This window comes from Halichoerus grypus, chromosome 4 (genome assembly GCF_964656455.1).
Source record: "Halichoerus grypus chromosome 4, mHalGry1.hap1.1, whole genome shotgun sequence".
NCBI classification, from domain to species: Eukaryota; Metazoa; Chordata; class Mammalia; order Carnivora; family Phocidae; genus Halichoerus; species Halichoerus grypus.
In genome coordinates, this window is record NC_135715.1 from 6,464,359 (window position 1) to 6,608,537 (window position 144,179).

At 38.1% G+C, this 144,179-nt stretch overlaps 1 long non-coding RNA gene and 1 pseudogene across 1 annotated transcript; both read left to right on the forward strand.

The window, feature by feature from the left end:
• Positions 1-36,183: 36,183 nt before the first annotated feature.
• Positions 36,184-111,165, forward strand: LOC118521997 (uncharacterized). The gene is made up of 3 exons (XR_013446698.1): positions 36,184-36,307; positions 109,982-110,167; positions 111,026-111,165. It is a non-coding gene; the product is annotated as an uncharacterized LOC118521997 (long non-coding RNA).
• On the forward strand, positions 64,311-64,921 carry LOC118521996 (prefoldin subunit 5 pseudogene; annotated as a pseudogene).
• Positions 111,166-144,179: the final 33,014 nt, after the last annotated feature.

Sequence of the window (144,179 nt, forward strand, 5' to 3'; positions counted from 1 at the left end):
TTAACAGTGTTATTCTTGTTAGCAGTAAAGTTATAGGTGAAAAATTGTTTGCCTTTCCATATTTTATCAAATATACATTATTTTTATGCTGGCAGTTTAAAAAAGTATTTGAAAAGGGACAAGTGAAGATGAGACAAATATGTGTTTGAGGAATACAGAGTTTTACAACTCTAGCTCATATGCAACATTTTCACAGTGGCCTTGTGTCAATTCTTCTAGCATAAAAAGCAAAGCAAGGAAGGGCGTTACTCTTTTAAATGTTAAACATACATTGTTAATTCTGTTTTTTTTTTTACATATTTTAAAAACATGGCTAGATCATTTCATAAAGACTTACTGCCTTACAGAACTTAATTATCCTTATTTATAGTTTTACATTTTAGCAAGTTAGAAATTTACACATAGATCTGAGTTTTTCAAACTGAGCTTGATGCATAGAAGGCTCGGCTAGGAAGTACCTCCAGGTCTGCCCAAAGGGGTCGGTCAGGCCAGAGAAAGGGAGGGCTTGGAGCCTCTGACCACCGCCTTTACCCACAGCTGTACATTCATCTGCTGTCTTTTTTTTTTTTTTTTAAAGATTTTATTTATTTATTTGACAGAGAGAGACACTAGTGAGAGAGGGAACACAAGCAGGGGGAGTGGGAGAGGGAGAAGCAGGCTTCCTGCAGAGCAGGGAGCCTGATGTGGGGCTAGATCCCAGGGCCCTGGGATCATGACCTGAGCCAAAGGCAGACGCTTAACGACTGAGCCACCCAGGCGCCCCATCTGCTGTCTTTTACAGTGAATTTCTGTGTAAATTTTTATTTAGGAGAAAATCATGTCAAAATAATGCAAGAAATCACTACTTTAAATGGTGGAAAGATTGTCCGATGGGAGAGCACATTTATGTCTCATGGGAGAGCAGTTGAGAGAAGTATTGGGGAGAACTTTTTATTTCCCTGTGGTTACTGGACATACTAGCTACTTTCAGAAGGCAATCTGCCCCTTAGAGACCACTGCTGAAAATGCCAGAAAAGGGTCTAAGCCTACTTTGTGTGCTTTTCAATGAACACATGCAGTGTAGGAGTTCTGTATTGCAAGAATTGTGGAATATACAAAGGAAGAATAAGGCATGACTCCTGTAGTGAAATTGCTTACACTTTAATCAGAGTAAGGATGGAGAATATAGGGTAGTATAAAATTAAGGGCTAATTTGTATTAGTTAGGATATTTTAAATTATGTATTAGGAATCCAAACCTAAATAACAAAGAACTCTATAAATACCTAATAAAAAATCAGAATTAGGGTAGCCACTGGGGCTCGTTCATTGAGAGGTTCACTGATGCATCAGATGTGGATTCTCTAGATTGCTCCTTTTTACCATCACTACTGTCTTAGTTCACAGGTTTGTAGTATGGCAGTAGCCTTACATCCAGGTATGACACTATCTGGAACTGTGCTCTTCAATGTGGTAACCAGTAGAAATGTGGCTACTTACATTTAATCAAAATCAAATAAAATTCAAAGTCCAATTCTTCAGTGGTGCTAGCCACATTTCAAGGCTCAAGAGCCACAAATAGTATTAGCCATCATATTGGACAGTACAGATCTAGAAAATCTACATCTTTCTAGGGAGTCTATTGGATACCACTGAATTTAGCAAAAACAAAAAAATAAAAGAAAGGAAATAATTGGAAGAAAGAATAGGAAGAAGTAACTAATAGAAATGAATAATAAGCAATCTATCATCTATCATCTATTATCTATCTTCTATATCTATCTATCATCTACCATCTATCATCTACCTGTCATCTATCATCTACCATCTATCATCTACCTGTCATCTATCATCTACCATCTATCTAATCATCTCTACCTATCTATCATCTATCAATCTATCATCTATCTATTATCTATCTATCTATCTATCTACCTACCTACCTACCTACCTACCTACCTACCTACCTACCTACCATCTTCTGGTGGTTCTCAAGAGCCAGGACATATTCCTAGAAGCATACAAATAGTGTTACCTATATGGTTCTTGGACCAGAATTGATTCCCATGCCCATCTGAGGTAAAACCCTAACAAGGCAATGAGCTTACTGATGGACCTACGAGCTAACCACAGAGGCAGCACAGAGCAGGGGATGCGGGGATCCCCCGCATTCCTGAGGCTGTTCTTCAGGAGAAAGGCTGGAGAAACAGGCAGCAATTATCTCCTGGGATGAATTCTGGACAGCTCCAAGCCGACGAGAGGAACAACCGGGCTCAAGGCTGCGCATTGCGAGGGTGCATTCTCCTTGCTGGCCTTGGACCCTGGCACCCCGGGTTGTGCACCAGCGCGGTCCCCGGGTCTTCGCCCTCCTGGAAAGCAGCGCGGGGCGGCCTGCGCATGCGCAGTTCACTGCCCCGCCTGGCCTCGTGGGTGCGGCGCTTGGAGGGCCTTTGGCGCAGCAGAGCGCCCTTTCTCCCGCACCCGGCCACCCGCACCCGGCCAGCCCTGCACTGTGATTCTGCGGGTGGGAGAGAGGGTCCACAAGCCTGGGGTTTACAGGACAAGGGGCATGGGCCAGACTCCTAACAGGTGAGCCTGGGAGGAGGGGCCGCGGCCCCAGGGCCGCAGGTGTTCGTCGTCCTAGGCCTCTGGCAGCCCGTGTACCTCCCGAGGTCCCGCGAGATGCGGCTCCTCGGGGAAGGTGTGGGGGCCCCAGCGCCTCACGCCTGCTTCTGCCCCTCCCGCCGCTGCAGCTGGGGCACCATCCCCTCTGTCACCTCCCTCGGGTCCCGCACGTACTGCGCCGCACACCGAAGCCACCGAGCCGCAGCCTGCCGGCTCCAGGGGTGCCCTGTTGGCCTCCTGGGGAGCTCGACGCCGCCGGGCCCAGGCCGCAGCCTCTGGCCCGCGGGCCTCCGCGCTGGCGTTCCGATCCCTGGGGGGTCGTGTAGACCCGGCTGCGGCCGGCCGGGAGAGCGAGGGGCCTGACCCCCACGGGCGGGCACGAAGGTGGGGCACTAGGCGCCAAGCAGAAGCGGATCCACGACGTCGACTCCCTGAGCCCACCGAGTCCTGGGGAAGGCAGACCCAGAGGGCCACAACGGGTAAGATCTTACCAGAAAGTCTGGTTCGAGCTGAGTTTCAGGTTAAAAAAGACAGAAACACACACCAAAAAACAGGACTTAGATCACTTGAGAGTGAATGGAAGGATATTTTAAGCATGTTTCTATTTTTTGAGATCTATATATGTCTACTTATTTATTTTACATCTGCTCTGGTTTCTTATTAGAAATAAAAATTAGGACTGAATCTGAAGAAATTCAAATAAATGAATTCGTAACCGAGGAGACATTAGTGAATTCTTAACCGAGGAGACTGGTCTCTTCAAAGTTTTGTTGAAGAGTAACAGGACCAAACCGTGGAGTGTCTGGAATGAAGGTGATAGATTCATCTTATACCTGAGTCTGTTTGAGAACCCTGACAGTCACGGTCAGTGTGGAACTCCTTTTCAGTAATCATTTTCAATCTAGGGTTCCTATCAAAGTCTCACTGTAAGAGCTTTTTAAAAATAAACATTCTCAGATGGGTACAAACCAAGTCATGCATCCTTTTATTAAGTGTTACAAAGAGTTCTGTTGATATTCACTATCTCCAAACAGGCCTCTAACGTAAAAGAAAAAAAAACATCTTTGTTTCCCATGGCTTCCAGAGAGTCGAGCTGAATTTTTTGGCGTTGTATCAGGGCCCTCCAGGGTCCACTCTGCCTACATGTCCAGTCTTCTCTCTTGCCACTTCTCCTTCTGTTCTCTCCAGTCAGACCGTAACAGGCAGCTGCTGGAATAGAAGTGCCGCCATCCCTTTTTGCCTAACTGGTTACTTAACAGGGACATAACATCCTATAGGAAGTTGTGATTGTTGATGGGGCTGTGATTCAGTATCCACTCCTCCTTGCAGGACTTCCCTTTCTTACGTTGTTGAATTTAGGTGCCTCCAGACCATAGGACTTACTTTGATCAAGAATGTATGAGTGATGTATGTCATTTTCCACCACAAGCTTAAAGGACCTGTGCATGTTTTTGAGACACTGTTTGCTGTGCCAAGGTTACTGACAGAGTTCCAGAGAGCTGTTCCATCCACACCTGCTATCTGAGCTGTCTAGTGAGGTTGATGACTGCATGCAGCAGAGCCCCCAAACTCAGTGATGGCCATTAGTATGAGCAACAGATGAGCTATTTTAACAACTGTCATTTGGGTTTCTTTGTCACTTCAGTGTAACCTAGTCCATCCTGACTGATACAAAAGTATTCCAAGACTTTCCTAGTCAGGGGTTGGTTTCACATTATCAAATGTTACCCTTGTGTTAAACCAGGCATCAGCAAACATTTTCTGAAAAGGGCCAGTCAGTAAATATTTTAGGCTTTGTGGGCTAGAGTCTTTGTTGCAACTATTCAACTTTGTGTAGCACAAAAACAGCCATAGACGTGATGGGAAGAAATGAGTGTGGCTGTGTTCCAATAAAACTTTATTTATATAAATAGGCACTGGGCTGGATTTTTGTCATTAGGCTGTAGTTTGTGACTGCCGTTTTAATTCATGAGTCTGAAATCAATACCAAAAGTCCCTTGGTTTGTATTTCAACAATAACAATTTTCTTCTCATGTCTCTATCTTTTTATACATATTCAGTATGAATTTTGAGCTCTGGTTTTCAGTAAGAAAATCAGGATAGATTTGAACCCAAGAATATTAACTTTTATTAAATTATGCATGGAGTTTGGAGAGAATATTCTAGAAATTAATTCCTAATGAGCACTAAAAGAAACAGCATATATAAGCACAAATTGAAAAACGTAAACACAGTGTATTATTTTACCTACCACACCTCTAAATAACTGATATTAAGAAGAGCTATATGGAATTGCTGTTCTGTAAAGAAATATTGGCAATATCCTATGGCACAACATGTTACTCATTATTATTCACTAATTTTTTTATTATAGTTTCTATATGCAAGAGCCTAGAGCAACACCAAGTTCTGGGGTAATAGAAAACCTGGTTCACACCTAGCCACACTCATGCATAGATATGTACATGATTTTACTGCATCTGTGGACTTAAGTGCCAGTCAGTATCCCCAAATCTCTGAGAAATGAAGCCAGTTCTTTTTGTAAAACAAGCACACTCCATGTGCTCTGCTTCTCCAGCTCCATTTTTTTTTTTTTCCTTTTGGTTTGTTTTCATAGGAATGTGTATTTGTAGAAGAACTTCATCAGATTGAGCAGGCAAAAGCTCTCATCTTCAAGTGAGAGCAGTGAAGGAACCTTCTGGAGAGATTGCCAGTGCAGGAGCAGGAGGGACGGGGGGCATTCCTATGTTCTGCACAGACCTTTCAGCCAAAGGGACTATTTCCTTTTTAGTGATTTCTAAAAATAAAAGTTAAAAAAAAAAAATGGTGAAGCATGTCTACATCACACAAAATTGCAAATCATGACATGATATAATATAATATGGCTCATCTTGTCTGTGGGGCAGAATGTTTATACCATATTGCTTTCCCATGTATTTATAGATTTCCTGAGAGTGACTAATTGTTCTCCAAAATTATATTTTTAGTTGTCTTCTCTGTATCCACAGCTCTAGGAAATGTTAGACTCAAAAATGTGAGGCCTGTTGGTGGACCTCCATCTGTTTCTAGTGGTTTCATTACAAAAATGTGTATATCTCTAGAAGAAAATTTTTTAGAAATAATTTATTTCAGCTCCATGTCAATCGATAGCTTTACAAGTTACCCATCATAGTTTATTTTATATGAGATACACCCTTTCAGGAAAAAAAAAAAAAAATCCCTTGAAGCAATCTTACAAAAACTGTGCTAGGATATTATATGTATGAGAAGACTCTAAGAAAACAAACCTATGGACTGAAGCTAATGAATTATCTATGGGTCCAAGTTCAGATTTCCTAGGTTTACTTAAGAAGATGAATATATTCAGAAATAAATGCCATTATTATTTCTTTGTCTGCTAACAAATGGCATTACCAATAGATTTTATTTTATAAGATACACACATTGCTTAACCTAGGGTAGCCCAGAAAATATTAATAGTCAGAAATAATGTAAATTCCAGTAATAGATTTATGAAATATATTGATGCTGTCAGTCTTTGTTTATTCTACTGTGCCATGAAGTCTAGACGGAATAATAGTGTGTTCTTTGTAGAAGCATGCATTTCAAAAATCATTGAATTTGCTGTAATGCCAATCCTTGGGTCTCATTCAGGAACTTTTTACACTTAGTTTTATATTCCATCTATAGAAAAAAATAATTAGCGACCCTTCCCCCCTTCCAGTTCAACTAGAATTTTGCCTTCAGTATTAACTAATAACCTTTAATTTCACCATTGTGCCTTAATTTTTCTCCCTTGCCTATTCCACACGTTCCAATTTACCATGCACATGTCAACAATTTCAAATATTTTCTTTCTACGAACATGTCACAGTGATACAGCTTGTGTCATTATAAAAACATCCCTTTTTAAGATTTGAATTCACTGCAGATCCTCACCTAGATGCTGAATAAAACAATATCTCTAATCCTAAACTTTTATTGTTCATCACTTAAATTCGACCCGATTTTTTTTTCAACCTAAAAGCCATAGCTCAAAAACCTATGTGTAAGGAAAAACAGAGCTCACTCTTCACAAATCTGAAAGGCCCAACTGACAGAGAATGAGGAATCTATTAAATCTTCAAAGATCTGGTTTTGTGCTGCCCCCACCTCCTTTGCTCTAGGCAACCCCAAATATTCAGCATCAATCATGCATTCGTTCCTCTTACCCCTGCTTCCTCTCTCGTGCCTCCTGAAATGCGGCGTGACGTTTGTTATCGCCACCGTGGAACTGATTCAATACACACTACCACTCAACAGAAGAGTCTGTATTTAAATTATGGACTCTCCCAGAGTTTAAACATGTTTATTTCCCTCTTGCTTGCTCTTGGTCTTGTCCATGGGAAATTGATTTTTAACTGACAGCCATCTATTTATAAAAAGGTGCTTTGTACAAGCTTCTTTATCTTCTTTGCTGATGGTCTCATTTCCTTTGTGCTCCATTTGTCTGCCCTGATGTTTTTCTGCATGATAAGAAGGTTATCTGCTAAATGGCAGTAGACTTAGTTCGAGTCATGGCAGCTACTCTATTTTAGGTGATCTTCTTTATCATGTTAACTTTCCCAGAGAAAAGACACGGTATGTGTGCATTAATGGGATTATTTGAAGGTGCGCTTATTCAGATATATGTTTGGAACTTTCGCTTTCCACGTCTGTGTTTTTCTGGTAACGCATGCTGCCCATGCAGGCTGGCTGCTTTGAATCGTATCTCCCATACCTTCCCGGCTTTTGACCTTGGGCAGGATGATTAATTTCTGTATCTTCACTTCTCATCCACAAAGTAGAGATATAAATATTACCGTCTACATTTTGGGGAGGATTAAATGAGTTAATATGTGAGAATGGCCATTCTTACCTTTGCATCAGTAGCTCGGTCTCAGTGCACTGAAAGGATCACTTACTATTTCTCCAGTCTTGAATGGTTTGTCTGTATGACTGATGGACAGGCATTTTCACAGTATTAATCATTATTTAGGATAGAACTAACTCCTTTGTTTAGGGATGTTATTATGGAAGTTGAGTGACACCCAAGAAAAGTCTGAGCAACATTATTCAATAATATTGAAGAACCACATCCTTTTTTACAGTTAATTTAAACAACCAGGAAACTAAACAGGACAGTTTTCCTGGCAAGGCATGGTTATACAGTGCATTTGGTACAGCCACGTGGGGGATTCTGACTCGTCCCTATAAAGTTCAATATAAATGTAAATATAGGAATGTAAAAAAATGTAAAGCTATTTTAATTTTGTGTGTGTGTTATGATGGTATTCTGACAAGAATTAAAAGCATCACTTTTATTCTATTAGGGCTTTACTTACAGAAATGGGAAAATGAACATAGATCCCATTGAATGTTAGAAAATATTTAATATTAGAAATATTTGCAGAAATCAAAGAAGTAGTTTTATAAGTACTATGGGCTATATCATGTTTTGAGACTTAATCTAGAAGGGAACAGAGTAATACATTAATGCCGTTAACAAGGGAACTGTCCGTGGCTTCTCTCTTTCCCTTCACCACCTCATTCTACTGCTTTTCCACTGGCTAGTCACTCAGCCCTGTTCACTCTACACACTGAGCGTCTCTTTAATCCTTCTCCCTCAAGGATGAGCCACCACCATCTTGAACTTGATCAACTGTCATAGTCTCCCCAAAGGTGTACACATCTGTTCTTCTCATCTACGATTGGAACAGGAGACATCTTCTAAACCTCTAATTAGTGTGTGACCCTCCCTAGGTCTTAAGCCTTGAATGGCTCCCCATTTTCCACCTGATGAAGTCCCTGATCCTCAGCTCAGCTGAAGAGTCCTGCATAACCCATCCCTGCCTTCTTGCCAGCCTCATTTTGGGTCCGTTCTTGTCCTTTTCATTCAGTCAGGTCTTTAAGTCCTGGGATACAGCCACTTTCCGCAACACTGACTAGTTAACTTCTTCCTGCCTTCAGATCTCAGCATGATCCCCATTCGCTGCTGCTGGCCTTTCCAGTATTCCTCAGCAACCCCCATGCCCACCACACACATGTTCCTGGCATTACACCAATCTCCGCTTCCCCTTTTGCTCTGTTCATCCCATGTATGACAGCTGGTTCTCATTCTCCCCTTAGAATGTGAGTGCAGAGTTCAGAGCAGGAATCATACTTGTCTTGTTGCAGAAAATAGCCCCAAATTCAGCAGAGGATCTGACACATCATTTTTAAAGCTCATTGAATAAATGAATGAATGAATGAATTTGGAGAAAGCCTAGGTAATTTCTTAATACCCAATCACTATATTATAAAATGGATTGTGGAACTAGTTTGAAGTTGGACCTGAATAATGCCAGACTTAATCAATTAAATGAAATTAAAACAAAATTCAGTTGGTTTATTTGACCATTGAAGGAAAGTATAATGGATTTGTGGAAAATATTGTCTCCAAGCCTGGAATGCTGGGTTTATTTATTTATTTATTTATTTATTTATTATTTTTTATTATTTATTTATTTATTTATTTATTTAGGAATGCTGGGTTTAAATGCTGTGCTATTTAGATGTGTCCTTGGGCTAATTATTGGCCTCTCTCTATTGCCTCCATCTCCTGATCTGTCAGATAGTTGCAGGGATAAATTAGTAAAAACGTGTAAGCTACTAGAACAATGCTACTAATAAGCCTAATATTCAGACACCGTCATCTTAAAACAACAAAACAAAACAAAACAAAAAACCCAAACTCTCTCCTTTTGTCCTCCCTTCAATTGGATGCTTCCCTAACTCTTCCTTTTATAAGCTAAAATAGTAATATAGCATTCTAAAATTGTGCAAAGTGAAAAATCTGAAAAACAAAAAACAGCCCTGTGAGCTTTCCTCTGAGGAAAGAAGTAGCCAGATTGGTCTGAGCATTTTAGGTGTTGGGGTCTGTAGAGTTCTGATGCCCTCCAGCGAAATCAGCTGGACAGGAGGCATTTATATGGGTTTCATCAGCCACAGTGTCTGCCTCACGGGTTCTTGCCTCCCCTCTTTTGACTCACTGAGCTGAGTAGACACAGGCTCCCAGGCCACCTCCAGATTGCACATGGCAGGAGACTTCCCACCAGGAGAGCAGCGGGGCCACCAGTGGAAGAGAGAAACCAAAGCTTTCGTTAGGATGCTTGATAAGCTGTCAATATGTGAGCAGAAGTTTTTGCTTTTGTCCTAATAAAAATATCTATGTACACTATTTTCATAAATTTTAGTGATAAGTTTCCATTCGACCACATTAAGAGCTCAAAATAAGTTTTCTTGGGAAGTTGACAGGAGCTTAAGAAAAATCACAGTGAATTATGGCTTCTGGGGTTTCTAGAGAACATGTCTTCATCAAGTCCTTAAATATGTTTCAAAATCATTCAAATGGAATTATTTTCCTTTCACCCACCACAGACTGTTTTTTAGAGGATTTAATCCACTGGTGAGCTAACAAAGGGAAGACATGTTTTCCAAGGTAAATTTGCTTTTGAGAAATAAGGTTGCTTTGGATGAATTCTGAAGTCTGTATATTTCAGAGAAAGAGCACTTTAAGTACAGAATTATAATTGGCTATTTCTGTCAAACTGAAAAAAGACCTTGCCCCATCAGTAATTAATTTTAGATATATAGTGATTCAGAAAATTTTCATCTTTCTCTTAACCGCATATTAGCACATTTTGTTCAATAAGATTATTTTCTTTTTATTCTGAAAGATGCATTAAGTATGAGAGAAAAGCTTTTAAACAGACTTAATTAACAGCCAGAAATGACGTGATTTATTTTTGTGAATTGTACATATGGCTGTAGTTCTTCCTGTGCCATATTTTGAATACATTAAAAATATTTTTTATATTATGATGTTCTATAAAATTATTCCCAACAGCTCCGGGGAATATAGCTATTATATCCTTAGTAAGATAAAATGATCCTCATTCCTCTGGGAGTTTAACATTGTTGAAGAGGTTTATAAGCTGTTGAAGATGGGGGCTAAAACCATTTTTCTTTCTTTTTTGTGTTTCTAATTAGGCATCCTAAAAATGCAGAGAAAAGCAGACATGGGAAGTAATCAAAGTAAAAATGTGTGTATCTTCACTGTACTTCAAATGTATATTGACCCATTTTTGTCTTCAGAGTAAATGAGCTTGGGAAAACCATTAAATATATATATATATAATATATAACATCTAAGATATATATTACATATACATATATTTTACATATTTTTGTTAAGCTCCTTTCAACTTTCTAAGAAAAATCATTTTGAGCTCTTAATGTGGTAGAATAGAAATTTATCACAAAAAATTATGAAAATTTCTTCGTATAGACATTTTTGTTAGGACAGAATGTATAAACATTCTATATATTTATTATATATGTGTACTTTTAGGATTGCTATCCTGGAGGCTAATAAAAGGCTTACTACTTCCCTGGATTACTGCTACACACATTGTAAAACCAAACAAAGTAGATTTACTAGTGATGACATTTTAAAACAGGAACATTTGGATGGTTTGGAAAAGTGAACTGATTCTGAGCCTCAGCTTAATATTTCCATGGTAACGCCAAGGTTCAGAAGTCTTCCCTTGGAGGTAATCATTGGGTGCTCTGAAGGAAAGCTTAGATGATTTAGTACTGTTTTTCTCAGGGATGTTAAGTAGAATCTATTAATAAACTGAAAAATGGAAGACTCAATTTAATGTCCTGGTAAAGGTCAATATCCATGAAAGCAGATACCTTTAATGGTTTATCCTGCCTATGTTTCCCCACCCGTGGGTCTCATTGCTTCAAGCAAAACAGGGTCTCATCCCCCGACCCCCATTTCTGGGATAGTATATTGTTAATTGCCCCAAAATGAAAGAGGCTAATTATCCAATTTTACAAATCATTCCTTGGTTATAGCTGTTAATAATAAAGGAAAATATATTCCCCTACCCACCCACCCAAAGTATTCCTGCATCAGAAGGGGCGAGGGATAGCATACATGGCTTCCTTCCTTTTTCTCTCTCCACCTTATGAGGGTGGAGAGAGAAAAACACAACACAACTAGGATGTGTTGACAAGTCTTCCAGGGTATTTTAGTGAGCAAGGACCAACACAACAAATGCTGTCTTATGAATTTGGACATTTTTCTTAAGGAGAATAAAATAAACTCTTAATCTCTCCCCCTGATTTCTAGGATTATATTTAGACTTCCTGTAACATAAAAATAAGTATTACCCACAGACATCAAAGATAATATCTGTCGTGCTGGTAGAAGGGAACAGTGGCTTAAAAAAAAAATCTATGTATAGACTGCTCTTATTATGTAGAGTTTCCAGCAGCCCTTATCAAACAAGAGGTTCTGAATAAGTCTGTAGCTTTTTGTCTAAAGCTTTCTGAAGAATAACCAGTGCCCGAGTGGCTTTGGGACATGAGCACAAACACAGCTTCAGTTTCTCCTTTGTATATTATCTGCAGGATCATCTTTATTTCTAAGTGAATCTCTGCCATCCTGCACACCAATAAATGTGCTGAGCACACTTTCATGGGCCAGAAATAGAGATGATGCTTCGTAAAACTTCTCCATAGGTTCTATAGAGGATTGAGCAGAGAGTTGGAAATGGGGTTATTGAATTACCCTGTGAGCATTCGAGAGAGTTCAACTTGTGTTTCTCAGTTCTACAGACATGTATTGAGAAATCACTAAGTTTAAGCAGTTACAAAAAAAAACAGATGACGTTCCTGTCCCCATCTCAAAGGAAAATGGTCATTCCATATATAAATATGCAAATAATTTATTATAATTGTAAGAAGTGCTTAAAAACGCTGCAGTGGGAATACTATTCCAGAAATAGTATCCCCAAAATACTATTTTGGGAATCAGGGAAGGCCAAAAAAAGAAAAAAAATTCCCGATGTCTTTTAACCTGGTAGAGCATAGTTACCTAAATGTTGACTAGAAATAAAGCAGGGGCTTCTTATTTCCTTTCATATTAGTACACTGGCAATGTAAGTAATGAAGTTTAGTTTCCACTCTGGGGCCCCTCAACCATTTCTACCTGTAGCCCCAGTGAGTGGAAAGGGAGCTCTTTCTCCACTGACCTTCCTAGAAGATGATGGGTATCTCAGTGGTGGCCTAAGTTATTCTTCATTCCTCTGTCTTATCCATTATTAATAATTCTAAGTATGGTGGCCTTTACTTTACATGCATTGGCTTACTAAATGGTGTATTAGTTTTCTGTTGTTGCATAAAAAATTACAACTTAGTGGCTTACAACATATTACGTTAATTATCTCATAGTTCCTGTAAATCAGGAGTGCAGGCGTGATGTAGCTAGGCTGTGTTCTTATCTGGAAGCTTGATTAGAAAAAAATCTGCCTCCACTCTGATGCAGGTTGTTGGCAGAATTTTTTGCTTGAAGCTGTATGACTGAGGGCCCCCGATTTTTGCTGCTTGTTGGTTGGAGGCTGCCCATGGGTCCTAGAGGCAGTCCACAGTTTCTTGCCCTGTGAGTGTTCCCATCCTGACTGCAAGCTTCATCAAGCCTGCCAGATTAACCTTCCAGCCTACTAAGATGGAAGTCTTATGTAATGTAGCATAAAGCCAAATGACAGGAGTGACATCCCATGATTTTTGCCATGTTCTGTCAGTGAGGGGCAAGTCAGAGGTCCCAGTTGCATTCAAGGGGAAGCGATGAGACAGAGCATAAACATGAGAGCCACCCGGCAGTCTGTCCACTCTGGTACCTACTATTGCATTTTACAGAAGTTTCTAAAATAGATTTGTCCAGATTCACATGCCAGAAGAGAAGCCTGAATTTGAATACTGGTCTCCAGGACTCTCTCCAGTAGACATCATCTGCACTATAGGACATAGAACATGACTTGGATAATGACTCATTAAAAATAGTTAATGTCCTCTCAAATAACTGAACAGCTCTTCACTCTTTAGAATTCTTCCAAGTGTAGATTATTGAACCTGCAGTATCAATACGCTAGGGACACTCAGCTTTTTTTTTTTTTTTAACTTCCTTTGTAATGTAATTAATTTGATTATATATTTGACCAAGTTCTCTGATAGAATTATAGTTAAAAACCTGGAATTCAGTGTGGTCAAGACCTAAAGATATTAATAGAAAAAGAGTAGAAAGGGGAGTTTATCATCTGGTACAGAAGTTTTCAAACTTTTGGGTTGTCAACACCCTGTTACAAATGAAATTTGTTGGTAGCATCCCAATACAAAAAATAAATAAATATAAGGTTTTTTGTTCATTCATTCACTTACCAAATATACTGTGGGCTGAACTTATGACAGGCACTCTTCTGAAAAACTAGTCCTGAACATGGTAATCCAAGTCACCAGCCTTTAGGATATTTATATTCTACTAGAGAGAGAGAAAAAACAACATACAAGGGTTGTGTATGTGTGTGTGTGTGAGAGAGAGAGAGAGAGGGAGATTGATTTTAGGAGGTGGTAAGTGATAAGAAGGAAAATTCAGAAGATTAATGGAGAGTTCGATGGGAAATGGGCATTGCTTATTAAGAAGATGACCAAAGTACTTCTCTGAAGAAATAGCATTTGATCAGAGACCTGGATGAAGTAGTGATGGGATGAACTGTGTGTTGTTCTAAGGAAAATATGTTCTGAGTACTGGCAGGTGTTTCCACCCTGATGCATGAACAATAGAAAGAAGTAGAACAAGAGAAATCAACAACTCTTGGAAAGTGGTGGTAAATGGTGCAATGGGAGATGGTTTGTGTCTGGGGAAGTTTTGTTTGTTACTGTTTTTATAATGAAAGATTGAACAATATATAAAAATGAGTATATAAAATATCAAATAGAAGGAATACTCGATGAAGTAGCAGAATGAACGCAAACTTCACATGCAAAGGTCTTGACTAAGCACAGGGGGTTTGTGATCTGCGTCTCCAGGGGTATTGAATACAGGCAGTTTATCTGCTATTTTAGGAGCAAAGGTAGAGTATGCATGTATGGTTCAGACACACGTAGGCTGGTGAATTTGGTAAAGGGGTAATAACCTGAATCTATTCTGAATGCCAATACGTCCTCAGTGAAGTAAGAGGCCAAGTCATCAGTCGAATGTAAGAATGAAGAAAAGCTGTTGGGGTGGGAGAAGAGAGAAAAGTCAGGAAGTAGTTCTTTAGTGAGTGGAATTAAAGGTAGGGTTGTTGTGCACAGCCAAGGGTATGCTTTTATTTTTCTGATAAGAGATCTTAAGTGTGATCTGTCAGAATGGTCAGACATTTTTCTGTAGCCATATTTACCTGCTCTCATCTAATGAAGCTGGTGTCTGGCCAGGCTTGCCCACCAGAGGGAGAAGAGAAAAAGAAACTATGGGCATATGTAAAGGAGAGATTTATGTGAGAAATGAGCATTTGCCAGGGGTGGGGGCCCCCAAAACAAGGTAGGGACAGTGCACTGAAGATACTAAAAGGGTTGACAACCTTTGGGGTAGGCATTCTAGGCTGAGTGAATTACGGTGAGGTCTGTGAGGAACTCACCTGCTCTGGTCATCTTCCCTCTCCCTTCCCTACACTGTCCACCCTGAATGGGGCTGTGCAGACCACTTATGGCTAACTATAAAGTTGAGGCTATTTTAAATCAGTGAGTTTGGTGGGGTACCTGGGTAACGCAGTTGGTTGGGCATCTGACTCTTGGTTTCGGCTCAGGTAGTGACCTTGGGGTCCTGGGATCAAGCCCTGTATCAACCTCTGTGCTCAGTGTGGAGTCTAAGACTCTCTCTCCCTCTGCCTCTCTCCATTGTGCTCTCTCTCTCTAAAGTAAATAAATCTTTTTTAAAAATCAGTAAGTTTGGTGAAAGCAATAGTAAGGTAGAGCATCATGTGCAGATAATAAGGGAGAGCATTGCCTCAAGGGAATTTTAAAACAGTAATACAACCATTCAAATCTGTTTTGAAAATAGCAGAGATAAAATACCTCTCAGGAAAAAAAAAAATCGTTGTATCAAGGGATACTGGCACACTCACCTCCCTGTTCTTAATCCACTTTTCCAAACACACGCTATAGTTTCCTAGTCCAGAGCTGAATAGCCCAGTTACTCTTCAGAAGAGTCCAGAGATGATCCTGAGATCACCACACAGATCTGATCAAATCTTCTTAATACCATGATGTCTAAGATGCACACAGAGATGTTAGAGTACAAAGGTAAAAGGTGAAGTGAAATCTGAACATCTGAGCATTGAACTGACGAACCAACTAGCCCTGAGAATGAATCTTTGAGTAAATGGAATGCTGATACATAGTTAGACATGGGAGTCTGGAATTCTAAGGACAAGTCAGGGCTGGAGACAAAAATTTCAGAGCATCGATATGAAAGCATTAAAAGCTATAAGACTGAATGGAATTAGCATGAGAGTGAGTACTTCTAGAAGAGAAAAGAGGTCCAAAGATGGAGCCTTTGGTGTCTCCACATTATAAGGATTTAATATAAAGATATAAAGGGGAAAGGTAACTGAGAAGAGGAGCTAGTAAGGTGGGAGGAGAACCAGGCAGGGTAGTATCTTGGGACCCAACTACAGAATGTGTTTGAAGGAGAGAGAAATAGTATAGGTGTTCCTGTTCCTCATTTCTACTTGCAGACCATTCCTCTTTCATAAAAATACTCATCTGTGTCCAGTTCTTCTGGCACCACAGATAAATTGGATATGGATATTGATCTTAGGTTTTAGTAATGTAGAGGTCATTGAGTGCGTGTGGTCACAGAATGGAGCTGAATTTGTTTAGAATGAAATTAAGAGAAAACTAGAAAATCCAGTATAAACAACACTTTTGAGACAATCTACTGTTTAGAGGGTGAGACCATGATAAGGTTATTTTTTTATGATGCAAGAAATAATAGCATGTTTGTACTCTGATGAGAATGATTTATTAGTGAAGGAAACTGTGTTTGACGTAGAGGAGAAAGAAGAGAATGGCTTGAGCCATGCCCTTGAGCGTCAAAGAAGACAGAATCTAGTGTGTGCTGGGGAGTGTCCTCTGAGAGGATCATGGCTGGGCCGCCACAGTAAAAAGAGGAAAGGCAGAATGTACAGATTCACATTCACTGGGTTGTGGGACCTGTAGGAGTACCTTCTGACTGCTTCTCTTTTCTAACTGAAGTAAGAATCAAGAAAACTAGTGCAGAGTGAGAATGGGAGAGGAGGTGCCGGAAGTTTGAGGAGAGTAGAAAAGGTATGGAAGGGACACTTGAGAGAGAAGGAGAGTCTGTCTCACACTAGGGAGATATAGCATGGTTATGGTTGCTGGGCAGTATGAGGGCCCATTGAGGGGTAGCAATAGTGAACTGAAAATGGGAACCATCAGCACTGATGTTTGTGTTTCTCTAGTCACGGTTAGTTCCACAAGTGGTTGCATGACTAGTGGAATGGAGGAGAAAGAAACTGGGTAAAATCCAGACCAGAATGTGGTTTATAATTACCTGCAATAGAGAGAGGGGAGAATAGATGTTGAGAATACATAGAAGGCGCTGATTATATCTACTGGCCATAGAAATTATTCTGAATAGAAGGAGGAGTGTGGGGTGGTGGGAGAGAGTAAAAATATAGTATCATTAATGAGAAGTTTCTGTAAGGTCAAAGGATTATGGGACCCAGGGTTCTAGTAGGTAGTAGTTGAAGAGAAGGATGCTTGACCCTTGGGCAAGATCAGAGCTAGAAATGGCTGTGGGAGGAATGAGGAGTTGCATGAGGACAAGTACATTGGATGAAAGGATTCCCAGAGATCGAGAGTCCAGTTATTGGAAGGATCATCTACACAAGTATTAAAATCTCTAGTGTAAAGACAAGAGGGAGAGGGACCTGAGACTTGGTAAATAGACAGCAACAAGGACTATAAGGAAGAGTCAGGCATGTTATTCCAAGCTAGACTTGAAGGGAGGGGAAATTGTCTGGAAGTGGGGATGAGAAGCGAGGGGATTATGCACCTCATCTCTGGGCTCAGGAATGCACCCCTGTGAGAAAAACAGCCAACACTGAGAGGGCTACAGAGAAAGCAGCCTCACAACGTCTGTTGTCTCTAAGTGCTTCCTTCCCCTGGCAATTCCCAGTTCAAAGTCCTGAAAGATAAAATGGGAAAGACATTCTGCTTTTCTTTAGGATAAAATATATCATATTACAATTCTGTTATACTACCCAATTAGTATTTGGCTGACATGAAATTACCTGGCTCAAAAATAATTCTGTGTTGGGGCCCCTGGGTGGTGCAGTCAGTAGAGCGTCGGACTCTTGGTTTCGGCTCAGGTCACAATCTCAGGGTCGTGGGATCGAGCCCCGCATCAGGCTCCGTGCTCAGTGCAGAGTCTGCTTGGGATTCTCTTCCCTCTCCCTCTGCCCCCCCGCCCCCTGCCACACTCGCACACTCAAACGCTCTCTCTCTCAAATAAATAAGTAAATCTTAAAAAATAATAATAATAATTCTGTGAAAGGCAATATGGGAAACGATAGTTTTGCCATCTTTGCTCCTTTGTCCTCCTGATGGGACTTTTTATGTCTGAAATGTTCACTTTGGTTAACCTTTGAGTGGAAGCTAGGCCTCAGCAAGGCTGTGACTCCTATGCTTTCCAAAATGCTAGAATTGTTGTGGAGCATAAGGAAATCATATTTAATTTGATTTCTTTTTTGAATAGTGAACCATACTTAGCCAGAACTATTTAACCATTTAATTGGAACTGTTGTTATGTTGTGCTGTCTTAGCCAAAAGAGATAATTGTTACTTCACCCAACGTACACACACACACACACGCACACACACACATGTACACAAACATAAAATATTTAACAAAAACAGAACAGGGCCATTTAATTATATTGCTTTGAGTCTACTGTACAGTGAATCTTGAAATCCAGAATGGAAGCTCAGAAACTTAATCTTCAAAGAAAAATTAAAGAATAATCACTATATTGTAGTTGTTCAAACAGGAAAATGAGCAAAGTAAAACAAGTAAGGATGGAAACAGACCAAAAAAGTTGAATTTTATTAAACTGTAGTCTCTCAAGGATTCTGTTTCTTTGGTGTTATTGTATTTTGATGCAGGATGTTGCATAAAAAATAAACGTGTTAAACTGTGACAAGTTTAAATGAAGAACATCGCATGGATTGTTGCCTCCCTTTCTCCTCATGTATTTGAAATTCTTCAGTTGGAGAGTAAGTGTCAAGACTTTTTCTCCTTTATAGTAGACAGAAATTGTATCTTAGTTTTCTTCTTTAAATTTTATTCTCTCTCTAATAAGATTGGTGGTTCAAACACCTTGGAACACATGATATTATTCATTTACATTCTTTTATATGGCTCTACCTCATGGAATCTCAGTATTAATCTGAGTATTAACTCACCCATTTGTCATTGAGCAAGTTCTCAGCTGATATGTAATAATAGTCTTTTCAATGTACGTGATTTGTGAACATGGAATTTTTGTTCTGTATTTATGCTGTTGATGTCTAAGGTAGACAATAGCGATAATAACTAGGGTTATTCCCTTTTAGTTAGCTCTTATAATAATTTATTGGAATTACAGTACAGTTATATCTAGTAAGTTAAAGACCATATAAAATTTCCTGGTGTAAAGCAGTAAGGTCACTCCACTAACTATTTCAACATAAATGTGAACCTTTTCAGCCCACTCAGTTTCATTGAAATGTTAATAATGGCCTTTCCTCACAATAGCTTCTCTTACATCATTCCTTTTGTCTTTCATCCAAACAAACCAAGACCCAGACATCATGGTATTTTCAGACAACACTGAAAGAGTTTCCCAGCAAAATTGCATGCAGTAAAATTCTTGCAGTAGAAAGTATTTAAGGTCTCAGAGAAAAATCTTACAGTGCTGGATTCTAATATAAGCACAGAAAAAAATCTTGATATTTTATTATCAGTTAAAATAACTTATATCAACAGAAAAGAATCCCATTTCCCACCTTTGTCTCCCAATTCATCATAAAAGACCAAAAAAGAAGTCAAAATACCAAAGCTAATCCCTGTCAGGAAGAGATTGTTTTATTGGGTGATTTTCCAAAGAATCTTTGGAAATATGTGATCCCAAAATCTATGACTTAAGTCTTTTAATCAAAATGGGCATTCCTGAAGTTAATTCTAAATTTGCTAATAAATAGATGCATATTTGTCAACAATTACAATTCCCAGATCATTAAATGTATTTAATATCTTTAAAAGAGAAAAAATATAAAGTTTTTTTTTCATCAGCTGCTTGTATGTTTTTCCTGATGTGAATATTTTAGAGAACAAAAGAAAGATTGTACAGAGGTAATTATTTGGTGAAATTTTTTTCTCACCAGTGACAACAAGCAATGATTTCTTATTTATGTTTATTTGGCAAAAGATGCCTATTTAATTGTCACCAATTCTTTGCCTTAAAGAGCTAGAAGATAAGGCTATTCTTTAGTTTTCTTATTTGCAAATGGCATCCCATGGGTCCTTAGCAAGGTAATGAAGTTAAATGCAAAGATACCTGCCATTATTCTTTTGGTGTTATCTTTAAAATGAAATAACTTTCAAAGTCATAAATATGTTTTTATCCAAATGGGATGCAGATTCATTATCTACTCAAGAAGGTCGTGAAATATTTAACTACAAAGAAAATATCATGGTTGTATGTGGTGTTATCTGTAGAGTAGACTATTTAATCAGGAATGAAAAAAATACCACTCATATAATAAAAAGCTTTTTATAAGATAGATTAACAGGGAGTAAGTTTACCCCCTCACTATAAACATCTAAGGAAATAATAAACAAAATATATAAAACAGTGCTTTGTAAGACACTTTACATCCGGGTACAAAGGACAGTGATCCCTGAGAGATTAAATATAAGCAATGTGAGTTCTTCAGTTTCCCCAGATTAAAACCTTAAGAGAGTTTTCAGGTCGTGGCACATGGAAAAGGAACCCGGCCAGAATCCAGTGTCATCCTTGAGTTGAGGAGAAGGAGACCAAGACAGGTAGACTTTTCAGGACACGGTTCCAGAGAGATGAGAAATTGAGAGAGGGAGTGTGAGGGAGGGGACAGAGGGAGAAAACTCTTGAGATTTTCTGAGAGCCCTCCTTGGTATTCAACTGAATATTGATCAGCACTTGTAGGTGAGGAAACTATCAAGGCAGGAGAAAGAATCATCTGAAAAGACCAGAGATACATTGTTTGACACTCACACAGGAATAGAACTTATGGCCATGAGCTAGACTGGACAACCTCATAATTTACTACATGTTGGATAGAGTACTTAGAAGGTCTTGCTTCACTAGTCATAAATAATTTATGCTGGATTGAGTACTTCTTCAAATTCCCTGACAAATCATAAAGGCAAGACCAAAATATTTTTAAAGTGTCTCCAAGTAATTTAATTAAATTTGAAAACAAAGATCAAGAATACTTATGAGAATACAAAATGTTTAACATCTACTTTGGGAACAGTTCACCATGTTTGGCATCTAATACAGAATTACTGGGCATGCAGAAAAACAGTTAAATGCGACCCATAATAAAATCTATCAGTTGAAACTAAACCAAAAATGACAGATGTTAGAACCAATAGTCAAGGACCTTAAAATAATTATTATAACTGTGTTCCTGTGTTAAAGTAGATAAGAATATGGAAGATGTGAAAAAGACCAAAATCAAATTCCTAGAGATAAAAACTACAATGATTTATATGAAAAATTTACTGATAGGGTTAACATTAGATTAGTCATTGCAAAAAAGAAAAGTGAACTTGAAGATATAGCAATAGTAGCCATCCAAAATGAAACAAAGACATAAAAGTTAATTTTATAAAGTTAAAAGAATATCATTGAACTATGGAACAACTTCAGGTGGCCTATGTGTGCAACTGGAGTTTGTGAAGGAGAGGAAAAAGGGGAGGTGGGGAGGACAAAATGGGAGGAAAAAAATGATGAAGTAATGGAATTTTGCAGAATTTAATGAAAACTATAAAGCTATATATCCAAGATGGTTAAGAACCCAAAGCAAAAGAAAATACCAAAACATGTCATAATCAATTTGCTAAAAATAGTGAAAAAGGAAAAATCTTAAATGGAGCCAGAGAGAAAAAGAAACTGACATAAGCATGGCAGCAGATTTATCAAAGGGATCAATGCAAGTGAGGAAAGAGTGGAGCAACTTCTTTAATGTACTGATAGAAAAACACCTACCCTACTAGAATTCTATACCTAGCAAGATTTGTCTTGCAAAAATTAAAGTGAATAAAGACTTATTTAGACATACAAAACCTGAAAGAATTCATTGCTACTACGCCTACACTACAAGGGATATAAAAAGAAGACTAGGTAAAAGAAAAAACCAGATGCAATCTGAATCTCCATAAAAGTATTAAAAACACTAGAGATGATAAACACATGGTGGCATTAGCACAAAGTTTTGGAGGGGAGAAAAGGTAGTATAAAAATATGAGCTCTTATACTATAGATAAAGTAATATCATCTGAAAGTAGGCTGTGATAAATTAACATTATATATTATAAATCCTAAGGTAACCACCTGAAATCATATAACAAAATGTTTTACCTATTAAACCACCAAGTGAGATAACATGTAATTGTAAAAAAATTACAATTAATCTAAAGGAAGGCAAAAAAAGGAGTAAAAGTTAACAAAAATATATGAGACAAAAAACAAAGAGTCAGATAAAAGAGTTAAAAGCATGTGAATGTTACCGTTAAATGTACATGGTCTAAATGCTCTGATTAAGGTAAGCAAGAGCCAACTACATCCTGCCAATAACATATGCCATTTATATATGAAGACAAAAAGATATTAAAAATAATTGAAAATATACCACACTGATATTAATCAAAATAAATCTGGAGCAGCATGTTAATATCAAAAATAGATTTCAGAGGAAAGCATATAGTCAGGGATACAGGAATTTATTTCATAATGATGAAAGGGCTGAATTCATTAAAAGATATATTCCAAATGCTCATACACCTAATAACAGAGCTTCAAAATTCACTCAGTATGGAGTGACATCAGCATGATGTGACTAAGAAGCTGCAGGCCCTCCTTCCCCAACTGCAACACTGAGTTAACAATGATATATGGATCAGAATACCTCTGTGAGAACTCCAGAGGCTAGTTGAAAACTACAGGCAACAAAAGCAAAAATAGATAAATGGGACTACATTGAACTTAAAAACCTTTGTACATCCAAGAGTACGATCAACAGAATGAAAAGGCAGCCTACAGAGTGGGAAAAAATATTTGCAAATCATGTATTTAATAAGGAGATAAACCAGAATATATACTCAGAATATATAAAGAACTCCTACAACTCAACAATAAAAATAGAAATAACCCGATTAAAAAAAAATGAGCAGAGGACTTAAAGAGACATTTCTTTGAAGAAAATGTACAAATGACCAACAAGCCTATGAAAAGATGCTCAACATCATTTGAAAATGCCAGTCAAATCCACAATGGGATATCACCACATAACCATTAGGATGGCTACTATAAAAAATAAACACAATAGCAACATTGACAACAAGAACAGAAAATAAAACAAATTTTGATGAGGAGGATATGGAGAAATTGGAACCCTTCTGCACTTTTGATGGAATTATAAAATGGTGCAACTGCTATGGAAAACAGTACAGAAATTTCTCAAAAAATTAAAAGTAAAACTACGATATGATTGAGCAAACCCATTTCTGGGCATCGATCCAAAATAATTGTAAGCAAGATCTTGAGGAGATCTTCAGAGGAGCACTATTCACAATAGACAAAGTTTATAGCCACCCAAATGTCTGTTGGCAGGTGAATAAACAAAATGTGGTGGATATATACGATGGAATATTATTTACTCTTAAAAAGGAAGAAATCCTGTCACAGGCTACAATATGGATGAACCTTAAGAGCATTCTGCTAATTGAGATAAGCCAGTCACAAAAAGAAAGATGCTGTATGATTCCACTTGTATGAGGTACCCAGAATAGTCAAATTGTAGAAACAGAGAGTTGAAATTGAAAGGTTGTTCCCAGGGGCTGGGGGATAAAGGGAGAGGGAGTTAGTTAGTGGGTGTAGAGTTTTAGGTTTGCAAGATGAAAACGTGCTGGAGATCTGATTTACAACAATGTGAATGTACTTAACACCACTGAAGTGTACACTTAAAAAAAGGGTAAGATGGTAATTTTAAGTGGTGTTTTTTACCACAATAAAAAAAGATTAAGTAAAAACTCATGAACCTGAGAGAATTAGACAATTTCACAATTACGTTTTGATAATTTAATATTTAATATAACAGTCCTCTCAACACCTGCAGAATTCACATTATTGTTAATGTCACATGTCACATTTACCAAGGTAGATCATATTCTGGACAGTAAACAAGTCATAATACATTTAATATAATTCATACACAAAATATGTTTTCTCATGGATATAAAATTAAGTGAGGAATAAATAACAGAAAGATCTCTGGAAATTACTCAATTATTTGGGAAGTAAATGACATACTTCTAAAGAACTTGTGTGTCAAATGAGAAACCAAAATGGAAATTAGAAAATATTTTGAACTGAATATACATGCAACATACCTGAGTAAGTGGAATGCTACTAAAGAAGTAGTCTAGACAGAAGGAATAGTACTCAACCCCCATACTAGAAAAAGGAAAGGCCTCAAATTAATAATTCCACTTTCCAACTTAAGAAACTAGAAAAATATATGCAAATTAATCACAAAGTAAATAGAAGAAATAATGAAAATCAAAATAGTAATAAAATAGGAAACAAAAAAATAATAGAGAAAAATACAAATTAAAGCTGGCTATTTAAGAAGATCAATAAAATTAATATCTAGCTAGAATGATCTGGAAAAAATAGAATCATAAAACAAAACAAAAGGTGGCATCACTATAGATGCCATAGATACTAAGAAAAAACAAAAACCCACAAAAGACAAAAAGAATGTCATGAACAACTGAATGGCAGGAAATTTGACACCTTTGGAAAAAAATGGACAAATTATTTGAAAAAAATAGTCAATATTCACTCAAAGAAAGGCCCTTTATAGTTAAAAATCTTCCCACAAAGACAAATTCCAGCTCAGATAGCTTCGCAAGTATTCTCTACCACATATTTAAAAGAATTATTCTGTCCAAACTTTCCAGAAATTTTAAAGGGGAGAAACACTTCCAAACATGTTTGTATGAGACCAGCTTAACATGATACCATAACCAAGGATATTGCCAGAAAAGAAAACAAGAATAATTTTCTTTAAAAGCAAAGAGGCAAAAGTTCTAAACAAAATTTTAGCAAATCAAACCCAGTAACGTACAAAACATAATACATAATGAACAAGAAGCATTTATCTTAAGAATTAAAGTTCAGTTTAATATTCAGAAATTAACCAATTTTTCATATTAATAAACCAAATATACTCCTGATAAGTACTCTTAGCAAAGTTAGAAGAGAAATGACTTAATCTGGTAAGTGTCATCAAAAACAAAAGCAGTCCTACAGTGAGCGTACTCAGTGGTGAAAGGTTGAATCTTGTCTTACTCAGATGAGCAACAAAATAAAGATCCACTCACACTATTTCTACTGAACATTTTGACTGGAAGAAAGTCTATGAAATCAGGAAAGAAAAAGGGAAAAAAACAACAACAATGAAGGTTAGGAAAGAAGCTTAACTGTGTTTATTCATCAGAATTCCAGACTTTTTTTTTTTTGGTAGAAATTGATAAACACTCTAAAATATGGAAATGCAAAGGATCTAAAAGAGTCAAAATAACTTGGATAAAGAAGAACCAAGTTGGAGAACTAAAAGTATCTGATTCTAAGACTTCCTCTAAAGCTATAGTAATGATGATGGTGATGTATTGGGATAAAAATAGACAAATAGACAAAGGGACTAGAACATATGTTCCAGAAATAGACCCATACACATATGGACAACTGATTTTTTACAATGTTTCACAGACAGTTAAGTGTAGAAAGGATAGTCTTTTAAGTAAATGATGTTAAAGTAATTGGGTATCCACACCTAAAAAAAATGATCTCCGATCCCTACCTTGCTGGACATAAAATATTAACTCAAAATTTATCATGAACTTATATGTAAAACTAAAAACCATAAAACTTCTAAGAGAAGAGTGCTTTGTGATTTGGATAATTAGTTAAGTACAGATGCCTTACTACACCAAAAGCATGATCCAAAAAAAAGTAAATTGGAATTCGTCAAAATTAAAACTTCTCTTCAAAAGATACTGAATGAAAGAAAAGCCAGAGACTGGGAAAAATAGTTTTTTTTTTTTACGTATCTAATTTACGTATCTAATAAAGAACTTGCATCTTCCTGCATAACCACAACTTAAGTTTTACCAATAGAATATTTGGTTTAAGAATAAAAACCAAATGCTCTTTTAAAGACTTACTCATTTATTCACTTAGGCACATGTCAAATATTTAATTATGTGCTTGGCTTCAGAAAGGATGCATATGAAGACATTATCATGTTTGGAAAAGAAAAATCAGATATAAATTAGGTCTTCATGCCCTCATACAGAAAAAGGGTCACAAGATAAGGACAATTAACTAAATTATTTCAAATAATTAAGTTGAATGATGTTTTGTAAAGTACATGATACAGAACTTGATACAGAGCACATACTCAATAATCATAGCACATCATTAATAAACGAGAGTGATAAGTCATATGAAAAGGATAAATAAAATATGGGAATTTAAAGACAGAAGAGTGTGTGTGTGTGTGTGTGTGTGTGTGTGTGTGTGTGTGTGTGTAGGTGGAAAGGGTTATGTTTGGGGGAAATATGAGTGTCCAGACAGCCCCGTGAATTAGAGAACTTTGAGAGCTGATTGAAAGGTGCCCCTGAGCGTAAGGTTATAAAAACAAAGTTTACGGATAAATAGATGGGAAGAAGAGGAAAAACTTTTAGGTCTGAATTCCATATTTACCTTTAAATGTCATTGATATTTCCTTTGTCTTCACTGTAGTTTTTGTTGCTAAAGACAGAACGAATGACAATAAATAAATTACCAGCTTTAGAGTATACACCAAAAAAAATGGAGATTTGGAAGTTAATTACATGTGAGGAGATAGCCACCTGCTCTTAAAAACAAGGAAAACAAACCCAAACAACAACAGAAAACAAATACAGACATTACATAAAAAGTTCCCCACACTAGGTTTTCTCCTGGCCTCCACACCTGCCTTCTGTCCTCAGTACACTCCTTCCTTCTCCCACCTTGCTGACCCCTAACCATGATGAGGTCATAGCATTTTCTAGCTATAAACTATAAATTACAGGGAGAAATTCACATTATTGTGGGAATTTGGCTCAGGCATTTGAATTAGGTTAGGCTCTAATTTTTACTAGTAAATACTCATAGACCTGCTCCTGTGGGCAGAGCACTGTTCTAGGCACTCGATGAGAAATGCCAAAATACTCTGGAATATCCCCTGTCAGAGGAGACCAAAATACACAAATGTGGATGATGGAGAGAACAGACCTGCCTATTCAAAGGAGTAAAATACAGGAGAAGAGGAATGAAGTGTTGAGTATAGCAGAGGCTTATATCAAGGTTCTGCAGCTTGTGGGCACTGTAATTCCTTTTGCATCTCCCTAGATGCACCTTCTAGATTATATACACATGTATGCCACATGAGGTATTGGAGAGATTTAGTTTCATGCTTATTTTTTTAGAACAGTTTTCAAAAAGGTTCAGTGCTTAAAAATGTTAGTGAGGCTTAAACACTGACTGCATATGTTAAAGGAATCTTCTCTGAATTGTTCAGTGGTGTGGGTGAGCACTGTGAAAGCAGTGGGTGGTCCAGTTGATAGCAGATCTCTTCTACTTCATGGGTTGTGGCTATAGGTCATGAGAGATGGCCTAATTGAAGAGCCATCTGAGCACCCTACCCCTCTTCCTTATCCCTTCTGAGGTGAACACAAGATGTCCAGGCTGCATTCCCTCTCCCATTGGTTCATTCCATTATTTCTTTTAAGTTGAATTTCTCTGTATTGAAATCATTTCATTAGTCTTTAATTTTATAAGGCTCTCTTTGGCCAGACACACAGCCAAAGTGTACTAAGGAATAAAGCAAAGGAGAGCTGTATTAACATTCTTTTCAGATTCGTCCACACATTCACCAGGGCGATATGTTGTAGACTTTAATATTATCATGGCGCTTTCTCATTTAAAAGTACCCAGTCTCTCTCTCCATTACAAAGCCTAACCTCTTACTTAGCATAGCTCCTCCTGTCCTTACCTGCCTACCTTTCTAGCCTTTCCATACCCTTCACGGTAGCCTTCCCTGCCATCATACTGCATTCCTGATACTTCCAGAAATGCACCAGGCTGGCCCCTGCCTTTGCTCATGCATATGCCTCACTCTAGGCATGTTTTTAACTTCCTTGTCCCTCTGGCTCACCACTACTCATCCTTCAAGGCATGTCCTGGTGTCAGTAGATCTGGAGCACTTTCCCTCTCCCTCCAGGGTGAGCTGAATGTCCTTTTGGGTTCCTTTTTTTCATGGTCTATATTATCCCATTAGACCATAATCATTATTTATACCTTATATTGGCATCTGGGCCTGGTACACAGTAGGCACTCAGTAAGTATTTATTGGATGGAGGTAAAATAGTGTTTTAGAATCAAGTATAAAGCAAAGTTTTAAAAACCTAAATAATTCAGTGTGATCTTCTGTATCATACTTTGTAGTAAAAACTCACTGATAAACAGGCAACCTTTGATACGCAGTTCAAGTAGGCACCACAAAATAAAAAGGCAATATTCAAAATATTTTCAAAAAAATTCTTATGGCTTACCAGAGAGCCAAGTTTTCTTTCAAAGACTCCAAGGGAAAAGATTTACTTGCAGATGCTCGGAGAATACCCTCTCAAACCCAAGGCAATGCATGATCTACAGAAAGACAGCATAAAGCCATGATGTTGAGGTGGGTACAAGTTTTAGACTGCCCGAGTACTGATCGTGTTTGCTTAGGTTATCTAGCCTTTTTACCCCAATTTTGAAAATTTTGGTAACATACACATAACATGAAAGATACTGTATTAGTCATTTTTAATTGTATAGTTCAGTGATATTCAGTACACTCGTATTGTGGTACAACCACCACCTCCATTCATCTCTGGAACTCTTCATTTTACAAAAATGAAACTCTGTATCCATTTTAAACAACAGCTCCATGGTCCCCTCACCCTGGCCCTTGGAAACCACCATTCTATTCTGTCTTTATGAGTTTATGACTCTAAGTACCTCACCTAACTAGAATGATACAGTATTTATCTTACTTCACTTAGCAGAGTGTCTTCAGAGTTCATCCACCTTGTAGTATGTATCAGAATTTTCTTACTTTTTAAGGCTGAATAATACTCCCTTGTATGCACATATCACATTTTACTTATCCGTTCATCCATCATGGATGGATGGGCACATGGGTGGCTTCCCCATTTTAGCTGTTGTGAACGCTATTATGAATGCACATGGGTGTGCAATAACCTAGCCTTTTTAAACTTTGCATTCCATATTTAAAATGAAGGGGTTAATAATACATAAAACATTCAGCTGTTGAATGGATTGAATTAAATGATCTATGTAGAGCAATTAGCACCTCTGGCACACACATAATTTTAACATAAAATGTTAACTCTTATTTTTTTGGAAGTGTTAACTCCACACAATTTAGCAGTGTACCTTTCCCGGCCCTCCAGGAGCTGAATATTAAATGTCACATAGACAAATCCAGTGTCAGCAGTGTGTAGTGAGAGCCGGCTTAGAGGCCATAGCTATGTGTTCACTCAACTGAAAAATTTTTTTTTTTTACCTTAATTCTTAGAGTTGTGTCTTTGCATTTTATTCTGTGGAGTGCTAATAGGCCATATGTTGGAGAGGTCTGGAAAATTATGACTTCCCATATATAGCCCTTTATAGGTCTGATCATTTGAGTGCTTCACATCATTTATCTTTCCATTTATCTATCCCTACAATAATAAAATATGGGATTAAAGTGGCTCTTATCTATAGTTGGAGAGTGGATGTATTTTATATGTTAGTTCTTTAAAAGGGGAAACTTTCAGAGCTTCAGAAAATATCACTGAGGAGTTAAAAGAATGTTTAGGAAGAACATTTCTGAGTATTACTTGTTAGGATTACAATTTTACCGCTTTAAAGTAATTATAATTTTCATTGCAGCATCTATTAAAAAGGCTTTTACCTGACAGTAATTTTTCTTGTAGTTCCAGGTCATTGTTAGAATGAAGGGAAGAAAGAAAGATGTGAAAAGGAAATGGGAGTGTTTACCTAGTGTATCGTCACAGACAAAGGGAGACAAGAGGGGCTGAGAACTTTAATGCCTACAGAGTATATATTATTTACAAGGCATAGGAATTCTGCTCTAGCTTCTCAGAAGCCTGCTCTTTCAAAGTGTGAATATTTAACATGATTTCATTTCACACTCATATTTCTTTATTAGATAATTGTATTTCAAATCTAATCTTAGAATTTATTAATATTCTGGGAGATATATATGTGTTTTTTAGATTATTTTTTTTATCAAGAATGGAGAGACATTCTTTTTTATTCTTATATTATGATTAAAAAACAATAGCTATAATTATTGAACACTTCTAAATACCAGATAGCACAAGACACTTAATTTTATGTATCCTTAATAAATGTCCTTAACAAACATTTGAATACATACAAATAATCCCATTTATACTTGGGAAGAGAGATTTGAAATTATGCAACTTTTATATAGTTTTTCCAATATCTATAAAAGAGCTAAGGCTAATTACAGATCTAACTTACTTCAAAACCTGTGTTTTCCCTACCATGTGGTACTGCACATTCATGGACATGGAAATCCCCCACATTTCTTAAATAAGGAAATATCTAAACTTTAAAGAACTTACATTCTAGATTCACCTTAGACCAAATAAACACACCTTGTCAGGTATTTACATGTTTATTTGGTCTCAAAAGAATTTAAACTTTCCTAGAGCCTTAGGTATCCAGTGAGTAGAGTCTGATAATCAGGAGGCTGCATAAATGTTGATCTTAGTCAATCAGCTAGAGTATAAGGAGTAGGGGCAAGTTTGAGAGTAAATAACCAAGTAACATGTTTGGCTTCTGAGGTATAAAACAGGAGGAGGGCTTTCTTGAGACATTCAGGTGCCTGCTCCTTCATATCCAGTTATGAGGTTTTGCATCTTCATTTTATGGAATAAGTTACACTTTGAAATAAATGCTATATTGGCAGCAACTGTTTATAAATTAGGAGATTGCCATAGTTTCTGAAAGTTTGTGGAGTATCATTTTAACTAACAAAATGATCTTTCCATGTATTTATCCAGATTTATTGCATAAAATAAAGATAGCACAGCTTCGTTTGTAGTCATTAATATTTGATAGGCAGTTAGTATAATCCATGAATAATCTAAAATATTATTTTAGCCATTTGTTTGAACTCTCTCATTTATTAATTTTTTTTAAACAGTGCTTCCAGAAGGAGGAAAATTATACCTTTCCCCCATTATTATGGAACTACTAATACTGATAAAGCTAAAACTAGATGGCAGTTTGAGGGACAAAGGGCCATATAGGTACATTGTGTAACATGGGTAAACAGCCTCTCAGTTTTCTTGAATTGCTGGAAAAAATCTGTCGGCTCTAGTTACAAGAACTAAGATTTATATTAGACCAAAAATCCTTAATTTGCTTAGCAAGTTGTATGTATTTGATGGACTGATTTTTGAAAGGGACTCTAGAGTTTCAGTTAAAAATGTGTTGTTGTTGCTTTTTTTTTTTTTTTTGAAGTAACTCAATATGGACTGGGGAAGCCAGAGTAAACCACAACATGAAAATCTGGAAGACAGTCTCCAATTTACATTTTCTGCATATGACCTATTTTAATGAGGAAATGAAAATCATAAAATTAGCTTTTATCTAACAGTCTAAAACTTGGTTGTAAAAAGTGTTGTTGATGACAAAGGAAACATTACCTCATGGCAGTGGTGGGGAACCTTACGGGAACCCAAATGACCCAGCCGAGCAGCTGGTAACTGAAACTCATCTTGTCAATGTCAACTGTAGTCCATCTTCCCATTCGCCAGAGAAAACACAGCCACACTTTACTTACAGTGTCTGGTGTCAGAAGGACCACACTCTTGGCTCCCATCCCTTTAGGACTGTGGAGAGAAAGCCAAGGCATACATACAGTATGCCCACCCTGTCAGCTGTGGGACAGAAGGAGATGAAGAATGCTGAGAATTATGAGTCATTGCTTTCAAGTATTCAGAGGCCAAAATAGGACAAAGAGTTTTTTAAATATAATTATATAAAGGAGAAGAAAGAGAAGCCAAAATTATGCCTCCCTGTATTTCAGTTTTGAATGTGTGGAGATCAGAAAGAAAAAAATCTGTTTGTTTCACTTCTTAAATTTTGGGTAAAGATATGTAAGAGACAATTCCTGTTAGTGAGTTATCCTCAAGATGAATTTACTTGAAGAGGAAAGCAACTCAAGATATAGTATAAGCAAACAACTAATAAATGCTCCTATAAATAAGATTAAGTAAGGATAAAGATAAAGGAGGAAATATCAAAGAAGAAATAACAGAATTTTCCGAAGCTTAAAAATAAAATTACATCAAAGAGAATTCACTGAGGACCTGGCACAATGAATATAAAGATCCTTACATGGAAACATCACTTGAAATCACAGAAAACACCCACAAAGGAAAATCTGGTTGTCTACAAGAGGTAAGAATCAGACTTCCATCAACATTTTTTCTTGAAGAGCGGGGCACTTCACTTCTATGGCATTCTTGTAGCAAATCCATAACCCAAGTCTAATCATGAGAAAATGCCAACCAAGGCAACATTGAAGTATGTTTTATCAAATACCTTACCAGTACTCTTCAAAAATTCCAGGCTATGAGGAACAAGAGAAGACTGGGATTCCATCTCCAGTTGGAAAAGACTAAGAAGACATGAGGACTAAATGCAATCCTGTGTCCTGTATGGGATCCTAGAACAGGAAAAATGACATTAGTGGAACAGCTACTGAAATCTGAATACTGTGTTTTAGTTAATAGCCTTATACCAATGTTGTTTGTTTGTTTATTTATTTATTTTAGAGAGAGAAAGAGCAACCAGCAAAGGAGGGGCAGAGAGATAGGGAGAGAGAGAATTTTAAGCAGCCTCCATACCCAGTGTAGAGCCAGAAGCGGAGCTCAATCTCAGGACCCTGAGATCATGACCTGAGCCAAAATCAGGGGTTGAACACTTAACCAACTGAGCCCCCCAGGTGTCCCCCAGTGTTGATTTTTTAGTTGTGATAAGTGTGACACTGTTATGTAAGATGATACCATTAGGAAAAATTGGGGGAAAAGGGTATATAGGAATGCTTTGTGTTATCTATGAAACTATTTTGTAAACCTGATATTATTTCCATATAAGATTTTAAAAGTTCTTAGCAGAAACACTGGATGCTCAAAGATAGTAGAGAAAGGTCTTCAAAATTCTGGAGAGAAATTCATTTTCATTCTCCCGTCACATTATCAATCCAGTGTGAGGACCAAATCATGATATCTTCATAATATGGAAAAATTTTGGAAATTTACTTTCTACCAAAATTTTCTTAGATAATGAGTTTAGAATGGTATAGGAAAACAGAGACACAAACTAAGAAAATAGTGTGATATGGGATATAGAAAAAAGTGGAAGCCAATTAGGAAAATGAGTAAAGGGAAATCCCATGATAATAGCAGTTTAAGAATCAGTATAGTTTGAAGGAGAAGTTAAAGGCCCTCAGGAGTGAGGCCTCTAAAAATATTAAAGAACAATATTCTTATAAGATACTTGACTCTATAATGATGTTGAATAAATAACTGATATGATAAAAGGTAATAATGTAAAAGAAATTGAGGGAAGGAAGGAAGGAAGGCGGAAGGAAGGAAGGAAGGAAGGAATGATAGGCAATTAGAAATTCCAAGAAAACCAAAATGTTGCATAAAAATGAAAATACATATTTATTTCCCACTTGGCTCTTTAAAGAGAAGTATTTATGTGACCATGACACTGTAATTGCTGTTCGTTGATTTTGAGTAATTTGGCATACAAAGAGGCATTAAAGCATCAGTACTCTGATGAGGAAAGCACCAGGTCGAAGAGTATACATAGGAAGGGTACTTCAGGAACCAAGAACAGCTTTCTGTAGGAAGTCATGTCTCAGCCAAAACCTGAAGACTGGTTAGTTTGAAAGAAGGATATGGTAGTAGAGAAGATTTTAATCAGAAAACAAAACAAAACAAAACAAACAAAAAACATTTGAGAAGGCCCAGAAGTCAAAGAAAACATGCTGTGTTCAAGGTACTAAAAGACACGGAGATTCACATGGGAGTAGAAATCTAGGTATGGGGAGTTATTGGGCAATAGTCAGAAATACAGTGTGAGAGGTAAAGGCTAGCTCATGGAGGAACATGTATGGTCCTAAAATGAATAATGACAGTTATGTTATCATTTTTTAGAAAGTTTGGAGAATGCAGTGCGGAGAATGGTTGGAAATGAGAATGAAGGCAGAGAGGAGAAGCCATTACCGTAGTGGGAAATAGTTTGGCCTAGAATAGAATAGGGCCAGTAAGAAAGTGGAGACCTGAATGGACATAGAGGGCCCTTAGGGTACAATTTAGTGATTTTGTGAACTTGGGGAACAAGGAGGAGGGAGGAGTAAGGAAGCATATGGTTTGTGACTTGAGTCACTTTGTAGATCGAGGTACCAATCACTCCACTCAGCACAGACCAGAGGTGGTGTTAGAAACCCTAATGTCTCCAGTTGTCAATATCAATGAAATGATGTCCAAGATGAGATTAATTTAGGCAGTTGTGTATGTGATATATTTTTTAATTTTTTTAATTTTTTAAAGATTTTATTTGAGAGAGAGAGACAGCATGAGCAGGAAAGAGGAGGTGGAGGGAGAGGGAGAAGCAGACTCCCTGCTGAGCAGGGAGCCCGACGCAGGACTCGATCCCAGGACCCTGAGATCATGACCTTAGCTGAAGGCAGACACTTAACAGACTGAGCCACCCAGGTACCCCTGGATATGTGATTTCAAGCTCAAATTAAAGATATAGGCTGGAGATATTTTTGGACAGCATCTGATAATGACTAGTGATTAAAGTCAAGTCAGTGAATCTTATGTCAATGTTCTTTGGAGAGGATATCTTTGCACAGCTGATATCTTTTTTTAATGGGATAAAATGAATAGTAATTCAGAAGTTTCTGTAAAGAAAAGTCAGTTACAAATACTCATCCTTTCTCTTTCATTTACAAAGCACACATTGGATACCTAAGGTGTTTGGAAAAACTTAAGTGAATAACTCAAGGTACCACATAAAAAAACTGGTGTAGGGAAGGGGCACCTGGGTGGCTCAGTCAGTTCAGGTCATGATCTCAGGGTCCTGAGATCGAGCCCTGCATAGGGCTCCATGCTCAACTTGGAGTCTGCTTATCCCTGTCTCTCCTCCCAGCCCCTCCCCACACTTTCTTTCTCTAAAAATGAATAAATACAATCTTAAAAAAAAAAAAAAAACTGGTAGGGAAAACCTGTATATACGAATCTCGTTATAATACAAAGAGATAAATTCCCCAGTGTAAAAATGCAGTGTGCTTTGTGGGAACACAGGTAAGTCACACTGAGACAGAAGTATTCAAACTGGTTGTCATTTCATAGTAAAGCCAGATTTTCCAAGCGGAACCTAGATTCTCTTATGAATTTAGATGTTTTTGTAGTGGGTTTTCTCTGTAGCCACACTTATACTGAGGTTGTATTTAACTTACCCATCTAGAGCATTTGGTTTACAAAAATGTTTAGACGGCCAACAGGAAATGCCATGAGCCTTAGGACAGTCTGTTTCATTAGCTGATATGGTGCCTGAAACAAGCTGGGTTGGGGGCCACGGTATGGGGATCTGGGTAGGAGAGCCTGAGGAGCTGGGGAGGAGCAACCTTCTGTTAAACATATTTGCTTATCAGTCTTTGGATGAAATAAGCTTTGGGCAGTGTTCCTTAAATTTGAATATCTTATCTTTCTTGACCTAAGGATATACTTATTTGACTACATTGTATCTCTAATCTTCTAGAATACTATTAATCTGAGGCTATTTCCAGGACCTTATGGTATTTATTGAGTAATAATAGGCTCCAATATTGTTGACTAGATGAAATAAACTAATGAACCTCCTTTGCTTTAACTTGCTACTAATTAATTACAAGAGAACCTTTATTCAAGGGGTTTTAGATATGGAAGGGGCCAATAAAGGAGTGAGCAGGATGAAAATGTAAGAGCATGTAAGTAAGTCCATCTGGATCTGAGTTAGGTAATGCAGATGATTGAAGTAATGAGAGCAGAATGAAGTCAGTTCAGGAGGCAATGTGTTAAAAGAGCCTGACAGGAGAGAAGGGAGGAGCTGCTTGAGTGGTCAGCTCGGGCAGCTTGAGCAGCTCGGGCAGCTTGAGCAGCTCAAGGATTCAGAGAAAGGTGTGTGGGAGAAGTGGGGGAAATGGAGGGCTGGCATCAGTGGCCCTGGTAACGAGCCCAGGAAGATGAAGGATGGACTGATTGGTAGATGGAGTGAATTTCACATCAGACTGTGGTAAGAGAAAAAAGTTAAAAGCATTAAAATATGTTGGCAGCTCCTGAATTACATTCTTGCCTAGTGATTGAGCATATGAAATAATGGGAGATGCTCTAAGTTTCATGTCTGGTTTAGGGAACGGGTTATGAAGATAATGAAATAAAAATGATAAACAGATAAATATGAAGAGGCTGGTTTTCTTCACAGGAACTAATTGTGAAACTGCTAAAAGATACAAGGATTGAGTCGTTAAAACACAAATTAAATTTATGGTAATAAATCATTTTTATACAGAAGCATATGAAATTATCACTCAGCTAAAAAAAAATTTCTAAAAAATAGCATGTGTAAAGACATATAATAAAGACTCTACTGTGTTTATTTCCAATGTGACAATTTTTAACCACACAGAATCAGAACAACCTTAGCTGAGAGCATGCTTGATTCGCACAAGAGAGGATTTAGAATTGAAGCAGTAGGATCTGGGAGGTGCTGCCAGGTTATTGAGGGAAGACTGGTAGGTTTTGGAAGGCAAAATGGTTTTGGCAGGAGAATCGTGTAATAATGTAAACGTGGAATTACAGAACTATGGTGATCAGTTATGAGGGTGTAGCTGTAGGAATAGAGAGAAATGATTCAACACAAATCTTTTTTTTTTTTTTTTTTTTTTTTTAGAGAGGGAGAGAAAGAGCACAAGTGAGTGTGAGTGGGGCTGGGGCAGAGGGAGAGAGAGAGTCTCAAGTAGGCTCCAAGCTGAGCATGGAGCCTGATTCAGGGCTCTATCCCAGGACCTGGAGATCACGACCCGAGCCAAAATCAAGAGTTGGACACCTAACTGACTGAGCCACCCAAGTGCCCCAACACAAATCATTTTTTAAAGATGCAAAGAAAAACATAAATGGGTTGGGATGACATTATTGGGGGGAAAGGTGGATAAAGAATGAGAATTCCAAAATGAACTTAAAAGAGCAATGACTCCTAGGCAGGAATTGATTGTTAATTTTAAAGGGAAGTCAGTTTTTGGAGAAAGATGATGCGTTCACATTGGAACACGTTGGGTTTGGGGTGACAATCAGTTATTATCCAAAGGGATTTCTATCTAGGCAGTTAGATGGGGCAGGAATACCAGACACATACATGTAAAGTCATAGGTACACTCACTGAGTGAATTAGCACATAGAAAGTAAAATGTGGGGGCTTGGGGGTAGAAAGACTAATAAAGTCTGTAAGAGGAAGTTAAAAAGAGTGAGACAAAATAAACTGGGAAATTTAAGATCCATGGAGGCCAGTGTAGGTGAGATTTGTAGGAGGCCAACCTCCCATGACCCAGCCATGGGAGCTGCTATGGAGGCCCAAGGATGATGATGGCCTAGAGGAGGCCCTTGGCTTGCTGCTCAGGTGTCATTAGTCATCTAGGAGCAACTGAAAGAATGAATTACAGCCACAGAAACCAAGACAGCCTGGGGAAAAAAAGGGAAGCAGCAGGTGAGACTTGTACTTCTGGGAAAGAATTCTTGGAAGAGATTTCTGTACATTTCTATTTTAGGCCAGAAGTCTTTGAGGACATGCTAGAAAGAAACACGGGTTTTTAAAAAGATGCTTAAATGAGGTGGTTGACATTTTTGGCAAAGAAGGTTTAGCTTTAGAAGACCAAAAATATTCAATAGCAATATTTAGCCCCAAAATAGTGTGGCATGAAATGTTTGTCAAATTCCTGCTGAATTTGAAGAAACACCCCAATTTACCACTTTTTTTTTTTTTCTGCAGTAGTTTATGTTTATAATATTCTTAGAGTGAAAGACTATGTCCCTGGAGTAATATTGATTATTTTATTATTGAACATTTGACAATGAATCAATGAGATCCTCACTGGTGGCACCATTAGAAAAAGTGGTATATTTTCAATTTAAACTCATAGTGTTTGATGTAGGATTAAGTGCGTCCATCCTGGGAGCTAAGTGTAGAGGGGTGTTACAGGTATCAATAAAAATAAAAATGAGGGAAAAATGGGTTTAAGTTTTTCAGTTTATTACTGATACTTTTTATGTACATTCAAGGAGGGATAGAGAATTGCATTCCCCACCACATACCAAAGTGATTCCAGTTCAAACCCCATTTAACAACAGAGCTGCTCAAGAACCACTGTTAGAAAGGGAGCATCCCTAGTGTGCCTTTCGACTGGCCTTCCCCTTTTCCTCCCACTCCTTCCCTTCCTCTCTCCACCACTCTCTCCAGCCTGCCCCAGTTCGGGGGAGTCAGCTCCCCTGAGGTTGCTTCAGGGGCTGTCCATGGGTAATACATTGTTTCTCAGAAGTCGAGAAGGAAGGCATTTGGAGAAAGGACCGTGATCCTCAGCTCTTGCCCTTGCTTATTCATGGCTTCTGCTTGCTGGTCCCAGGGAACGGTGCAGTGGGGATGCTTGATTCCTTCAGAAAACTGGAGGGTAGGTATGCTCCAGGCCAGAGAGAAAACGGTCATCCCGTGTGAGCCGTTCTGTGTGCCTTTCCCACCATATGTTCCCCTAAAACCTTGTTTCCAGTTACAAAGAGCACATTGTAGGCTCCTGTCAGTTTTGTGGATTTTATTCATGGCCCAGAAAGTTGCTGAACAGTGTGAATGGCTATATAGGAGAAGACAGGAAAGGACCTACTCAGAAAATGTGAAAAGGGGTCCGGGGGATTCCACTGCATTTTAATTCTTTCTTTGGGAAGGAAACACAAAGGAGTAATGATCTTTTGCTCGGGCCAGGATGGCTCCTGGGCAGTCAGAATTCATCCATATCCTCATGGCAAGTCATCATCACGAGCGTGCACACGGTTTATCATGCTTTTACTCAAGCACTGTGGTCTTATTATTTTTCACTGAAGTGGCTTTTAAACCCACAGCATTCTATCATTTTGTATTTGTTAAGGAAAGGCCTGTGATTTGAAGGGCCACCACAGACACACTGGGAGACAGAGAGTTTATTTCCAAGACGTGGTGGATATCTTCCAAAACAACATTTCTTCCATAGAATTAAATGCTTCTCTGGTATCTTAGAAAGGTGATTTCCCTTCAAATGGGTGAAGTCATTATATGTATATTATATAAAAAATAAGTACAACAAAGTAGGCCTAAGAAATCTAATAACTTACAACATTCCCTCATTATTCCATGTGCTTCCAGAGAGAGTGATCCCAGGATTTTGTGATAATAAAAAAACATGTAATTGTCTTCTATGTACCAGGCACTTTGTAGAACGCTGTGATGCTGTCCAGATTTTATGAAACACGATTTCTTTCCTATTCTTTGCCAAATCTGAAGGTTTCTTTCAAGTCACTCTACTTCTCCAAGAGGTCTGATGCCCATCACCGTGTCATATATGCGTATGTTATGTAAACATGTGTGCAGACATACCCTGACACACATCTTTTGCATTTGTAATTTATTTTTACCCAGTTGCCTCATAAAAGATTAAAATGGAAGATTAGACTCCATTCAGAATTTCACAATGTCTCAGTAATAAATCAGTTCTCATCATTTGAAGAACTGTGAGGTGGACAAAAGCTGATTTGAGATTCATACCGTTGTATACCTACTCTTAAAAAAACAAAAAACAAAAACGGAAGCAATCTACACATCTGCAAATCTTAGGAAGTGGCGGAGCGAATTTGCATGATTTGGGCACATGAAGCCCTTTTAGCACACAAATTCCTTCCTTTCATCTCTAAAGGGTGTCGAAGGATCCAAACATGTTTTTTGCAGATGATGTGAATTACTGACTGGCATAAAGAGCAACTTACACTAATGCTTCAGAAATGTGTTTTTTATTGAATGAAGATGGCATCCAGAAAAAAATATGTAGGAAAAATCATCTTTATGAGAGCTGAAGATACAGAAGTGGATATACTATTTTTATGTGTGTGCTGTAACTGACATTCAAATTTTAGGTGTTTCTTCATTGTCCACTTAATGTGTGCGGCCTTGGTTGAGACATTTAATCTCAAAGATGATAAAATAATTACATGATGAGTAAGAAAACTTGGGTATCAATTGCTCATTAGACCTTCCTAATCTGTATTAAATAAAATAGGTTAACAGGTACATACGGACTTTCACTTACTGAGAGAAAGTATTAGAAGTTTATTTCAATTTTAAAATATTATGCAGTATATTCTAAAATGAACCCAATCAGATTTCCTGTTAAAGGACTATGTTAGTTGAGGGTATTATAAATAGTTTCTCTAAGAGTGGAATTTTTGTATCATAATTCAAATAAGCCAAGAACCATAAGCCATAAACTGAAGTGTGGAGTGCATGAGCTAGAAGCATCTCTTAGTGTTCATTCTTTTACAAATGGAACAGAGGCCCAGAAAATCCCAGTGGATAATGAGAGATCACACATCGTGGTTGTGACAGAGCCATGACCAAACCAGGTGGTTGTAATTCTTTGGACCCACCATTTACTGGTCCTTCTACTGAATATGTTACACTGTCTCTTTAAGATGATGGAGAACCTTGAATCATTGGCCATATGTAATACCCAAGTTCTTGGTACTGAGGGGAATTTACCTTAAGAAGCACCTCAGACATAAAGATTCTCTTGGGTTTAACAACAGGGAACAAGTGGGATAAATAGTTCAGTTTATATAAAAATAAGAAAGTCTGACATGCTCAAAAAAAATTTTTTTTTGTCATTTCAATTTGTTTAAGCTAGTACGATGGACTTGAATGACAGGAAATTTAGAAATGCTAAATCTGTTCTTGTTTTTTGCCTCTTGTTGAATCAAACTATTGGATTGTGAAGCTTCATGAAGGTAAGGAACAGACTCAGATGGTTTTATTATTCTACTTCAGGACTTCCATGTGCTTCATACATAATGAACTGTATCACTTCTCTCTCTCTCCCTCTGTCTCATACATGCACGCACATGCACCAAATAGTTAAATGTATTTGTAAATGATTAAATGGCTAAAGTATTAAGTTATGCCTGAGGCCTATAGTAAAACCTCAGGGTATGCACAGAGTTGTCCAAAAGTCCTGGAATTGAGTAAAAATATTTGAAGTAAAATTCAAGAGTTCCTACAACCCAATACTTTTACTCCAAGGTACTTATAGAGCAGAAATGTATAAATATATGCACTACAGAACATGTGCAAAATGACCACGACAGCATTATTTGGGTAGCCCTAAATGGGAGAGAGTCTAGATGTCCATCAACAATAGAATGGATGAATTGTGGTATATCGATAGGATGGAATTCTGTAAGGCAATAAAAATGAAGGAACTCTTGCTACACACCCAACAACATGATGAAACTCAAACATACTTGAGTGAATGAAGCCAGAAACAAAAGACTGCACTCTATACAGGGTATTTATTTAAAATTCAACCACAAGCGTGAGCATACTGCAATGATAAAAGTAAGAAGTGGTTTACCTTTACGGGTCAGTGTAATGGTGTAGGGTCTGAGGGAAACTTCTAGGATGAGAGTGAGACTTTTTTTTTTTTATTTGCTTCTAACTACACTGAATTTACTTTGAAAAATTCATCACACTGATTTATACTTTCAGTATGTTTATATAAAAAATTGAAGGTCATCCACTTTTTGGTTCTGTAACCTTGGACAACCTTTCTCTGTTCTCTGTTCTTCAATTCCCTCTTTGGGAAAAGAATGCTTACCTCTTAGGGTTAACATGAAGGTTAGATTAGCAAGTAGACTATGTGTAAAATCACCTGGAATGATGCCTGGAGCATGCGTTCAGAATGGCTGGAGAAACAGTTGCTTTCACAAAAAACAACCAAACAAACATGACATTACAGGGAGATCCACAATCACCTGACATCCTTCAGGCCCAGCCGGGTTTGCGGTTAGTGACTCTCCACATCATCATAGCCTGAAATAGCTATGAAAAGTGTCAAATGAACAAGCATTCGTAGCTGTGTTTGTAAAAGTTTCTGAGGAATATGGATTGATGTTTTAAATCTGATTCATTCACCCATTCATTCAGTCTTGACATCTTTGAGGGTCTACTGTGCAGTATGCAGGGTGCTAAGTGTTGGGGTTACCAAGATCAACAAGAACTAGTTGCTGCCACTGAAAACTCTAGAAAGTCCTATAGGAGAGAGCAGAGATTCAGATTAAAAGAATGTACTCTTACGAAGTTTGTAAAAGAGCAACTAATATCATCACAGAAGTTTTTGACCACTAAATGATACTTAACTAGTTTAGGTTTATTTAGGAAAGAGTCCATGTGCTGTGATGTCTTTTTGTTCAAGATTGTTTGATTATTTTGGTAAAAAACCCATAACACAAAATTTACCATCTAAATCATTTGTAAGTGTACGGTTCAGTAGTACTGATTATATTCACATTGTTGTGCGGCAGATAGGCAGAAATTTTCATCTTGCAAAACTGAAACTCTCTACCCATTGTAACAACTTCCCCTGCCTCCTCCCCTCAGCCTGTCAGCTACCTTTCTGCTTTCTTTCTCTCTGAATTTGGTTACTCTAGATGCCCATCTAAATGGATCAGTATTTTTTTTTTTTAATTAAGAGCAATGCCAAGATTTTCTACTTCCCATCAATCTGTGTTCTTAATTACTCTATTATTTATAGTTTTGAAGTGTTGGTTTACAAAATAGATAAATCTAAAGGTTCTTGTGCTGTGTTGGATTTTGGGGGGAAATTAGATGATTGGCTAACATTTCAGCGTGAATGAAGAGGGACTGCCATGTTCTCCCCTACCTATCCTGTTGTCATCTCTTTCAGAAACCCATTGCTGGGTAAATGCACCACAGGCTTGAATCAGTTTTGATGTGGTGAGGATTAAACCAGAAGAAAGAATCCAGTGGATCACTCCCCAGCTCCTTTGCCCTTATAGCATCTCTTCCCTGCTTTTTCCTGATCTCACAACTGAGAACAATGGCGTTTCAACAGTTTTAGCAGTAAAAGCTTTTCTTTACCTGAAGCAGAAATAGTATACATAATTACCTTATTACATAACTTAAAACATGTAAAAACAGTATCTTCTTTGTATTTTTATAAATTTAAATTTATAAAATTAATTTATTTCACAATCAATATAAATTGGAATTAATGTCAGTGATTTTTAATGTGCTACAATTTGGTTTATAACTCATTTGGGGAACACATGATATATTTAATTATACTTTTAGGAACGTCATTGGTAGGTAAAAATGTTGAATAAAAATTTGAAAGCACCTTAAGAGTTGTAGTGAAAGAGCCGTTGTGACCATTTAGAGGTGATAGTCACATTTTAAGGGCAGAGGAGGAGTTTATTTACACAAAGGGAAGGGCAGTGCAGCTAACAGAGTAAGAAAGACCATCATGGCTACAGAGAACTGTGAACAACTTTTAGGTCATTGGTGAATCTAGGTTTCTATTTTGAGAATCTGGCTGCACGGTAGTGTACCGACTAAGAATAAAAAAAATTAATGGTGGAAATCTGTTTGAAGGAAAATAACATGTTTCGTTTGTACAGTTGCAATGCATATCGGAAATCAAGGGGAGAGTTTTTGTAGGCAGTTGCATAAGTAATCTTGAAACATGTTGCAGATACTAGGCCAAAAATTGGTTCTCAACAGTAATTGCACATTAGGGAACTTGTAAAAATTACAAAAGCCCAGGCTAAACTTCCTATCAACTAAATAAAAATTGTTATGGATAGGACATGGACGTGGTTTTATTTATTTTTATTTTTTAATTAAAAAAAAAATCCCCAAGTGATTATAAGGTGCACTCAGCTTTGGGAGCCCCTGGTGTGCAGTTAACGGTATGGGGTCATCTGTGTATAGGCCGTAGTCACACTTACAGAATGGATGAGATCATCCGGGGAGTGTTCCTTGTAGCTTCATGCCTTCTATTTGTTCTTCACATCAGCCCTTGTCACTGTTCTGGTCCAAACAGCACTGCCCGAGTGGACCATATCAGTGGGCTCTCCTGCCCTCTGGGTTTTGCAGTCTGCCAACGGGAGACACTGAGAAAAATCAGGAGATAGAAAGAAGGTGAATACATATTTATTTCCTGAGCTCCCCCCCCTTCTGGGTCAGTGAATCATTGAAGATTGACTATAATTCTCTATCAAAGACCACAGCTCCCTCTGGGAGTCCCCATAACCTCTCTTTCCCAGACTCCTTCAGACCTACGGGTGATTGAGGTCCTCTTGGGGTTGCGAGCCTCACAGTTCTCAACTACCCTCTGTTGATTTCCCTAACCCCTGCCTACCCCTTTGTAGACTGTACCTTATAAACGCTCCTCAGTAATTTAAAGCTGTGGGAGTTTGCCCCCTGTTTCATGCTAAGCCCTTGGCTGACTGGGTGGCATTAAGACAAGTGTGGGCTGGAGATGGATTCACAGGGAATGATGCCCTTCACAGGACGAGTAGAGAGAGAGAAAGGGAGCCAAGAGTAATGAGGAGGATCAGGGAAGGTGTTGGCGATAGGATCAGAAGGACCAGAGAGTTTAAGTATACAGAAAGGAAAATGTCCATCACCTTGGTCATGGGAGGCTGTTTCCTGATGAGTTTTGTGGTGCGCAGACAACAAAAACCAGAGGACAGGAGAGCAGGGCATGAATGCAGGTGGAGAAATGGAGACTAGTTACTTGGCAAATTTGGTAACAGGAGGAAGAAAGAGTTTGGAATTTATTAAAGAGAAGACTTGTTTATTGATATTGACAAACGCTTCTAGTGAAAACTATGTTCTCTCTCCAGTGGTTAAGACAGAATATTAATGATATCATTAAGAGACTCTACAGGGGTGTATGCAAGATTACAGTTATAATCTTAAGGGTTTGATTTTGTCAGCCACTTAAGAAAAAACACAAAAGAGTTAAGTCTTGGTTTAAAAAACTGAACAAAGACATACAAAGACAAAATACAGAAGAGGTACAAATTAAAACCCATGCTGTCCCAGCTGTTCCAAAATGATTCCTGGATTAAGTCAGCAGAGACCTTCATGTCTGACATCATTTACTACCCTTTCTCCTCTTTTCCCTAAAGACGTTTTGCTAAGTCAGACTTTGCAGTGATATTGCTTTATCTGGAAGGGTATTTTTAGAAACCACCCTAGAAACTTGTTTTTAAAGATGATAGTCATTAGGTCACACACAGTGTCTTCCTTAGGAGAGGAACTCTGAAAATTATTTTCTTTAGTATTTATAGGCGATCTCTTTCATTTCAAATCAGCTGGCTTGCTTTTTACACAGGGACTGTGCTTTTGAAAACTGCCAGTATTTTCCACTTTCCCTCCACTGCTGAAAATTAGGGTTGACCTTGAAGCTCCCCCTTAGGAAGGACAATGACCTCACAGGCAAATTTTGTGGATTAACTTTGTTTCTGGCTTTTTACTTTAAAAAAAAATTAATTTCACTTACCTCATTTTCCTGATTTAAAAAAAAAATTATTTTGCTTCTGGTACATAAAGCGAATTATTTTTTTTTCTATTTTTAGGAAAAGGCTGAAATTAAAGGTATAAATAAACCTAAAAATATAAAAGGGCATGACAACTGTAAAGTACTAGATGCTAGTGCTTGGTTTGTGTTTGGAATTGTGTGCTGTTTCCCCCCTACCTCTTTTCCCTATGATTATTTTCTAATCAGTTACAACATAGTTACACCTGAGGCTGTATTTGCATACACCACCAAGTAAAGTGGAGAACTGGCCATTTCCTTGATTTAATTTAATCAGTCAAAACAGTCAATCTGGACAATTCAGCCTGCTAATTTGTCTACTTTTATGAAATTAACTGACCTATTGCCAAATCCCTCCCCTCTTCTTGGTTTGCTTTAGAGGACTTCAAAAGAAAGAGAAAAGGAAATGAAGAAAAAGAGGGAGAGAAGGAAAGAAAGAAAACACATTAACTTTTCTGTTCAGCTTACAGATAGCATTTAAGGTCTTGGCAAAAAGGGAATGTAGAATTATCTGAAACTTTGATCCTTTTTTTTCTTCCCCTGTGGACAGTGTACAGAGGCTACGTAACCGAACTTCCACCGTAATACGGCGCAGTGCAGAAGAGTGGGTCTCTGGGAATAGAACTGAAGGGTCCTACTCCAGAGCCTCTGGGGGGGGGTGGGAAGAGGGGGTGGGGCTTGTCCCATTGATTCTTCACAATGATTTGGTTTTAGCAAAGAACATATATAAAGTCCTGTAACATGGACGCCATTCATCCTGTTTGAACGGAGATAAAACTAACGTGAAGGTAGGCATGACGGGCTGTCTGAGCTGGACTGGGACCCAGCAGGCTGGCAAGTCACGGAGTGTGGGCATCAGCTGCAGGCACATAGAGATTCTTCACTGTCAGGAAAGACACTGCCAGTGAAAGATTTTGAAATGGGGGGAAAAGGAGCACCTGGGTGGCTCAGTCATTAAGCGTCTGCCTTCAGCTCAGGTCATGATCCCAGAGTCCTGGGATTGAGCCCCGCATTGGGCTCCCTGCTCGGCAGAGGATCTGCTTCTCCCTCTGCAGCTCCCTCTGATTGTGTTCCCTCTCTCACTGTGCCTCTCTCTGTCAGATAAATAAAATCTTAAAAAAAAAAAAAAGAGAAATGGGGGGGAAGGAAAAATAAAGACAGCTTCCCTTGTATTACAGGATAATCTTCCAGGTTATCTGTGTAGTCCTTTTGTGAATTGGTAGAACTACATAAATTGTAGATAACTGACAGTAATTAAAGCGACCTCTGTCCATAGAAATGCAAATGATTCTGTCTCTAGAAGGGACCACTGATTCTGGGACACTCCCCACTGCCATGAAAAAAGCCAGTTTTACATCCATTTGTAAATTCATTTGAGCATTTCTAATTTACCTGTGTGGTAGTGGAAGAAAATTTTCCCTCTATACTTCTGTGTTCTTGGTTAGGACCCCCTGTAATGGAAGATTCACAGGAGAAAAACAAACTGGCTTCACAGCATGTAGACCTCCAGTATACATGGGAGACGTTCAGGAAAGCAGGAAAGGGAGGGACTCCCTGATGGCCCAAGTCATCACCTTAAATACCGCCTGCAGTTAAAGACAAAGGCAGATGTTGTCCATAGCAGCCAATGCTACTGAAACCTCTTTGGCTCCAGTCGTACCCCTCAGTGGACACAATAATAATAATGGGAAACAGAATATCGAGGCAGAGATACATAGGACCCTAAGAGACAAAACCTAGGAGAAGTAATACAGCCACCGCCCAAACTGAGATCGAATAATATACTCATCGTCATACATCTTCAGGCTGTATGTTCACAGAGTAATTTGGGAACAAATCCATTATTTGCTGGGTACTAAAATACTTAGCAGATTGTTGTAATACACTGTGGCTTTCCCCAGAAGTTTCTAAGATGGACTCCAAATCGCTGATGGAATTTTGCTGGAACTGGATCTGGGGCTGCAGGGCTTCCTCTCCACAGTTCTGGAGCTGATTGTTCCAGGCTTGGGGGCACCAGGTCTGACTAGATACAATCCTAATGTGGATATCTTTAGGCTCTAGAATCTAACCTCAAGAATAGGAAGTGAAGATACAAAGACATGTGATGAAGGATAATTTGTATTTATGAGATTGTGAGGCTTTTCTTGTTAATGACCTGAATTGTTAACGGTGAAGGGTTAAGCTATAATGTGCTTCATTGATTTCCTCTGTCCCTTGTGATGTTTTACTATAACTGTTAATTTGTTCATTATTCTAGTATTTGTAGAAAGATGTTTTGTATTTTAATGTATCATGATAATAGTACCAGTTTGGCTGATTGGTTTATAGGTTTAAGTACAAATAAATAAAATACCCACTTAAAAAAAAAAAAAAGACAAAGGCAGATCTTGGCAGGGAGTAGGGATGGTGCGTGGGTGTTAATGGGAGGTCACCAGGAGAAGCAAAGGAAATAGGGGGTAAGGATGTATGCAGATCTAAGTCAGTGCCTTGTCCATTGATAAGAGTTTCTAGAGACTGAGCATGCTCCTCTTCCTGAAACAGAGAGGGAAACATCCTTATAACTAGATTTGCCTTATAACTGTAAATATTCCTTACAAAAATGTTCCTTACTTCTGCTCTGTTTTCTGAGATTTTCCTGTGTCTGTGGTCTCAAAAATAATCAGCCTAAAAAAAAATCAGTAGGCCCAAGAGGTATATTTTGGGGTGGCAGATTCTGCTCCCTTTGACTGATATGTGTGTGCTTCATGTTTTGAATTCCACTTCTAACCAATTGTAGCATCTTCCTAGTCCCCTCATTAGTTACAGAGTTAAAATAATGTATTTGGTGTGTTCTTTTGATTTATGTATATGGATCTCATGATCCTGCCTTTTTTTAAAAAAATTATTGTTCAACACCAATACATTTTCTTTTCAGTAATGTTCCTCTTTGTCCTTCTTAAATTTGTTTTGGGGGACTTAATAGAATTACAGCAGAGATTTATTTTAACCATCATTTTGTATGTGTCTATGTTCTTTAGTTAAGAGTAATTTATTGTGAAGAATAAATGGGCCCAATTATATACATCTGTTATAACATGATGCCTTAAAAAATATAGCATTCAGTGACTCAATAGATGGTCTTTCCATCATTTGTATTTTATAAACCAGTGGCATTAAGGAAACTAAAAAATGAAGACAAGACGATTCACGGCTCATGGTGCTGAGGAGAGCACTTTAAGAAAGAGAAATATGGGCAGGGCAGTGTGGCTAGATGAAAGCAGGGCTTCCATGAAACAACTAATTTTTACTTTACAAGTGTCAGCATGCTAAGACGAGGCTTTCCTGGGTAATTGTTGGAAATTTCCTTGAGGAATGGCTGTCTTATTTTAATCAAATGATATGCAGTACATTTGAAACTGAGATCTATTTATGCCTGAGATTATAGGAACATAATGGTATAAGAATTCATGTAATGCCATCCTCAGCATCCATATTCAACCAAACTAAAAAGGATCCAGAAACATGCATTATTTATTCTGTTATAAGTGCCTGATTAAGGAATTCCACAGATCCATCAACAAGTCAAACAAGGGCTTAACAACAATCCTATTGTTGGTCTCTCTGGCTTTTATTTGTCCTTATAATATTAACAGACAATTTTTGTAATGTTGGTCCAACCAAATTCAAGGTCTAAATGACAAGGCTTCGATTTTTGACAGCACTGTGGGGTCCACATAGTATGGTTATTGTTGTAATTGAATTAGGTGTTTCAGTTAAAAAAAGAGCAGGTGATTTTACATAAAAATCTGGATTTTCAGACTCTCTTTAAAAATTGTAAAGTTTCCCAATTCTGGTGCATGTGCTCCCATGGTGATGCCGTATACAGAGGCGTCTTTCTGAGACTGGGCATGTTCTCTCCACCTCTCTGCTCCCTGGGTTGACATTGACCATGTGACATTTCCAATTATTGACTTGTGCTGTTGTTTTTTTTTTTTTTTTCTTTTTCTTTTTTTTTTTTTTAAAGATTTTATTTATTTATTTGACAGAGAGAGAGAGAGCGAGAGAGGGAAACAAGCAGGGGGAGTGGGAGAGGGAGAAGCAGGCTTCCCGTGGAGCAGGGAGCCCGATGCGGGGCTCGATCTCAGGACCCTGGGATCATGACCTGAGCCGAAGGCAGACGCTTAACGACTGAGCCACCCAGGCGCCCCTGTGCTGTTGTTTTTCTTATAGTTAGGAGAAAAGTGAAACATTTCTTGTGGCCATGTCTCTGTCCAAAGGGAAAATATGAAAAATAGACTAAGACAGCTGTACAGAGTGGATGGAAAGGATGCATGATGCAGTTTTATGAACGAGAAAAGAAATCCCAATAGAATTGATTTTGAATCTAATAGAATGAATGATGCTACAGCGAGATGCTTCAGAACACATTGGCAATGATGAGTCTATCACTCTCTCCGTTCCTTGCTGTGGACCCTGCCTGAGTTTGCAGTTCCCAGTGGAGGATGACACTCTGTGCTTGAGATTTCTTCTAGTACTTTACGTTCATTTGCATTTTTAAAAAAATATTTTATTTATTTATTTATTTATTTATTTATTTATTTATTTGAGAGAGTGGGGAGTGGGCGGCAGACAGAGAATCTCAAGCAGAGCACAGAGCCCAAGGCGGGGCTTGATCTCAGGACCCTGAGATCACAACCTGAGCTGAAATCAAGGGTCCAAGGCTTAACTGACTTGAGCCACCCAGGTGCCGCAAGTTCATTTGCTTTTTTAATGGATCGTCAGTTTATCTTTAACAGCTTCAAGTTTGACTTAAAAAAATTAAAAATATATAGTTCAGTTTGCTTGGACTGCCAAAACAAAATGGCACAGACTGGGTGGTTTAAACACCAGAAATTTATTTTCTCACCATTCTGGATCCTGCAACTGCCACATCAGGGCGCTTTAGCTTTGGCTCCTGGTGAGGTGTCTGTGTGCACGCAGAACCTCTGCTTACTGTGTGCTGGGGCAGGGACAGAGGCTGAGTCTCAGTGTCTCTTCTTCTAAAGACACTAATCCCATCCTGAGGGCCCCACCTGACCCATGTCACCCTAATCACCTCCCAAAGGGCCCATCTCCAGATACTGTCACAATGAGCCATTATGTGGTGGTGAGGGCTTTAGCCTGTGAACTTGAGGGGGACACAAACATTCCATAACACATTGAAATTTATTGCATTCTGAATGTTTGAATAAAGGCTTATTTTGCCGTTATCCAGAACTGATGACTATGTTCTTATATTTTAGTGTGTTTACTTAAGTTAAACAAGCTTGAACTGCTTCTGTCTCGCCTGCCTTCCCCACAGATTTCAGCTTCAGTACACAAATAATGCAGAATATATAAATACTAAACCACTTACCAAAATAAATGGTAAGTTGTCAGAAACTAGTATACTTCTTTTAAATAAAATTCACCAGTCATTTCAGTAAGTACTGTTGTCACCTCGCCTCAAATGGGAAGTTTAAACTGTGCTGTACTCTATAAAAGATATTTTTAAATTTGATTTATCAAATTCCAACTTGAATGGTTAGACAAACATCTCTTTTAATGCCTAAAGTCCCAATGACTTTTTATAGGATCAGAATATAAATACAGGAACAATTGTAGTATAAGCTTCCAAGAAATGTATATGTAGCCACTGTGATTATCTCTTCCATTTTATTGACCAGGGTCACCTTGAATATCTCCCAGAACAGAGGCCTCAGTAACTCTTAGGCCATTCATTTCACTAATGTACATTTGTGGGTTGTTAGAAAATCATTTTTATATTCACTTGAATCAATGGATCTATGTTCTGTCCACTAGAACAATACAAACTGAATATATTCTATTCCTATATAATAGCCCTCTACATTTTTTTTTTTTCTTTTGAGAGAGAGATAGTGAGAGTGGGGGCAGAGGGAGAGGGAGAGAGAGATTCTTAAGCAGAGTCCATGCTCACCGCAGAGCCCAAGGAGCTCCATCTCATGACCCTGAGCTCATGACCTGAGTGGAAATCAAGAGTCAGACACTTAACCAACTGAGCCCTCCAGGCACCCCAGCCCTTTACATTATTAAAAGCAATTTTGGCTCCATGATTTTTCTTTTTCTTCCTGGTTTTCCCCATGTGACAGGGTGTCCGGGCAGCATGCCTTTCCAAACTCTCTTCTCTGCTCCCTGTGACTTTTGTCCACAGCCCTTTCCAAAAGCGGTGGGCATTGTTGTGCACACTCTTCCCATTGAGGTCAGCCCACACAGGAGCTACTGCTTCTGCTGATAGGAACTTTGCGATTGTCTTAGTGTCATAAAAAAAGATTTCAAGTTATACTCCTAGGTGCTGAGCTAGATCTCCCTGATTCTATATTTTAAATTGGCTTTCTTTAAAGTTGAGTTGACAATTTTGAAATCTTATACTTTTTAGAGCCAAAGGGAATGTTGAAATCATCTGCAGATTAGGATTGATATTCCAGTTTCACTAATAGTTACGTGGCTTTGACGAAGTTTACTTCCTGGGACCTCTTGTTTCTGTTTTGTGATCTGGGAATAGTAATGTCATCTCCCCCTGCCTTATAGGACTTTCATGGGGATCAAGTAAACAATACCTATAAAAGTCCTTTGAAAAGGATACACAATATGGAGTATCACTGGCTTATACATGTATCCCTTGATCCTGTATTTGCATTCACTACTTCAGTATCCTTGTCCTTTTGTGAAACCCAGACTTCTTAAACAAGCGGTTGTGTGGTTTCCTCCAAGACCAGCCAGTACTCTGACACAACTGCGTGTTCAACGATTAAAATCAATTCTGACACTAACAACCCACAGTTAGAGAAGACCCCACAGAAGAAAGGCTTAGTCTCGTACAAGACTGCCCCCACTATAGACACCAGGTGCCAAAGGGGAGCCCATTCTACCCACACTTCTCAGCCAATACAAATTTGAGATATCCATGATCCTTCTTCAAATTTGATGCTTTACTAGAATGACTCCTAGCACTCAGAAAAATGCTACCCTTAACAGTTATCAGTTTATTGGAAAACATGGAAGTCAACAAACTGAAGAGTTACAGAGGACAAGACATCGGGAGGGAGGAGTGGATAAGAGCTCCCACGCCTTCTCTGGCTATGCCACATTCCCCACATCCATGTGTTCACCAACCCAGAAGTTCACTGGATCTTTTTTTATAGAGTTTTTATAACTCAACATCAAGTCCCCCTTCCCTCCCTGGAGGTTAAAAGTGGGGTTGCAAGTTCCTACCTTCTAATAAGGAGTTTGGTCTTTCTGGTCACCAGCCCCCATCCTGAAGGTATTCAGCCCCTAACCCAATCACCATAAAGGATGCTGTGATAGAGGGGGGCTGGCTTATTATGAATAACAAAGACACTCAGGAAATTCCAGGCGTTTCCAGAGCTCTGTGACAGGACCTGGGGACAAATCCCAAATGTATATGCCACAGCTATCAATACTCATTTTTTTTTTTTTTTTAAGATTTTATTTATTTATTTGACAGAGAGAGTGAGAGAGCACAAGCAGGGGGAACAGTAGAGGGAGAGGGAGAAGCAGGCTCCCCGCCAAGCAGGGAGCCTGATGCGGGGCTCAATCCCAGGACCCTGAGATCATGACCTGAGCCGAAGGCAGACCCTTAACCATCTGAGCCACCCAGGCGCCCTGTCAATACTCATTTCTACTCTTTTCTTTTACCCACTCCTCAACTGACAGTTTCCCTCTGCCCCTTCACTCCACTGAGACAATTCTTCTGCCTTTGTCTCTCCTCTTTTACCTAAACCTCTCAGGGGCACCGGAAGCAGGTAACCCTTTATCTTTCTTGAAAGCAGGCCCTCTCTTTGGAAACTGTAATAGTGCAGTTTCCTTGTTTTCCTTCTCCAGTTCTGACTATTCCTGCTTTGTCTCCTTGGAGACATGTTAATGAGGGAATAAGTAAGATGTTATACCCAGCTTCATGAGAATTTGACACACAGAGATATCTATTCTCTAGGGGACAGGATGCGTTTATAGTGTCATGAACAGTGATTATTTGCATGCCTATGGAAGGAAACATTTACATTATTACCAATTTGTTACAACTTAAGTTCTATCTCTGCAGAATTGTAAAACAACCAAAGATGCACATTCCTATAGAATCTGATAATCACCCACAGGTTCTGCTGGACTAACTCCCAGCATTTCCCTGAAAGGACACTCAGTAATTTCTGCTGCCCATTTCCTGAACTTCTCCACTCTGACAAAATTAGTCTCTAAAGGATTCTTGACCACAATAAGACAAGTCTCACTAGATTTGACCTGATTATTTACATAGAAGCAGCTAAATTTAAATTAACCATATGAGCATCCTTGAGTTTGCTTTGTAGATCAAAATCTAATCAATTATGAAGCTACTACTAAGGCCAGGAAGTAACGTTGTGTCTGGGAGTTTTCAGGAGGAATCCTGGATTGGGATTTTAAAAGCCCCTGTGATTTGTTAATACAAAACCAGAAAACCAAACCTAAGAAACGCTCTTCCCCAGACTTCGCCTGTATTTCTGGTACCTTTGGAGGAATTCCTCAAATTAGCTAAGGTTTGTGATGGGCCAGGAAGTGACCTTTGTTATCACCTGAGGCTAAGAACCTGTAAGCCAGGTACCGGAATGCTTTTCCAGGAAAGGCTTTGAGGCTTTGGCTCCACTCATGGAGTCAACCCTGCTGCTTAACCGTGGGCTTGTTAGGCCTGATTAAGTGAGAATCATTTTCAAATATGGTACTCCAACTAATGTCTTCGTTGCACAATTAAATTGTCCAATTATATCCTAGTAAAATGGAAGATAGATTCCTAGAGAACTCATGGAAATATCCACACAGCATTTCCATAAAACATTAGGAGACTTAGTGAGGTTTCTGACTTGTGAGGAGTTAGTAAGAATCAGACACCTCTAAAAATAGTTCATTTCATCTTTAAAAGCGGAGTTTACAAAATTGAGGGTTAGATTTGCTTCAAAGAAAAAGGGCTTTGTTATATATATTTTAGAACGTTAAAATAACATTAGCCCTATTCCCCCCAAAACTTTCATTTCCCTTATTAGTTCATACCTATGTAATCAATACTTGTTCTGTGAGTTCCTGCTTTCAGAAGGAAGTCTACTTTTGGATCATCCAGTATACTGGAAAGTCTGACTTTGTTTACCGCTACTGTCTGAGAATTGTGAAGCATGATTGTAACCAAACTAATGTGAGTTTGAGTAAAGAGATCACAGGGAGCACCTTCCAAAGCCGTGACTCCCTGAGCAACGGTGAATGGGTTTCTCTTATTTAGGGTTACAGTGAATTGTTAGATAGAGCAGACTTGTCATCATATATAGAGGTGGGCATGTGCCTTAAGGAAACATGCCCATTTATACATTGTATGTTATGTAAATGAGGCTTGTGCTCCTCCTCGGGCAGAGATTTTAGTATTATAATGAGGTAAAGGTAACTGTCAGTCACTTTATGGGCCACTCATAACTTAAGTTACATCTGCGCAGGTGTGAGTTGGGGGATTAAGCTCAAACTGGTCTGGTGGCCTGGGCAGTTGTTCTTGCTTGAAGGCTAGTTTTGGTTTCCATCATGGGATGTTATGCCTGTCAGGTCTTTTACCTGAATTAAGAGATAACCTGGAAAGAAGAGTTTAAGGAAAAATGTGGAACTAAAGGTCAGTGAGTACAAGCAGGTGGGCAGTAAAGGTCAGGTCTTGGGGTCTAGTTGGTGACACTATCATCTTAGAAGCCTATACACAAGAGAACATTTTAGAAGTATCAGTAATTAAAAGTTCCTGGGTACAGACTTTTCCATGAGGCTCTGAGACTGTCCTTCTATATTGAAGACATTAGCGCTGGTGTGAGGCTTATATCAGAGTCTTCAGATGAGCAGCAATGTAAAAAGTAACTATGGATTGTAAAAACTGAATGTCTGTAGGTAATTTATTATAGTAGCTAATAGTATCAGAATGGAGGAAAGGGGGATACTTTATTAGGTACACTACACAACTATTTTGTTTGGGTTTGGAATGTTTCCTTAAAGGTAAGAATATATCATGGATAGCCAGAGAATTGGCAAATCTTTGGGTCTTCCCACAAATTGTATACTTTCTGAAATATTTATGTTAATAATTGTTATGCACTGAGTTGTGTGCCCCCAAAATTCGTATGTTTAAGATCTAACCCCAAATATGACTGTATTTAGGGATTGGGTCTTTAAGGAGGTTATTAAGGATAAATGAGATCGGAAGGATGGGGCCCGGATGCAATATGATTGGTGTCCTTACAAGAAGAGAGAGCGACACCAGGGATGTTCATCCCCACACAAACAGGCCTTGTGAGGATAGCAAGAAGGTGGCCATCTATAAGCTAGAGAGAAAGGTCTCACCAAAAAAAAACCCTGACAACACCTTGATCTTGGACTTTGGACTTCTGGTCTCCAGATTTTGAGAAAATGTGTTTCTACCGTTTAAGCTAGCCAGCCTGTGGTATTTTGTTATGGTTGCCCGAGCAGACTAATACCATAATAGTTTCCTGTTTAAACTTTATCTGGTGATTGTGTAGCATTTCCTTTGATTTAACAACTCTTCCTACGGTGTTGAGGTGAGTTAAGAAATAGGGAGTATGTCAAATCTAATTATTTTTACTATCTTTCTTTTTATGAGGTAAAGAACAAATCTTTGTCATTACCCAGAGACTCCTAAGAATAGTTTTAGGTGTAAAAGAGATACAGAATTTTATTTTTCCATAATTTAATATACAGTCTTAGGCAAAACGTAAAGAATTTATAGCACAACCCATTTGTCTGCCCAAAGCACAGCAAAGCTCATCACTGAGACATTGGGTATGCAACAAGAAAAGGGTTTTTTCATGAGGCAGCCAAACAAGGAGACGGGCAGGCAAGCCTCAAATCCCCCTTCTCGAAGTGGGAGAGAACAAGTTTTTTATAATCATAGGGGTGGGGATTACGTACATATTGATGAAAGGGCAGGAGAACTTAATGACTATTCATGAGGAAAGATGGAGCGCGAGCATTGAGCAAACATGTCTGTAGCGCACATTCTATATTCACTTGGTGGGGAGACTTCACAGTAAAATGAGGCACAGTTCAGCTCCTGATGCCAGGATAAGAGCTCTAGATTTAAAAAAATACACATTACTTTAATTTGCCAGAGATTTATTCAGTTATATGAACTGGAATGTTAAAATATTTCTGAAGTACAAGTTTTAATTTTTTTTTAATCTAGTCTAAGTTACTAGAAGTTAATTTTTCTAATTTTCCTTGAAGTTTGGGAATAGTGGACATACTGAGTGCTTATTTATCTTTATAAGCTAATTGAAACAGTTTTTTTTTTTTTTAATTTAAGGAAAATACTTCATATTCACAAGAAGTCAAGCCCTTTCTTAATCACAGACACGACATTAGAGAGTTCATAGCTTCATTCAGCCACTTCAGCCACAGGCCAAAAATACACACACAGATACAGACATTTATTAGTCCACATATCAAAGAGCTTTTGTAGTATTTCCCAATGCATAGGAAGTCCTTAGTTGATTTGAGCTCCCAAATGAAAAAATAGACAGCAGACCTAATAAATGAAATTATCTTTCAGTCAATAAAGAGTAGATCTACAGAGATACTCAAAATTGTCAGATCATAAAACCAAATTCTTTATTGTTTCCTCCAGTAAGGAATACATTACCGGGCATGGCACAGCCAGGGACAAAACAAAATGCAAAGTCAGTAGGGAAAAAATGGGAAAGAAACAGAGTTAACGAAGCTCAACTTTTATTGCTGCTTGTGATTCTCTCTGGGAGGCAGGGGACATGGTCAAGGCTTAAACCAAGCGTCAGGGACACTTTGCTGGCCGCTCCATTTAACTGGCTTTGTGAAGTTAGCAGCTGAGCATTTTGACAGATGACCTACGTACCTCTAAACTTGTTAATACATACTTTTCAAAAAGGTAAAATCATGATTCCCAGGCAAATTTAAAATCAACACATCAAAATTTTATTTAACTTCTCAATTAATGAGGAAACCAGTAAGATGTTGAAATCAGTTCTCACCAATTTCTATTTTCAATTCCTGGCTCCACTGACCCAAGTCCTACCAATGATTGCTTATTTGACATTCCATCGGGATGTCCTAAATGCCTCTCATATTCTACTGTGTCCAAAAGGGAATTTGGGATTTTTCTTCCCAAACCTTTTCTAGTATTCCCTGCTTCTGACAGTGGTTCCATCGTATGTCAAATTATTTATGCCAGAAATCTAAGACTCTCCTTCCTCCTCTACTTCTGCGCGTCATCGTGTGCATTCTGTTACGGAGTTTTGTGGATTTCACTTTCTAAATACCCTTCCCCCTTGTCTCCTTCTGTCTTTCGCTGATCCTGTGACACCATCATCTGTAGTTCACCAATACCTTTCCACGCAGACTGAAGCATTAGCCCCATTTCTGCCCACTGCCCCACTACCGGGGGCATCCTCTTATCCATCCAAATCACTTCTCATGTATCAGCCAGAACGGTACTTGCCAAATGCAGATCTGATTATTTATTCCATTACTCAAAGCCTTTTGTGGCCCTGTGCCTACCTGCAAGGTTCTTACTCTGCCACTGGTTATTCTCTCCTTCTCTTCAGTGCCATCATGAACTAGGCTCCCCCTCTTTCTGGTTCAAGCTTCACTAATTTCTTTACATGTCTTTCAGTGTCTTCCCACCACGGGATCTTGGTGGTGCTGTTTTCTTGTAATGTTTTTTTCTAACTCTCCCACTTTGGGTTCATACCTATAATCAACCCGAGTTCATGTCATTTCTTACATTATCAGGGTGCTTTCCTTGAGTGCTAAGAGTAAGCCAGATACCCACCTTCCTCCCATGGCACTTAAAAATCATTGTAATCTGGGGGCGCCTGGGTGGCTCAGTTGGTTAAGCAACTGCCTTCGGCTCAGGTCATGATCCTGGAGTCCCTGGATCGAGTCCTGCATCGGGCTCCCTGCTCGGCAGGGAGTCTGCTTCTCCCTCTGACCCTCCCTCCCTCTCATGTGCTCTCTCTCATTCTCTCTCTCTCAAATAAATAAATAAAAATCTTTAAATAAAATAAAAAAAAAATCATTGTAATCTTACACTGACTTTTGTGATTGAGTGTTTTCTCTAACATAACATTGTAAGTGTCAGGAGGGCAGGGCCATGTTCATTCTACATCTCCTTCTATTATGAGAGCATAGTGTGTAGTTCACCAGTAGTGTGAGCATAGTTCTATATTTACAGATTACTGAAATGTCTTTTATGTTTTTAAAGATTGATTGATTGATTGATTTAGAGAGCGAGCAAGCGCCGGGTGGGGGAAAAGCAGAGGGAGAGAGAGAGAATTTCAAGCAGATTCCCCACTGAGCGTGGAGTCCAAAGCAGGGTTCGATCTCACAACCCTGAGATCATGACCTGAGCCAAAACCAAGAGCCAGACGCTCAACCGACTGCACCACCCAGGCACCCCTGAAACGTCTTTTAAACTCATTCTTCTCAGTAAGATCATGGGAATGATATCACCTTTCATACAGATGTTTTTTGAGAATTACTGAAGAATGCATTCATATAATTCTTGAGTACTCTGAGCATTTCAATGTCACCTGTCATTCAGATTTCCTTCACTATCTCGGATGTTCTTCATTTGGGCCTAGAGAAGGTTAACCACTTAAGAAATATCACTGACTTTAACTGTTATCTTACTATCCCATCAGTTAGGACTAGATTCACCCCCTGGTAACAGGAAATTGGTGTGGTGGATTAAAAACAGATTATTTATTTATCTTGTGCAACAGGAAATACAGGGATGGGTAGGCAAGGTCTTGACAGCAAGAAAGCAGATCCCTTGTAACTTCCCGCAATGGGGGTAGCACCTCTGGGCAGGAAAGCAAGAGAGGAAGTGGTCTCAGTAGACTTCTCTTTCCCCGGGAGGGGGGAAAATCAAGTTTTTAGCCTCCAAGGTTTCTACAACAGAGACAGACAAGGCAGCAGGGAAGGAAAGAGAAGGTGGGTCCGTCAACTGCTGGTGTCTGCCACACCTACCGTGGATGACTTGTTTACCCCAGAGTGAGGTGGTCACACCAGACATTCAGGGGGGTATGCCACCAGCTCCCCATCTCTGTGACATGTGAGCAGTTAGTTTTGCCTTAATTGTTATGAATATAGCCTTGCAAATCACCATCTTGAAAAGTTCTGTGAAATGAACGTGGTAGTTTCCTTTTGGGACAGAGTCAACCCATTAGAAAGATTGTCCCTGGAGGACAAATACCAATTCAGAGCCAGTGTGAAGTAAGCATTTTCAGTAACAAAAGAAATGCTTCTCATTTTTGAACTGCATAGGCAACTCATTTTTTTGAATTCTGAAACTGCAACTTGACAAGAGAGAGAAAAATATTTTCTTTTCTGAAGGCTGCCAAGAATAAAGGCTATTCTCATTTGTTAAAATAAGAGGAGGTAATAAGTTAAAATAAGCATACTCTGACCTTATTTTCGAGCCCAACATTCTCTAGAAAAACACTTTTTTTAAAAGGAAGGGAAGTTCAGTTATTTTTGCAGTCATTGCTTTTTTGTAGGCCCTCATTATCTTTCAGTTTTATTTATAATAGAATTTACGAGCTGCAAGGACAACTTTTGAAGCCTATTACCAAATACTTAAGCATCCTTTACATCTTTCTGCATTCTTGCAAGAAAATAGCTTTATGGATTTAAACCATCCTGGGGTGCAGATCTTTTCATTCTAGTAGTTGGACACGTGCTTGTATAAAGATCTCCATATGCTGTTCTCATAGAGAAATGTGAACCATAATGATTTACTAATGTTAAAAAAGAGACAACGGTCGCCAAATGAAGCCACTTGTACTAAACTCCATGTCACCCAATGGAGACTTAATACCTAACTTAATTACAGTCCAGCCTCCCCAGGAATGGAATCTTACACCAGTCAGTCTGGAATTACCTGATCAGCATAGCAGGGGATCTGCCTGATAGACCCCATCCATCTCCTGAAGAACAAGGTGACCTTGCCACATACAATCAGCTCTTTGCTAGAACAACTCCCTTGTCCCACCCCTTCCTCTGTGGAAGTCCTTCATTCTGTATAGCTCTGAAGAGCTCCTTTTTATTTGCTAGATGGGATGCTGCCTGATTCATGAATCACTGAATAAAACCAGTAAGATCCTTAACATTTACATTAAATCTTGAAAATTTCTTTAACATTTACTCAGTTGAATTTTGTTTTTTTAACAGATTCTGCACTACTAAATGGGCTGGAAGCTTCCACTTCCCTCACTTTTCCTACCTTGCCTCTCTATTAGCTGAAGCTATGATACTCCATTCTAAAATATCTATATTCTTTTCTTTTTTGTAATAACACAATATGAAGGGCAGACTCTATAAACCTTAGAATACCTGAGACGACAAAGACAAAATATTTATTATGAAGCTGATTGTTACTTTTTACTCAATATGCTACTGCAAATAAACCAGAATTGTTTGGTCCATGTAGATAATTTGTTATGCCTCAATATTTCTTATAAACTCTGACTACAGGTCTAAAACTGTTTCCGTAAGAGTAGAATAATGAGAGAAGGTGACTAAAAATCACTTTCTTCTGTTTCTTTTCTTTATAATTTTCCTCTTTCACAGATAGACTACTTTTTATTTTTATTTTGTAAGAATATACATTTATGTTTTGAGTAGTTATAAATCTATAGAAAAATCACGAGAGTACAGAAAGCTCTCACACACGAGCCTGGCTTCTCATATTATTAACATCCTACATTAGTATGGTACTTATTCTAATTAATGAACCCATGTTGATACATTATTTTTAACTAAAGTCCATATTTGATTCAGATTTCTTTAAGTTTTACTAAATATTTTGTGTTGCTACTGTTGTTCCAGAATTCCACTCAGGATACCACAGGACTTTTAATCATCTTGTGTCATTAAGCTCCTCTTGGCCATGACAGTTCCTGAAATTTTTCTTGTTTTTTTATGACTGACAGTTTTCATGAGTATTGGTCAGGTTTCTGGTGTCCCTTTCTGGAGATGTCCCTTTCTGGAGATTTTTTTTTTTATATATTTTTGTCACTGTGAGATTAGGCTTAGAGGTTCTGGGAAGGAAGATCATAGAGGCAAAGTACCATTTTAATCAGATCATATCACAGGTGTACATTATCAACATGGCTTATAGCTGCCAATGTTAGTTAATCACCTGGTTGAGGTAAGCTTTGTCATGTGTTTTCACTGTTACTGTTTTTCATTTCCATTCTGTATCTTTTGGAAGGAAGTCACTACAAGCTCCCATGCTTAAAGAGTAGAGAATTATGCTCCATATTCCTGAGAACAAAGTATCAATATTAAGTTATTTGTTTTCATCTTAATGAGAGATTTATCCTTTTTCTCCAAGTTATTTACTTATTCAATCATTTATTTATATTAATGTAGATTCATGGATATTTATTTTAAATTTTGGGAATTATCCAATCCTACTTTATTTTTGCTCAAATTGTTCCAGCTTTGCATTTGGTACTCTCAGTGGGCTGCTATGTCCTTTTGACATTATTATGGATTTTTGGGGTGCAGTTTCTTACTTTCTGACACCAACATGCTCTAGGCTCATTTTACATATCACCAATACCAGCCATTTCTCCAAGTTCGTGACAAATGCATAGTGTCATAAATCCACCATTACAGTGTCACACAAAATAGTTTCACTCCTCCTGCCCCAATCCCATGTGCTCTCCCCTCTCCGTGGAAACTTTTGCAACCACTGATCTGTCACTGTCTCTATACTTTTGTCCATCATCATGTCATAAAAATGGGATCATACAGTATGTAGCCTTTTCAAACTTGCTCCTTTTATTTGGTAATATTAATTTAATATTCATCCATATCTGTGCATGTGCTGATAGATCTTTTTTTTTTTTTTATCACTGGATAATATCCCATTGCATGGATGTACTACTGTTTATCCATTTACCTACTGAAGGGCATTTCGGTGGTTTCCACTTCTGAGTGATTATGAACAAAGCTGCAATAAGTACTTGTTTGCTGGGTTTTGTGTGGACATGAGTTTTCAAATAAGTTGGTTAAATACCTAGTAACATGGTTGCTGGATTGTATGGTGAGGCAATGTTTTGCTTTGTAAGAAACTGCCAAACTGTCTTCCAAAGCAGGTGTATCTTTTTGAACTCTCATCAGCAGTGAATGAGAGTTTCTGTTTCTCCACATCCTTGCCAGGAATTATCTCAGGTTTTTTGTTTTTCCATTTAAACATTTAATGTATAGGGATTATTTCATTGTCTTAATTTTCATTTTCTGATGACAAACAATGGATTTTTTGTATGCTTATTTACAATTTGTATATCTATTTTGTCAAGGTGTCTATTCAGAAATTAGGCCCATTTTTTTTTTTTAATTGTGTTGTGTTCTTTTTGGTAAGTTTTAAAAGTTCTTTGTATATTTTATATACAACTCTTTTTTTTAAAAGTAGGCTCCATGCCCAATGTGAAGCCCACTGTGGAACTTGAACTCATGACCCTGAGATCAAGACCTGAGCTGAGGGTGGCTCAGTCGTTAAGCATTGAGGTCTGCCTTCGGCTCAGGTCATGATCCCAGGGTCCTGGGATAGAGCCCCACATTGGGCTCCCTGTTCGGCGGGAAGCCTGCTTCTCCCTCTCCCACTCCCCCTGCTTGTGTTCCCTCTCTCACAGTGTCTCTCTCTCTAGATTAAATAGTACAATAGTATCAAATAAATAAAAGTCTCAAATAAATAAAATCTTAAAAAAAATAAGGACCTGAGCTGAGATCAAGAGTTGGATGCTCAACCGACTGAGCCACCCAGGTGCCCCCATACAAGTCTTCTATTAGATATTGTTTTGCAAATATTTTCTCCCAGCCTGTGGCTTATCATTATTCTCCTAACAGTGTCTTTCTCAGAGTGTAAGTTTTTAATTTTAATAGGGTCCAACATATTTTTGTTGTTGATTGTACTAGTGGTATTGTATTTAACACTCATCACTAAATCCAAGGTCATGCTGATGTTCTTCTGTTTCTTCTAGAGGTTTTATAGCTTGCATCTTACATATGTTTTGATCTACTTTGAGTTCATTTATGTGTAAGGTCTAAGGTTTTTTTTTTTTTGGTTGCTTTGTTTTGGCATATGGGAGTTCAATTAATCTGTTATCATTTGTTGAAAACTCTATCCTTTCTTTGCTCAGTCATCTTTACCCATTTGTCAAAGACTAATTGACTACATTTGAATGTATTGATAGCTGGCTTCTCTGTTCCACTGATCTAAGTGTTTGTTCTGTGGCCAATACCATGTGGTCTTGATTATGCTAGCTTCATAGTAAAGCTTGAAATGAGCCCTTGACTGTCATCCTCCTGCTCCTCCTCCTTTTCTTCTTCCTCTTCTTCTTGTTTATTGTACTATTTAATCTAGATTTTTTGCCATTCATATAAGCTCTAGAAGTGATTTGTTGATATCTGAAAGATAGCTTACCAGGATTTTTATTGGCATCACAATGAATGTATAGATCAAACTGAAAAGAGTTGACATCTTAAAAATGTGGATCCTTCCCAACATGGCGCAGTCAGTTAACATTACCGAGCTGAACCTGCCGCAGCTGGAAATGCTCAAGAACCAGCCGGACCAGGAAGTGGAGTTCCTGTCCACGTCCATTGCTCAGCTCAAGGTGGTACAGACCAAGTATGTGGAAGCCAAGGACTGTCTGAACATGCTGAACAAGAACAATGAGGGGAAAGAATTACTCGTCCCACTGGTGAGTTCTATGTATGTCCCTGGGAAGCTACGTGATGTGGAACATGTACTCATCGATGTGGGAATAGGCTACTATGTAGAAAAGACAGCTAAGGATGCCAAGGACTTTTTCAAGAGGAAGAAAGACTTCCTTACCAAGCAAATGGAGAAAATCCAGCCAGCTCTGCAGGAGAAGCATGCCATGAAACAGGCTGTCATGGAGATGATGAGCCAGAAGATTCAGCAGCTCACAGCCCTGGGAGCAACTCAGGCTACTGCCAAGGCCTGAGAGCTTATTTCAGATCTGGGGCAGAGGGACTCTGCTTCAGGAGCTTGGGACTTTGTGGGCGTGGCTTCCTGGGGTCCAGGAAGAGAACGATCTTGTGTTTCATGCTAATAAATGTGCCAGCTGGGCAAAAAAAAAAAAAAATGTGGATTCTTCTAATCTATGGACATGGAATATATCTCCATTTACTTAGATCTTCTTTGATTTTTTTCATCAATGTTTTATGCACATATAAATTATTCCACATACAGATTGTGTACATACTTTGTTAGATTTATATCTAAATATTTCATTTATTGCATGCTATTATGAATGGTGAGGTTTATTTAATTTCAAGTTTGAGTATTCATCTCTCATAAATAGGGAGACAATGGGCTTTTTATTTATTTATTTATTTTTTATTTATTTTTATTTTTTTTTTAAAGATTTTATTTACTTATTCATGAGAGACAGAGAAAGAGGCAGAGGGAGAAGCAGGCTCCCTGCCAAGCAGGGAGCCCGATGCGGGGCTCGATCCCAGGACCCTGGGATCATGACCTGAGCCGAAGGCAGACGCTTAACCGACTGAGCCACCCAGGCGTCCTGACAATGGACTTTTTAAATATCGACTCTGAATCCTGCAGCCTTGCTGGCCTCACTTATTATTCCAGGTAGGCAGATCTTGGCTGTGTCTGTCTGGATGAGGTGGCATTTTATTCTGTAACCTCAGTTCTTTGATGCATCCAGGAAAATTCACTGATTTTTCTTGTTAGGACAAGAGTGAGGAAGCCCTAGGCTTCATGTGTCAGAGCACAGACTGGAATTTCTCACATCCTGCTTTCTAAAATTTCTTATTGTTTTCCTACTCATATATGTTTTATTAATGTTTGTCCTTGAGGTCTTAATTGTTTATTTCTATGTAATAGAAAATTGACAGAGGCAGATAACGAGCAAATATAAATGATAATTATTACAGTTCTAAAGGCAATTGTGAATCTACCCAACAGCAGCAACAGCAAAAAAATAATGTCAATAATTTGGAAGCAACTCTTCATTTAAACAGTTATGGGCAATCCCTTTCCTTTTTTTTTTTTTTTTTGTATGAAGCCCAGTATGAAGTTCTTTGAACACCAGGAAGAAATTTCCTGTTAACTTCTGAGCTATTTCTGCTTTTAGAGTAGAAGCACAGCAGGGGACCAATGGAAGATATATTTGAAAAAAAAAATGTTGTTGGCCACATTTAACTGAGGACCCTCAGGCACGCACATCCGCATACTAAAGTGATTAGCGCCTTAGCTGAGCTCACATAAGGAGGACAGAGAGCAGCTCCGAGAGTGGGACAGTGGCAGGCCGCTATTCATCCTGACATTGATATTTCTCTTCCATGTGGCCTGAAACGTCAAGTTCTGTTGAAAAGAATGGCCCATTTGCATGTAAGCCCCATGACTAGAACACATGTATTTCCACACAGAATCTGTCCTAAGTCACACATGCCATGGGACCATAAGAATGACTGACTTCAAGCTGAGAACACATGGGGCAGATCTTTAAAACCTGCCAGCCATGCATCATTTTCCCCTTGAAGTTGCCTTCAGGCCACTCGGGGCACCTTGCTGCCTTTGGGTCCATTTTAGCACTTAGGAGAGAAGGAGCATCAAAATGTGCATGGGGAGCAAGAATGTGTGTGTGGGGGGAGGCTATGTTAAAATAAAGCAGTGTAGTTTAGTGATTAGTAACTATAATGAAATTTGCTATACCCCTCATAATTTTCATGTGCACATAACTTACCCTATTATATTCGTTGTTACTGTACTCAATCCTAAAGATTTTGTGTTTAGACCTACAAAGAAATCATATAGACAAGCACAAATAATGCAAGATCCAGAAATTCTATACCAATAGAATAGCTAACTGCGCTACTCTGATTTAGTTGCCTATCCTAAAGTGATCAAACTCTCGCAGTTATAAATCCTATGAGGGACCAAGTTTTCTTCTTTATGTATTATATAAATAAAGTATACCTTAATATGTTGTCATGATTTATTCCATGAATATTTCATGGATTCCACAGCATAAGAGAATTTCTCTACCCCTTCTCCCTATTAACCATGAAATGTTATGTCATGCTGGGGGCTGAGCTCTGAGGCAGTGATAGAGAACATCTGCACAATGGCAGTTTCCTGATCTTACTGAGAGCAATGACTACAGAGGGACTTTTATATCTGAGTTATTCATGATCACAGCAAAATAATGGACTGCTTATAGTTTGTCAGAAAGAAGGCAACTGTGATATAGTAAAAAGAACTCTGGATCTAAGATCAGAGGAGCTGGTTAAATTTAAATCTAGCCCTTAGCATTAGTAGTTACACTAGTTATCGATTGCTGCATAACAAATGATCCCCAAACTTAGTGTCTTAAAAGAACAAATGTGTGTTATCTCCTATAGATTCTATGGGTCTGGAATTTGGGAGTGGCTTAGTTGCATGGTTCTGTTTTGGAATTTCTCATGAGATGCCAGTTGAGCTGGCAGCTGGGGCCATCACCATGTGAAGGTTTGACTGGGTTAGAACATTGGTTTCCCAGATATCTCATTCACAGGTTTTTGGTGGAGGAATCTGTTCCTCACTTCAGCTTGGCTCTCTGCACACCTGGCAGCTGGCTTCCCTGAGACTGAGCTTTCCAGAGAAGAGGGAGCAAGAGAGAAACCACCATGCCTCTATGACCTAGTCTTAGAAGTCACAAATCATCATTCCTACATATTCCATTAATTGGAAGCAAGTCATGGAGGTCAGCTACGCTCCAGGGCAGGAGAATTAGGTCTCATCATTGGATGTGAGGAGTGACAAAGAGTATATATGGGTATATTTAAACCACCACAGGAGCTACATGAGTAATGATTAATACAGCCTCTCTGAACATCAGTTCCCTTCACAAAAGAACAGTATCTAACTAGGAGAATCATTGAGGCTATTAAATAAGACGATGCATGTGGCATATTTTGTAAAATGTTACCTGTTTTACATATGTAAGATAAAAACAGATAGTAGGATCAGTGCACCGTTAATGTTATTTTATTATGGCCTTGATATATGTTGAAGACATCCCATTCAATGACCTCCACGTTGGGCAGACAGCTGTGCAGTGCAGACTCTTTTGGAGAAGGAAACGTGCAAATCCAGACTGTCACAGCCTAGTAGGCAACACTCATACATTGCTGTAACCATGGAGAACAGTCATTGTATAATGCAAACTTAATTCCCAGAGAATGAGGGGCAGTTAAACAATCAGAATTATTTTCTTATTTTTTGAGTGGCTTGATCGAATATGTGTCGTTTTCCCCACCTGACAAGAGGTCGGCGACAGGCAAGCAGATCAGGCTGACGCAGTGGCTGAAGGTCCGTCGGGGTCAGAGACTCTGGCTGTCTCGGCACCGCTGTCCTGGCTCATCCCCATTGCCTTAACCTGCTGCACTTGAAACGGTAAGCGTGTGTTCCACGGGAATGCAACAGGGACAAGGGACAAAAAAGGTGTGCTGAAGCTGCCCTGTTTTTGTGTTTGTAAGCTTTGATTTCTAATAAATTTAGACTTATGGAAAAGTAGAAGTAGAGATTTCCCTTATATTCTTTTCCGAGCTTCACTTGATGTTAGCACCATCCATAACAATAGTGTATTTGGTGAAATCTGGAAATTAGCATTTACTATGAACTAATTAACTGATTGCTATTAGTAACACTATACTGTAACTAATAACTATCCTATTAACTCATAATACTATTACTTATTTGTTAATAATGGTGGCATTAATAATATAAAATAATATATACAATGTAAAATATAGTGATAAAGGATATTAATAGCAATCTCATTACTATTTTTACTTAACAATACTACTGACTAATTTACAGACCTTATTACAGTTTTTCCCAGTTTGGCCACTAGTGTTTTTCCAGCTCTAGGCTCCACGACGCCATCATTCACTGCGTCCGTCTGTGTTTCCCCACACGCACCCATCTTACTCTTGTTTTTTGTCACCTGGAAACTTCAGAAGAGTCCTGGTCAGTAATTTTGTAGAATGCCCCTCAGTGTGGGTTTTTCTGATGTTTTCTTGTGATTCGGCTGGGGTTATGCATTTATGCAAAACAATTGCCAAGGTGACGTGCTTTTTCCCTCGCCTGGTTTTAGTGGGCGCGTGAGATGTAAACCCGCATTCCTTGATTTTGACGGCGTCTGCCTTGTTTACATCTCCGTACCCCGGAGACCACGCCATGACAAAACATACGCAACTATTTTTAACTGTGTAATTGATAAGTGTCTTCTGGAGAGGTATTTTGAGCCTAAGGAAATTTCCTGTGTTCCATACGTTTGCCCACTAACTTTAGCATCAATAGATGGCTTTTGCCTGTAACCGCCATGAGTCTGTGTTTCTATAGTGTTGGTTCAATTTGATGACTTCTTTTTTTTTTAAGAGTGATTTGATGACTTCTCTAGATACATATAGATGAATCAATGAGAAACTACAGAAATCAAATCCATAGCTTAATATGGAAATGTGAATGTCTGTTTGGCAAAATGAAAAAAAACAAACAAACACTTTGGGACAATATGGTTTCATGCAGGGAACCAAAAAGCATTTTTTGAATTTCTGATCATATGGGCAATATTCCTGAGCCTTGCGAATATGAAAACAACCAATCTGTTTACAACAGGAAGAACTACTACAGATGCTTACAAAATCCAAAGAAGATATGAGAATCATGTACCTAAAGTCTCTTCCTCGGTCCGGTATATCTTTAGAGAAACGGTGGAATTGCTATAGACATGTTTCTTTCACTGGAAGAGACGGCAAGAGAAGTGGGTGGCATTCATTACGCTGTGAGGGATCGGTTTTGCTTCTTGTTTTCACCAGGAGAGGAGAAGGCTCTGATTCTTTATTCATTCTAAATCACCATCGCAATTTTTTTTAAAAAAAAGTCAGATGATTAGGGTTTTCATTACTTACTGGCAGATGAATTAAATTAGAGAAAAAGGGTATGCAAATTAAGAGTGTGGTAGCTGTCAAACAAAGTCAGTAATCCACCCCGGGACCCCAAGGTAGAGTCTCAGTTGCCTGTCTGTGAAGAAGTTTGTCAGATTTGAGAAACAACCGGGCAGCAACCACAAAGAGTGTTTAAACAAACCAGTCTGGGAGTCAAAAGGTGTTGCGTTGCAGAAGGCTGGGGGTGTTAATTCAACACGGATTAACACCACAGCTGTTTCCTAAAATAGTGAAGATAGGACACACTGGTGTGAGCCCAGAGACTTTTCCTGTATCTGTTCTAGATCAGATGGGTCTGTGGTGAAGTGAGACCAGTGAGGCTAAGCGAAAGGCTTCCGAATCAAACACAGAATCCAGTTCTGCTCTTAGACCTCGCTAGAGAGGGGCATATGCGGGACCCCGTATCAGAGAAGGCCCCACTCTGCCACACCTGTGTGCAGTCTTCCCTCCCTCTACCAGGGAGCAAGGATTCAGAATATCCTGTGGGCCAAGGGAACGTGCCCACAGTCAGCCTGCGCTGGCTCCTGGAATGTCCTGCTCACGGTCTGGAGCAGATTTGCGAGAGCAAGCAGGCCTGTCGTGTGGATTCCTCTTCTTGAGGTCAGACCACATCATCACCAGGATGTGCCTCCCAGGGGATAAGGATGCTGCTCGATTATGGGGCCAAGTTGCCAGGAGGCTGCCCCAGCTACACCAGCATATTCCCGATGGGAGACAGAGAAATCCACCGAGCCTAAATTCAAATTACACTAAAAGGTCTATTTATCAAGATAAGAGAAAAGGATATAACTTACATATTTAACAGATTGTTTCTTTGTTTTCTTAATAATGTATTTTTATGTGGTAAACTACTCATAATATACAAATATATACCAAATATGCCTATAATTGACCACTTTAATTATTGAGTGTATCACCCCATGTCATGTAGTACTTTCACAGTGTTGTGCAACCATCACCACTATCTTTTTCCAGAACTTTTTTAATCATCCCAAATAAAAATTCTTACACCCATGAAACCCTAGCTCCCTACCTTCTCTGACCCCAGTCTCTGCTGACTTCTCTATTCTTGATGTCCTTAAGAATTTTCCTATTGTAGGTACCTCTTGTATCTGGCTTCTTTCAGTTAGCACGGTGTTTTCAAAGTTCATCCCTGATGTAGTGTGTATTAGAACTTCCTTTCTCATTTGGCTGAATAATGTCCCATTGTACGTAGATACCACATTCATCCCTCAGCGGACACTTGGGCTTTTTCCACCTTTGCCTATTACGAACAATGTTGCTGTGAACTCCGGTGTGCAGTTATCTGTGTGAGTCCCTGTTTCTGGTTCTTTTGGGTGGATACTTAGGAGTGGAATTGTTGGAGCATGTGGTAATTACATGTTGAACATTGTAAGGGACTCCCAAATTGTTTCCTCAGTTTTAGCTTACACTGTTTGCTTATATAGTACACGGCCTCCCTTGTGAAAACCCTGGGGCCTGCAGATACGAGGGCTGGGGCCTGACAACAGATCATGAGTCTGTAGATACTGTCTGTCCTTAGAAATGTTGTTCATTTACTCTTTTCTTCTTTGCCTCCTACATCTTATAAATAAGAAATCTGAGTTTCCATCCGTGCTCAAACTTGGAAACTTTTGTGTCATCTAAAAAAAAAAAAAAAATCCAAGTCATGCTGTTTTTGTGATATTTCAGGTCTGGCTGAAATCAGGAAGTAATAGGAATATAAAAAGAAAACTTGATCTTTTGAGGTTTTCTGCACTACCGTAGCTTGGATAAAAATTAAGCTTTTAAAATTTTTTGAGGTTCCTCTATTAATGCTACTGATTTTTAAAAAAAATATTGTATTGCTCCCATCTTTGGAAAGAACTCAGCTCTCCTCCAAGGCTTTGTAGAAATTCTTTGTCTTAATGTAGCTTAAAAAATGAGTCATTTAAAACCGTGAAGGATGTCAGAAAGAAATGTGAAGAAGGGAGAAAAGCAGAAATTAAAAGAAAAGAATGAGCACCACACTCGCAGGGGGACCCAATCCGAACCGTGTGGGTCCAGGCAGAGCCTTTCAAATCTTTTGAAGTTCATACAGTATTCTGATCCTTAAGCAACCTATGTTCTTGAAAAATTAACCAGGAAACTAGCATGGGCTAAATGCCTTTATGTTTGAATTAGAGGACAGGGAGAGGGCCCGCTGCCTTCAGGGAAGGTTTTTAATCAGAATGTCTCTTCATCCTGGCTTTTGACCTTTCCTAACATTGGATTGTTTTTTCACACTGGTTTTGAAAGAGCCTGTGGCTCTCAGGAAGGAGGGGATGGGTATCGCCATCTTGCTTAGCATGGCTTATGTCAAGATTTTACACTTGTAAAAGCACCTAAGTGCGCTGATGACAGACAGGGAGCAAAGATGATTTGCAAGTGTTTCTGCTTTTGTTAAACTTTTATTTCAAGACAACTGGAGAGCACATCCCATCACTGCTGTGAAAAATTCTACCTTTAATTTATGAGGAATTCTTTGGAATTTACATTTTCTGATAAAAACATATATTTCTCCAAGTAGTATCCTTCCTAATTTTTAGTAAAGACACCATGCATTTTGCACCCCCAGGTAACCTCTCTGCCCTCTTCATATGTCTGAAAATATCAAGTGGTATTTCCCAAAGACTATACCACATAGCAGCAAATTAGTCTGAGTTTTGCATTCCGAGAGATTGACAAACCTGAAGGAATTCTGCATAACATCCTCAGGTTAGCATTCAGTCCCAGGAGGCCTCCCCACCTACCTACTCCTGTGATCCCCATCTTGCCCTTTTCCTAAGACTGTACAGCAGCATCGGGGTATGTGTAGGATTAATCCATAGTAAATCTTTTATTCTCACTCGACTTGAAGGATCTTGAGGGTGGGACAATAATCAATTTAAACATTTTAAGCCGTTTTATTTCTGATATCATTCTGTCCCTTGGCATTCAACATGTTGATGTTGGTGACTCCATAAAAGAGAATGTGGGCAGTGGAAAGAAGGAGGAGTTTCTAGAAAGGGACACAGACTTTTAAGTGTTAGCCACTCGTTAACTGTGAGAATTAGGGCTGTTGGATTTATCACTTAACTTTTCCATTAGATCTATTTATAAAATAATCATTGAAAAAAAATCAAAATTGTTCCAAGATCCTGATGGTAGCTTTCATTTAATTTTCATTTAATGTGTAATGCCTAAGAGCTAAGAAATTTGGACATTTCAGACATCTACATGTCTGGGAGCAGAAATTATATATTACATGTCAGGGACACATGGGCATCGATTACTCTGAAAATTTCTGCAACCAAAGGGCATGTTTAGTATTTTCTAATATAGCACACATTTTAGGAAATCATTCTGTTACCAAGCTTTACTTTTCCCATATATTTTCATATTATTGTTTTCAATTCAATGACAATTTGAAGAAGGATTCATTGATCTTCTACAGGAACACACACATGTATATGCATATGTACACACACACACACACACACACACACACACACACACACACACACACACACACACACACCTTCTATTACTCACCCTAGGGGACTAAATGGATTCTTGCAGTCTGCTATGGCTAAAAAAAATCTACTAAATTTCTGACAAAAACTACTTTTAAGTGAAAGCACTGTTGAGAATTAGAATAATTTAAGGATCATTTGAGGGCATCTTGAAAATTGTGACTCCATGCGGACGGAAAAAGCCATTGGCCTTGGATAATTTGCAAGCAGCTGTCTTCTTTTCCCCATTCCAAGCTCCCATGTTTTATGCAACTAATACATTATGAATTGCAGCCCCATTCCTTACAGAAATGTGAATTTATAAAAGGCATACATTTTACATCATATTCACCTTTCTCACCTTGGTCTTAACCAGGGCTACTTTCTCCCACCTTCTGAAACCACACTAGCCTGGTCTTCACCAGTTTTTTCCACCTCACCAAAGCTTTCTAATTTGTAACTTGCCACTGAAGCTTTTAGTCAGGTTTTGCATCTGAATGACCTTTTCTTCCTCTTTTGAACACATTACTTGACAAATTTTAAAAGTCAGCTCTCTCTGCTGTAGAGTCTATTTTTTCTTCATTCTTTTTTTTCTATTAAACTTTATTAAAAATAGCTGCATTCACTATCGCAAGTATTCATCGTACTGGTATTTTTCTTATAAAATCCTCCTGAACTAATTCATGGGTGGTTAGCTTAAAAAATAAAGCATAACGTGATATTTTCAATACTGTCCTTGGCCCTATGTCTGATACTACCTATAATTCATGAGCAGAGTACAAGTTCAAGATCATGTGATGCCATGAACTTGAATGTTGCCACAGTGTTTATGCTTAATAAATGGTTTTTTGATACCTCTTTTTCAAATACATGCACCCTATGCCTGGGAGCACAGGCTAAAGCTAGTAGAGAAGTTTCAGGTATTATAATGATTAAATATTCAAAATACATTTTTGATCTAATTTTTTAATCAGCCTGTGGTTAATAAGATGGTTGAAAAGGCCGATTACGCGGGCCACAGCCATTCAGCTGAAGCATGTTGTCATGGTCAGAGACTCATCCGGGGAAAAGCTGTAGCTAAGTACTGCAGGTATGCTAAGGCATGAGCTTGTTCATCATTTAAATCAGGGAGGCAAAGTAGACACGAGTCCGAGATGTTTGCTGACAGTCTCACCTGTCTTTCCAGGTTGACCTGGTTCCTAGTGGTGGAAATCAAGTAGGTTTTCTGTAATTAACTTTTGAATGAGGTGGAGTTTTCTAGGAAGAGGTTAATCAACCCTTAGTATTTGAGTTAAATAAATCTAAAAATGCTTGTATAGTGTTATTTTAACACTATGCCATTGTGGGGTACTTGCCACGAAGTTTTTGAGGACTAAAAATTGTGTCTTGTTGGACAATATCCAAACGAGACCCTGTGCACATTGACTCAAGCTTACATGGTAGCTTTTCTGCGCACGTGTGTGTGTGTGTGTGTGTATGTATATATACATATACATATGAATATCTAAATCCATGTTTATATCTATAGCTAAAAGAGAAGAGCCACACATTGATACAGATATATAAAAGCGAATACTAATGCTCAATAATTTCTGTAATGATACTATGAGTTAAACAAAATATATGCAAAACACAAAATATTTTTGTTAAGGTACTAAGATGCACAGGGAGAACATTCTGGTGCTTGAAAGGATCTCTGGGAATAGAAACGATTATTTTTTGTCAGGGATCATGTGTTTAAGCACAGATCATTAACAATGCTTTGTTCAATATTTATTCAGGGAATGGTACATGCTAACTATGTGGGAAATTGCAATTTACAATTAAAATGTGGGATACTCTTGCTTTCTTAAAATTTTATTATAAATGTGGCTAGTAATGGATATATTTCATTTAATTTGCAGGCTCAGGGAACATCTGTTTTCTCTGTAGAAGGCATTTATCAGTGTCCTATCTTATCTCAACTTTTCTTTGGTTACTAAGTGCTGTGATAATTCTAAAATTTAAACCTGAAATAATTTACATTTTTACTGTTCTAAGTTTTAGGAATATTACATTTTTTTGTTTTAAGTAGGCTCCATCTGGAGCCCACTGTGGGTCTTGAGCTCAGGACCCTGAGATCAAGATTTGAGTTGAGATCAAGAGTCAGATGCTTAAGCCACTGAGCCACCCAGGTGCCCTGGGGATATTACATTTATAAATGTTTATAGTTATTTTATCATATAGCCTACATAAATAATAAATAGCAGCATGCATTATTTTAGAAGGAGACACTAGAATTTCTTTTTTTAAAGTATTTTATTTAGGGGTGCCTGGGTGGCTCAGTCGTTAAGCGTCTGCCTTTGGCTCAGGTCATGGTCCCAGGGTCCTGGGATCAAGCCCCGCGTCGGGCTCCCTGCTCAGTGGGAAGCAGCTTCCCCCTCTCCCGCTCCCCCTGCTTGTGTTCCGTCTCTGGCTGTCTCTCTCTCTGTCAAATAAATAAAATCTTTAAAAAACAAGGAGGGCACGTACTGAATGGAGCACTGGGTGTTATACACAAACAATGAATCATGGAACACTACATCAAAACTAATGATGTAATGTATGGTGACTAACATAACATAATAAATAAAATTTAAAAAAATAAATAAAATAAAGTATTTTATTTATTTATTTAAAAGAGAGGGAGGGAGAGGGAGGGAGAACAAGCAGGGGGAGCAGCAGAGGGAGAGGGAGAAACAAGCTCCTCGCTGAGCAGGGAGCCCGATGTGGGGTTTGATCCCAGAACCCTGGGACCATGTCCTGAGCTGAAGGCAGATGCTTAACCAGCTGAACCAGGTGCCGCTAGAATTTCTTTAATAATTAGCAGGTAATGGCGTCTGCTTCTTGGGCATATTATTTCAGATGCGGATTAACCAACAAGTGGTGTTTGTCATTTGATCACCTGGTTATCCGAGTGCCGTGCCCTCATCAATGCCACCGTCCTCATCAATCAGGATGTACTAAGTTATACTGTGGTAACAAGTGACCTCAAATCTTAGTAGTTAATAATAAAGGTCGTTTCTCACTTATTATTACCTGCTCTTTACCAGTCGTCTTCAGCTTTGCTCCCACATCACCTTTCCTCTGGGCCTCAAGCGTTTTCTCTTTAGAAGGCGGCTACTAATCAGAAAGAGCGCGTGAGTACATTGGTGCAGCCTCTCAAAAGGTTTTCTTGGAAGTGACATACTACTTCTGCCCACATTTCCCTGGCCTGGACAAGCGACATGTTAACCCTGATGTTAATGGTATCAAAGCAGAGAGGGACAGTGGGTATTTGCGAATAATACCGTGACCTACCAGTACAGCACAGAATGATGTTAGAGTCAGGTATATTTCAGTGAATGATTCTCAGTGTTTCTTATACTTGTTTTGTTTACATATCTTCTAAATGTTTACATATCTTTCCAGAAGCTAGCGTAAACTAACAAAACAAAATGAAACAAAACAAAAAAACCCGAAAAGCAAAAATAAAAACAAAATATTCCAAACAATTTGTTTTCTCACATCCAAAATCAATGTCCTAAATTCCACTTAACTTTTTTTTTTTTTTTTTTTAGATTTTATTTATTTATCAGAGAGAGAGAGAGACAGAGGCAGGCAGAGGGAGAAGCAGGCTCCTTGCCGAGCAGGGAGCCCGATGTGGGACTCAATCCCAGGACCCTGGGATCATGACCTGAGCCGAAGGCAGACGCTTAATGACTGAGCCACCCAGGCGTCCCAATTCCACTTAACTTTAATCAGAGTGTAACAAAATCAGATAGCTCAGGTTTTAATGGGCTAGTACTTTTTGCCTAATTATTTGATATAATTGTTTATATTGATCACATTATCTAGAAGTAAAAGGTCTCCTCAAATCTTCTAACACACACACACACACACACACACACACACACACACACACACTCTCCCACACACACACACACCCAGCAGCAGGAGAGAAGTTACTATGACGGGAAGGTTTTCCTTAGCAGGTGTATTTCAGTGTGGGTAGGAGCTGCCACAGTTCAGAGGCTGGTGGCTTCTTTGACAGTTTCTTATTACATTATGCCATGGATTTTTCAGAGCAATTAGCTCATCAAAGATCTTGGTAGTAGTGCCTCTCCTAAGAGAGGAAAATAAAAATCTATCCTACTAATTACAGTTGCCTAAAATGTCCTTTTTGACTTTATGGGTGAAGGATTTTGTGGGTAGTCGTTGGCCTCCTTCACACTCATTTAATTAAGAATATGTCAGAAAATAGTTTTTAGTAACCAACGTATCAGAATTTAGCTGAGAATCATCCTACCATTGAAGGTCCAAAGTGTTTTGTGCCATAGTTATGAGTACAGGAGTTATTGTTGCTATGATTATTATTTTAGCAGTGCTAGTTCACATAGTTTTTCCTTTACCAGTCTCAGTGGGTGAAACATTTCTTCCCAATTTTTTCAAGGACTCATATTTAAAACTACCGCTGTAATCAAAAGATTATTCAATTTTAAGCATATTTAATGGTTCTAGTTTTACAACTATAACATAACATAACATAACATAACATAACATAAATTATTCCATAATTTCCAGAATCGATTTCTTTGTCAGGAGATGAGGATTATTTCTGTTTTTAGACTTTCTAAAATGTCTAATAACCCACACAGAAAGGGTTATCCTTACATGGTGATGTGTGATGCGGTTTCATCTATGTAATGTATCACACACCATATCTTACTTCCAGCTGAATGTAATTATTTTTTAAAGCAACTGAGGAACAAAAAATAGGGATTCATTGACGCAAATAGACAGTGGTGAATTCAGAATGCAGAGTAGAATGTTCAAATTAAAGCAAATGTTTCCATGCCCAATTACCTAATTTGTAATTGCAACTATTCATTGCACTTGATTCTTCTCTTCAACTTCCTCCTTTCCCCTCCCCCAGCTCCTCCCTCCAGTTGCTGGATGACAGCTTAGTTGTAAACCCCGAATGCTTCACTCTTTCCTCCCCAATTTGCCCCACCTTCCGAGGCCCATGTTTGAGATCACCTGCTGTAAAGACGTTCAGTATGAAATGAGAATCTTTGTAACCTCATATTTCTCCTTGAAGGTTTTAGATGGAACTGCGTCAGCCATAAGCAGAACAGTGGGCTCTGTGCTCAAAGACAGGTGAAAGACAAGTAATGTGTGTAAGTGGGAGATAGAGAGACGGAGAGACAGAGGCATTCATAGAGACAGACACAGAGAACATTGTTGCTAGTGCTTATAAGGTGTAGAGAGAAGGCATGAGGAATGAGAACTCACTTCTGGCATAGCGATAGTGGAGAAATGATAAATCTTTGCTTAGAAATTATCATTTCCCATACACCCTGGTAGTACCTCAGATCAGAATGATCACATCAAAGATATATACAAACACTTTGTCTTAAGTGTATGGGACTCTTCTGGAAGGGGGAGTGATTACTTGCAGACTGTGAGATACTCAAGCATAGGCTGGTCTGCTCACCTGTGCCCCACAGGTCGCTTGGGCTCTGTTCGCTCTTGTTTAATTCTTTAATTTCTGTTCCTCAGACCGAGTGATCCCCTTGTTTTTGTGCTCAAATTGGTAGGGTCTTCCTTCTGCCTGTTCACATCTGCCTTTGACTCCCTCTCGAGAGTGTTTTATTTGGTCCTTGCACTCTTCAGCTGCAGAGTTTCTGCCTGATCTCTCTTTAGGTTTGTCTTTATTGGCATTTCCATTTTGTTCATTCATCATTTTCTTGACTTTCTCCTCATCTTCTCTTAGTTTTTAAAACATCTTTAAGCCTGGGACGCCTGGGTGGCTCAGTCGATTAAGCGGCTGCCTTCAGCTCGGGTCATGATCCCAGGGTCCTGGGATCGAGTCCCACATTGGGCTCCTTGCTCAGCAGGGAGCCTGCTTCTCCCTCTCTCTCCCTCTGCTTGTGCTCTCTCTGTCAAATAAATAAAATCTTAAAAAAAAAAAAAATCTTTAAGCCAGCTTTTCTTTTTTTAATGTTTGTCTAGTAGATGCACCATCTGATCTTTTTTGAGGATAGTCTCTGTTGGTTTATTTTTTCCCTTTGAATGGGCCATAATTTTCTGTTTCTTTGTATGACTTGTGATTTTTTGTTGTTGTTGAACACTGGACATTTGAATCTAATAACATGGTAACTCTAGAAGTCATATCCTCTCCCTTCTCCAGGGTTTGTTGTTTTTTGTTTTGTTTTTGTTTTTATTTTTCGGATTGCTATCCACTGTCTCTGTGCTGAGTATCAGCCTAAGTGTAAACCTAAGTCCAGAGGTCTTCCCTGAGCCTGTGCCTCCCCTTGGGCACACCTGGGGACTTTCTAATTTCCCCATATAGACTATTGCCTTCAAGTGTTCTGCTCTTCCATGTCTGGCTCCCAAAAGGGGAAAAAGGTAAGAATGAAGGGGGAAATTAAAGATATTGCCCCTTAAATCCCCTGGATGAGACCTCAGCCAGAGGGGATGGCTTGCTGCCATAACTGCTGCCCCTTGGTGCTCGCTTCTGTGATCGGAAGCAGCAATCAGTGATCAGACCACAGATCCCCAGTGTCTGGTGCATAGAGTCCTTTTTTTGCCCACCCTGGCTTTTGTAAGCTGTGTACAGCTGCCTGCCACAGAGCTGAGTGGTGGAGGGTGGGTAGCTGCCATGGTGCTAAGAGTTTATAGTGACTGAGATTAACCACAATTTACTGTTCACGCCTCCCTCCGGATGTTGCAAGACTTTGTAGACTCCAGAGTTCCAACATAATTGTATCAGATTCATCCAGTGTAACTTTTGTCTGTGTGGGAAAACAGATATCTGATACTTCGTACTCCTTTATTGTCCCCAAATCCTCTCTCCTCAAACTTTTATAACATAATATCTGGGGTTGTGGCCCAATAATCTGTGTTGAAACAATTTCTTAGGTGACTTTTTGCCTGCTTTATGTTTGCAAGCTGGAGATAGCTGTTTAAGCATTCAATCTTCAGTATAAAATGAAGGTGCCATGAAAATGGTTGGCTATGAATATACTTACCACATAATTTATTTTTGAAACCAGGACAAAATTGAGAGTAAAGGAAGTTGTTACCAATAATTCTTCTAGTATAATAGTTGTGTAGTGGGACTGTCCAAGGCAGTCATATGAGAGACACTTAGATCAAAACTCACTCTGGGAAATCTCTTTTAAGGGATGTCGCTAATATGGTTTGTCCTATTTTTGCATCAAAACCTGACTTTCATAGTGAAGCAGCATCCACACAGTCCAGGTATTCACACGTAATAATCCAAAGGCATTTCTTGCTACGGATTTTATATAGGTCACAAAAGAATAACTTGAGATGTCTTGAATCCATATAATATCATATAAGTTACACAGATTTTACTATTTTGTTTTTATATATTCAGTGTACATAATATCTAGTGGGTTTCTGGTACTAACTTCCAGTTCCTCGTCCCTAGTGGGCTGGTGAAATCTCTCATGCAGGGCATCATGTCTTCTTATACCATCTGCATTCTGTCAAGACGCTGCCATGGGTCACTTACTGTTCTTGTTCGAAACCATTGTGCACGGACCTGATCTCTTACTTGTGTTAGAATCAATATTACTACTTTCAGAATGCCTTGGTTTTTACATTGGCACATGCTCAAATAAAATTTTAAAACCAAGTCTTTATAATTCTATTGCCAACTTTGCTTCTTCTAATAAAGTGTAGTTACTGTGCAGCATTGCTCAGTGGGATGGGTGTGTGTGTGTGTGTGTGTGTGTGTGTGTGAGTGAAAATGGCATTTTAAATACTTTTTGCAGAAGAGTAACCCGTCTGGATTGGATTGAAAGCTAATGTGGCTCTCTGTTTGGAAAAAATGTAGATGTTGTAGTGATTTTTGTATAAGAGCATTAAACAGCTCATCCTAAATGAAGCACCTCGGGGGATGGCATGAGGGCCGTAAAGTTTTTGGAGGAAACATTTACTCTCGGAAAACTTGGGTACTGCAAGAACTTGGAAAGGAATGATAACAAATATCCAACTGTGCCTCAGCAGGGAAGTACAGTTATGTTCCTGGGTCACTGGACTCTTGTTATGGATTGAATTATCCAAACAATACAATCAGTCATAGATAAGCATAATCAGAGCTTTGTGAAATAGGACTGCTCCATTTGGATTCAGCTTATAAGCAATACACCTCAAATAGATTTGATATCAAATAAATTATGTAGTTCTTACCCTTGAATTTACGTAAATTCTAGTTTATTATTTTTTCCCTCGATAGTAGGAACTGGCCGTTAGTGCATTCTTGCCTAAAATTTATTTTATGCATGTGATGTCTGCTATGGTCTTTTTAATTTTTAGGCTCTGTCTACTTTCCTTTTTCTATTTCCCTTTATTCGATGGGCTGAGAACTCCCTCGCCGTTCGATAAGCTGCATCTGACTGTCGGACGTCCCACATAGGGGCTCAGCATCATTGTGATGCTTTTCGCTGAGGCGAAAGTGAGTATTTTCTCCATAAACTTTACAGATATCATACCATCCCCTGCAGTGCTTTTTTTGGGGTGAGCTGTTTAATGCTCTTCTCCAAGAGTTGCTGTAACGTCTCATTTTTTTTTTTTTTTTTTCCAAATGGAGAGCCATTTTAGCTTTCAATTCAATTCGAACTGGTTACTCTTCTGCAAAAAAAGTATGGTCCCAAGTTAAGTGCGCTCTTGTCTTCTGTGCAAGAGGAAGTGAGTTCACTGTCTTTCTTCACTGTCATATGACGGGACATGAGTTTGTCATTATTGTGTACTGTGACATTTTTAAATCACTTTTCTTGATTTATGAAAAATTATTAATAGATGTAAAGCTTTTATATTTTGGTAAATTGAACGCTAATATTTCATTTGCTTGCCCCTGCTACTTATGTGGTGTTTGACAGATAGTAGAAAAGAGATTGCATTAGACAAATATAAGAAGACATGCTAGCACTGACATGAAAGGAAAAGAAAAGTAAGTCTCTGACAACAGCTAGCACCTATATGAACATTACAGAGTTCTGGCTGCCGTCCAAAACATTTGCTTTATCAATATGATGTCAATGCTGTAGATGTTTTACTTATTCACTGTTTGGTTATGTTTGTTTTGTTTAAATGTAGCTTTTGGCCACTTCTGCAGAATTTTAGCAAAACAGATTTAACTGCAAAAAAAAAAAAAAAGCCTAAAATTAATTTTCCAGGATGCATCGTATAGCTCACGTTATCCCTGATGATAGCATGTTTTTGTAGTTATACTTTGAGAGTGGCAATGAGGAGATATGTGATCTCCTGTGAAGTAGTGGATAGTACCTGTGTGCCCTTGGACGGGTCATTTAACCTGTGAGTTCTAGTGTTCCTGGTAGCTCTAGCACCTCCTGTTTCCCAAAGCTATACCAAGCAGAAAGTGGAGCATGGCATTTGCAGTGCTGACAAAAGAGATTATTTCCATGCAGACATAACTGTGAAAATGAATGAGCACAGATTCAAACATTTCCTTTGTAGAAACTTAGCCTTTTGGTTTAGGGCGACGTATAATGAAATGGAATTTGGATAAGGAAATGAACTCAAACTTGCAAAAAATATCCTCAAGTAATTCAAAGTTATCAAAGGGTCAAGTATATAAAAATCCTCTTTAATCCTCTCATGCTGGGGAAGAGCAAAAAGTCCCTGGTAAACAGTTGAGTGGTTATACCAAGTCTAGGGCTTGATTTCTATGAAGGTAGACATTGTGATGTACACTCTGAAAAGTACTCAGGCTTATTTCTTGATCTCATTCTCCTGTATTCTTTACCTAATTAAATGCTTTTTTAAAAAATGATTTTATTTATTTATGAGGGAGAGCATGCCCATGAGTGGGGGGAAGGGGCAGAGGGAGAGGGAGAAGCAGGCTCCCTGCTCGGAGCCTGACCCCAGGGCTGGATCCCAGGAGCCTGAGATCAGGACCTGAGCCGAAAGCAGACACTTAACCAACTGAGCCACCCAGGTGCCTCAAAAGTTGTTTTTTGTTTTTTTGTTTTTTAATGATTTCTTCCAGTGATTGTTGCATGTACAACTATCTTTAGAAAGGCTGACTCTTGTTCTTTGCTTTTTCTCAATTGAATCACCTTTCCTTGGTGGAAATAGAGTCTTAAAATATAATAGAAGCAAGTGGTATTAATTTAGAGGGTTACTAAAACTGAAAATTAAGGAAATGTAGATAATACAAACTAAGGATATCAAGGCAATTCTTTTCTGTATTAGTATTAGACCTTTTAGGACTGAATAAGGCTGAGAATTCATTAGTATAAAAGACCAAAGGGAATAAGCGAAGACACGAAGGTAGGACATACAATATGCCAGTTTGATTTTTTAATAACAGAACCAGGTGTTACTCTACAGGGTTGCATTTCTTTTTCTTTTGATATGCATAAAATCTCACTGAGTAGAAAGAAAAAAAACAGAAGAAAAAAAGAATTTTTCATCAAAAAGAGACTGATAATTTAGTATCATGAAGAAGTTATTATTATATTGATCTTGACCTTGACTCGTAGCTCTTGACACTTAGCTCTTGCGATGTCTGTTTATTTTCTTGGCTGCTCTTCTTCTACTGTAGAAACCCGACTTCCGCTGTTAGGACAGGCAGACATACAGGTGAGCATATGTGCTTATTTCTATAAAGTCAATAGGTAACAAGGCTCTTTTCTGCCTGGATAGTTGCTTTGATGTTTTGTTTGAAATTCTGTTTATATTCACATGTATGCATTAAAGTAGCTTGAACGATGTCCACATTCACCAGTGTTTCACGATAACTCTTTTCCTCCCAAGGTGCATGACTCTGGAGAAAAGAAAAGTTAACAGTGTGAAACTCGGAGGGAGTCTTTGTCAGGAACTAGATAATATATTTTTTTTTTTTTTAAATCCATGTCCCCTTTCACTGTCTGAGCTTCAGCAATCTTTGAAAAGAACAGAGTCAAACCTTGTATTTTAATTAGGATTTTTCAGTGCTCATGACCTTGAGGAGCAAAAGTGGAAAAGAAATTGTGCGGGTATATGTGGAAGAACAGAGGGCTGAGTTTGCTTTCTTTGTGAATAGAATTTATATTATCCACGAGTCAATGATAAACTTGAGATTAGATTTGTAATATGGAACCAAATGAACTGAGAGGGAAGTATAATATTTCAAGCTGGAGATATTAAATCAATGCCTCATGTAAAAAGACCCAGTCGATAGTAAAAGAATATGTAAGAGGGACAATATATCATCAGAAATGCTATTTCTAACTGATTGAAACATTTGCAGTCAGGCTTGTCATGTGCCATCACTTAAGTATTAGTCAAATCTAAGGTATAAGCAAGTCTTTTTTATTTTTAAGGTTCTTGGCAAAGCAGGAGGGCTTGCCAATGAGTGAACTGAATGGCTTTCTAAAAGTCTTTATTTATAACTACAATTATAACTTTCCTATCACCATGTGAATTATTAAAAGTATATTGGCATTTTGCTATATATTTTAGTTATCTTTAAATTATTTCTCATAGTGGGAATAATATACTAATTAAACTTTTGTTAAGTAAATTTTCAACCTAAGCTAAGTTTTTAAATCAATGCTCATTTCAGTTAGGAGATAACTTTATTTTTCCTTTACTTCTTTGAGATCAATGTCCACATGATTTTTTATAGATTAAAGTGTTCTATTTCTGAAATAACAATGAACAGTCTGTAATTTTAATATCACCAAAGTTATTTTAATGTCCTTATAGATATGAATTCTAACTTGAACGACATATGTAGACACAGATATATCCACATATAGATACATGCATATTGAAAAAATAAATCCATCCCCAAAGACCTGTAGAAATATATATCCCATATGTGTAAAGCATATTAAAACTGCCAGACCACAAAAGATATCCTGTATTTACAGATCTACTTACGTTTCTGGGTCTGCCAAATTTCCACATCTTGTTGCTGCTATTTGTTTAACAAGACTAAAAGGAAATTTAAAGTATTTAGAGCATCCTCTTTAGGATCCATTTGGAACACTGTAAAAAGTGTGAAAATATTGATCTTGGACCTCTATATAGGTTGGAGGAACCTTAAACTTGCAATGGTGTATTCTCCATTGACTCTAGGACTGTACTTGAAGTTTGTTGCCTCGTAGGAGACAATACAATTAACTCTTGTACCAACACCATTTCTATAAGGTTTTGCCGACACACTGACCGATGTGACCCTTCACTGAAATGCTGAGGGGGTGATGGGAGGTGGACTACCCTGACTCATCCAAAGAATGTTTCCCCCTGTTGGACCTCTGAGTGCCTAGCACCTGTATAAAAAATTTGTTTCTAAAAATGAATTAATTAAGGGTTGGTTATGTCGTGTGAAGCTAAGTAGCCATCACAGCATCACAACAGGGTTCCATCTGCGTCAGGACACATATATTGTGAGTCGGGGGCACATACTACCTCAGCACTCAGGCAGGAATCCTGAACCAAGGATGGCACCCTTTCGCAAGGACAACAGATGTAAGCTGGGGATCGTTCTCAGTACAGGGCTCCAGGAAGCATTACGTGTTAATCTGCATTGGCATGGGAAGAGAAGACTGTTTTGCCTGGCTGCCATATAGTACTTATTTTCTTTCGTCTCGTACCAAAGTTTCTTTTTAAAATGAAACTGTTGTCAGCCAATGAGTAGAGGTACTTCTTTGTGGTGAGATTTTTTTTAAGTTCTTGTTTTGAGACACAGACACCCCCCGCCGCCCCAATTACATAAAACAACAACAACAAGATATGGACTATAACGAGAAAATTTAAATATTCGAAAGCAAAATAAGCACATCAATGAGCCAGAAATAAGGAAGAAAGTGCAATGATAAATAGAGCTAAAGCCACAGGCTTGCCAGGCTCAGGTCTGGAAGGAGGCATAAGCAGTGGCATGCTCGTCTCCTCTGGGGCACCGGGAAGCATACCACATACGAGATGAGTAACCAGAAACAGTTACACTGCTTAAAATAATACACTGGGTGTGGGACATCTGGGTGGCTCAGTTGGTTAAGCATCTGCCTTCAGCTCAGGTCATGATCCCAGGGTCCTGGGATGGAGTCCCACCTCAGGCTCCCTGCTCAATGGGGAGTCTGCTTCTCCCTCTGCCTGCTTCTCCCCCTGCTTATGTGCACTCTCTCTCTCTCGATCTGACAAATAAATAAACAAATAAAATATTTAAAAAAATACACTAGGTTTGGGTTACCCAGCTTGAGAAATGATGCTGGAGGAATATGTAATGCTGACCATCACCCGGGACCAAGGCTTAGAGAGTAAGGTTTATATAGGAAAGAGGAGGAAGCTGACAGCTGTAGCCAGGATAGGGCCACAATGTCTGTTGGTTGTGCTACAGGATCTGAGATATCCTAATATCACAGTGGAAAGGTTTGCACTATTCCAATACATAGTTCTGGAATAGAGACCTTAGGGTGGGCAGGATGGAGGCAAAAGCAAAACTATAAGACCCATATCCTTAATGAGAAAGAGCAAGATTAGGGAAAGGAGAAAGAGAGATTAATATGCATCAGATAAAATAAATATAATAAAACAAATGAATATGAAAGATTCTAAACATGAAGATACGTTAATATCTTAAAAAAAAGACATAGCATCAGTATTAGTTTTGTGTTGCTGCTGTAACAAATCATCACAAGCTTAGTGGCTTAAGACAACACAAATTTGTTTTCTTACAGTTGGTTAGAAGTCCAAATATGGGTCTCTCTGGGCTAAATTCAAGGTGTCAGCAGATCTCTTTCCTTCTGAAGCCTCTAGGGGAGAATTTGTTTTCTTTCCTTCTCCAGCTTCTGGAGGCACCTACATTCCTTGGCTCATGGCTTCTCCCTCTGTCTTCAAAGTGTATTGCTCGGGCCCCTGCTACCATGACCTCCTCTAAGCCTCCTTTCACACTCTTGCCTCCGTATTGTAGGGATTCTTGGAATACTTTGGACCCATCTAGATAATCCAGGATAGTCTTCCATCTCAAGATTCTTAATCACATCCAGGATGTCCCTTTTGCCGTACAGTGTAACACTTTTACAGTTTCTGGGACTAGGGCATGAACAAGGTTGGAAAGTGGGAAGCAGGGGGGATATTGATTTGTCTATAACAGCATCCATACAAAGAACAAAACAGGTTATAAAATAACTGAGAAAGACAAACATCATATGATTTCACTCATGTGTGGAATCTACAAACAAAACAAATGAATAAACAAACAGAAAGCAGAATCAGACTTCCAAATACAGAAAACAACCTTGGTTGCTAGAGAAGGGTTGGGGGACAGGCAAATGGGAGAAGGGGAGGAGGAGATAGAGGCTTCCAGTTATGGAATGAATAAGTCACAGGTATAAAAGGTACAGCATAGGGAATATAGTCAGTGATATTGTAATAGCACTGTATGGTGACTGATGGTAGGGACACTTGTGGTGAGCAGAGCATAAGAAGTTGAATCACTATATTGTTCCTGAAACTAATGTAATATTGTGTGTCAACTATATTCAAATAAAAAAGAAATTAAAAAGGTTACAAAATAAACATACACAGAAATGAATTTATGGCTACAGGAAAAAATAAAGTGAACATATTAGAAATGAAAGATATTGTCACAAAAATATTTGATAGTTTCTAAACTGGACACAGGAAAGAATTCACCCAGCATCCAGTGTAGAGAATATGCTAGAGCTTATACTAAGGCATTACATGCTCAGGTGTGTGTACACAGGTATTGTGCATACAAGTATAGTTCAGAAGTACAGAGTATAGTGGAGAGACTCCAACGTATGCCCAAAATAAGAGGAGAAAGAAAACGAAAAGGAAGCACTATTTGAAAAAAAAGTGGGGAATTTTCCACATTTGAAGGGAAAACGTGAGACTTCAGGTCAAATGTGTGGGATGAATATTGAGAAAAGTAAATTAAATAAATCCACACAAAGGCACAGAATAGTAAGTTGCACAACATCAAAATATATATTCTGTAAATGTACAAGAGAGAAAAAGCACTGCCCCACAAAGAAATAACAATTACACTTCTGCACCTGAATTAGGAAAAAAAAAGACAACGGAGAAATAATTTCAAAATGCTTTGGCCAAAAAACAAAAAAAAAAGAAGGAAAAGAAAAAAAGGAAGTGAAAAACAAGTGTGAGGGGCGCCTGGGTGGCTCAGTTTAGTTAAACATCTTACTCGTGATTTCAGCTCAGGTCATGATCTCAGGGTCTTGAGATGAAGAGCCTTGTCAGGCTCTGTGCTGTGTGTGGAGTCTGCTTAGGATTCTCTCTCTCTCCCCACTGCCCCATCCCCAATCGTGTTTTTTCTCTCTCTCTCTCAAAAAACAAACAACCCCCCCCCCAAAAAAAAACACATGTGTGATCCTAGAATTCTATACTCTGACAAAATATCGATGAAGGTGCTGTACAAAATCAAGTATAATGTGTCTTGCAGCCTCATTTTCCCATCTGGGTTGACTTTTCTTTTGCAGAAGTATACTGTGTAGTATTTTTTATAGTAACATTCTATTTTTTTTGGTATGTCTGAACATACATATTTCTCTGGTAACTAATCTGATGTACAGAAGGAATGAAAACATTAATGATAGAAATCAGGCCATAAGAAGAGGAGTGACTACTCCTTCCTGTGTTATGGGGGTCTTGAGTTGACTAGAGCGTATGAGATCCCAAAAGATCTCTTGACCAATGAGACTGAATTTACATGAATCAAAAGAAGTGTGTAGCATTAAAGAACCAAGGTCATGGTCCCAAGAACTTGCATTTTATTAGAATGAGTTTATGATAGAGCTGTTTTTAGAGTAGAGTCATTGTCAGATAAGCTTAAAAAAAAAAGCATAAACAGCTTGATTTCTTTAACTTGAAAGTACTATTGAAGACCCTGTGGTTCTTCATTGAATGAAAACACTTTGGATGTTATTATGGAGATAACACCAGAGAAGTTTCCTTTGGATCAAGATCAAGGCACTTTGTATGTTCTACTGACTATCTAAATGTTCATTATTTATCCAAGTTAGTGTCTCTTATAAATACTGTAGATACATTAAACTATCAAGTAGGTCTTCACTTAGGAGCCAACTCTAATCACCTGCTAGTGGCAAATTAGAGTCTTGGTTTTGGAAAGATTTTCATGCCTAATCTCAAGGCAAAGTCCAATGAGTTTGGAATCAATTATAGATAACTGTGATCAACTCACTAAAATGGAAGGAATGGCCGGGGGTCTCCTGCTTTTGTGGCCTGCGCAGCACTTGGCTGCTAAACATTTAACGATGTTCTCTCATGGTTGGTTGGGAAGGCCTGATTTATAGCACTTGCCAATTTCCTTGGTATAAATATTCCGACTGTAGCTGACTTAGAGTTACTTGTAAATAATGACATAATTAAATTCTAAGCACAACTGGTTGTCGTTAGCTGATTTGAGCTGGTTCTAGCACATTACTGTGCTGGTGACTTCATTCTAAAACTCCATATCTGAAGTATTACCTGCTGGTCACCCACAGGTTTTCCTAGGTGAGCTAAATATGGAGATGAGAAGAGTCTGCATTTAGGTAACATTTTATAATAGTTTAAAAGAAAATAATGAAAATGGTTAAGGTCTTGAATGAAGAGTGAAGAAATCCATGTGCTTTATCCAGGAGAGGTGGCAGCTGATTGGTGATTTAATGATCTTTGTGTTTAGGGAGGGTTTTTTGATAGAGTATGGTTTCCAGTTGTTTTCCATTCCTAAGGATCAAATCCAGATAAACATAGTCTGAAACATTCCCCTTTCCCACTCAGTAATTATGCATTGCTTTAAAAAAGGTTTTGGCAAAAGTATTTTTTTCGAAGATAAACTTTTTTTTTTTTTTGATTGGTTGTTGGTTGATCCAGTCTTTGCACTTTAAATGCTTCTAGCCCTTTACAGTAGATGGAGAATTATGCAGTCAAGAGAGGGGTCCAAGGAGAAATTTTTGAGGCCAAATAATTCAACAGAGTTTGAAATATGGGCAGGCAGGAGCTATTTTACCCAGTCACCTGAGCTAGGAGCTCTATTCCTAACTGACCCCTCCTGCTCCCTGGCATAAAAACCATCATGCTGTTGTATGAATTCTAGTTCCAGAAGTTCTCTTGAATTTTCCCTAGCCTTTCTCTCAAATCACTGGCCCAGTTTAAGCTATTCTCTATAAGATTGTATTATGTTCTTGTTTCAGTTGAAATAAGCAGGTAGAGAATTGTTGGCCAGATGTATAAAAATTTCGCACCAATCCGACAGTTTTCCCTCAACTAACATTCTGTCTTAAGCTGTGCTTCTTGGAGGAGAGGTGGTGATTGTAAGTCAGTCCATGATGTTATAAATGTAAGGTTAGATATATTTTGCACATGTTGCTATTAGTCTAGTCTAAAAGATTATACCATTTTCAAGAGGTTACCAATGATGATTGGCATTAAAATTCGTGTGTTTCAATGTTCTTAGGTTTATTTATTTTTTAAAAAGATTTTATTTATTTATTTGAGAGAGAGAGAGAGACAGAGAGCACGAATGGTGGGGAGAGGCAGAGGGCGAGGGAGAAGCAGACTCCCCACTGAGGGGGGCTCCATCCCAGAACCCCAAGATCATGACTTGTGCCAAAGGCAGATGCTTAACCAACTGAGCCACCCAGGCACCCCTCAATGTTCTTAGGTTTAATTACCCTGAATCCCTTTCTTAAAATGCAGATACTATTTTCTATGAAAAAAGACGCTCCAGTTTATACAAAACTTCTCAATTCTTCTATTTCTTTTTCTCTAAATTTTGGAAATAACTTAGACTTGTTAAATGTGTAGTAAAATCCCTAGTGAGAAAAATACAATTTATAGTTCACAGACTAGGTTGAACAGGCAAACATCTGTCAACTTAGAACATTTTGTCTCAAGTAATAAATTAGTTCACAAATGATGATGGATTGAGTGGTTGTATTAATTATTTATTAATCTATTAATCCAACTCTTTTTATAGGCACTACTTTGAATGAAGCATATGTGTAAGGGATATACTGAGAAAAAAACCTAAGAGTTGATGGTCTCCTAATATTGCTAAATGCTTTGAATTGTTACATATAAACACATGTGTAGGGTAGATATCAACTGTCCTTTTCAAATGAGTAAATTGAGGCTTAAGTAATTTATTTATAGGATTTAAATGTGTCACAGTGGAGTAACAATTGGAATCCAACTCTTGCTGGCTTCAAAATCTTTCTCTGATTCCATGTAGCTTTCTGCAGAGAAGTATAATATGAAGATGTAATGCATAGTTCTTGTTTTCAAAAATTTTAGTCTAAATGGAGAAAAAAGACACAATATCAATATTACTTAGAAATATTACTTAGAATTATTACTGATTATCAATATTACTTAGAAACACTGTATTTGATTTAAAATATGATTAAAAGTAAGTAAGTGGTAATGAAAATAAATGTGTTTTTAGAGTTCAAAGGATAGAGAGATATTCTCTGTAAACTAAGGAGTTTCAGGGATTTAATTGTATTTACTGCATATAATGAAACAGCTAGTACCCCATCCATCCAACCATCCATCCGCCCGTCCGTCCGTCCGTCCATTCATCCATCCTACTGTGTTTTCATGCATCCTTCCGTCCATTCATATAGCAGTAACTAATTTTTAAGGAAGAAGATGAATTTATTCAGAATTTATACAGATAGATGTATTAAAATATGATATTAAAATATGGATATTTATAATTTTATGATTGCTGCTTCTTTCCAAATGTATGCAAATCATGTATTTCTAAGATTTATACTAATAAAGACAATAGAACATAAAGTCATATCTTAAGGCTGATTTAGATTTACTACACGCACACACAAACAACTAGAAGGAAAAATCCTTTAAAATATTAAACGAAGAGAGGGATTGGATCAGTAGGATAAGAAAAGGATCAGTTATGCAGCAATACAAACACCAGCACCAAGATCTCAGAGACTCAATACCACAAAAATAACTCTGGTCCGCACACTGTCCACTTTGGGTTCCAGAGACCTACAGAGGGAACGAATTGTCTTCTTATCTCCTTTTGGATGACCTGGATTCAGCAATCTCTGACACCTGCATTTCAACACAATGCTTTACGTTTCAAGGACAGAGAGCCTGGATAATCAAGAATTGGCTCTGAAATACCTCCTCTTAGAGATGACACACATCATCACTTCCACTGACATTTTATTGGCCAAAACACAGTACACAGACATACCTAAGCCTAACCTTGGGAAGGCAAGGAAGTAGATTCAGCTGTCTATCCAGGAAATAAAGGAGATCCGTGAACATCAGTGAGCATTATTACTGTCTACCATTACAGAAAAGTGGCCAATTGTTACTGTTTAAAACCCAAAGATATGTTTACAAGGATAAAAAATATGGAAGGCATAAAAGATATTGGGGCGCCTGGGTGGCTCAGTTGTTAAGCGTCTGCCTTTGGCTCAGGTCATGATCCCAGGATCCTGGGATCAAGCCCCACATCGGGCTTCCTGCTCCACGAGAAGCCTGCTTCTCCCTCTCCCACTCCCCCTGCTTGTGTTCCCTCTTTCGCTGTGTTTCTCTCTGTCAAATAAATAAAATCTTTAAAAAAAAAAAAAAGATATTTACCAGGAGAAAAACATAAACCTGGAGGTGAAATTCTGAGTAGCATTATTTTTTCACCTTTCCTGAAGCTAACATTACTGTATTTCTAAAGCCAAACATTCCCTTTCATTCAGTGCTTAAAGTGTGTCTTGGAGAACAGAAAAGGAGACATTATATCATGCACACATATGCTGGGATGTTTGTATATATATGTACATAATACCTATATATACATTTATGTACATAAGTGCATCTTATGTTTGTATACACACATGCATACATATACATTACATATATGTGTATATGTATATATGGGTGTGTGTGTGTGTATACACACACATATATATATACATATATATATATCAGGGTATCTATTTTTGCTGTACCAGTGCATATTTATTATAATTTTTTCTCTAACTTGTGGTGAGAATTTTTTTTTAAGTCAGTTGTTAATATATATTTTTTAAAAGTACTAGCTTCTCTTCTTGGAAATGAGAGAATAGAAATATTTTTACTGCTGACAATTGTGCCCTCAAGTGTTAACATTATTCACAAGTGTTTAAGAGAATAATTAGTTTCATTTTACTCTATCATACTCATACTATAATTATAAGATGACCTTTGTTCTATTTATACATACAAGTAGTATATTCTAGTAGGATTTTTTTGTGAAGAAGAAACACTTGATAATAGCCTAATTCCCTAACAGTATTATTGTACAATGGGTCATAAATGACCTTACCTTGGAGAAAAATTAAAAGACACCTGCATTAGAGATCAATTTCCTGATTTTCAGTTTAAATTCATCATGCTGAGCTATCCAAGGACACCTTTCTTGTCCTACCATTTGATGGAAATGATTTCCATGTGTTTTGTGATTCAACCCCATTCTGCCTTAGATAATACAGTGACATCAAACATTTCAACTCTTCAAGTGACTGGCTGACTGTGCCTTGTAAAAATTGCCTTTTATTGTCAGAGTACTCTAAATTGTAAATAAAAAGTGGACAACAAATTTGGGGCAAAAATGGTAGCACTCACATTTCAGAGTGATTTCACATTTCAAATTATTTACAAATATGACATCAAACATTAGTGGTTTTATTTCATTTTTGTATTAGAGGGATTCCAAATATGATGTGACAACCTTAACTCTGAATTTCCCTGTTTTTGTCAGTTTAATCCAGATCTTTGCTGTACAGTTCTAAACACTGCCATGCTTCTAAGTTTTAAACAAGAAACAGGTGGTTAAATACATACATGCAACTCTGACAACTTGACTGTAGCTTTGCACCTAATATTTTGGTAATGCCTACATCATGGTGGTAGTTGTCTAGAAGCATCTTATTGTCCCTTTACCAGTTCTGTTAAATAGAATATTAGCAAGAAATTTATTGAAGCTGAATATTAATGAAATCTCAATTCTTTAACCCATCTTCTCTTAAAGGACAACATTTTCAGTTTTGTTACTGATTTGGTGTTAGTCACATTCAGGGTCCCTGGGCAGCTGGTTGCAGGATACTTTGAGATTCATCTCTCCTGACACACCTGCATTTGCACTGGAGTCATTAATGTATGATCTGAAACTGCAATCCTTGAAAGTTACTGTTGATAATGGGATTCAAATGCTGCCCTGTTTGATCTGCATTAACTCTTTGGGGCTCCAGAATGCTAGTATTTTTCTCTTGAACCTAAAAAAAAATAAGGTGTGTTTTTTTGTTGTTGTTTGTTTGTTTTGTTTTTGTTTTTTTTAGCATTTCATATAGAACAGATCTACTATAGATAAATTCTCTCAGTTTTTTCTTTTTATAAAAAATATACATTTAGTGTTTTTTAAAACATTTTCTTAGGATATAGAATTTGATTTTGACACATTTCTTTTGTTTTGCTATCTTTCAATACTATAGAGATGTTCCATTGTCTTCTGTTCCCCATGGTTCAGATGAGAGGTTGACATCCCTTTTACATGTATAATGTGTCTTTTTTTTTTCTAGCTCCTTTTAAGATTTTACATTTATATTTGGTCTTCATCATCAATTTGATTATCATTTGCCTACCTGTTGTTATATTTAAATTTATTTGCTGAGCTTCTTGGATATGTGGGTTGATACATTTCATCTATTTTGGAAATCTGTCAGCTGTGAACTCGTCCAACATTTCTTCTGCTCCATTATCTGCCTTCTCTTTCCTGGACCGTTAATACAAATATGTTTGGCTGCATGATATTTTCCAGAGATGTCATATGCTTTTTTTCCTCTTCTTTCTCTCAGTCTCTCTCCCTCTCTCTCTCTCTCTCTCTTTTTTTTTTTTTTACTCTTTGATTTTCTTTGTATTTCAAAATGTATAATTTCTATCTGTCTTCAAGTTCACAGACTTTTTCCTCTAGTATGGCCAGTCTGTTGATAGACTACTAACATTAATTCTTCCTCTTAGTATGGTATTTTTATTTCTTTCATTTACATTTGGCTTTTCTTTTTTTTAAAAGATTTTATTTATTTATTTATTTGAGAGAGGGAGAGAGAGCATGAATAGGGGTGGGGGTGAGAGGCAGAGGGAGGAGCAGACTCCCCACTGAGCAGGGAGCCTGACACAGGGCTCGATCCCAGGACCCATGAGATCATAACCTGAGCTAAAGGCAGATGCCCAACTGACTGAGCCACCCAGGTGTCCCTACATGTGGCTTTTTCATTGTGGTCATATCTGTACTATTTCCCACTTTTTTTTTTTTTCACACAAATTGTCTAGAGATCAATTATGTTAAATCTAACATAAATATCAACATATCTATCATATTTATTTTAAGTCTCCTGTCTAGTAATCTCAATATCTATATCGTATGTAGGAATGTTTTTATTTCTCTTTCTTCTCTTGACCATGTATCATATTTTTATTCATATATCTTAAAATTTTTATATATCCTTCACATATCTTGCAACTTTTATTCTAGGATGACTGTTGTGAACAAAATAACATTATAGATGGAAATCAATAGTATTTAGCTACAGAAAAAGGTGCAACCCTTCTTCTTTTGGCCACTAGTGTTGGGCGATAGAGGGTTACGCCATCTAACATGTATTTGATCTCTGGGGTTTATTTTAGTTTCCATATATTCAGTTCATTACTGGCTTCAGATTTAGCAAGTCTTAAGATCTAAGCACCAGGGAGAATCCAGATTTCTCTTTGTACTTTATAACCTAACTACTGGTTTCCTGAATAGAAGGGCATCTCTCTCTCTTTTTTACTTCCCTGTTTCCAGATTTGGGGCTTCTGGTAAGTTCTCTTTGTTCTCCATTTCCACAATCAGCTTTTTACATTCAGGAGATTCCTCTGTTCTCATGCTCTCTGTTTGTTTTCTTTCTTTATTTTTTGTTTGTTTATTTGCTTGTGTTTTTTTTGTTGTTGTTGTTGTTTTTAGATTTTATTTTTAAGTAATCTCTACACCCAACATGGGACTCAAACTGACAACCCAGAGATCAAGAGTCACATGCTCCACCAACTGAGCCAGCCAGGTGCCCCACTTTCTGTTTTGAGCCTTCAGAAGGCCAAGTGTACACAGTGACATCCTGGGGAACTTGTAGGTATTTCTTGCTGTTCCCCTGCCCTAACCCCAGTTTTTGGGGCAGCCTCGCAGTGGGCAAAGTCTCACATCTGTTCAGAGGGATTTCTCATGGTTATCCTCATCTGTTCCCAGTCTCAGGTGGGCTCTGTAAGTCTTACTGAGGATTATTTTTAGATCTCTTGTCTTGCCCCCAAACTTGGGTGTATAACTTGCATGCACTCAGTGACAGCCATCTGGACAGAGAGGTAAGCAGGTGCAGATCTTCTTCCCCTGGGCTTCTGCAGGCATCTAAACCACCACTGTAAACCTTATGGGCTTCTAACACAGTGGCCTGTTTCTTTGCACTCTGTTCCTTGGCAAATTCCTTCTTCTATCACTCTACCCAGTAAGAAGACAGCAGTCAGTGCTTCTTTTATAGGAAGGTTTCATTACTCTCTGTATTTTAGTTCATTTAGGTTTTGTTTGTTTTCAGGTCATCTATCTTGCTCTCCTTTTTAGGTCTCTTACAGCTTTCTCATTCCTAACCAGAGGTGAAAGCTGCTAGTTATTATTTATATTGCTGTCCACTTCTATTTATAGGAGTCATATATGAACCCAATGAATAAAGGTCCAGGAAAAAAATGTTAATGATAGATATCATACTGTCGTAAGACATGCCTTGCCTTTCCCACCTAAGTTATGTTGCTCATTCAGTCTCATTGTGCCTGCACCTTCTCAACATGTAAGTGCTTTTTCTTCCTGGGGTGTCATCCATGTAACTAAACTTCTGGAAAAAATTTATGCGGTATCTCAAGACATGTCTGAATTTCAGTTTAAGATCCAGCTGGGAATCTCCATGCCTTACTCTTTCCATATCTCCCCCTGCACACAGTGTGTTAACAAATTTGCAGATCAAGTTATCAGGTTATCAGGGAATTTATATTGGAATGGATTTCCAAATCTTTTTTGGTTTTGTCCAAGAGGATCATTACTGTCCAGTCTAGATATTGCACAGAGAATACAGGCAAAAACATGACTGATGAAACAAGAAAAGACCCAAAGGAAAGAGTGGTGGTACAAGGAGACTGATGGTATAAGGAGACATCCCAAAGGAGCAGTGGTCAAAATAATGACTATTGGTCATACAGAATGGGGGTGATCAAGAATAACTATTTGAGCAAGGTCTGTATAATCACAGTACAACCCAAGTGGGAAACCACTGAGTGAAATTAGTAGAAATAATCACATATAGTAAAGTGTAAATAAATATGTATATTTCCAACCTAGAAATCCCTGAGGATTTCCAACCAGCTATAATAATCCTTCCCTTTTATAAGGGAGAGATACAACAGTTGCCTGCATTCTCCCACCATGCTCTGCAGGAAGCCTGCATGGTTTCCCAAATCTGCACCGTTACACCTCCCGCCATTGGCTCATGTTCTCATGGGCACTTCCTGTTCCTCATTCCTAGATATCTGCCTCATCTCTTATAATTTTGTTTTTTTTTAAATTTTTTAAATTTTTTATTTTTTAAAGATTTTGTTTATTTATTTGACAGAGAGAGACACAGCGAGAGAGAGAACACAAGCAGGGGGAGTGGGAGAGGGAGAAGCAGACTTTCCACGGAGCAGGGAGCCCGATGCGGGGCTCGATCCCAGGACCCTGGGATCATGACATGAGCCGAAGGCAGATGCTTAATGACTGAGCCACCCAGGCACCACCGATAATTTTGCTTTTTATATTGTCTGTGCTCACTTCACCCTCAGAGACTGTCTCACTCGCTGTCTGTTTTAGAGCAACCTTCCTTCTTTCCTTCTTCCTCCCCCTCTGGCCAGCACCATTCCTCCAACAAAAACATTAATTCATCCAGGCTTTACACACACTGAATCTCTACTGTAAATGAGTGCCTGCAAGTCTGTTTTGTCTAACAAAAGGAGAGAATCTGTTTCTTTTTTTTTTAAAGATTTTATTTATTTATTTGACAGAGAGAGAGTTAGCGAGAGCAAGAACAGAAGCAGGGGGAGTGGGAGAGGGAGAAGCAGGCTTCCCTCTGAGCAGGGAGCCCGATGCAGGGCTCGATCCCAGGACCCTGGGATCATGACCTGAGCCGAAGGCAGACGCTTAACGGCTGAGCCACCCAGGCGCCCCGAGACTCTGTTTCTAAAAGGAATCCAATCATCCTTTAAGTTGATCAGTTCACAGGACTACCAGCTTTTTAAAATGGCTGTCTTTTTTCCTGTCTTTCTAATTTTGAATACAATAAAGTAGTCACTGTCCTAAGTGCTGTACCTTTACCAACACATTTAATTCCCCCAAACACCATGTAAATCAGGTATTTCTACTTTATTCCATGCTTAGAGATGAGCAGAAAGGGAACTGAAAAGGCAAATAACTTGCCTGAGGTCATGTTTATAATTAAGTGTCTGACTCCTGAGCCTAAATTCCTGACCCCTTTCCTACCTCACCACATAGTTGTGAGTGAATCATTAAGCAAGCAGTGAGATATTGTTCTCAAGAAATGGCAGATAGGTATTTCATTCAGTCTGTAGCGATATCTTGTGTTTTTTCCTATATATTGGCTATTATAAATGCCAGAGACAGTATGCTAGACTAAGAGAAATTTTTGTTTTATACAATATGGCAATCTTAAAATTTCTTAAATTCTGATGGAAGATAAAAATGCCCCCTCAAGAAATGTACCCTCATATAATGAAACCCCCCAAAGTTTGTGTTTTCAGGACACAATCAAAATGATACAATAATGGCCAAATATAAAATTATGATTTTACCATTGAATTTGGTAATGAAATTAAATCCACGAAATAATTAGTTTTTCTGTGTTTCATGAGGCAGTTTGCATGTGAGTCTACTTAAAACAAATTCTGATTCTGATATGATCTGTATGACTGGATTGTATAACTGTCTGCATTTTTATAAATAGATGAATGCACAATACTTCTTACAGCTTTGTAGCTATGTAATTAAAACTATCTGTATCAGTTTGGAGAGCGTTCAGTTACAAGGAAAAGAAAACCTTATTCACAGTGTTTTAAACAAATGAGGGTTTATTTTTCCCAGGATACAGGCAGATTTTGACATTAGATTAGTAACAGTGATGTCAACGCTATCATATCCTAATTCCCTGTCCTTTTCCAGAGGACTGAAACACAGTGGTCTCTCCTGCTTTAGCCTTCATGCCCAAATCCAAAACAAGAAGAAGAGGACAGGAGAAAGGGTCACTGATTCTGCTTCATCAGGATAGTAAAGAGCCTTCCTAGAAAGCCTCTTAGCAGTTTTCATTTATATCCCATTTATATCTTACTGGCAGAGCCTGGGTCATTTGGCCATGTCTAAGTGACAGGCTTGGAAGGTGGGAGCATGAGCATCATCTGTGGCTGAGCCAGTCGTCTCCCATCTGTTAGGTGTGTGGGGGGGGTGATATCGGGTAGAAAATAAATAGTCATTGTATTACCTGATTCTGGAAATTCACTATGAAAAGTTAGATATTCAATAGTTGTACTGGCAATTCAATCCAATATATATGTCTGTTGCTGTTTAAAGGGATAAAAATCAATTTAATATCTACAGCAATCTTTTTTTCCCCCAAGTTTGATGGTAATATTGTCTATCTTTTAAGTCTCCTATTAATTTTGTTGTATTTTTATCAATTTAGAAAAAAAGCCAAGAGTCTCTTTATTTCCTGACCACAAGTGGAAATATCAGATTGTAGTAAAATCATCAATGTTCCTTTCATCATCCAACTCCCCTCCCTCCACCCACATGCATATTCAGGAATGGGAATAGTGTTGACATCCATGGAACTTAGAGCAAATACCAATGCCAATCATGTCTAAAATATAAACACATTTCAAATTTATGTGAATTTTAAACAATCTGTTTTCTTTGGCTTGTAGAAAAATTACCAAATAGCATATTGCATTAAGAACAAAATGTTCTTTAATCAGGATCAAATTATGATCTTATAGTACTAACACATAATTATATAGATAGAATATTGAAGTTTATAATCATTTTCTTTAGACAAAACATCCAAAGACGCCAGTGTTTCTTTGCTAAAAGCTATTTTCTAGTTCATTGAATAAATGTAAATATAAAGAATTTGGTTTTATTAAGATTAACTTTAAGTTTTTTAGTTCTGGATGCAAAGCATAGAAAAAAATGGTAACTACATCTTGGTTTGATGGTTTGAAAAGTCTGGCATAATTTAAAAGCAACTTTCGATCTGGCTGGTACAGTAAGCAAATGGAATTAGAAGAGATTTGGTGTCTGTTTCTTGATATGAATGATTATGATTAGTATGATTTCATTGGTTTGCTTTTATTACTGTTTTTACTGTTTTTGGTACATCTGTATGGATATGCATAAAAGGTAACATTTCTATCCTATTGTGGCTTAACAAATAAAATAAGAACTATGTATATTATTACCTACTCAGCAGCCTCCCTTTTGCTTCCCTCACCCTCCTCTATGTAACCATGTGTTTATGGAAGATGACATTATCCCCAGTCCATGGGTAACTTTAACTACCTGAAGCCATTCAGGATAACCCCCTTTTCTGGAGGATTTCTCAGAGAAGATTCCTTTTGGCAAATAGAAGGACGTGGTAGGGGAACAGTTCGTGTGCCAGATAGAGTCATTGCTCATGGAGTGGCTGGAAGTTTGGAGCCCATTGAGAGCATGAGGGCTGCAGATGTGGTGCAACCAGGCAGCCTTTGAACCACCCTACTTAGGTTGTTTTAGTGATGAGATAGGACATGTTTGCCTCATTGCAGAATTGTTTTCTCTTATTTGTAGCTCAGTGCACCCTGACCAATACAATTGGGCCATATTCAAATATTCTTAAATCCATGTCCATTCAAGTGAAATATAGGTTTTTGTTGTCTAGTGATTAAAAAAGTGTCCCAAGCAATACTGTGTATAAGTATGTGTGTATGTCTGTGTTTGTGTGTGTGTTATCTTCTTAAGTAATGCTTAGAAGACTTTTGCTCTGGATTCTAATGGTAACCCTACATCCTGACTATTTGATACGTTTTTTAGGATCGAATAATGTCACAATGAATTCATATATGTATGACTATTTGTCCATATGGATTTATAGACCTTACTTTGTTCATAAGGTGTACATGTTAAGTGATATAGTTCTTTTGATATTGATATTTTGTAAAAGATGTTTTTGAGTTGTTAAATAAAGAAAATAATATTATAAATAATCAGCTTACTATAAGGTTTATAGATAGTCTTAATTATTTGGGTATTGTCATGTTGTTTCATACCTCATAATAACTAATTATCAATAATTTTTACCAATTACTCTCTTTTTCCAGAGGGCTAGTAAGACATTCTCGACCAAAATATTAGTACAATTTCTGGATAATTGACTTACTTTCAGCCATTTCTAAAATAAAATTTGTAAAAACCCCAAGAAAAAAAGGAACTTTTAAAAATATGAATTGATGTAATTTTACCTAATATGGAAGATTGGGAGAATGTCTTTAATACAGTATTTTAAATGTCCAAGTTTATACATCTGAAATTAATAAAATCAGGGCAATTCATAACATGTGATCAGTCTTATGCCACACATGGTCCTGAAAGCGTAAGAGCACATTAAAGTCATTTCTAGTGGGTCCTAGCTATACCCGTCAACCCTTGGGTGACTTCACAAATTCTACATAATGCATGTCAGACACCCAGGGGTTTGTGGGTCTAGCTACATCACCATGTTCCCTGGGGATTCTTTTGAAGAATCCATAGAGTTGTAACTTGTCTTAAGACATATGAGACCGATGTTGAGAAAAACAAACAAAAAAAGAAATTCAAGTGCACTTTCCACTGCTTTATGAAAGGGTTGTCCTCAACCTTGAGTAAGCAGTCTGCCAGTGGGGCAAGGTGAACTGACTATATTCTCTGCTTCTCTCGTGCTTGGTTTTGACATTCCCTTGGTGTCAGGAAATTCTCCCCTTGAAGCTGCAATTGCTCACGTTCAAGTGTAAGCATCTTTCCTCCTCTGGCATCAGTGAGGAGAGGGTGCAGCCCGTCACCATCTTCTACACGCCTTTTCTTCAGAGGCCATGATCCTACTTCAGAGACTCAAACAGTTAGAAAGGACCTTGCAGTCGTCCCATCCTTTCTCTGCCTTTAGACAAGACTCCTCTTTAACCATCCCCAACGATGAGCAAATCCATCCTATTTTTAAAAGAGATCAAGAGAATCTAATCAAAGCCTCCAATGCTCACATAGTCTTCTGATGAAAAGCCCTCACTTTCAGGGAATCATCATCATTATCATCAAAAGGCATTTTCTAAACACCCACATGTGCAAAATATGTGTGTCTATTCAGACCCTAATGAGGGCCCAAGAGGCCCAGAAGAAGGAGGGAAGGAAACTGCGCGAGTGCACTGTCCACATCAGGCTCTCTCCAGGCACCGAGGGAGTCTAGCTTACGGCACAAACACACCTACCAGCAAACTCATCAAAAGCAAATTATTTTTAAGAGACATTCCAGAAACCCCAGAGGATTTTCATTTTTTATTTAGGAAATGTGCCTTATGTTTAAAGGATATAGCCATTTAATTTCCTTCTGTTTTAAATACTAGGACTTACTAATTACTGTCACATTCAAGTCTTGTACCTTAAGAATGAAGAACATAAACACGCAGTGTATTAAATCTGAAACAAGTATGCATTAATTTAAAGTCATAACATGCACAGCACACATAATACTGAATCGACTGCCTCTATTTTAAAGTGAGTGGGGAAAAAAGCTATCTTTAAAAACTTTCAGTTCTCTTCTTCCTGTTTCTGGTGCCCCTTTCATGCTTCTGAGAGTCAGAGCTGAAAGGCTGACCTCAGAATTTCAAAACTCCCTGTCTTGGGCTCAAGCTCCACATTGGGTGTAGAGCCAACTTTAAATAAAAAAAAAAATCCTAAGCCAACTTTTGGGGCACCTGGCTGGCTCAGACCATAGAGCCTGAGACTCTTATCTCTGGGCCTTGAGTTCAAGCCCCACCCATATTGGATGTAAAGCTTACTAAAAACAAAAACAAAGCTCCCTGCCCCAGGCTGGAATGTCCCTGTGTCCTTCAACTTCATTTCCAGTCAAGAAATAACCATTCTCTGAAAGTTACTGATTTCTGCTATGTTTTAACCAAATAGAGCAATTTACTTGCCAGTGAGCCTTCTCTTAATATACAAACATTTGTTTAAAGGAAAAATCGTTGATTCCTGTTTACCCGTCAAATGGGCTGGCTGTTGAGGTGGGAAGGTTTTGAACCAGGGTGGTCCTCCAGGTTTGAGCCTTCTGCCCAGGAAAGAAGCACACTGCCTGGAATCACACATCATCCATATTCTCCTCTCTCACCTTTGTGGTTTCCCCAGCTACACCCCATTGCTTACGTCTGCAAGAAGCCCTGTCCAACTGTGAAAGTAATCACAGTACTCAGAGATGAGGAGCTGGCAAAGCGCCTGCAGATCCCTGAAGGGGCCCTAATAGGGTGTGCATGGCACCCCAAAATGTGTGCTACACAAGTATAAGGGGTTGTTTTGATGACAGTTGCTATTCGTTCTGGTTTGATTTGTGAGTGCAGCCGCCAATTCATTGCGTAGTCCCTGTACCATGAGTGGCAAGACTTTACCAGAAACATAAAATATGTTTATAGAATATGCAATGGTATTGGCATATAGCTACTTTTATTTTACTTTACAATAGATATGTCCATTCTGTTCCTTAAACTTACTCAAAGCTTCAAATATTTGCTACCAATGAATAAAATACCAAAATCTTTTGGAGGAATGGTAGACTTCCCTATTCGTATTATTGAATATCTCTTCTATTTGAAAGAAAAGAAAGTAACACGGAATGCTTTCATACGTTATTACATTTAAACCTTCTAATTGCATTTCAAAGTATGAATATTTATTCTCATTTTTTTTTCCCCAAGAAACTAAGCCAAAGAAAGGATTCCTTTATGAAAACCTGAAATCAAATACAGACATCTCTGGTCCTGAAGTGTGTGTGTGTGTGTGTGTGTGTGTACAATCATGTAATTAATTTGGTCTAAGAATCATCAAAACTAAATAAATACTAGATTTCTAGAATTTATCAAAAACAAACAACCACCTCCCCCCCCAAAAAAAAAATAACAAGCAAACCCTGAAGATTCACTGTTTATGCTTTATTTCCCAATTGCAATATGCGGGATGGATGTTTTCATTTCCAGATAAAATCAGTGCATTCTCTTTTTGATCTTGTGTTTTTTTACAGAAGTACATCTGTCATTAAACATCCTCAAATTCTTTCCAGTGGCCTCCAAATGCTTCCCACTGTTCATCAGTACTCTTTCTCATTCTTGGGCACTCTCTCGCTCTTTAAAGTCTGTGCTTATCAGTGGCTGTGTATTAGTAGCATATGAAGTCCCTTATCACTGTGTGTCAGTGTTCCTTCCCTCTGTGCCATAGGCTGAACACTGATCCTTTGATTGCAGTTCCCCGACAGCATCCAGACATCGCGAGTACTGCTTGCGGTGTTTTGCTGAGAGTCCGGAATCTTCACTTATTCAGCTTGACCTGAGCCTGAGCCTCGGGGCTAGTGTTGCTCACGTTACTAGTATCAGAGAGCTCTGTACAGGAAGCGAGAGACCCGCACCTGCTCTGTGACTAAGCCCTAGTAGAGATAGGCACTACCTGTTTCACATAACAAAGTAGGGGCTCGACTTTTTTTTTTTCTTTTGTTCTATAGGCTGCAATTGTAGACCTAGAGTAAGATTAAATGACAACTTCTTTTTCACCATACCATGATCACCTATTTAGGATACCAAAAGTTAAATCTATATGTATCTATGAAGAAACTTACATAAAAAGAGATTTTTAAATACAGAATATTGGCAAAAGGAATTCATTCCTCTCGGTATAGTCTATTTTCCATACCATAATTATTGATCTTAACTATTGGCATCAACCTCTATAAGAGAAAAAACATTGCGAAGACAGGGGACTTAAGACCCACTTGAAATCTTCAAAAGGATACCCCTTAAGGTAATACAATTCCATGAGAACAGTATAGTATTTATCCTAGATATTTCTATTAATCAATATTGATGATGATTATGAATCACTGTTTAGCTCAGGTGTTGGTCCCACAAACCTGAAGTAATTTGGCTAATTCAGAAGTACAGAGTTAATTCAGACCAGTTCCGGCTCTGTCACTTCATGATTAAGCAATTTGGAAAAAATGTCAGGAAATATGAAATGTCGTCTTCTAAAGGAACAGGTAAGTTCATGGGTACAGTTGTACCACTGAATTCTATAATCTATGGAAAATACTGGGAATTCTCATCTTTGAGAATAAATGGGTTGAATGAATTCAATTATCTCTATTACTCAGTTTGTTTATCAGTTTTGTTATGTGCAAAGAAAAGCAGTGGGTGTGTTGCTTAAAACAGTTTCACAAATTAAAAACTTTAACCAAAGTCATATCTTCTTCTTACGTAAATGTACCTAAGTGTGTGAGATCATTTTAATCCTCATCTTTTTTTTGTTGTTTTGTTCCATCCTGTTAATGATTGTAAATGGACTCCAAAGTATAAATATAAGGAGAATAATAGGTCATTGTAATTTATGTGGCCTCCACAATTGATAGTGGAATGATATTAAGAAACTTACCTCATTCAGTGTTAATCAGATTAATCAGCATGGTACTGCAGGTCTGCAGAGCTGGAAGAGAAGGTCTCTCCAGGTTTATTATGTAGATTCTTCCTGGTCCTCAGTTTAATCAGCTGCTGGGGCTGATACCATCCATGGAACAGATTGGGTGATTGGATTCTTTTATATGTAATTCTGAAAATAGAGCCCTGTGGTCTTCTTGGACACTTCTTAAATGTTTGTGGTCAGCCAGTGTAATATTCCTGTGCAAGCAGTACACGCTGTTCTTGTACTTACACCAGCAAAGTCGAATCTGGACAACGGATCCATTACCTCGGAAGAGGATCTGGTAGGTTTTACAACATTTCAGTGCCAAGTCCACTGATTTTAAAAGCCTCCTTTGTTCTTTCACCATCACTGCTTCTTGTAAAAACTGGATTTGAGCAAGATACATTTAATTAATCAAATCCATGAGGCAGTCAAAACATTGTTTCTCTTGCAATGAAAAGGAAAAGCATGATATCACAAGTGGATGAAAATGGCATATGTAACTCTGCTTCTCTGAGTGGGTTCCGGTGCATACTTTGTCTTGAATTTTCCCAGCTCGAGAGGCTCTCAGACGTTTCATGGTATATGTTGCTGTGAAGCTCCATCAAAATTCTGATTTTTAACAGGTTACTCTATACAGTTGCACACACCTGGCCTTCAAAATAGGGGAAACTACAACCCACTGAAGAATAGACAAACTATTATTACAGTCCTTGAGGATTTCAAAAATCAATGATCCTGCAGAAGGAGAAGAAGCCATTTATCATCACTCTGTCTCTTTGATGTCAAGGGAAAAAAAATTGCCCATAAAATCTCAGCTGGTATTAGCAGCTTTAGAATTTACAAAGCATTTTTCCATTCCGTATTTCAGTTAATTCTCACAGTGTCTTCGCAGTCAATATTAATATTGCATACTGTGATTGACCCATTTGAAAGCTGAGAAATTGAGGGTCAAAAATGTATGTCATCTTCCTAAGGACATTCAGCTGCTAGGTGATTATTCTAGGATCCCATCTCCAAAAAGATTGAGAGTTAGATATTTTTTTCCATCCCATTACAATGCGTGTCTAACATGAAATCTAATTATGAATTGGGGAATAATCTTTATTTACATTGCTGCATTCAGAATATATCTAAAAAGTTTCTAAAAGTGTTTTGTAAATACTCTTTTATTTGAGTAAAATGAAGAGTAAAACGTATATTTTTATTTGCTCACTAGAAACAAATACAAACCCTCTGGGTCAATACTTTCCCAATGATCCTGTAGTTTGAACAAGAATATTATTCCAGATGACTTGAAATTGGGCATAATTATTGAGTTGAACCAAGTATGCATTACGGTTTTCAATCTTCACACTCTTGACTTTGGGCTGAGTAAGACTTTGTTGTAAGAAGCTATCCTGTGCATTGTAGGATTTGTGCATTCTTGCCCTCTACTTACTAGATATCAATAGCACTCCTAGCTGTGACAACACCAAATAACTTCAGATGTTGCTAACTCACCCTGAGTTGAGAATCATTGGTCTACCTTAATGTAACTGGCAGGACACATGCTCTCTTCTAATATCACATTCGACAATTGGAAGGATTTGTCGTAAGTCAGCAGTGGCATTAATCTATTCATAATGGTGTTACAGTGGATACATTGGATGCTATATAATTTCCTAATCTAATTCTGTCTGTGCAGTAGACCAAATTAACACAGTTCCAGACACAGACATCTCTTCTAATCTTGATCCACTCTTACTCGAAGTGAAGATCTTTAGCTTGTTCTGCTTTCTCCAGGTATATCCCATTGGGAGACGACTTATCCCTCACATTTTTGGACATCTTTCAAGTCAGGCATTGACTGCCCTTTTGTTCTGGACTATATTTTCAAGGATGTTTATATAGTGAACAGCTTGAGAAAAGAGAGATGGTGTCTCCTTGTGGAGCAAAAGGTAGACATTCTTCATCCACATTATAAAAATTCAGATTCCCTGAGCTCAGGTCCTCTCCCAGAATGTGACCTCCTGTGAATACTGGTTCCATCTGATCCTATTCATGTTGTTCTGTGGGACTGAGATCTGGGGAACCAGGACAAAATGGTCATACTCTGGCTACTTCTATTGGTGGGAGAAATAAGCTGTCTTTTATGTCATACCCAGGAGCCTCATTGTCTCCTATGAGCATCTGTACAGCTGTGGGCCGCCTCAATTTTTATTTTGCAAGTTAATCAAAATATCAAACCCCTCACATTTCTTGACAATCTATCCCTTTGACATAAATGGACAATTAAAGGCTGTTCATTCCTCAAAATATTAACTTATGCATATATCATTTCAGTACACTCTTCATGATTACATCACATGCAATTTCTTTTTGCACCTGTTTGAATGGACATTCTTAAAGAAGTCATCCCCTGTAACACATAAATTTTCCTTTTTATTAACAATGCTCTCATTATAAAGGAGAGGCTCTTCTTTGTCTAAACAAAGGTTTCATTTCATCTTATGGATATCACAAAAGATCTGATTCAATGCATTTCATCCTTGCTACATCGTTTAGGAAATGAAGGCTTCCTTTTTTCAGTCAACCCCTAACAGTTGCATTGTCTCGTTTGTTAATAATGTTTGGTGTTAATCTTACCAAAGATTTATTATTTTTCTACTTTTAAATAATTGGACATCTGGGGAAATAGAGTTTAAAAAAATATGCCAACCTTTTAAGCAAGTCACGTTGGAACAGATTTTTATTAATGGGGAAAAAAAAGTATCACTTGAGTGGTCTCCTGGATATGTCTGTCCTGTGTCAAGATCACAGGATCTTTCGTCTTTTTTCTTGGGGCTCTAGGTTAGGGGATAACTCATCTGCGCAAAGATCTCAAGGGTCTCCTGCAAGCAAAATGATTGTGATCTTCACAAAGTTTGGGAAATTGATGGAATGGACTGAAGCTATATCTGGAAAAGTAATTCCAAGAATACAACCCAGAAGCTTCCAGAAAACTCACCAAGAGCATAGCAAGAGTCCAGAGTGATACTTAATTTAACATCTGACTCCTAATTCTGTCTGGTCCATGGCATTGCTGACTCTGGAGAATTCAATTACCACCCACTCTGGCACAATACCTTCTTTGAAAGATAAATGCATGAGCACTTGCGTGCACATTCTTAAAGTTTTGATCGTGGAACCCAAGTATGTGGCAACTCTTAATCTGTGGAAGCAGAAAAGCCAAGTGATCTTCAGACTGTGTGGATCCCCATGTTCAGTAGCAACACTGCCTGGCAGGACTAGAGGCCACTGTTAAAGTAGGTAAAGATAAAAGAATTCAACTACCTTCTCTCTCTTAAAGATGAATGATTGCCAGGGAATGAGTTGACCCTGGGGTTCTTGTACATCATGGGTCTTTGTTTGGTTTGTTGCTTGGTTGTTTTCAGAGAAATGGTAATGATATCAGGTAGGAGAAATAAATTGATTATTAGTAGAATTAAAGGAATACAACCATGAACAGTGTTATGCTGACTTCTTTTTAAATTTCTACCCTATTCTCTCATCTATTTATCACATTCTTTCATGGAATTTTATGTGAGATACTTCAAGCTTAAATAGATCAGGTTAGTTTTTAATTAAATGACTCTACTATCTTTAATATATATTAATTTATTTTTATGTATTTGGTAGGACATTAAAGATTTTGGTAAGCAAATTTGACCACTGCAGGAATATATATTATCTCAGTTCTAAAGGTAGGATATTTTCATTTATGACTGCATTGTTGCCTGACAAAGGTATCTGGAAAAAAATCATAATTGTAATGATTGATATCTTTTCAGAATGGATTCGTCTGTAAAAATACATTCATGGACAGTGATATCAGAGTTGGATTATACTTCTTAAACACAATGAAGAAGAATTATCAATATTGGCAGTTGTTAATAGATCATCAGTGATGTGAAACAACTAAATAAAATCAAGAATGGAGAATGACCCCATTTAATTGACACTTCTGGGAAGTTCAGGTAGGTGTCTGAAGTCATTGAAGGCACTGGGCACGTTACCAGATGGTATAACCTGTATTTTTTTCATCTCTGTAAGCCTGAAGTATATGGTATTTTAAATGCTTCCTTTATGTATTGCATTAAATCAGGAAGTCATGGCTTGGCTTGGTGTGTGAGATGGCAGTGCAAGCAGCATTGTGGTCTGAGTGCTATGGTGTCCTTGGTCACCGTGTGTCTATGACCCTGACATACAAGATCCTGATATGTAGATAAGGGGTCAAGTCAGAGAATATAACCTTTGCTCAAAAAACTTTTAAGTTTTCATTGATTTTTCACTCATTATTTGTCTGTTACCTACTTATTTTATCAGTCCTAAGCTGATGAACGCTTACATTTATAATGAATTTTCAGTAATAGAAAACTCATATTAGTTTTAAATAAACTTTGTAAATCAACTCATATAAATGAAAACACAAATAGTAAAAAAAAAAAAGGAAAGAAAAGAAAGCAAAACCAAAAAGAGATCTTAGTGCTTGGATGTGACCCAAAAGGACCATTAAAGTTGTAAATTTTCCCATTAAATTGATAACAGTGTAAGCTGTTCTCTCTATCAGTGGAAATGCTCCCATAATTCTGAGTAATAACATCCCTTCCAAGTGGCCTTTGATACGTTGATTCTGGCTTTCATGAGCCTGAGCACATTTTTTATTTTGAGGAGTGTGTTGATGGATGGTACTGAATTGGAGGGCTACCCAGTTCTAAAGGGATTCTTTGCTGCTTCTGGCTGTTACGATGCCTTTTTGTTCTCTCGATTTTGCTTACTTAAGATAATGAACTTTCTCAGCAGATGTACAACCTGAGTGAGTTCTCTTTTTCCAGCTATCATAATGATCACAGAGCTCTACACTCCGTTTTGTGTGATGCCCTTTATGACCGTTCAAAGTTGGTATTCAATGCATAACCAACAACAATAGGAACAGAGTGTTTTCCTGTGGTACAAATTGAAGCTGAGGACAGAGCTCCACTCTCCATGAAGCCATTGGCTCCTGTAAGGTCATGACTTCTGCCCTCAAGCTAGGGTTTTATCGGGGAGGTGAGGGGAGGGCACAGCAGGACTATTCTACGCTGGTTCTTGACTGAACTCCAAGAACACAGGTGCTGACTTTGTCACCCACACATGCAGGGCACTTTCAGCGTCACTTTTTGGTACTCCTCGGCCACTTCTTTCCTAGAAATAGATCTGAAATCCCCAAGCAAAATGAAGGCTCTCAGTTTAGATACATTGCCTCCTCATTTTTATTGCTTGATGTTCTTTTATGTTCTTTATCTTATATCACACACACACACACAACAGAGAGCCACATGTATTTTTCTAAACTCTTTAAATGTTCACTGTAGAAATCATGACACTTTTCCCCTAAATACTTTAAAACTCCTCTCCTAAGAATAAGAATATGCAGTTAGATAACCAAAGTGCTTTTAATCACATATAAGAAAATCAGTAATAATTTAATAATACCGTCTAATATACACATTTACCCATAGGTTTGTCTTCTTCGTTCGTTTGTTTTGGATCCAGGATGAAAATCAAGGTTTATGCATTTTTTGTTTATTTGTTTTATTTTTCTTTCTCTTTAGTCTCTTTCAGTGGAGAATGGCTTTTTGTTTGTTTGTACAGTGACTTGGTTTGCTTTGGTTTCCAAAACAGGGACTTTTTTGAAGTCTATAAGAGTTGTTGCTACAATGTCCTGCATTCTAGATATGTCTCATTGTGTCCTTATGTTTACAGTCAAATAAAACATTTTTGGTAAGAATACTACATAGGTGAAATGTGTACCGAGGGCATTGTAACAGGAGGTACATAATTTCGTGGTGCCCACTGTTGGTGGGATTGTTAAGTTTACTTGGTGACTCTGTTTGACGACGTGGTTACAGTGGTGACTGCCAGTACCTCCACTGTGAAAGTACGTTGTTTGGTGGGGGGGAGGCAGAGGGTAAGAGAGACGTTGTTGCCCTGTGGCAGTGTGACTGTCCTTTATCCCCAAAACTTCCACCCAGTGGCTTTTAGCATCGAATGGTTGGTTCTTGCCAAAAGAAGTTATTATTGTGGATTGAAAAATGGCGTTAATTTCTGATTTTGTCATATCCTTCATATTCATTCGCTGGCATTCTTCTGTAAAATTTTCCCTTCTCTTTAATTTTTCTTCTTTGAAAGTTTTTAATTTGTATCCTTAAAGTATTTAAATATTTTAAGGCATCTTGAAAATTTTAAAAGAGATGTACTAAAGTAGGATATTTTCTGTAATGTCTATGAACATATGTCTTGGTAAACATAGACAAATGCGTATTACGTGAAGTCATACAAAAATATTTTAATTTATAAAAATGTAATTTTTCTTTTTCTTTTTTTTCAAAGTAAGTTTTGTTAAAAGTAGAAAGAGGTAAAATCTACCATGCCCCGGGTTTCAATTTTCTGTTCGCACTAAGAATTGGATGTCTATAGAAATGGATTATTCATTCAACCTTTCCTGAGGACCTGCTATCTTCAAGGCATGATTTTGCTGTAAATCTGATGAAACTTGTGTTTTTACCTCTACTCATTAAATAAGAATTTAAAAATATATAAAATCTATATTATATATATATACACATACATATATGGCATATGTATATATATATATATATATATATAATTTATGATATTTGATTTTATATATACACATGCACATATATATGTGTATTTCCCCAAGCAGTCATATGGGCTGAAGGCCAATAAACACAAAATTCTCCTGGTCGCAGGTGACCATGTCACTTGCACTTATAATACATTTTTTATTCATGGAATTTAAATGAAGTCAGCAGAAAGTCCCATGGAGATCCACATGATTGAAGATAGTACATAGTACACCCAATAGGATGATTTTTTTTTTTTATTGAGAATTGATTGTTTCCCCTGAAAAAGTTTCTTTCCATAAAATTTAAAATATAATTTTAACTAATGAAATGGAAAGGTAGTTGTACCCATCCTGCAGTGTAGTATCGTCTTTCTATTGGACTTATGTGGCATAAGTATACTTGTATATATAATGAAATAACATTACAAATACAGGAGAAAAACATCTCCTTATTTGATTATCTTGTTAATATTTTTTTGCTTAATATTTTGGCATCTTTTGGTGAATTTCCTGAATGAGTTACAAGAATTTACATAGCCTAATCTAATAAGAGATATTTATAGCATATGTAATAATAAAGATATACACTTGGCGACTTGTATAGCGATACCAACTCTTGTTTGTAAAAGTTACTAGTAAAATACTTAGCAAATGTAGCCCATGGAGATTCTGCAGTGAGAGACACATGGCCTTAATTTCCTCTCCACAATTTATTAGCTCTATGATTTGGTCAAGTTGCTTAGTGTCTCTGAATTTCAGTTTTCTCATCCATTAAGACGGGGTGCTAATGGGACACTTGGGTGGCTCATTCGTTAAGCGTCTGCCTTTGGCTCAGGTCATGATCTCAGGGTCCTGGGATCCAGCCCCGCATGGGGCTCCCTGCTCCGCAGGAAGCCTGCTTCTTCCTCTCCCACTCCCCCTGCTTGTGTTCCCTTTCTCACTGTCTCTCTCTCTGTCAAATAAATAAGTAAAATCTTTACGAAAAAGGGGGGGGGGGGCGGTGATGATGCATAACGAATATTTTGACAGGCTATTAAAGGCTAGAAATTATACATGTAAAGAGCTTTCCCATAGTAGGTGTATTAGCATTCTCCAAAGACATAGAACTCGAAAGATCTGTGGGGCTGGCATGTGTGAAATCTGCAGGGCGGGCTGGCAGAGGGTAGACCCAGGGAACATCTGATGCTGCAGCCTGAATCTGAAGGCTGTCTGGAGGCAGAATTCTCTCTTCCTTGGGAGAGGTTAATCTTTTTCTCTTATGGTCTTCAGCTGACTGGATAAGGCTCGTCTATGTTATGGAGGGTAATCTGTTTTATTCAGAATCTATTGATTTAAATGTTATCTCATCTTAAAAATACTTTAATAGCAGTATCTGAATTGGTGCGTTTGATGAACTTTCTCGGCACTCTGCTCCAGGCAAATTGACATATAAAATAAACCATCAGAGTAGATCTGCATTGAGAGGTACCTGCACAGAATTCTCCTTACAGGTCCTGAGGTTTGTCTGGAGAGGCAGATTCTCTACTTCTTCCTGGCAGTTGCTTGGATAGCGTCTCCTCTGGGCTCTTCTTACTATTGTTTCTTAGGTATTTCCATATGAATAGCACTGTTTAGGCCCTTGGTGCTCCTGGCTCCCAGTGTCCCAGAGCCACCACATGGATAGTGACACCTGACACTATCCAAAAGGGGGAAGACTCCTCTCTCCCATTCTTTGTGCCCTTGTTCATCACCTGTACCCTAAAATAGCACTTATTTGCCAGAGACTCCAAAATCCATCACGGAAGTAGCCACTCCAAACTTCTAATTTGTCCTTTCTCTCTATTGAGAAAGAAAGAAAGCTCAAAACAGTCCCTCAAAGAAAGGACAGGGATGGCTTCATTACTTTTGGGTCTCCCCTGGGGCCTCAGACTCCTTTATCCGCTCTCAGACAATCCATCCCTTGCCCCACAAAAGACCAACAGATGGCATAATTCTTCCTGTGAATCCATCAGTGCGTGCAAATAACTTTAGAGATGAATGATCCCAAATTCCCTATAACCAGACTCAAATTCTAGCTGAGCTCAGTTGATTCGCTTTTAAAAATAATGATTCTATTTATTTTATAAATAAATGCCAGGTAAACTGAGAGATAAGTACTGGTGTTATAATTCACTTTGAAGACTATTCTGAGTTGCAAAGCAATTTGGACTGCGTATCTACACCCTTTACTTAGAGAATCCACATTTCCTCCAAACTTTATCTCATTCCACTCAGGAAACCAGCTGGGTATCTTCATTTTTTCCTCCCATCCAGTGTTTTTATTATCATGTTCAAGGCTTTTGATTAAGTTGGCATTGTGAGAAACCTTTTCTATTTTCTTTCATGTTTTTCTTGACAAGTCTGCATCAGTAATTCTGGCTGGTACTGCAGGCTCGTGTTTTTGGGTGCGTTCATTTATCACACAGTGAGTCACTCTGCGGTTTCCTTTCCACTTGACTCTGGAGGACACCCACAGAAACATTATAGGAATGCAGGGTTGCGGCAGATAAATTCTTAGGCCAGGTCTGCACTGTGTCTCCACAGCTGATCTGCCCTACACAACATCATCTTTGAACAATAGAAGGTAACAGCGAGGGATAGAAGTGTGGGCTCAGATAGAACAATGCTTGGTCACCCAGAATATCCACCCTACCTTTAATCTGAAGCCAAATACTCTCACAAAGTTATTTTTTGTGGCTTCTGTCCTGGTCCCCTAATAGTGAAGTTTTTGTATCCGGTACTTCTTTGTTTTTTTTAATTTGTTTATTTGCTTTTCCTATTTCCTTTTTTTTAAATTATAAGCCTCTGGGTGTTTTATTTATAAAGTGATCCTCAATTTCTACTTTCTCTAGGCTTTCTTAACCATTTGTGGTTTTGCTGAAAGGGAAGAAGAATCTACAAAAGATTTTTCCATGAAAGAATCTTTTTACGACATTATGTAGAAATATAATAAAATGAAATTAATTATTGGTATACCTGATGTACATTGATCAATGAGATTCATTCATCTAAATATGTTTGTACAAGTAAACCACTAGGAAACAGAAATTATATGGCATTTCTGACTCATGTTTCTCGATTTAAATGTTAACAGAGGACCTGCTATCTGGAACGTCTAAAGTTCTTCACAGGCAAACGTAGGAGCTGCTCCAAATGTTTATGGAAGCAGCATAATTCTTTCGAATCCCATTTTTCTTGGAAACCTAATCTGTCCTAAGCTAACCTAACATATAAACACAAGCACGAGAGGGAACTTTCCTCATTAAAGTGGGAAGAGGGTAGCATGAGCCAGGTCCCACCTCATCTGCCTCCTTCCAAATATGGAGGTGGAACTCACGAGTGGGAATGCAGAGAGAAAACGATATATCCACTGCTCTCTCCCCTACCTACCAAAAATGCTGGAGGGTGGTTTCTAAATCAGCTCTTGGAGGCTTCAGAAGGGTCTCAGCAAAGGTTCTCCTGTGGGCACTTTCCGGCCAATGCCTGGAGATGAGCGGGCTGCCGCAAATACTAACCTGAACATGAGCACTGGCTCCGACCTGTGCTCATGTTCCGACATGGAGGGAGACCTTGGAGGGAGGGCTGCTTTTTCTCTTTGATCTCATTAAAAAAAAAAGTATTAGTGATTAAGTCTAGATTCCTTCTCGCTTCAGTTATTTTCTTGCATTTCATGGATAGTCAAATACTTAAGAACAAAATTGATGGCCCTTCCTTCAAAATTGTTGACTTTTGGCTTATAAGGTTGGTAGAAGTGAGCATGTATATTCTTTGTTCTGAAGGCAGACTTTATGTGTCTATAGGGAGTAATATACTTTATCCTGTTTTCTCATTCTGCATGTATCTGAATAAGGATCACTTAAAAGTTTCCTCCTATCAATAGAAATCACTGAGCTAGAGATTGGTTGTTGAAACATTTATAGGCATATTATCCACAAGAGTGATATGGTTTTTATTTTTGTGGAATAACACAAAGGGACTCATAAAAATATATCTGTCTACTAATGAACTGCAGTCATTTCAAATTTAAAAAAAACGTTGAGTTTCTCATCACTGGAAACATGTAATGACACAGTGGCCATTGGTCACTGATATCAATGAGGAGATTGCTATATTGAATGGGAATCTAAGCAAGATGAACCTCAACTCAAGTCCCTGCTTAATTAATGGTCATATACAAAAAATAAATAAACACACACTGCTGGTTTATTTATCAAAAAGGGTTCAAAGCAACAGATTTACTTACCTGAAGTCAAAATTGTGATAATTTTTGTATAGCATTTTGTTGTAAATGTAATACATTAACTCCAATTATTGTAGTTAGCAAATTAAATTCAAATCTGTTGGGATGCCATTAATTATATAAACACTTAGAACTGGCATCTATATCAAACAGCTGCAAAAGAGCAGTGTCAGGTTCAGATGATTTCTTATAAAACTGAAATGCTGTGGAATAATCTTCATGGTGATTCATAAGTTTTGTCACGCACACGCAAAATAAAAATAAAAACTTTCTTCAACAGTATTTAATAAAGAAAAACTTAGTTTGGAAAAATCTAAATACTTGTCATTAATTTAAATTTATAAATTTTCTAGTGTATTTTATATTTAGTAGGTTAGCATAATATTGATTTTAATGGATATTCCATTTCTTACTGATGTAAATACATTTAAACAATAACATATCTATTTAGGATTAGTTTTGATTGATGAGGCAGGTACACCTTCTGTCTGGTTTTCCCCAATTTTGGGTAAGTCACTTTGGTAGCTACATTAGCTCTTCCAGGCCATTGGGAGACCCACTGAGTGAACTAAGTTTAAGTGGTAGGTACCCGAATAAATGAAAAGAATGCATGTGACTTCCAATAAAACTAATTTATAATTGGGAATTCTGAGAAACCACTTAAACCAGAATTATTGTCTTTGAATGAATTAGCATAGAACACATAGTTTAAAATCTTCTAATAGACAGTTTTTTATATTTTCTGTTTTTGTTACATTTTAATTTAAACATTTTCCCCCAAATATTTTTGAATACAGTCATTTGATTCCTTAAAAAGATTAGAGTAAAATATGCAGAAATCCCTTTAGCAATACATTTTTAAATTGGAATCATAATTAGTCATAAGGGGAAAATCATTTTGGTGGAAAATAAAATTCAGAAAAGCTACACATTAACTGCTGAAGTTTCTTTCTGCCCTTTGCAAATTCTTTCTACATGATATCACTCTCTATATATTTTTGAATGCATATTTCCAAAGAAATTACATTTTTGCTTAATATAAAATTGTAGGCAATTAGATGCAAAAGTGTAGTAAAGCAACATTAAAGTTGCCAAATTAAACACAGGAAAGCAAAACAGTCCAGAGTTAACATTCTGACAGCTATGTTAGCTGGCACACTTGGTAATGCCCGCTATGGAGACAGACGCACAGAACTATTTTCATAGTTACTGAGCTCTACACAAGACAGAGCTGAACTTACCTGTGGTAGAAAAACAACATCATTCTCAGATAAGTTTCTGACTATCCACACCTGAAATATTTTGCCAAACTGATGAAAAAATATGAATGTGTTCACCAAGATTATCTAAGATAAATAGTTCATGACGCTTCAATTAGGCATTTTGTAGGCATGCGAACTTGAGAGTGACATTTGATGATAGCCATTTTCAGGAATATAGAGGGTTGTTTGTTTATTTAATAATCATGTACATTATTAACCAGAGAACTTTAACATGTAAAAAAGTTTGATAAATTACTGAAGAAACCAAACTGTCCTCCAGGTTACTTCTCACAGCAGCCTGCTCAAACCAGGCAAAGCCTTGAACAAGCAGAGACATGGGGACCCTTGGCAATGTGATTTTTATTTTTCCTAAGTAGAGATCCTCATGTTTGTTTTTTACTTTCAGACTCTGAGTTTCCATATAGATACAAATAACAAGACAGCTCTGAGTTTAAGTTGTGGTTTTTCAGCTGGAATCTCTAGGACAACTTATTTCTGATCCTATTTCTTCATCTATAAAATGGAAATAATAGATCCTACATTATCATGTTCTAGTGAAGAGCAAAGATGATATTATAAAGTATTATGCATGGCTAGGACCTGACATAGGAACTGTAACAAATTCAAAAATGAGGGAGTGATTACCATCATTATATTTTTATTATAGCTAATATGTTGCTGGGGATTTTTAAAATATGGTACAGTGGGAATTCTAATATGCATATGATTACCAAGTAGATGGACATTTGAGACTCTGTAACATGGTCTGGAAATAAAGTCCACAGAACACTTTCCTACCCCACCATTACTATCCAGTTTTCTCTTATTGCGTAGATATTAATTGTCCCTATTCCCTATTTCTCTCTCAAGTTTAGGTACCTACTATGCACCAGACAGTAGAAAATAAAGTGGTAAAGAAAATAAACATAATCCCTGATCAACAGTGTTTACAATATAAAGGATGTAATGGAGGAATTCTTGGCTTATGTGTTTGTTTGTTTCATCCATTTAAAAGAGGGTAAAGGGAAAAAAATAAAAGAGGGTAAAGGGGTATGTGAAAGATAAAAAAAAATATTCCCTTCTCTGATAATTATAATACTTTAAAGGTATGGGTGTGGTGGAACAGAAAATGGAGAGATTATAAAAATCAGAAAGCTATCCAAGTCCAAACTAAAACTATCCAAAGGTATAATATAGACCGAGATAATACAGATAATACAGCCTGAGATCAGAAGAATAGAATTCATGTGTATTTAGCCAGTCAATCATCTTGATTCCCCATACCCTTGTCTGTCTCTACCAGGCGACCTGGGTGCTTGGGGCTGGCTCCAAGGGAGCCCAGACATGACTGGTGCCCATCACGGCTGTGTGTCTTCCCTCCACACTCCATCTGTACGTCCATCTCCATGTAGTCATATGTTCAGAAGTGTTTGTGTCACGACAGAGGAAGAATGGGAAGAGTTCAGGGTAGAAAGATCTAGGCCAGAACTGAAGGGAAGCTGAACACAGAAACTGCTATTGCCATGGTGCTAGTCCTGAGCTCAGGAAAATTTGAATTTTTGCATTGAGTGATTTATGAGACCAGAGGGACAGAATTTTAAGTCTCTTAAAAGTTGGGAGATTCTGATAGAAGACCTTACCAAAATTAAGCAGAAAACTTAAGGTTCCTCTCTCAGCTAAGCCTGTATCAGAAGTTAACCAAAAATTTGCAACCCAGATGCACATTACCTTCAGTAGTTTAGGGACCCTCAAACTATAAATTTACGGGGGTTGCTGGTTGATACCGCCTCCAGCTTGAGTGAGACAGGGCAAAGTCAGTTAGTACAGAAACGAGACGGTTCTATCACAGGCTGCCCTTTTTTCAAATCATTTTTTTAAGATTTTATTTATTTATTTTAGAGAGAGAAGGAGAGCAAGCATGGGGGCAGTGAGGGCTGAGGAAGAGAGAATCCCAAGCAGACTCCCCACTGAGTGTAGAGCCAGACATGGGGCTTGATCTCACAACCCTGAGATCATGACCTGAGCTGAAATCAAGAGTCAGACACTTAACCGACGGAGCCACCCAGGTGCCCCTCAAATCAGTTTCTAAACATCACATGCAGCACAAAGTGTAAGTTGACTGGTATATGTGGAGAATTCTCTGTGAATGAGAACCAACAAGGACAGCCTATAAAGTGTATAAATACAGTGTGTATAAAAGTGTATAAATTATCAGACAGTAGAAAACAACAATGTTTACTATATTTAAAGGGGGAAAGGTAAGCATAGGTAAGGAAATGTGAAAAAAATATAGGTGATCTAAAATATTTGAAAGAGATTGAAGGGAAATTGTATAAATGAAATATAAATAACTAGAGTAAATAGACAAAATCAGTATTCATTAGAAATACATGAAGGTAGAATTAGTGAGTTAGGAAACATCAGAAGAAATGACAAGAATACAGCAGCAGAGTTAAGAAACATAGTGAACAGCGATGTTATGATGGATGTTGGATCAGCGTCCTTGAAGGAAAAGAGAAAATAGGTTGAGCTTATCCTTGGGGAAACTAATGACTGAGAATTTTCCAGGACTGAGGAAAGACACCAATACTCAGTTCCAAGAATTGCAAAAATTCCAAGTGTATAAATGCAAAGAAATTTAGATATAGACATATCAGCATAAAACTGCAGAATACCAAAACCAGCTGAAACATTTTAGTGTTAAAGCAGTAAAAAATAAGAGATTAAAAGAAGCTGGTCTGAAAGGAGAAACAGTGAAATCGGCTGTTACAACAAAAGCTAGATGGTTCCAAGAGAAAGACACTAAAGGCATGTTACCAGCAGGACCTCACTACATGTAGTTTTATATTATGAACTTCAAGCCGAAGGAAGGTTAACCCTGATGGAAGGTCTGAGATGGAACAAGAAAAAACACCTGCAAAAACAAATGGGGGTAAATATGGGGAGGAATCCAAGTAAACTGTCATCGGAAAAACCAAACATATTTCCTCATGAGATAAGTAAAAATGAGCACAATGTAGAGTTAAAATATTGTTGCCCTCAGCATTTTATCCAACTGAGGCATAGAAATAAAAGGGTTATTGTGGCATTATGTTATTCAGGAGGAGTATAAAGATATCCGTTTACTGTAGATTAAGATAAATTATGTATATGTGATAAAATTTCTAAATAAGGAATAGAAATACAGCACACAGGGGCACCTGGGTGGCTCAGTCGGTTAAGCATCTGACTCTTGATTTCCAATTCCGCTCATGATCTCAGGGTTGTGAAATCAGACTCCGCATTCAGCGTGGAGTCTGCTTGAGGATTCTCTCTCCCTCTCCCTCTGCCCCTTCCACCTGGGCTAAATAAATAAATAAAATCTTCAAAAGTACAGCACATAATTCACAGGTTTTGAAAGCTTTGTCGGATGAGACCATATCATTCAATCAAGGAAGTAGGACCAGTGGAGGAGGGAATACCATAGCAGGCTGAAATCCCAGGAGCATGGGCTTAGGCTTGACGTCCGAAGGTGGGAAACCAGGAAGGGAAGAGAGTAATCGCAAGCACAGCTGCTGCTTGGAGTCTCTGACCTTCAGGGAGGACGTGGTCTTTCTTACCAGAGTCTCCACTTGATTAAGTCAGGCCCATGAAGGACAATATTCCATGTCAGCAACTCAAAATCAACTTCAGTCTTACCTGCAGATCCCTTCACAGCAGCACCTGGACTAGCATTTGATGGGATAACAAGAAAAGGTGCACGCACACCACCAAAGGGCAGTGCCTTTCCTTTCCCTGATTCTCCCGCAGAGATCCCTGGGAGACTCCCCACCCTGAAGGGAAACATACAAGAGAGGGAATTCTGGGGACTGTAGTTCTGCAGAGTCCATGTGGCACATAACAAGTGCATCATAATACCCCATTTTAAGAAATTGTAAGAGCAAAATAAAAACACTAAGAAAGAAGAAAAATACATACTAAAGCAAAATTTGATCACTGTACTTCATTACAATGTGTAAATGATAAAAATTACACACGCCTTAGTGGATGCAATAACATTGATCACATTTCCTATCTACTTATGATTTTTTGAGAAGTCATTTGACAAATAGGAAATAGAAGATAATTTCTATTCTGTACATAAAAATTTACAGCAAGCATCACAACTATAAAACAGTGCAAGTTTTCTTGGAGTTCAAGAAAAGGGAAGATGTCTGTTTTTCCCTTTCATATTCAGTATTACAGTGTGCTAGCTAGTGTATAATAAGGTGAAGGGGGAAAAAAGAAAATATATAAGGGATGGGAAATAAGAAAATTGTCCTTGTTCACGAAGCACATAATTTGTTGGTAGAAAATGCAAAAGGATTTGTATCTATTTTTTAAGAATAAACAAAGATTTTTCACAAAGATGTTAAGGGAAAAAGAAAAAAGGGAGATAACTCAAAAATTGTGAAAAATACAGAGAGAGTAAGAGTGAAGTAAATTTACTAGATATTATTGCATTTTATAAGGCTATAATAAGTAGAACAATGAGGTTCAAGTACACAAATATATGAAAATTGAAGAGATCTATACATAAAATTTATGTATGTGTTAAATACATGGAGCAATTTCTTAAAAGCTAACTGTAGCATTTTACACAGTAGGAACAATAATTATTTAACTAATGGTAAAGGGAATACTGTGTAGCCCTGGAAAAAATAAACTGAACCTCTACTTCACCCCTTACATCTAATACATTCCCCAAACATCAAAATATCCGTATAAACAAAAGTACAAGAGGAAACCATGGGAGTTGCTGTTTTGGTTTCTTTGTTTCTTTGCTTTGTTTTTAATGATCAGGTAGTAAGGAAAGCCCTTTCCAGTATAATATAAAACACAAAAAGTATAAAAGATTGGTATATATTCGACCACGTGAAATTAAGCATGACTATAGTGAAAAAAATATAAAATCTTAAAGTTACAACTGGGAGAAATTGAGACATGCCCTAAACAAGTGCCTGATTTCCTTAAAACTTTAATATGTTAAAGAGAGTCTAAAAATCTAGCCAAAGAAAAACAATTCACTAGAATCGTGGGCAAAAGATGTGAACACAAAGTTTCCAAACAAGTCTTTCAAATATATAAAAGGGTGCTCAAGTTTTCTCACATTAAGAGAAGCAGGAAAATTAAGGCAAAAGTAGTTAATGTATTAGTTTGGCAAAAAGTGAAGCCACCCTGTGCCAGGGCTGTGGGGAGACAGATCCCTACCCATGAGTGTAAATATTCGTAATCTCTCTGCAGGACTCTTGGACAATAGCCATCAAAACTTAAAGTGAGTAACTGTTTACCTACTGATTCTCTGAGTTAGTATGTAGTCCACAAGTCTGCCCCCACATGTGTGAAATTAGAGAGGAACAAGAATTCTGCAGCCTTATTTGATCCTTATGTAAATATAGGCGATTGGGTAATTATTATGAGACATCTGTTCAATGAAATATTAGACATCCCTTAAAAAGAATAAGGCAGCTCTTCTATACCCATATGGAGTTATCTTCCAGACATAATTTTAGTGAGTGTGTTGCCATTTGTGTGGGGAAAATATATGAGTATACATGCGTGCACAGACATATGTGTAAAATTTTGTGATGATCACTGGGGAGATACTCAGGAAAATGATTCTCCATATGGAGGGAAAGCAGGTGCTTGGGAATAGTAGCCAAGGCAGTGAGAATTGAGATTTATTCTCTCCTGTTCCACCTTTTAAATCTTGCCTCACATGTATTAATATTCACAAAATAAATGTATTTTTAAAAAGTTGATGCAGTACTATTTTTTAGTTAAAAACATAGTTAAAATAAAAGTACCTCTGTTGTTATAAACTGCACATATTAGAGAGTGCTGCTGGGAATTATCGTAATTTTATAGGTGGTTATATTAAAGTTCTGAGAGCCTAATTACCTACCTTCCCCATACCATCCAAATATTGACTGAGAAAGAATTTAAATCCAGATCTCGCTACAAAATCCAGCCTCTTCTAATGTTTCGTACTTCTGTACACTATTTTTTTAAAATCCATATATTTGGGTCTCTGTGAAATGTGGCAATAACAGAATATAACAAAAGAGTTGGAGATAACTGTTTTAATAAAATTTAACATGGGGGCGCCGGGCTGGTTCAGTCGATAGAGCGTGGGACCCTTGATCTCAGGGTTGTGAGTTGGAGCCCCACAATGGGCGTAGAGCCACTTAAAAAAAATAAAATTTTAACATGAATCCCAGAATCTAAATACAGTGTCTGGTACATGATATGTGCTCAGTAAATATTTGTTGAATGAATAAATGACTGAAAGAATGAATGAGAGAATGAATGAATGATTCGTGTTGCCTTTGAAATGTGCAGTCTGATCTGGAATTCACTTGAGATTTATTTTTATGTAGTTTCAAGGACGCATTCTCTGACATAGAAGGATTTTTTCACATCACCTGAAATTTGATACATACTGTATTTATTTTATGTAAATTCCCCAAATAAAAAAAAATCTTTTTCTCTCACTGCCCATATCAATTAATAGAATACATGATCTTAAATTCCAGAGTAATGTTTAATTGCATCAGACACTAGATTGATAGATGCAGACACCAAGGCAACAAGGTGAATTATTTGAACTTTTTAATCCAGATCTTATTATTGAAATTGTCAGCGATTTTTGCTGTGAAGGTGTGGTGATACATTACCTTCAGCAAGCTTCAAAGCAGCAAAAGCATGTCCCAGATCCAAATGCAGCTCCAAGTGCCAAGAATAGAGCTAATATACATGGGAATTGTTCCAAAAGAGCCATATGGCAATGTGAGTTGAACATCTTTTATGGCAGCAATTCCCTTCTAACCTAAGTTCTTTCCCTGAAATAGCACCTCTTTTATTTCCTGTAGTCAAACTGACTCTACAGTCCCCATGCTTCCCAGGACCTGCGTCTGGGATGTGCATCTCCAGGAACCATAGTGCTAAGCCTAGTTTTCTGCGAGACTACTCTGCCAAAATCCTTCCTGACACACCTTAAATTATATTAGATCAAAGGCCGAAAATGATACGCCATCAAAAGTAGAAAGATAAAATATGTATCTACTGCATTAGGGGCGTGTGATGTTTTTGAAGTACTTGAAGTCGGAGTGAAACGTTACTAAATGTCTCTGCAGTGCACTGTGGCTTCCTTCCTTGCGGTATTTGATGGATATATCGTAACAGGCTGGTGGCAAATTCGAAGTGGCATGTTCAGTATGTGTTTAGGATGTTTATGTGTTCCCTGATTCTTGCAGTCCTCGGTCTAATTGGAAATCAGGTTTACGTGGTGAAAGCAGGAGAGCAGTGACATGCAGTAACATAAAAGCCAGTCCTGGCTGGCACACCATCACTTTTAATGGATTTCTACATATTTGGAAAGTTTTATAATTTCTCCTTAAAAAATAAACCCATAAACGTCAGGAAGAATATTTTTCCTCCTAATGGAGTTTGCGTGCCAAGTCGACTTCGTTGGGATGTCTGTAGGTGGGCTGGGGTAAAGGCCAGGGGAATTGAAAGAATTTTCTGAAATATGTTCCGTTTTTGAAAGGACTGTTTTCTGAAGTAAAATATAAACAAGTCACTGTGCACCCAGGTTTCAAATTGGTAAATAGATAATGCTAATCATCAAGACTATTTTGTTAAAGGGTTTCTTTGGTGGAAGTCACTGAAATGTATAAAAATAATCCACTAGCTGCTCTCAAATGTGCATTGAAGATAACAAAATTAATAATTTGTGCTGTTGCTAAAGTTAAAATTTTCTGGTGAAACTGAACTATTATATGTCCTTGGTGTTTTTGCCGTCTTAATTTTTTTTTTTTGATTACTGTGTTAATTTAAAAAACATGTTAACCTTTGAGAATTTGTATATGTCTGTGTGCTACTTAGAAAATAGATTTTTAGGGCGCCTGGGTGGCTCAGTTGGTTAAGCGACTGCCTTCGGCTCAGGTCATGATCCTGGAGTCCCGGGATCGAGTCCCACATCGGGGTCCCTGCTCGGCAGGGAGCCTGCTTCTCTCTCTGACCCTCCCCCCTCTCATGCTCTATCTCATTCTCTCTCTCAAATAAATAAATAAAATCTTAAAAAAAAAAAAAAGAAAATACATTTTTAATGTGGCAATCATATAATATTCTCTTGTATGGTTTCATAGTAGGAAACTAAAATTATAATTTTTTTTAATTTTCAGGAAATAGGAAGTTATTTGGCATGAAATTCCCTGAAAAATTCACTTGAAAATAATTCTCATTAACTTACATTCCAGTGGAGAAAATTGAAATCAGTTAATCATTTGTTTCTAAGGAATTTCTTAGGAGGATAAACATATTCTTAAGGTTGTTTTGGAAACACATGTGTAATGGAGAAATTCATTTTCATATAGTTTTTAAAAAATATTCAATATCAAATTTAGAAAATAATAATGAAAAACTTATCCATTCATTCACTTAACAATACAGTTAACTCTAAACATATGTTAAGTCCTGTATTATGCACAGGGGATTAAAAAAATAAAGATGACATGGCTCAGACTCATTCAATACCAATAGCATTGAGATCCTATTCCATGAAGTTCGTTATATTGCTTGAAAGATATAAAGCCCACTCATAATTGAATATATATAACTTAAAAAAAAAAGGCACCACCACTATATATTTAGTGAGTGCCTTCACTGTGAAGCTTTCTATATTACGCTGCAAAGGATGTTAACTGTTGATAAGGTGCTTGCAGTCAGGTGAGGACAGGAGATAAACACTTAAATAATTTCACCACCATGTCATGAGTTCTCTGGGGTGTGTGAATAAAATGCAAAGGGACATGAGTGATGCCTACCTAGACGAGCTAGAAAAAGCTTCAGGGAAGACTTACGAATGTGGGTCTTGAAATTCTTGCTAAGCAAAGAAATAGCATGAGCAAAGGCATGGAAGCTGATGAGGGTTTGACAGTTTTGATAGTTGGGAAAGGGAAGAGTTTTGGTGTGGTTGGAATCTGTTCTGTGGAAGAGAATGGCCAAGGATGAATGGAACAGGCGTGGTCAGGGGCAGACCTTGAAGGTTTTCCACCTTTGTGCTGAGATGTCTAGGCTCTACTTAGGGCTGGCAGGAGGGTGGGGACAGCCAAAGTTAGCTGGAGAAGTGACAGATACCATTTTGGTTTGGAAAGATAATTCTGCCGATGGTGAACGAGTAGATTGCAATAGAGAGAGTCAGTAAGACGTGAATTTCAGAGGTCCTTGTGGAAAATGACTTGTGCTGAAGGGATTGGGGAAAAGCGACAGGGGAGCCTGGGCAGGATTCATTGGCCCACTGGATGTCAATGATGATATAAGAAGAAAAGTCCGGAGGAAAACTACTATGGGCAGTTAAAATGTGGAAATATCACTTTGATAGGATGTATCCAAGTAAAATCAACCAGGTGAAAATTCAGCAAAAGAGCTGCTACTCCAGAAAACTAAGATTTTTAAATACCAAAGATTAGAGCAGAAAGCCGCTACAATGTTGGTTCTCCCTATGGAAGCTGGCTTCAACAATTAAAGAAACAAACACCCCCCCCCCCCCCGCATATTTAACACATTGGCTCAATTTAAATGATTTATCTAGCAGATATTAGCATTGTCTTTGATAAATTCCCGGCTGCCACTGTACCCGCAATGGAGAGCCCAGATGGGAAGGCTCCCAAAGCCATGGTCCATAGTGGCCCTGGAGAAATATCAGCAGGCTAACTGGGGGACACTTGAGAGCAATAATAAGTGATTGCCTGTAAATCTACAGCTGCTATCCTAGAAACACTCTCAGCACCTGCCAACCCATGGTGGGTGGGGATGGTGTCTTCCTGGGAAGTGTACTCAACCTAATTATCTCACTACAAGCTACTTTGCTAGTGACTAGTTCCCATTGCTTGGGAAGTCTTCTGCAAGCCTTGCCAAGGGTATGATCCAAAATCAGGTGGGGGGATTTGAAGTGGGTGGTGCATAAGTTACCTACAGAGTTCGCCTCTGGAAGATCTCCCTGGTGTCTAGATTGCGGGACTGTGAGGGGCCATCCATCAGCTGAATCACAGCTGCAGGCAGAGGCTGGCCCTTCTCTGGGGTCCCCAGGAAACGGTACCGTGGGTCTTGTCCTGGGCACAGAAGGAACGGTGCAGCATTACAGGATCCTGGGTAACTTTTTTCCTTATGCTCATCTGCACTTATAATTCCTTTGCTTATTAACAAAGAGAACAACCTTTCCTACTAGGCTAGGTCTTGCCTTACAGTCCTAAATGTGTTAAGCCTATCTGTGGGTCTCCTCTGAATTATCATCAGGTTCTCCCTGTGCCTCTGATATTATGGAGATGGTCTTCTAGAAATATTCTATCTGTGGTGTTAACCAAATTTAAAAAGCAAAAGCAAATGACTAGACCAGACTTTCCAAACCCTGAAATGTCAAAACTCCTCTTTGACATTTTAGTGAATAAGAGTTATTTAATTTAAAATTATTTATATTTATATTACAAAAATTATTAAAAATTATTTATTTGCTGTTAAATGAATTATTAGCTAAATAATTTGGCTCCATAATGCAGCATTGTTATAATCCTGTGTAGCTAACCCTGTGTTTCTCTGGAGTCCTGTCCTTCAATTTTATGAGTTCTAAGATGTTTACTTACCTTTTTCATGTCTTCCAGTTTACTTGATTCAGGCAGACTGAGCCACAAAAGTCTCATTCAAGGAATTCTTTTTTCTGAGAGATCTCTCTCTCAAAAGGGGGGTGGGAGGGGCAGAGGCAGAGAGAGAGAGAGAATCTTAAGCAGAGCCCACACCCAGCACAGAGCCCAGCACGAGGCTCCATCTCACGACCCTGAGATCATGACCTGAGCCGAAATCAAATGTCAGACATGGCACCCCACACTTTCATGGAATTCTGAAGAGCTATTTAGTAAGACCCCAATTCCTGGTAATGACTGACCTTGAAAACCAACCTAAGATTTCAGAGCTGCTAGTGAACTAAATGGTCTTTAGAGGATTTTACAGCAGTTACAGAAAGTTCAATTTATGACTCACTCTGGTATTGAGAAACTTCCTCAGAATCACTCCCCAAGAATGGAACAGTTGTCTCCATGGTTAGTGCTGTCTACACTGACAAATTTCTTTCTTTGTGATTCTCTGTTCTTTGGCCTAGTTTGTCCTCTTCTAAATCTACATCGACACACTCTGTTGTTGTTCAGACATCCCTATTTCATAACTTCTTTCTACTAGAATTATTTCTTGTGCCTAGCTCCTCTGAAGTGATTCCTGAGGCTTCTAACCACATCGTTCCATGTTTTATTTTGAATTAATAAGATATTAGAAGCAGGGAAAAGGACCCACATTTATAGTTTAAAGAGCAGAATTTGAGTCCACTTAGAAACAGGTGAACCAGTTCTCTATCATTGTTTAACAAACCACCCCTGTGACATAGTGGTTCTAAAGAATAAACAACCATTGTTTTATTATATTTCTTAGTTTTGTGGGTCAGGAGCTGGGCAGGACTCAGCTATGTGCCTCTTCTGTTCCAGGTGTATTCATGGAGGCCATGTAGAGATGCATAGGTGGTGGGTAGTCTTGTCTGGAGGGTGCAACATGGGATGGGTGCTGGAAGGTTGGGCTTGCCTGGGACTGGTAACCACTTGACCCTCACATGCCTTCTCCAGCACGGCGGACTCAGGCTGTCCTGTATGCCAGCTTGGAATACTCAGTGAGGATTTTCCAAGAGAGCAGATGCAAGACTGCATATAAGTAGTGCTGGAAGTCCCAGAAAGGAACTTCTGGAAAATTCCATTGGATGAACAAGCCACTAAGGCCAGTCAGATTCACTTTTCAAAGCAAAGAATCTGTGCCATCTCTAGTCTAACCCCTGGGGTCATTTTCTTGATCTCGTTTTCATGATTTCTTCAATGAGAGTGAAATGGCAAGTGCCAACCTCATAGAGTTGTTAACGAGAATTGAATAAAATTCATGAAATTACTTCTTGAGTTGTTATTTACGTTCTTATTGTTTCTATTGAAATTAATTTTGTTTCTGGTCCCAGTTTTAATTATTCATTATTCTATATTTTGATCCCATCCTCAAGCTGACATTATTTTACCCCTTATGAATACTTCTATTATGTCTCAAATTTAATAAAATTCTTTTTGATGCTATCTTTCCTGAGAGTGGTCTATAAGATCCCCGGTGGGTCTTAGAGTTCTAATTATGTCTGCCCACAAATTAGACTTTTATCTCTACCTCCTCATAAAAATATGTCATTTCTATTACATAGGGAGTAATTGATGCCCTTTGAACGTACAATTTTCTCTGGAAGAAATTCTCTTCTTTCCAATATCAAATCTCTCTCTCTTCTACTCAGATTTGTACTCAAAAATCATCTTATCTGAGAGGACTTTTTGAGTATCTTATCCTAAATAGAATTGGCCCCCATGCTCTGTTGGAGCCTATCTTTTTTCCTGTCTTATACTTTTTTTTTTAATGTGCCTGCTTTATACTTTTTTTTTTTAATGTACCTATCACCATTGACATAATATAGATGTGTTTATTTATTGTATGTCTTCACCAACTGAATAGAAACTTCATGACAAAGGTCAAACATGAGCTAAAACGTCTTGCTAAAAAATCCTTTTTTACCTTAAGATTTATTTATTTATTTACTTGACAGGGGAGGAGAGAGAGAGTGAGGGAGAGAGAGAGGGGGCACAAGCAGGGGGAGTGGGAGAGGGAGAAGCAGACTCCCCACTGAGCAGGGAGCCCGATTTGGGGCTTGATCCCAGGACCCTGAGATCATGATCTGAGCCAAAGGCAGCCTCAAAACTGACTGAGCCACCCAGGTGCCCTGCTAAAAAATCCTTTTTTAAAGGCCAATAGGTAACAAGTTACTACTTATAAAATTTAATTTCATTGGATATGATGTATTTCTGAAAGAAATTTAGATGTGTCCATATAAACCACAGATTATAATTACTCTTTTTTCCTCTCTTTTGACTCTTTATCATATTAGCCATTCCTGCCCCACTTCAGGGCCGAAATGCTTCCTTTGGGACGTGATCTCAGATATTCCCTCAGACTGGTTGGTTTGGTGGTTGGTTGCCCATCTGGGTCAGAATGTCAATTGGCTATTGAATGTTGTAGGTCAATCCCGTATTTGGCTAATAATGGTTCTACAGAAAGCAACCCTCTGCAGTGGAGTGACCCTAGTTGGGATGGCCAGGCCATGTGCAAGGTAAAGCGGTCAGTCTGCTCCAGCGAAGAGCTGCGCAGGCACTTCTGGGAGCGTGTGTGGGGAAACATTGATCTGACCAGTTTTCCCACCGTGATGTGGGTTTGAGTCTTTTGTTTGGATATAAAGTAAACAACATAGGCAAGAAAAAAAAAAAAGTAGAACTAGCGCATTTAATCAAGACATGTTAATGGTTAGCTGTCTTTAATAACAACCCCATCAACAATTTACCTTTTCATTTTCAAATTGGTTTTTGGTTGTCTTGTAGACAGAGCTCCTCAGCCATAAATTAAAAAGTAATGATAATTAACCACATGTTCTTCGTTACGCCGAGGGCTTTGAACGTTTCTCCCCACAGCTAGTAGACGTTTCAGCCACATGTAGGATAAGGAGCCACAGGATTTCAGAATCTATTTTTAGGGAAAATGAGCAACAGAATTTTAAAGCAGAAGCGTGAAATGTGAGTGATTGCAAGTCTCACTGAAGTGGCAAATAACATGCTCCCTGTGAGTATCTGATATTTGTTTTCTTGTGTGCTTTTGATCTCAGAACACCTAACAGAGCTGGGGCAGAAGCTTTTTGCTGACTTGTTGCATCAGTGCTAAAGATGAAAGAAAACAGTCTTCATATTCACCCTGGTGTTGATTGTCCTATAAATAGGAAACTACCCAGTTAACCTTGCCTGTTGTCATACTGAGAGTTTTATTAAAAATAAACAGTGCGTGTCAGGATAGCAGAACGTGGGATTTCTGCTTAGATGCCCACAACTCTTTCAAATACTTCATTAAAATGTGCAGGAGGACTCCTTCAGTGCTGTGAGCAAAAATATTGTTATGGAAACTAAGGTCTGTTATCATAGCTTCAGTGATTTGCAGTGATTATTTAATAAATGAGTTTATGTTTGAAAATATCCAATGTGATAATAGGAATTTACACCCCCCCGTCTTATTTCTTTTATTTTGACACATATGGAAGATGCTGTTTTGTTTTGACACTCAGAGGAGAAGCTCTTTTTATTAAAAATCACTGAACAGTAATGAGCTTTTAGTTAATGATCTTACCAGATTTCCCCAACATAAGGAAATCTGGTACCGAAGCATCTACAGTGTTCTACAGTAAATAATCTAGGTGTGTGCATGATTTCCAGTGGAAGTATTCAGACTTCAAGGGGTTTGCCTTGGATCTTACGAGGATTCCTCACAAGATACGTGGTGTAGGTCTTGCCTAGATACGGAGTATCTCGGAAGTATCTTCAGAGCCTCCCGGCAACAAGAGCCGAATTTGGACCATCCCCTGCGGAGGACCTGAGGGTGTGTTACCACCTACGTAATGCCCTCTTCGGTCGTAGCGCAGAGTTCTCACCAGGCGCTCCAGAGCAAGCTACCGCTCCTCTCTCAGCATGGTGAGGACTAGTTTTCCTCCTCGGAGGGCAGGGGATGAATTCAGAAAGAAATCTGACGAGCCACGAGCCCGTGGTATCCTGCAGAGGGGGCGGGGCTGCACCACCAGAAGTCGCACCTGTTTGCAAGTGGGTGCTGCCCGAGATGTGCTTCTGGGTCTCCAAAAGCCCCTTTCCAGGAGTAAAATGAGAAGGCTGGTCAGAAGTGCAGGGAAGACCCTCCCAACCTTGAAACACGTGTGATTTTATGGACGTGGCCGTTAGAATTCCGTTTTAGTGCCTGTTGAGGACACACGGGCATGTGTGCTGCGGGACAGAAGGGCACATGCTTTTCTTTCCTTATCCTAATCCATGGTCTGAGAAACAAGAGATGAGCCTCTTCAAAGCTCCACACTGAAAAATTGATATTCAGTATTTTCTAATCAACCCTGCCCATTAACAGGTCCTACACTAACCTGGATTAATGAAGCAAAACAAAACGAGACTGCCCCTGCCGCTGGGTTTAAAATGCAGGTCCATTAATTCTGTGCTGCGCAACCTCACACCAGCTGGTGATTTTAATATGCTTCAGTTTTCTCATCTGTAAAATGGGGATAATGGGCATTTAGGAGAGCATTATGGGGGTTATACGCAGCTGATAAATTATTGGACACTACATCTGAAACTAATGATGGACCATAGGTTGGCTAATTGAATTTAAATAAAAAAATAATAGTAATTGCCTCTTAGGATTATGAGGGTTGCGTTAAAATGCCTACCCTAAGAAGGAATATATATGAGCTATTATTTCCATTACTTTGATGAAAGAAACTGGTGTGATGTTCACTTCCTGGACAGGAGCGCCCTGAGGTGACCACAGGGCTGGTCAGCCACAGGCAAGGGATAAAATATTTCATCAGTGACTGCAGTTGTCACTTTGGGCTGCCACTAACTGAATACCATGGACCGGAGGCTGGAAGTCTAGGCTTGGGGTGCCCCCAGGATCAGTGTCTGGGGCAGCCTCTCTCCTTGCTCATGTGGCCTTTCCTGTGTGCATGGGGGAAGGAGAGAGGGGTCTCTTTGTCTGCTTGTGAGGACACCAGTCCTATCAGGTTAGGGTCCCATCCTTGGGACCTAATTTAACCTTAGTTACCTCCCTGCTGGCTCTGTTTTCGAGTATAGTTGCATTGGGAATTGGGGCTTCCACGTATGAATCTTGGTGGGACACAATTCAGTCTCTAATAGAGACATTTCCATAATACAACATTTAGTAAATGCCTCTGCCTTTGCTTTACCTAACATAGTTTTTTCACTGCATGTGGTAAGCTGGATAATTTCTTCACTTTAATTGAAACCAGACGTATATTGGAATAAGGAATGATCAATATGGGAGTTTCAACAGGTTTCCTCTTGGACTCATAATGTCTTAGCATAAGACAGGAATTTGATATTTCATAATAATTTGTCCAGATGTTGACTAATATTTTTATTTTATCTTTTCTAGGATATGATAGTTTTAATAAAATGTTTTTGTTATTATCTGATATCACTTAATGAAGATAAATTGGAAAACACAGATACATGGATAAACATGAATAAGAATGAAGTTCTTTCCTAGCACTGGCACCCAGACTAAGCTGGGGTCATTTTACTGGTGTGGGGATGATGATATTTTTAGGGCCCATGAAAATATTTTAATTTATTTTAAAATCAAAAAGAGAAAGAAAACTTCAGGGTCAAAAAAAAAAAAGTTTTTTTTTGTTGTTGTTGTTTTGTTTTGTTTTTTAAAGAAAGTTTTAATGTTATTCCCACATCAAAATCAAATGCAATTTTCAGGGGCCATAAAAATCTATTCAATTTTGCCTAAAATAGAAAAAATAATCGTTCACATGTTTAAAAAATAATTTTTTAATATTGATAGTATTAAGATGGTGGGGTCCAAGGAAGGCAAAAGTTCTAGGACTCACAAAAGTTATAATGCGACCCTGGGTTGACATAAACCTGGAAATAGCAGTCTTAAAAAAACCTAGGAAGAAATAAAAACCTACACAAATGTTTGAAAATGTCCCCGGGGTCTACCACAATTCACTTTCTCATATTCCTGTAGACCCTAAGGACCAGCCATGACATTGTTCTACAGGTCTTTCTGGTCCCAGAAGTCACCATGAAGGAGGTCCCTCTCCTCTGAGATTATTTTCCTATTATGCCTCAATTACATTTATAAAGTTCTTTCTTTCATGTCAGCCTAAATGGTTTTCAGAGTTATTAATTTTAATGTTTAATAAACCAGTTTCCATAGCAACAATTATATCACAGATGTTTTGTTAAAGCTTCTCTAAAGCATACACCTTTGTCAATATGTTATTTTGAACATTTCAAAGGATAAATACTTGAAAAAGGCAACACATCTTTCAGGTTTCAAGCCCACAATTTGCATTCATAATTACACACTCTATTTAAAGAATAAAGAAAAATATAATATTTAAGGGAAGGTTGATGAGCTAATTTCAAAAATATAATACAGAAAAAGGTCAAAATAACTTCCCACTCCTAAAAATGAAGTGAGGTCAAAAATTTAAAAACAAAAAAGTTATAAGCATGGGATATATATGTTTCTCTAAATGTTAATTACTTTCTTGACCATAAGTGCTGCAAACAGTTACCAAAATTTTTAAATCTATGGGCATTTTCCTCCAGTGAGTGATAGTGTTTGTTATTTCATGTTTAAAGAACTGCCCCCTGGCATACATGGGTCACTGACTGGGGGATTACAGCCTTGATTTACTTTCTTTCCTTATAGCTATCTCTTATCTGATCTTGAAGTGAAAGCATTGAAACTATCTCAAAACTTTATTTTCTTTTCCAGAATTAAGATGGTAATATTTAATAGCCATATATTTTGATGACTAATTAAATGCCTTTGGCTCTGATTTCCTTTCTGTTTTTTTTTTTTTTTTAAGAGTTTTTAAAATTGCTTTTTTATTAAGGGAAGGTAATAAAAAATGAAGTTTTCTAAAAGTCACTCCAGGATCTAGAAAAACAACAGCAATACATTTTTAAAATATTTTTCATCTGCTTCTTTGGAAAAACCAGAAGGTGAAACTCAGGGGCCACAAAGTACATACTGATCTCAAAATAAAGCCTCTTGAGCCCAGGAACGGGTCACTGAACCACCCCTTGCTTTTGCTTCCTCACTTGTAGATTGGGCCGAGATTCCTGCTTTGCATCTACCCAGGTCCAAGTTTGGACAAATGACCCTAAGTTGTGCAATGGGAGGAGCTCCGGGCCTTCGCCTCTGAGATGTGACATGAGCAAGGACTTGCAATCAGAGGTGGTTTTTATGGTCTGCATGGGAAGTGAGCTTTTAATGAATTCATGTGCTAGAGGACAGAGGAAAAGGTTGATGTTTCTAGTGAGGGTTTATGCTCAGTTATGTGAGTTAAATATAGTTCCCTACTCTTTCCCTCTGCCGGAGAGGCCAGGACAACCCATGTATTATGTCTCCCAAGGGCTGGAACCTTTGGCTCCTTCCAAATACCAGCCTGGTCTACGCTAACACCGGATGAATACTTTTGCACAACAGAAAGTCAACATCCATCTGTGTAAGGATGCATGACAAATTTCATTTAGACCAACAGCATAAGAGTCATATTCAAATGCGAAGGAAAAGCAAGCACAAGGCTTTTATTTGTTCTTTAAGAAAAAATTATTTCTTCATGACTTTAAATCATGAACCATGCTGCAGGAAGAAAAATGCATTTTAGTCTGGCCATCTTTTAGTCTTTTTGTGACTAGTGGGCTATTAAGATTGCCCTGAAAGATCATAGACCTTTTCATTAACTTTAAATCTCAGGCCTTTGAATTTGGATATCACACACAAAAGGAATTTAAAATAAAAGTTGAAGAAAATCGGTCCCCTATCACCTCTGAGAACCTTCAGTCTATATAAAAACACAATACACAAAACCTTGCATTATTTACCTGGGAGAAGGTTACAGTCCATTAAGTCAGCCGTTTTAGGGTAACAGTGAGTTAAGGGATTGCTTTCCAGCCAATATTTGCAATATTTGTAGTTGAGCAAAAAAAAAAAAAAAAAAGGAGAAATCTTTTTTTTTTTTTTTTCCTTTTTAAATTTCATGCTTTACAATTGGGCTGTTCTGGGTGACCAGCTGTTCCACAGATCATGACAGTGATTTGCTTCTCCAGCAGGGCTCACGTGGCTTCACTCACAGCTACAGGATCTGATTTCTCAAGCTGGGCTGTCCTTGGAACTAAAGATACATGTTTGCGAGATGAGGAGCAGGGATGAGGCTGTGGTTTGGGATACTGAGCATAGTAAGGCCGATTGACCCACCCCAGGATTAGGAACCGGAGCTTATGACTTAGGTGATGCTCTTTCGTTTTGTTTCCTAACTCCAGATTTCTCTGTGAACTACACAAACCCCACCCCAAGTTGCTTTTGTTGTTGGTTGTTGTTCTTGTTTTGTATCCCTTAGCTTTAAAAAAAAATCAGTTTAAAATATACCCTCCACAAAGTGGCAGGGCTCTCCGTTGGAATATTTTTGGAAGAAAAATTAAGTCTCATTTTAGGTTTATTTTTGAACATTTATTTGAATGTTTAAAAAAGATACAAATTAGCATATTTTATTTGGAAATCTGAGCTTAGAAAATAAGGGGAACATTCTGCTTTTCATCATTACAGTGATATTATCGTACACATTCTTGTTCTTCATCAGATATACCATAAACTTCCTGAGTGTATATCACAAATTACAAATGAGAGCAATTTTTTCCAGTTTAACTTAACTGTCACTGTAATTGTTATTAAACAATTGTCTCCCTCAAAATGTTTGTTTAGGCAACAAATTTCTGCATATTCGAAAACCTAATGAAAGGTTTTATTCAAGATTCTTACTCAGAATAGACTGTTCTGCCATGTTGAGTAGTGGTTTCAAACCAAATAAATGCTTTCGTTATTATTTAGAGAGAAATAAAATGGCCTGTCACATGTATTACAAATTATCTGCCAGGTTTAAGGTGATGAGGGAGTTGTTAGCATTATTTGGAGACTCCTAGGAAGGTCCAGAGCTGCTGAAAAGCAGACGATTCTCCATATTGACCCTTGGGAGGAAGTTGTCTTTCAGACCACGTTGGACTCAAATTTTGGGACTATGTCCTGTGTATCAGAACTTGCCATGTTGCCATTCTAGATGGATTGCTGTTTAGTGTTTGGTGCCATTCCTCTTTCTCCCTACATCCAGACTTCCTGGAGGCTTTCCCAAAATCATTCAAGTTTATCTTCATTTTTTATGCCTAATAACCAGTCACTTGATCATTAAGTAGCCACTTTGCACCTGGAGTTTACCTCATCCTTTTGCTGTACCTTCTCTTATGTCATCAAGAATAATTTTATAAATGGACTCAGTAGCTTTTTCTCGTGTTATAATTCAAACCCTCTCTGAGGTATTCTGTCTTCATTTTTTGAACATAGATTCTCCTGGTTTTCATTCTAGATCTCTGAGCACTCACTCATTTTCTCTTTTTTTCTGGCTCCTATTGCATCTCCCATCAGTGTCTCTTTTAGAATGAATAGTTCAATCTCTCTCTCTCTAATATATGCAAAAGAAATGGAGTGCAGTTAGTTATAAATGTTTAAGTATAAGCCAGTTATTTAATTTCCTAACACTACCTGGTAGCTTGTTATTAAATCCAACTCATTCCCTATACCTTTTATTTGTTATATGAACTATTAAAGACATAAGAGAAATGAAGGCAATCTAAAAACCACAGAACCTGAATTTCTCTTACTGTGACATAGAGGTGGCCCCTGGGCTTGGGGCATCAGTTTCCTTGTCTCTAGAGCTTCAGTTCACGGGCACCAATAGCACAAGCCCCCTGGGGAGAGCCTGCACTTCTCTTCTGTACATTGTGTTGAAGAACACACATGCACCTCTGCCTTTGGTATGTTGGAGTGCATTAAATGTCAACCAGCAATAAGGCACAGGAGAGGATGTGCTGTGAGTTACACTGCTTTCAAATAAAATGGCACTGATTAAAATCTGCTTGGCAAACTTGCCAGAGCTAGAATTTGACCAGAACCCTAGGGTTAATAGTTTTGCTCTTTGAGAGAGCTCAAAGCTATTTCCATTCCAGGCCACTTATACATTTGCCTAGTACCTATCACTAAAGCCCTCAGGTACTTTGAGGACAAGAAGCAGATATTTACTAAAGTTAATGTATCTCCCCATTGCTTTCTAGCCTTTGGGCACATTTTCAGGTAACAAGAAAAAAAAATATATATATATATGGCCATTTTCGTTTCTAAAATAGAAAGAAAAATATATAAACCAAAGCCTAAAATACTTAAAAAATAAAATTACAATGGTGGTTTCACTTAAAATCTCATGATAATCCTTCCATATTTATTATTCCACTATTTTAATCTGCTGTTATTCTACTTAAAAGGAAAAAAAAAAACATTAAGATCAGGAGAAATCAGCTAGTGGGCAAGAGTAAATGTGTCCTAGGGTCAGCAACCCACTTAGGGACCACATGCACGTGATAAATTAGGTGAAGCCAACACATCTGAGCTCTTTACTTGTTAAGTAGAAGTTGTGATCAATAGCAATTATGGAGTGTATCAGTGACCATGAGTCAGTTAGGATGCTTTTTGTTACAAGTGAGAGAAAACTCAACTCAACCTTGCTTACGCAAAATACAATACTTTATTGACTTGTATGACTAACAGTTCAGGAATAGATTTTTAAGTGGGGCTAATTCAAGGGCACAGAGGTCATCACAGAATACTGTTGCTCTCATTTCACATTTATTCATTAAGCTTCATCTGCGTGAGCTCTATTTTAGACCTCAGCACCTGTCTTTGGAAGGAGAGGGGCACTTCCTGGTATCCCTAACTAAAAATCCCAGAATGGAGTCTTAGAGGCTCTGATTAGCCTAATTTGTGTCAGTGTCCAGCTCAGAACCAGTCATGAAAGAGACATGGGAAGTGCTGATTTCCAAATTAGATCATATCTCCAAGTCTATGGGAATGATGTTCTCTGGAGCCCTGAACATTGCAGCCTCTTTCTATCTCCTGAGGCTGGGGATATGTTCAGCTTAACCTAAGCAGAGAAGTTGGTGGTTACCCCAAACCATACACAGGTTTTCTGTTGCCACCAGAAGGTTACTGATGGGGCCAGCAAAACATCAACATCCATTATTGACAATAATTAATGAGGGTGCTTCTTCAATGCTGAATCTTCAGTAGATTACATACCACCTATTATTCAACAAAAGTTTGTGCTGATCCTCTGTTCTACCTTTTCCCTTGGCCAGGCCCAACTGTCCTTGCTATGGTAGTGGGGCCAAGGATAGAGATCCCAACACATTGTTTCTCTAGACCCAGACCCCTTGAAGGCATCATGAGACTGAGAGTCCACCTTTTCCTAGTACTTGTTTGTCTCCAGGTAGTGATTTCAATATGTGGGACATGAGAGATCCTGTAAATATGCAGTCACATGATTGCCTACAATGACTCGATTAGATTCAGAGGGAGAACAGAAGCTTAGCACTATCCAAACACATTGGCTCATGCCATTGTCCGCAGCACCAGTTTCTCCCCAATTTCTTTGCTGACCCTGACTGAAGGTGGAACTACCTAATCTCCTGTAGATCTGTCCCAAATGTCTATTCACTTTATTTGCATGTAGTTATTATAGCATTAAGGTGGTGAAAGGCCCCAATTTACATCAGCTGAATAATCTGCTCTAGCAGATAAAGATTTAACTGGATTCTTAGTTCACCTCACTTTTTGTGGTTTAAGATATTCTATTTGTACTAATTACCTTTAATGATGTACACTCTTCCAAGGCGCCTGGTTGGCTCAGTCGGTTGAGCATCCAACTCTTGATTTCAGCTCAGGTCTTGATCTCAGGGTCATGAGTTCAAGCCCTGTTTTGGGCTCCACACTGGACATGGAGCCTACATAAAAAAATAATAATGATAATGTACACTCTCCAAATCTAATAAATTTCCTGTCTGACTAATAATGGCCACTCAACATTGTATGTTTGTTGACTGATTGAATGACAAGGTAAAAGATGGATAAATGTATGCAAAATATAACATAAAAAATAAATAGTATCAGCAGAAGACGTTGGGATTGCGTTTATAAAGCAAGTGATGATGGAGCATTTTGTATGTGACATTAGCCCCCAAAACATCCCAGTGGACAAGATAGAAATGGCCCTTTCCTCTGTGTTTTGGTTCAAGCATATGATATTGCTGATCTTTTATAGTTTTTGACATTTTCATTTATTTCAACTAATGGTGGGGGAAGTTGATTATCTAAATAGTGGAGTGCAAAATGCAGTAACACAGGAAGAGTAAAGCACTTTGAGTGCATCCTGAAGAGTATTCTAAGGTTTCCCAGTGGCTCCTTAACTTCAAGTGATTTAATTAAATTGGGCTCAGTTCCACAAGAAACCAGGGACTAAGGCAAGAATCATAGCAGGGAGTGCTATGCATTTGTGATTATATTGTTAAACTCAAGAATTTGAAGTGGAACTTAGTGAAAGTGTAACACCCCTCTCATGTCAGTTTTAAGAAAATAAAGAATTCATTTATTAAATTTAAGCCAAGGGGGCCCTAAGAAATTTAGCATATAAGTAATTGAAAATAAACATATTACCTATTAGTATTTCCCATATTCGACTTTTTGTTCAATCTAAATTTGGCAATGCAATGCTGATATGTATCACAATAAAGCAGAATTGCTTTTTTCATTTTAAGTTTCTGCTTGGGCCCAAATCTTTATATTGTGAAGGGTATTTGGGAGCAGGTAGGGAATATGTTTGAACTGAATCAAAACAAGTTTTCAAATTATACCTTTTAGATTACCTCCCAGCTGTTTAATAAAACAACATTGCCAAGTGGAGCTTTATTTCCTTTTCTAGAAGGTGAGGATATTATTTTGGAATTCCTTCTGAAGGGTAAGTTGGAGAAATGCAAATAAGGAAGTTATCCTTCTAGACTAAAAAGGGAAGACAATATGTTATCAACTTTGGGTTTTCTCCTAAATAAACATGTATTTCCTGTTTCATTTGCTAATTATAAATAGTCCTCTAATAAATCAATCCTCCCTTCATCTTTCCTTGCCATCCTTTTAAGTGACGATAATTCCAGAACGATTGCCACTTTGTTGTTCAGTTAAAGCAAATTCATGAAGGCAACAATTATTCAGAGATAAGTTTTCTTCCTAACTCTCACATTTATTCATAGCCTTTGTTCCTAATTTGTATTTGCATCTGAAAATTGATAAAGTTACCACTTTGGAAATAATTAACTGTGACTTTTTGTTTTAGGAAACACAAATGAGGAGGCACTTCTCCACAGAGCCTTTTCCACATTCTTTTAACAACCAAATAATTCCCAATTTTCTGGTGTGTAAATTCAGTGTGATCAGTACAAATAAACAAACTGACAAGATTTGGGCAGTTGAAACCCATTGTTTTACAGTGTCTTTGTTTAAAATCTTTTCTAATTCATCCTCAGAAATGGCCTTCCTAGTAATTAGTTACCTTTAATGTCTTCATTTTCATTTAAATGTTCAATGATCAGGATAATTAGAATTAATTTGGCATTGTCATTTTATGGAAATGGAGCTTCTGCCACTTATCATGAGCATCCTGCAGGCAGTGTTACCAGAGAAATATGGGGCTCCTCTGCTTCACACACTGGGTTACAGTCTTTGGCTAAAGTGGTACCAGTAGGACCTGGCCTGATTCCAGTTTAAATTTATGCCATTTTTTGATAAAGGATTGCAGGCTGTTAAGGGGGAGGCTTGCCTGTTGTGGATGGCATTCTGTGTGTAACTTAGTTCTCCATAAACCACACAATGGACTTCATCTCCATTCATCTGGGAGGTTTATAGGCTAAGATTGATCCTATAGTTAGAATGAAAAGAAATCTCCCTTTGAATTAAAATGGGAAAAAAAAATGCCAACCTTCAACTTTTAAAAGACCTTACACAGAATACAGGAAAACCAAGTTCAAGAAGCTTTGTATCAGAAAACCTATGAAGAAGAGTGTGCCAGTGAATTTTACAACTAGGAGAGACTGTTGGCATTACCTCTGTGGTAATGGATTCTCTGGCCACAAAAAGTACTACTTTTTCTCGTCATCCCCATTCACTGGCTGCCATACCTCTGCCTCAACAATAACATTAGAGTTTCTTTTAGCCCTTCATCCTCTTCCTCACTCCTGGGAAATGTTTAGGTAAGGTGAGCGACTTAATTGACCACAAATCTGGGGTGAGCAATAATGAACATATTTAAATATTCAAATACTTTATTATTTAAGGCTGGAAGGAGTGGCCAGGGGAATTCAAGGCAGAAACTTATGGCCTATTTTTAATTAGTTTTGAGAGTTACAAAGAGTTGTTTTTGCTGCGTTCTTTTGATTCTAACAGTTACTAAGGTTGATCCACTTCTACGGGGAGTGGATATAAACCTCATGGGATGTGGATCAAAGGATTTATGGACATGTTTTAAAACTTTCATAAAGTGTGGAAAAGCTGTGAGTCTCTGTATTCAGAGCAAAAGTAGATGGCTTTTGCTGGTAGTGATGGCTCAGTACAATCCGAGTGAAGTAAGAGAAGACGGGACCTGCATCGGAGAAGCCCGGTGAGAAAAACCTTTGGTAATGGTCAGTGCTGTGCTGGGGCCCGCCCACAATGGCTATTGATAGCTTGAAAATGACCACAATGGGGTGTTTACACAACAGAAAGTGACAGACACTACAAATAAGGGCTTTCCCCCCACCGGAGACCCTGTTGCTGGACTTTGACCAGACACCACTATCAGTGGGCCAACTTGAAAGCTACTTTTGGGAGAACGGTACTGTTTCAAAGCAGTTCTATGTTGTGAGCTATGGGGTAGAACATACCTTCTCTTCTGATAAATCTTCAGTAAAGTTTGCAAGATTTACTGTTGCTTTTGGATGAGTGCCTTTTTAGGGGGTAACCCAAAGGAGTCCTGAATTTGAGTTAACACAGCCTGTTGTGGATTAGCACATATTGAACAGGAACCCGATAAAGAAGAAATTGTAAGAGAGGAAATCCTCATAATTAGAAATCACTGGGAGACTCTGGACATAAAACTGAAAGTTTGAGCAAAGTTTATTTAAGTCTTCAGAGGAGGGAGGTCCTACTTGACATCT